General features: G+C 34.5%; 11 protein-coding genes across 17 annotated transcripts; 6 read left to right on the forward strand and 5 right to left on the reverse strand.

Moving 5' to 3' along the window:
* Positions 1-6,658: 6,658 nt before the first annotated feature.
* Positions 6,659-9,348, reverse strand: Myt1 (protein kinase, membrane associated tyrosine/threonine 1). 2 transcript variants are annotated; one of them, XM_073987978.1, is made up of 5 exons: positions 9,244-9,348; positions 8,959-9,133; positions 7,910-8,893; positions 7,455-7,849; positions 6,659-7,387 (listed from the first exon to the last, which is right to left on the reverse strand). In XM_073987978.1, the coding sequence occupies exons 2-5, from the start codon at positions 9,055-9,057 to the stop codon at positions 7,234-7,236; spliced, it is 1,632 nt and encodes a 543-aa protein (XP_073844079.1). In that variant the 5' UTR covers positions 9,058-9,133; positions 9,244-9,348; the 3' UTR covers positions 6,659-7,233. The 2 variants fall into 2 exon arrangements, with proteins under 2 accessions (XP_073844079.1, XP_073844078.1); XM_073987977.1 differs by lacking the exon at positions 9,244-9,348 and having other exon boundaries at positions 8,959-9,215.
* Positions 9,349-29,444: 20,096 nt separating this feature from the next.
* scf (Calumenin B scf) lies at positions 29,445-31,036 on the forward strand. Its single transcript, XM_073982368.1, has one exon. It carries the CDS (start codon positions 29,647-29,649, stop codon positions 30,622-30,624), a length of 978 nt encoding a protein of 325 aa, XP_073838469.1. The 5' UTR covers positions 29,445-29,646; the 3' UTR covers positions 30,625-31,036.
* A 19,911-nt stretch (positions 31,037-50,947) lies between these two features.
* Positions 50,948-57,808, forward strand: Herc4 (HECT and RLD domain containing E3 ubiquitin ligase 4). Of its 2 annotated transcripts, none has more exons than XM_073981053.1 (15): positions 50,948-51,428; positions 51,500-51,665; positions 52,821-53,057; positions 53,115-53,692; positions 53,773-53,933; positions 54,006-54,267; positions 54,337-54,651; positions 54,712-54,885; positions 54,967-55,086; positions 55,936-56,070; positions 56,133-56,593; positions 56,655-56,742; positions 56,801-56,938; positions 57,007-57,120; positions 57,185-57,808. In XM_073981053.1, exons 1-15 carry the CDS (start codon positions 51,360-51,362, stop codon positions 57,335-57,337), a joined length of 3,171 nt encoding a protein of 1,056 aa, XP_073837154.1. In that variant the 5' UTR covers positions 50,948-51,359; the 3' UTR covers positions 57,338-57,808. The 2 variants fall into 2 exon arrangements, with proteins under 2 accessions (XP_073837154.1, XP_073837153.1); XM_073981052.1 differs by having other exon boundaries at positions 50,958-51,428; positions 51,500-51,686.
* On the reverse strand, positions 57,461-69,497 carry LOC141403027 (uncharacterized). Its single transcript, XM_073985160.1, has 2 exons — positions 68,925-69,497; positions 57,461-57,526 (listed from the first exon to the last, which is right to left on the reverse strand). The coding sequence occupies exons 1-2, from the start codon at positions 69,456-69,458 to the stop codon at positions 57,461-57,463; spliced, it is 600 nt and encodes a 199-aa protein (XP_073841261.1). The 5' UTR covers positions 69,459-69,497.
* A 6,326-nt stretch (positions 69,498-75,823) lies between these two features.
* Positions 75,824-78,321, reverse strand: Rac1 (ras-related protein Rac1). Its single transcript, XM_073980161.1, has 2 exons — positions 78,198-78,321; positions 75,824-78,135 (listed from the first exon to the last, which is right to left on the reverse strand). The coding sequence occupies exon 2, from the start codon at positions 78,068-78,070 to the stop codon at positions 77,492-77,494; it is 579 nt and encodes a 192-aa protein (XP_073836262.1). The 5' UTR covers positions 78,071-78,135; positions 78,198-78,321; the 3' UTR covers positions 75,824-77,491.
* A 7,933-nt stretch (positions 78,322-86,254) lies between these two features.
* Positions 86,255-88,201, forward strand: Acat2 (Acetyl-CoA acetyltransferase 2). Its single transcript, XM_073980163.1, has 6 exons — positions 86,255-86,453; positions 86,634-86,755; positions 86,820-86,932; positions 86,992-87,421; positions 87,483-87,668; positions 87,733-88,201. Exons 1-6 carry the CDS (start codon positions 86,408-86,410, stop codon positions 88,012-88,014), a joined length of 1,179 nt encoding a protein of 392 aa, XP_073836264.1. The 5' UTR covers positions 86,255-86,407; the 3' UTR covers positions 88,015-88,201.
* A 1,485-nt stretch (positions 88,202-89,686) lies between these two features.
* On the reverse strand, positions 89,687-93,058 carry Nt5a (5' nucleotidase A). The gene has a single exon (XM_073980162.1). The coding sequence runs from the start codon at positions 92,906-92,908 to the stop codon at positions 91,433-91,435; it is 1,476 nt and encodes a 491-aa protein (XP_073836263.1). The 5' UTR covers positions 92,909-93,058; the 3' UTR covers positions 89,687-91,432.
* A 7,201-nt stretch (positions 93,059-100,259) lies between these two features.
* On the forward strand, positions 100,260-101,657 carry ND-ACP (NADH dehydrogenase (ubiquinone) acyl carrier protein). Of its 2 annotated transcripts, none has more exons than XM_073980165.1 (4): positions 100,260-100,395; positions 100,476-100,623; positions 100,897-101,022; positions 101,326-101,657. In XM_073980165.1, the coding sequence occupies exons 2-4, from the start codon at positions 100,486-100,488 to the stop codon at positions 101,503-101,505; spliced, it is 444 nt and encodes a 147-aa protein (XP_073836266.1). In that variant the 5' UTR covers positions 100,260-100,395; positions 100,476-100,485; the 3' UTR covers positions 101,506-101,657. The 2 variants fall into 2 exon arrangements, with proteins under 2 accessions (XP_073836266.1, XP_073836265.1); XM_073980164.1 differs by lacking the exon at positions 100,897-101,022 and adding an exon at positions 101,079-101,204.
* A 6,688-nt stretch (positions 101,658-108,345) lies between these two features.
* On the forward strand, positions 108,346-109,058 carry msd1 (mitotic spindle density 1). The gene is made up of 2 exons (XM_073982261.1): positions 108,346-108,478; positions 108,542-109,058. Exons 1-2 carry the CDS (start codon positions 108,433-108,435, stop codon positions 108,955-108,957), a joined length of 462 nt encoding a protein of 153 aa, XP_073838362.1. The 5' UTR covers positions 108,346-108,432; the 3' UTR covers positions 108,958-109,058.
* Positions 108,948-109,808, reverse strand: msd5 (mitotic spindle density 5). The gene has a single exon (XM_073982260.1). It carries the CDS (start codon positions 109,755-109,757, stop codon positions 108,990-108,992), a length of 768 nt encoding a protein of 255 aa, XP_073838361.1. The 5' UTR covers positions 109,758-109,808; the 3' UTR covers positions 108,948-108,989.
* A 6,127-nt stretch (positions 109,809-115,935) lies between these two features.
* On the forward strand, positions 115,936-118,323 carry ATPsynbeta (ATP synthase, beta subunit). Of its 4 annotated transcripts, none has more exons than XM_073981054.1 (2): positions 115,936-116,308; positions 116,420-118,323. In XM_073981054.1, the coding sequence occupies exon 2, from the start codon at positions 116,476-116,478 to the stop codon at positions 117,997-117,999; it is 1,524 nt and encodes a 507-aa protein (XP_073837155.1). In that variant the 5' UTR covers positions 115,936-116,308; positions 116,420-116,475; the 3' UTR covers positions 118,000-118,323. The 4 variants fall into 4 exon arrangements, with proteins under 4 accessions (XP_073837155.1, XP_073837158.1, XP_073837156.1 ...); XM_073981057.1 differs by having other exon boundaries at positions 116,177-116,328; XM_073981055.1 differs by having other exon boundaries at positions 116,195-116,335.
* The last annotated feature ends 25,856 nt before the right edge of the window (positions 118,324-144,179 follow it).

Consider the following 144,179-nt stretch of genomic DNA (forward strand, 5'->3'; position numbering starts at 1 on the left):
TAAATTCGGTGAAACCTGGGCATGCGTTGGGTTTGTCAATTCTCATAATATAATGCGTGACATTTATATCAAAGTTCTGTCGAATATGTATCAATCAAAGATGTCTGTGTCAATCATCTGTTGCTCTTCCAGAAGAGTATTCTGTCATTCTCTAGGGCGATCATTTAAAAAAAATCTAAGAAAAAATGTAAACAATCGTCCAATAATCGCCGTTGGGAATCACATAAGATTAATCTGAGCGAACCATTTTCCACAATTTGGAGAAATGTTTGCAGGGACGAAAATCAAAATAGTTTTGATTTCAAAATGAACCCCCATTAGTCTGGGTGAATTGTGTTTATTTTCAAATTGTCAATATACAATTTTCAAAAACAAATAATAATGTTTGTGAAGGAACAAAGAAAAATTTAAAATTAATTCATTTCTGGAGGAAAACTTGAAGATTTCGAGAATTGACTGAAGGCTGTGCCACACACTTGTCATGCACACACGTCCTAATGCCGGGCATACACTATGGGCATGCAGGACAGTAACCGATGAACCCTTGTGTAAGTGTGTGATTGAATAGTGTGTGGCATTCCTTCAATCCATATTGCAAAAATGATGAATTTTCCTCCAGAACTAGATTTTGGGTTGAAGTTTTCCAAATTTTTAATTTCCTCACAAATAATATTTGTTGTTTTCAAAAATTATTTGTTGGTTACTTGGAAAATAAACAAAATTCATCGGATTGAAAGGGGTTCATTTACAATCCTGCCAAAACTACTCCCAAATACATTGACAAAAACTTCAAAATTTACTAATACTATTACAAATGCTGTCCTGCATGCCCATAGTGTATGCCCGGCATAAAAGGGTTCATCGGTTTAGTGATAGGTGAGTGGAGGCCTTTATAAATTTTTTCTTTTCACATTTTCATAAAACAAGAATTGAGTCTCAAGTTTCCTGAAAATATTTTTTTTTAATGAAAAAAACATTTAATAAAAAATATTTTAAAAATACACGAGTGTATGTACTTTGAAATAATTTTTAAAAAAATCTACAAGTCTCCATAGGTTTCCTGAACAAATGTTAAAAAAACCAGTAGTGTTTATATGTTCCCTGAAAGCAAAAAAATATTAAAAAATCCAGTAGTGTTTATATGTTCCCTGAAAGCAAAAAAATATTAAAAACCCACGAGTGTTTGTAGGTTCTCTGAAAATATTCTTAAAATCCACGAGTGCTTGTAGGTTCCATGAACAATATTTTTAAAAATCCAGGTTTCCTGAAAATATTTTTTTAAAATTCAGGAGCGTTTGTAGGTTGCCAGAAAATATTTTTATAATCCTTTATGAAGTTGTTCCAAAAGAAGAAGAAGATTGCCTACAATGTTAAACATATATACATAGGTATCAGCACCGACATAAAGATGCAATAGACCTTAAAGTTTAAATACGTATAAACGTACCAGTAAAGAAAGAATATGTATGTATGTACCAATATGTACATTACATTTGTATGATTGCAACTCCAAACATTAGTACATTAACTAACCACCTAGCAAAGCAACAATTGTTTGTATTTTTTTATTGTTATTGTCGAGTTGAATCACCTTTAAGTGAAAGTGAATTTTGCACAGACATACATACATACTTATGTATGTAACTGTGTGCATTTACCAAAAACGAAACATTACCTTGCTATCTGTTTGGCGAACTGTCTGACGGAATAGTTTTTTTTTGTTTAATCACCAACTCAGTAGAGTCGCGATTTTAGAGCAACATAAAGTTGCGGTGCGGCGATTGCCGTTAAAATAATTTTTTCTTTGTCTTTGTAGCCATTGTCGTTAGTTGTTTTCAAAAACATTTATCTACTATTTTACCTGTAAACATGACGGACCATATTTAGACGTTTATCATTAAGCCTTGGAAAATTAAAAACTAATAAGACCTACAATGGGGAATACGAGTATGCTATCTTATGGATTACTTAATACATTTGGCTTGGTATTGCATGAGTCCTGATGCGATTTTAATGCTTCTTATAATAGAAAATTAACGATATTCAATCATTAATGCATTATAAAATAAATTAAACGGTATATGTATCATTTTAATGGAAATGCATAAATGACGTTTTAGCAGATGGTTTTTCATATAGGACTGCTTACTTACTTTACTTAAGGGGCTAGAACTATTGTAGAATATATTTCAAACATGTGGAGGTACGCATATTTTGGATCTATAATAATAAAAATATTTGTTTTTAGGACCACGCCACGCTCATTCGACTCGGTCTACAGATACAATTTTGTACGAAGAAGTTCAGTATGGATGTAGATCTGTCTGTGGTATTCTATACATCTCCAGTGTGGCATGAAAACGTTAGTGGGAGAATATTTAAAATTGCCAAGCACCGAACAATAGAAGTAAGGATATGTTTAAGAATGCTCAGCCATCTGATAATATACTGACTGATTCACTCGGAGACCTGTGGTTCACTTTGTTCATCCGCGATTAGATTTGAAAATGATGTTGACAATATTTCATGGTTATTGCTTGTTGAATTGAAGACGAAGAAAACGACATTTCTGGGATATTGCTGTGCTGTTGATCGACGGTTTATACTGGAATAGATAGAGAGAAGTTGAGTTGTCATGTGTTTTTGCCAAGCCATAATATGTTTTTGACATGCATATTTAAAAAGAATAATGGGATCTATGTCCAATAAGAAGTTTAGAGTATCTACCTCCTATCTAATAGTGACTGTTTTCTTGTATGAACCCACAAAGTAGATGTTCAATTGTATCTATTTCGCCGCATCTTTACATCAGCAAACGACGCCACTGTCATCCCATATAACCTAACAATGACCCGTAATAAGTCCCACGTTGATTTCCTTCCACTACTTATCGATTTCCTTCCACTACTTCCAAAGGCCATATTGCTGTGGATAGCCTTCATCGAGGTTCATTAGGCCATTTGCGGCTTGCCTTCTCAAAGTAGATCTTACGAATTTTTCGGATGTAGTTGCACATTGGTGACCGAAAAGATTCGTCAATTGGTAGATCGATCAACTAAGATCCTCTCCATATCCATGACCTAAGAGCCGCCTGAATATGAGGAATAAAATTTGTGGTTACGGGCGGGCAGCCGAATTAATGCTGGGTGTCGTGATGACTTTGATGACAAGAGAAGCACCTGCTCAGAGTGCGAAAAATAATGTTTTCTCAGCAGGAGTTAAACCGGGACTTTGCCAGTATAGAACGAGTTTGCTTTGGAAGAAGCCCTTAACTGTCCGAAAACCCTGTTGCATGGTGACTCGACTATCATCTGGACGCATCCCGTAGAAATTCGAAGGGCATTATTTTGCGACATTTGCAAATTTCTTCATTGTATGTCGCATAGGAAGGAAGTATATTCTTGGTAGCTATCACAACGAGCATCCCATAATTTTGTGGACAGACTTCTCCCAACAAGTTACGCCGGGAAAGATTTTCATGACTTTCAAAGAAATTTCGACATATTGGGGGTTATTCTGAACGAAAATTCCCCGTGAGTTTTTTCACTTTCTCCCCTTAACTTGAAGTGATAATAGGTGTGTCTTTTTACGTGATAATTTGTAATAATTATTACGAAATGTTACTAAATGCTGTCTTTTTACACAAAAGTTCAGTAAAAGAGAGCGAAGTGAGAGAACAATTTGGACAGTTGTTTGCTGAGAAATTGCTAAAAGTTGCTGAAAGAATTTTTCCCAGCAACATTTAGCAAGTTCGATCAGCTGATTTTTAATCATCTGCTAATGGTCAGCTGCACAATGTTTATCTTATTTTTGTGGAAAAATACTATAAATATTACGATTCAGCTATATTTATTGATTGTTTTATTAATATATTAATTATTTTTTATTTATTTTGCTTAAAACTGAAGAACTTTTTCATTGCTTTGGAGTTAGCTTTTCTTTCATGCATTTGGGCCAATGTTTTTGTTTTGGTCATCAACTGCTATCTTGCTAAAGTTTACTAAATGCTGTCTTTTTACTTTTTTCTCTATTTTCGTATCAAAGAGTAAAATCTCTCTTACTCTCTGGAAACAAGTTACTGAATAATTATTACTGAAAAAGTAAAAAGACACAACTAATGTTTTGATTGGAGACGATGATAGCTGCAAATTGGCAGATTTTGGTTTGGTTATTGACGTGGACCGTGCAAACAAAAATCAGGCAACGGAAGGTGATTCTCGTTATTTGGCGCCAGAAATAATGCAGGGCAATTTTTCAAAGGCTGTCGATATCTTTAGTTTGGGCATTGCAATGTTGGAGCTGTCATGCTATTTAGAACTACCAGCAAATTGATCCAGATGATTTTTTGCAAAAAATATCAGAAGAATTACAAAATATAATCAAGGATATGATGACACCTGATCCCCATAAAAGACCAACGGTGGATGAACTTTTAAGTAATAAACGTATTGTTGCAATGTAGCAGCGAAGACGTCATTGGGAGCTAGTAAATAATGTTGTAAGTAAAAATGTGAAACAACGATGTTGTTCATTATCAGCCTCATGGTGGATTTTCACTAGTGAAAAATTTCGCAAGTGAAACAATTTCCCCTTTCACCTTTTCGCCTTATCGTGATCCATGGGGGAGATGGAAAAAAGGCGAAAAAGAGATAAACAATAAAGATAAAACCTTAGATAACTTTTAGTGTTGCCATGCTGTAGTTTTCTGTGGGTTGTTTGGGAATGTTCGTGGGACATACACATTTTTTGCTTTCCCATAAAAAAATTAAGCGATAATAAAAGCTGTGTTCCAGAACTAAAAAGTTTTTACAATTTTTACGACTTTTACACATTTTACTCGAAAAAGCGTTCCCGTACACAAAAAAGTTGTAAAATGTTCACTTCTCTTTAAACAAAAATGGCGCTGAGTGACGCTCTCTTTAAAAACTTTTTACACGACAAATTTGGGCGAGTAAAAAAATAGTAACATGGTTGCCGTCGTCTGATTGGCTGATACGCCGACTTTGACATTTGTTCCAGTTTTTCTGACGTATTTTCCATTTTTCCGTTCCCGAACTTTTTGAAAAAACTTTTTTGTGACAACAATTTTTCTCTATTTCTCTCTTTTACGAGTTTTACTATTAAAAAGTACGGGAACGAAGCTTAAGTGTGTGTGCGCGCATTTTTTGTTTACTTTGCATTCGAGCCTATTCATGTGGAAATAAAAATTGAGTTTCATAGAAAAATACCTATTTTATCAATAATTAAATGCATTAAAATTGTAGCATTGTATTTAAGAAGCTTGTTTAAAGTCATTTTTGTTTTAAATATTGCATAATATGATGTTTTTATTAATATTTTTGCCCAATTCCCCATCAATTTATTTGCGAATTTTTTCACAAACATTTTTCGCTCTCCCTTTCGATTGTGATAGCTATTTTTCACACTTGGCGGATTTTTTCCCTTCCGACCATCTCCATGATAAGCTGAAGGGGGAAGGGAAAAAATTCACGGGGAATTGCCGTTCATGATAAGGCTGTATATTAATGAACTTTTGATATCCAGAAACAAGTCCTGCGAAAATCACGTCGACTGGCCTGGTCAAAACTGTGCAATTTAAAAAACACTATCTTCAGAGTATTTACCAGTATACTAACAATTTTAAGAATACAAGAATCTCTAACCGATCAGTCTTCAGATTCTTATAGTGCACCAAATACTGAGAAGAAAAAACCACCCCACTTACGTTCCCATCTGACAACTTCCACACCAACGATGAATTCGTCAAAGGCAAAGGGTCGAATTGATTTTCATTTCGATGAAGATTTAGACTTTGGACAACGGGAAAGATTTTCATAACTTTCAAAGAAATTTCGACATATTGGGGGTTATTCTGAACGAAAATTCCCCGTGAGTTTTTTCACTTTCTCCCCTTAAGTTGAAGTGGCAGGCAGTCAAAACTCACCGGGAATCTTTTGTTCAGAATAACCCCCAATATGACAGGCTTGAATAGCATTCACACTGATGCAGTAACTCAGGCACTACAAATGAAAGCCTGTTGCCGAGGCTAACGTTATACAATGCAGCGTCCTCATTCGTATTTGGCTAGAATTTACACCAATCCAGAAACACCTACCCTGTATTACCACACGATACATTGCATCACTTTAATTGGCCAGGTAAACATACAATTGCCACCGTGGTGCAATAGCACGCACACCCGTCTTGCACATTGAAGGTCGTTGGTTCGATTCCCCGGCAAGGCGACATATCCTGAGTATTTCAGTCATGTAAAACTTCTCTACAAGTGGTGTCGTAGGACACGCCGTTCGGACTCCGCAATAAACAGTAGGTCCAGTATCATTGAGCTAATATTAATCGGGGTGCACTCATTGATATGAGAGAAGTCTCCCTTGTCCCTCATGGGATGTTTGTGGAACAATTATATTATATTATTATAAACATACTCACATATCTATCAATTTTTATGGGCGCAACCGGTACAACTTGCAGAATTTAGATTTTGTCACAGGTATTGAAAAGACCAAATATGACATTTGAAAGCATAATGACGAAAACATGTATGTGCAATTTTCATTAAGACTGTTCTACACTCCGCATACCTCCTTGCCCACATCTATTTACTAATGACAATAACCCTACAAATACGAAACCCACATTTTCAGTTTTATATTTTTATTTTACATCTTCATTTTTAGAAATACACACTCGGTAAAAAATTGTTTATAGAATAAATTTGATTAATCAAATCAATAACATAAGCCTTAACTAATCAACGATGGGGGAGGGGGATGATTTTTATTAATGTTTGGAGGGAAGATATTTAATATAGAATCCCTGCATCTTTTAATACAATTGATCACTTTTAATATTATTTAAAAATATATCTTTTGATGGTAAAGTATCACATATAGCAATATAAACCTATATGTTATATACATTTGTATATATTATAGGTAATATTCAATTGATGTATATAAGTTAAATATATGTATATATATGAAAAGTATACAAAAAATTGCGACAATAAAACAAAATTATTACGATAATCCTTAAATACAAACATATTCTATAAGTATAGGGCAAATATTGGTAATAAGAAGGAGGGAGGGTGATGCGATAAAGAAAACCTAAATACAATTTAACAGTTAATCAAAAAAAAAAAGAAAAAAAAACACAATAATTAAACAAATTTGGAAAAGTGCTAGGAACTACATAGGAATGGTTAACAGTTTAATCAGTATCTTCATCAAATTTACTGAAAAGTTTCTTTCCTCTCACAGAAGACACATCTAACGGCTTACGTATGCTAGGTAGCGAATCCGAATCACAATCATCTAAATAGGAAAACATGGATTTATCTAATGATACTGCTTCAGAATTATCACTATAATAGAAATAAAAAAAAAAAACATTATAAGGAAAATTCAAAGAAATAACAAAGTACAACTTACTTGAAACATGTTTTTGTTAAATCCCTTCGTGAACGGAAGCCACTGTGATTATGTATGACTGGCGTGGAATTGACCATTTTATTGTCCGATGAATGGTTGTTATATGGTGTGGAATGTTGTTGTCCAAAGTCTAAATCTTCATCGAAATGAAAATCAATTCGACCCTTTGCCTTTGACGAATTCATCGTTGGTGTGGAAGTTGTCAGATGGGAGCGTAAGTGCGGTGGTTTTTTCTTCTCAGTATTTGGTGCACTATAAGAATCTGAAGACTGATCGGATAGAGATTCTTGTATTCTTAGAATAGTTAGTATACTGGTAAATATTCTGAAGATAGTGTTTTTTAAATTGCACAGTTTTGACCAGGCCAGTCGACGTGATTTTCGCAGGACTTGTTTCTGGAAATCAAAAATGCATTAATATAATGAACAACATCGTTGTTTCACATTTGTACTTACAACATTATTTACTAGCTCCCAATGACGTCTTCGCTGCAACATTGCAACAAAACGTTTATTACTTAAAAGTTCATCCACCGTTGGTCTTTTATGGGGATCAGGTGTCATCATATCCTTGATTATATTTTGTAATTCTTCTGATATTTTTTGCAAAAAATCATCTGGATATACACCACTTCTGAGTTGTTGCCACAAAGGTCCATTTGCTGGTAGTTCTAAATAGCATGACAGCTCCAACATTGCAATGCCCAAACTAAAGATATCGGCAGCCTTTGAAAAATTGCCCTGCATTATTTCTGGCGCCACATAACGAGAATCACCTTCCGTTGCCTGATTTTTGTTTGCACGGTCCACGTCAATAACCAAACCAAAATCTGCCAATTTGCAGCTATCATCGTCTCCAATCAAAACATTATCAAGCTTTATGTCCAAGTGTAATAAATTGCGATCGTGTAGACTCTTCAAGGCCAACAATAAATCCAACAGTATTGACCATATCTTGTCTTCGGGTATGTTGCGTTTACGCTGCAAATAAGAATCCAAACTCTCCCGGCACAATTCCATTTGCATGAAAAGGCGATCTTCCTGCTCCCAAGCACGATAGAACTTTAGGCAGTTTTTATGTCCCGAAAATTGTTCATATCTTCTCACTTCTTCCAAACGTTCCTGTCTATACAAATCACTGCGAAACAACTGCTTTGACATTTTAACAGCATACAGGAGGCCATCTTCTTTGGAACGTACTTTGAATACTTCACCAAAGGAGCCTTCACCAATTTTCGCCACTCTTGTGAAGCACTGCTCGAAATAGGTCTCATTCAATGAACAATTGTAAGTAGAGCCAAGCAGTGAGGAGTCTGCCACACCTTCTGGATCATCTCCACGAAACGATATAGCATGAGCAGTGTGGTCACGATTAAAATTGGTATCATAACGAGGCTTCAGTTTCGGAGGTTTAAGTCGTATATCTTCTCGTCTATGAGCCTGCACAGAAAAAAGATAATTAAAATGTCCACATCATTAAACACATACACACGCTTGTACACTACCTGTTTGTAGGAATGTTGAAAAGTTTCTTCCCTTATTTCGGGCACCGGTAGGCGCGATAAAATTTCATGCTCCATTAAGTGCATTGCCGAATCTTTCATATTTACTTTGATAATTTAACTTATCATACACGTTGTTCAGTTAATTCTGTGAAACACTTCAGCTCAAGCAAGATAACTTTAAATGAAAACAAAGAGAAATGTCAACAAGGATCCAACAGGAAAAATGATTGATTTTTTTCAAACAGCGTTGTTTGTTGTCCGCAGTGTTGCATTTTTATTTTCTACCTGGGTAGCACGATAGGGCAACACCGCCTAGCGATTGCACACAATGAACTTCATAGGCCGTTTTTACACAGATAATTTAAATGCATGGTTTAATAAGAAAGGTTAGCCAAAGCTTTATGCCAATTTAAATTTTTTTATTCGAGTATGCCTAAAACTTCAAAACAATATAAACAAACTGTGTATGTGTGTGTGGTGTTTGAATAATATGCCAAACAATTTTAAAAAAAATCGAATTCAATGATTTTTAAAATTGGTTTTAGACCATTTGTATGGAAGAAATTGGTGAGATTTGCATTGAAACAATCACTTTATCATATTCACAACTCGATTGTGTGGAGAAAACTTAACTCTTCATTCATTTTCCGCGTTTTTTATAAAATGCTCAAAAAATGCATTGTAAACCAACACACTTGTTGCTTTTATTTTGAAGTTTTAGGAATTCAAGAAAAACAAGGGTTCTATAGATTTTTTTCATTTAAATCTACCTCTTTACTTATACCATGTTTAAATGTATTCATTTATTTAAATTTAAAGACTTATTTTATTAAATGCAACTTAAGTTTAAAGATATATTTAAATTTAAATAAAAACAAGCTAGTCAACATTTCAAAAACGCACAAAATCCGTGCCAAAGCTGCAAAAGAGAGCCATTCTTTTACTAAGAGTTTGCAAATTCTTGCTGGGCAAATTTCTTTCTTGCAATCAATTGCAACTCTTCTTTGTTTAAAGAGAAGTGCAAGTTTTGCTGCTTTTTGGAATACGAGAACTTTTTCTAGTACGAAATTGGAAAAATAGTACTAAATAATTTTGCAGGTTCTGAAACTCAGCTCATAACTAAAAGAGCTATTAAGGCCTAGGTACATAGGCTGCCTCGCCTGCGTGCCTTGCTTTCCTGCTTCATTTGTGACATAATAAAAACAAAAGAATAAAGAAAGCCGAGCAAATTTCAAATTGTGTTGGCCTTTTTTTGAAGCTGAAAACAAATCCAACCTTTGAGTAAAGTTTTGTGTTGGGCGTTGAGAAGAAAACAACAACAGGGCGACGCCGACACCAAAGTCCAGCGTTGATATGTTTTCCGGCATATATTTCAAATGAATTTGAATCGGCATCATGCCGAATAGTGTAAAAACGGCAAAAACGACACAAAACTTTCCCCAAACGTTGGATGTGTTTTCAGCTTTATTCTTTTATCAGAAGCAAGCAAGGCAAGCAGGCGAGGCAGCTTATGTACCTAGGCCTTAATAGCTCTTCACACGATACGTTTTTTTAATATGTATGTATGTGTAAAAAATATACCGTCTAAAGTGACGTTTGAGTAAAGTTTTGTCTCATTTCTGGTAGAATAAATAAAAATTTAAACTTGGCAACTCTTCATCTACTAGAAATGACACAAAACTTTAATCAAACACTGGATGCAAGGAACATTTATATAACTAGGCGTTTACACCAGACAGTCTGTCTTCAAATACAACTCTGATTCACTAACACATACATTCATTTGTCGGTTGTCTTCCAGCTGTCCATCACTTTTTCACAGACAGTCGGCTTAACAAATTTTTGACATTTTTGTGAAAAAGAAGTGAGATGATAATTAAAATGTGCTGAAAACAAAAGAATATGTACAAAAACAAAATGTGTGAACGGAAAACAAAACGGAATCGATGATTTTAATTCATAATTTTACAACTGTTTTTGCAGATGTCTGGAAGCCTACGTCACACAGGCAAGTTTTGGGTTTTTGACAATCAATACATGAACTCAACTGTCCTGTCTTGTGTAATCAGCTGTATTTTTACCAGACAGTTTGTCTTCAAATACAACTCTGACTTACTAACACATGGTCAGTTCCAGTACTGCAAGAATCTACTAACTTTTACTTTTTTTTTTTTTTTTTTTGATAACATGAAGGAAAAAATTTTATCGTAGTAAAAAATAGTAGTTTCTTGCAGGTTCTGGAACAGATCAACACACATACATTTTCGGCCGTCTTCCAGCTGTCCATCATTATTTCAGAATTTTTTGACATTTTTGTGAAAAAGAAGTGAGACGAAAATTCAATTACGTTGAAAACAAAAGAACATGAACAAGTACAAAATATGTGAACAGAAAACACAAAGAAATCGACGATTTTTATTCATATGTTTACAACTGTTTTTGCAGTTGTCTGGATGCCTACGTCACACAGGCCAGTTTTGGGGTTTTGAAAATCAATACATGAACTCAACTGTCCTGTCATGTGTAAACGCAGGGTTAAGGCCATGTTTATAGGTCTGTACGATAACCCAAAAGTTTGTACACATTTGTTAAATCTTTTACAAAATTGGAAAGTTTTGGAGACTTTTGTTACTGAGAACTTACAAGTTTTTGCAAGCAAAATTTTCCTTGTAATGCCAAGTTTACACTTGCGCTCCAAAATCCACTGGATTTCACGAAATCCTGAAATACACCCCGATGTTTACATTTATTTTTTGTTGATTTCAAACATATCACAATGATCAAGGTAGATGCATATGCGCAGCTGATCGCACACGAAATTTCAAAACAAGTTGTTGTAAATTGAATTAATCATCAAAAATATACGACAATATAGATCTTTACAACTTTATTTGGAAACTTATCGTAAAATTATCTATATATCGTATTAATTGTGTATAGTACTAACAAATGAAAAAATAAAAAAATGATTTTATTGTTGAGACATCGTTATAATAAATTTTGATAGGTAAAAGTTGTGCTCAGAACCTGCACAATATTAGTACTTGCAGTAGTTTTCCCGTTTAGTTCTAAAAATGCGTTCCCGTACTCCGATATCTAGCAAGACTTGCACTTATCTTTAAACAAAAGTAGCGCCGAATAACACCCTCTTCTCCTGTTTTCGCCATACAATTTTGGCCTAGTAGAAACTAGCAGCAAGCATGTTCATTGGCATCTAATATGATAGCTGATATGTTGATTTTGACGTTTATGATGGAGTTTTTGCAATTTCCGTCATTTTTTCGTTCCCGTATTTTTTAAGAAATTTGTATTGGGAAGCAATTTTTGACAATTCGCTCTTTTTCTAACATTACCATTAAAAAAGTACGGGAACACAATGAAAAATAGCATTGTAACAAAGTAATTTAATATTTTTTTCACATTGTTTACAAATTTTGACACTAAAATTTTTTCTTGCAGCAATTGACCATCTACCTTGTTTATTGTGATACGTGAAAAGTGTTGCAACTTTTGGTACTTTTTAGGCAAAAGCAGGGTTGTATATCATGTGTACTGTGATTTCGATGTTGATTTCGCTGAAATCACGAAAGGAGATGATTTCATTTTTGTATGCGAAATCATGAAAAATTTTGCTTGATTCCGCGCGAAATCACGAAACGCCTTCGAAATCACGAAACGACGCCAAATGTAAACTAAGCATAAGAATAATTAACTTGACATGTCTAAATTCAAAATTGAAAAATTTTTTGAAAACACAAACATTTTTATAAAAAAGGAAAAAGATGAATGAAAATTAATGAACTAAACATTTTATATAGATGCAGAAGAAAGATGGTTGTGTTTCCTTCTTAATTCCACACACATTTCTTGTCCATTAGTTCAAAATCGCGTAAAAAATCTGAAACAAAAAGGAAACAAATACCTGAAAGTCTGTATACACAAATATTGTTTTTACATGTCTCTCTCTCTCTTTAACTTGAAAATAGAAACATATAAAAATATATTGAAAATACAAAATTATTTAGAATTTATGAAAAAATGAATGAAATGTGTGTAGTTAAATATACAAGATACTAGAGCTGGCAAAAAATCGATGGGACTATCGATAATATCGATTATTATTTAAAAATTCAATATCGATAGATAGTTTTTCCTATCGATATTATCGGAATAAAAACCCCTAGCCTGAAATCCATTGAAAGGTAGATGCCTCAGCCCAGCTGATTGAATCTAAAACGTCAAAAAACTATGAATTCGCCATGAAAAATCAAAACAAAAAACCATATGATTCGGTAAGTAAGAGATAGCATGTCTACACTTTATAGACAAACACAAGCGATAAAAAGAGACAACAACAGACCATTTGGCGAAAATTTTGACAGTTTACATTACAAAAAAAGTTGCTTTGTTGTAGCAATTCGCTGATGCATCTACCTTTCTTATTGTACCATGCTAAAAACTGAATTTACTTTCCCGAGAAATTTGTGTGTCTAAACACGGACTTTGCAATTAATTGGATTTCATGTTTTGTTGGGCTTTTGTTTTTAAAATACAAAACACACACACATACAAACAATAACGTTCTGTCAAAGTTAAACTTTTTCAACTTACAAAAAGTATACGCTCGACGTATTTCGGTAGTTCTCGTAAGAATACATGTGTTCTACTTTTTTCACCACACACGCCCTGGGTATACGTCCGTATATAGGTATGGGCCTTATGTATATTTTATGTGTTTTCGGTTCAAATTTTCGTGAAAACAAGGAGACAAAAATGAAGGAAATTTTGTTTATGTTTCTTTTAATTACGAATGGTGTAGTGGAAACGGGTTAATTCGTGTACGTCGTTCGACTGGCGAACAACGTAATTGAAACAGTCGTGTGAACATGACATTACAGAACTGCAAGAATCTACTTTTAAATGGTCTGTTCCTTTACTTCTGAAAATGGTAAAACCGGCAAAAGTAGTAAAAGTTGAAACCTGCTCCCGTATGAATTGTATTGTATCTGAAGTAAAGGAACGCTTTTCGAGTAAAAAGTTGTAAAACTTGAAGATTCTTGAACGTAAAGGAACACCTGCGTGAAGTTAGCGACGTCGCCAACTTTCGATAACACAGAGTTATCGAAATTCACAGGGTGACACAGAACGTCAAAAATTCACATTTAGTACTATTTTTTCAACCCTGCTGACGAAAAAAGTTAGCGACGAATATTATAATTAATTAATTTTATAAAATTATGAATGAAAAACTCTAAAAACAATCCATCTTATTATAAATAATAAAATATAAGTAATTTTCAAGAGTTAAATGTACGTCAATGTTACCAAACCATATCAAATAACGCATTGTTTTGAACCTAAAATTGACCGGTGGTCAGGACAGAGAATCACCTCTGGTATCTTTCCTATACAAACCTCGTCCAAACTGAATGCATGGAATGAAAGATAGAGTCCCAGAGAACATTTCCTCATACTAGGAATATTCAATTTCAGTTTTTTGTAGAACAAAGTTGTCCATTTTCCGTTTTCCAACTGGTGGTCAGGACATAGAATCGCCTCTGGAATCTTCAATATACAAACCTCGTCCAAACTGAATACATGGAATGAAAGATAGAGTCCCAGAGAACATTTCCTCATACTAGGAATATTCAATTTCAGTTTTTTGTAGAACAAAGTTGTCCATTTTTCGTTTTCCAACTGGTGGTCAGGACATAGAATCGCCTCTGGAATCTCCCCTATACAAACCTCGTCCAAACTGAATGCATGGAATGAAAGAAAGAGTCCCAGAGAACATTTCCTCATACTAGGAATATTCAATTTCAGTTTTTGTTTGTTGTTTATCAATAGTTTGCCTTCTTGTGATTTCTTTTGTTTTAGTATTGTTCGGCTACAGGCTTTTTTAATAAAAAGACTTGATGTTCTATGTTTTCAAGTTTTCTTTATTTCCAATATTTCGATTGGAGTCTCCAATCATCTTCAGGGAACTACAATAATTGCACATTACAAAAGGTTTGCTTAAGAGGAATAAAAATAAAAACTTACTTAAAGGAAGTAATGGATGTTTACTGCCCAAAACACTTTCTTTAACTAAAGTTTTGTGAATCTGTATTTATTTACTAAGTGTCTGTAACTTTGAGCGCAATTGTCAGTGTCTGTTTTATAGTTTAATCGTTTGTTTGTAGGTGTGTTGATTATGTGTAGCATCTCGAGAGTGAAGCGTTTGTGATAGTTTTTCTCTTGAGCTAATATTTTGACGTCATCGAAATCAGGGACGTGTCCTGTGAGGGTGCAGTGCGCCGCTAGCGCAGTTTTTTGCTCCAGGGGTTTGTTCCGGGATTTATGGTCAGATTTATGTGATGATGTTCTGGTCTTTAACTTGGTTTTAGTGGTACCAACATATACCTTTTGGCATATGTTGGTATTGTCGCCCTTGCAATTAATGCGATATACTACATTGGATTTATCCTCGTCATTTATTTTGTTTTTCAATTTGCTGAATAAACTGTTGACTGTGTTATTCGATTTAAATGCTAGTTCGTATTTGGTGTTGTCATATATTTTAGAATGTTTTACTCTTTCAGAGAAACCCCGTACATATGTCATCGGTTTGTATATCTTTTGGTTTATTTCTTGCATTTTAGAGGTGTCAGTTCTTATTGCACGTTTTATAAGATTGTTTATTGTTTCAATAGGAAAACAGTTTTTGGTGAGGATCTCTATGATTCTGTCAATATTTTTGATATGGAACTCTGAGTCACTGATATCTAGCACTCTTTTAATAAAGTTGGAAGCAGTGTTTATTATTGTTCTTCTTGGATGTTTCGATGTGAAGTTAATCAGTCTCCCAGACGCTGTGGGTTTCTGGTACCAGTCCAATTTTAGTTTGCCTTCCTGTTTGATAACTATCGAATCTAAATAGGGTAATCTGTTGTCATTTTCAATTTCCATCGTGAATTTTATTTGTGAATTATATGAATTGAGGATGTCTAGCGTTTCACTGATGTCGTCTTTTTTGATTACTGCAAATATGTCATCAACATATTTGGTAAGAATTTTAGGTTTATTATGCATTTTCTCTATTGTCGAGTATAATAGTTTTTCCATTACTATGTCTGCCAGCACTGGGGATGCCGGCGATCCCATTGGCATTCCTTTGTTTTGCTTATAATATTTATTGTCAAATATGAAATATCTTGTATCCTTTATACAAAGCGTCAATATATCCATGAAAAGGTCCTTAGGTATTGATGTGAAAGATTGTATGACTTCCCAATTGTCTTCAATAGTGTTTAGCGCTAAATTCACTGGAATGCTAGGGAAGAGAGATATCACATCAAATGAGACAAGTATTTCGTCCGATTCAATGTGTATGTTTTTGATCTTTTGTTTAAATTCCTTAGCATCTTTAATGTTATATATCGAGTCCTTGGTCGTTTGTTTTAATATATTGACGATATATTTGCAAAGGCCGATTGCTGGGGAATTAATTGTGGAACAAATTGGTCTGAGAGGATTGCCTTCCTTGTGTATTTTAGGCAACCCATACAGCCTTGGTGGCATAGACGTTTTATTGGTTAGTTTCAGCTTTTCGGTTTCATTTATGATCTTGAGATTGTATAATTTTTCCACTATTGTGTTATTTTTGTTTTGTAAGTTATGTGTTGGATCTCTTTTTAGTCTACTGTAAGTGCACAGGTCTCCTACTATTGCTCCCATTTTTCTTTGGTATTCGTTTTTGTACATTGCCACTGTTTTCCCCCCTTTGTCAGCACTCATTATAAGTATGTCATCATTCTCTTTCAAAAAGGTTTTACTTCGTCCAACTGTGCTTACAATTAATTTGTCTTTCGCATCTAATGTTGTTTTCTTCATTTGTTCATCTATAAGAGAAACAAGGTTGATTCTTGCTATTTCTTGTTTCTCCTTGTCGTTGATGGTTTGTATGCAGTTTTCTCCTTCTGCGATCACATTAAACAACGGGAAATTCTTTGTTGTAGTTGGAGTTGCGTATTTTGGCCCTTGCGAGAGCAACCACTCAATATCTTCTGGGAACTCTTTTGTTGTTGTGTTCACAAACCATCCGTTTTTGTTGTCCATTTTTATGTTAATATTTTGTTGTCGCAATGACTGAAGCTTTTTAATTTGAGTGGACTTGTGTGTGTGTGTGTAATTCTCTTTTAGTATTGACTCACTCTCAAAGAAAAGTTTCAAATCTTCTTCATGTAAGAGATTTGTAATTTGTTGTTGTAACTTGTTCTGTTTTAAACTGCTCTTGTGTCTTAGGTTGTGTTTTTGTTGTATTAAAAGATTGAGCATTTTCATATGGAAATTGTAGACATGTTTGTCTAAAGAAATTTTGATGTTTGGCGGGATGTCATTATTCAATTTAAAAATGTTGTAAACATTCTTTGTGCTGTTGTATATGAAGTTAGGAATGATTCCTTCATGTTTGCATTTAATAAGAAAGGATGTCGATGTTTTCAACCTCGTCATTAATTCGTTACCTTTGGAATATTGCTTGGCAATGTGTTGTGAATGCTTATTGTAGTTTTCTTTGATAGTTTTGTAGATGGTCATCTTTGCGGTGTGCCTTCCGTGTTTGGTGTTTGTTGTTTATCAATAGTTTGCCTTCTTGTGATTTCTTTTGTTTTAGTATTGTTCGGCTACAGGCTTTTTTAATAAAAAGACTTGATGTTCTATGTTTTCAAGTTTTCTTTATTTCCAATATTTCGATTGGAGTCTCCAATCATCTTCAGGGAACTACAATAATTGCACATTACAAAAGGTTTGCTTAAGAGGAATAATAATAAAAACTTACTTAAAGGAAGTAATGGATGTTTACTGCCCAAAACACTTTCTTTAACTAAAGTTTTGTGAATCTGTATTTATTTACTAAGTGTCTGTAACTTTGAGCGCAATTGTCAGTGTCTGTTTTATAGTTTAATCGTTTGTTTGTAGGTGTGTTGATTATGTGTAGCATCTCGAGAGTGAAGCGTTTGTGATAGTTTTTCTCTTGAGCTAATATTTTGACGTCATCGAAATCAGGGACGTGTCCTGTGAGGGTGCAGTGCGCCGCTAGCGCAGTTTTTTGCTCCAGGGGTTTGTTCCGGGATTTATGGTCAGATTTATGTGATGATGTTCTGGTCTTTAACTTGGCAATCCTCTCAGACCAATTTGTTCCACAATTAATTCCCCAGCAATCGGCCTTTGCAAATATATCGTCAATATATTAAAACAAACGACCAAGGACTCGATATATAACATTAAAGATGCTAAGGAATTTAAACAAAAGATCAAAAACATACACATTGAATCGGACGAAATACTTGTCTCATTTGATGTGATATCTCTCTTCCCTAGCATTCCAGTGAATTTAGCGCTAAACACTATTGAAGACAATTGGGAAGTCATACAATCTTTCACATCAATACCTAAGGACCTTTTCATGGATATATTGACGCTTTGTATAAAGGATACAAGATATTTCATATTTGACAATAAATATTATAAGCAAAACAAAGGAATGCCAATGGGATCGCCGGCATCCCCAGTGCTGGCAGACATAGTAATGGAAAAACTATTATACTCGACAATAGAGAAAATGCATAATAAACCTAAAATTCTTACCAAATATGTTGATGACATATTTGCAGTAATCAAAAAAGACGACATCAGTGAAACGCTAGACATCCTCAATTCATATAATTCACAAATAAAATTCACGATGGAAATTGAAAATGACAACAGATTACCCTATTTAGATTCGATAGTTATCAAACAGGAAGGCAAACTAAAATTGGACTGGTACCAGAAACCCACAGCGTCTGGGAGACTGATTAACTTCACATCGAAACATCCAAGAAGAACAATAATAAACACTGCTTCCAACTTTATTAAAAGAGTGCTAGACATCAGTGACTCAGAGTTCCATATCAAAAATATTGACAGAATCATAGAGATCCTCACCAAAAACTGTTTTCCTATTGAAACAATAAACAATCTTATAAAACGTGCAATAAGAACTGACACCTCTAAAATGCAAGAAATAAACCAAAAGATATACAAACCGATGACATATGTACGGGGTTTCTCTGAAAGAGTAAAACATTCTAAAATATATGACAACACCAAATACGAACTAGCATTTAAATCGAATAACACAGTCAACAGTTTATTCAGCAAATTGAAAAACAAAATAAATGACGAGGATAAATCCAATGTAGTATATCGCATTAATTGCAAGGGCGACAATACCAACATATGCCTAAAGGTATATGTTGGTACCACTAAAACCAAGTTAAAGACCAGAACATCATCACATAAATCTGACCATAAATCCCGGAACAAACCCCTGGAGCAAAAAACTGCGCTAGCGGCGCACTGCACCCTCACAGGACACGTCCCTGATTTCGATGACGTCAAAATATTAGCTCAAGAGAAAAACTATCACAAACGCTTCACTCTCGAGATGCTACACATAATCAACACACCTACAAACAAACGATTAAACTATAAAACAGACACTGACAATTGCGCTCAAAGTTACAGACACTTAGTAAATAAATACAGATTCACAAAACTTTAGTTAAAGAAAGTGTTTTGGGCAGTAAACATCCATTACTTCCTTTAAGTAAGTTTTTATTTTTATTCCTCTTAAGCAAACCTTTTGTAATGTGCAATTATTGTAGTTCCCTGAAGATGATTGGAGACTCCAATCGAAATATTGGAAATAAAGAAAACTTGAAAACATAGAACATCAAGTCTTTTTATTAAAAAAGCCTGTAGCCGAACAATACTAAAACAAAAGAAATCACAAGAAGGCAAACTATTGATAAACAACAAACACCAAACACGGAAGGCACACCGCAAAGATGACCATCTACAAAACTATCAAAGAAAACTACAATAAGCATTCACAACACATTGCCAAGCAATATTCCAAAGGTAACGAATTAATGACGAGGTTGAAAACATCGACATCCTTTCTTATTAAATGCAAACATGAAGGAATCATTCCTAACTTCATATACAACAGCACAAAGAATGTTTACAACATTTTTAAATTGAATAATGACATCCCGCCAAACATCAAAATTTCTTTAGACAAACATGTCTACAATTTCCATATGAAAATGCTCAATCTTTTAATACAACAAAAACACAACCTAAGACACAAGAGCAGTTTAAAACAGAACAAGTTACAACAACAAATTACAAATCTCTTACATGAAGAAGATTTGAAACTTTTCTTTGAGAGTGAGTCAATACTAAAAGAGAATTACACACACACACACAAGTCCACTCAAATTAAAAAGCTTCAGTCATTGCGACAACAAAATATTAACATAAAAATGGACAACAAAAACGGATGGTTTGTGAACACAACAACAAAAGAGTTCCCAGAAGATATTGAGTGGTTGCTCTCGCAAGGGCCAAAATACGCAACTCCAACTACAACAAAGAATTTCCCGTTGTTTAATGTGATCGCAGAAGGAGAAAACTGCATACAAACCATCAACGACAAGGAGAAACAAGAAATAGCAAGAATCAACCTTGTTTCTCTTATAGATGAACAAATGAAGAAAACAACATTAGATGCGAAAGACAAATTAATTGTAAGCACAGTTGGACGAAGTAAAACCTTTTTGAAAGAGAATGATGACATACTTATAATGAGTGCTGACAAAGGGGGGAAAACAGTGGCAATGTACAAAAACGAATACCAAAGAAAAATGGGAGCAATAGTAGGAGACCTGTGCACTTACAGTAGACTAAAAAGAGATCCAACACATAACTTACAAAACAAAAATAACACAATAGTGGAAAAATTATACAATCTCAAGATCATAAATGAAACCGAAAAGCTGAAACTAACCAATAAAACGTCTATGCCACCAAGGCTGTATGGGTTGCCTAAAATACACAAGGAAGGCAATCCTCTCAGACCAATTTGTTCCACAATTAATTCCCCAGCAATCGGCCTTTGCAAATATATCGTCAATATATTAAAACAAACGACCAAGGACTCGATATATAACATTAAAGATGCTAAGGAATTTAAACAAAAGATCAAAAACATACACATTGAATCGGACGAAATACTTGTCTCATTTGATGTGATATCTCTCTTCCCTAGCATTCCAGGGAATTTAGCGCTAAACACTATTGAAGACAATTGGGAAGTCATACAATCTTTCACATCAATACCTAAGGACCTTTTCATGGATATATTGACGCTTTGTATAAAGGATACAAGATATTTCATATTTGACAATAAATATTATAAGCAAAACAAAGGAATGCCAATGGGATCGCCGGCATCCCCAGTGCTGGCAGACATAGTAATGGAAAAACTATTATACTCGACAATAGAGAAAATGCATAATAAACCTAAAATTCTTACCAAATATGTTGATGACATATTTGCAGTAATCAAAAAAGACGACATCAGTGAAACGCTAGACATCCTCAATTCATATAATTCACAAATAAAATTCACGATGGAAATTGAAAATGACAACAGATTACCCTATTTAGATTCGATAGTTATCAAACAGGAAGGCAAACTAAAATTGGACTGGTACCAGAAACCCACAGCGTCTGGGAGACTGATTAACTTCACATCGAAACATCCAAGAAGAACAATAATAAACACTGCTTCCAACTTTATTAAAAGAGTGCTAGACATCAGTGACTCAGAGTTCCATATCAAAAATATTGACAGAATCATAGAGATCCTCACCAAAAACTGTTTTCCTATTGAAACAATAAACAATCTTATAAAACGTGCAATAAGAACTGACACCTCTAAAATGCAAGAAATAAACCAAAAGATATACAAACCGATGACATATGTACGGGGTTTCTCTGAAAGAGTAAAACATTCTAAAATATATGACAACACCAAATACGAACTAGCATTTAAATCGAATAACACAGTCAACAGTTTATTCAGCAAATTGAAAAACAAAATAAATGACGAGGATAAATCCAATGTAGTATATCGCATTAATTGCAAGGGCGACAATACCAACATATGCCAAAAGGTATATGTTGGTACCACTAAAACCAAGTTAAAGACCAGAACATCATCACATAAATCTGACCATAAATCCCGGAACAAACCCCTGGAGCAAAAAACTGCGCTAGCGGCGCACTGCACCCTCACAGGACACGTCCCTGATTTCGATGACGTCAAAATATTAGCTCAAGAGAAAAACTATCACAAACGCTTCACTCTCGAGATGCTACACATAATCAACACACCTACAAACAAACGATTAAACTATAAAACAGACACTGACAATTGCGCTCAAAGTTACAGACACTTAGTAAATAAATACAGATTCACAAAACTTTAGTTAAAGAAAGTGTTTTGGGCAGTAAACATCCATTACTTCCTTTAAGTAAGTTTTTATTTTTATTCCTCTTAAGCAAACCTTTTGTAATGTGCAATTATTGTAGTTCCCTGAAGATGATTGGAGACTCCAATCGAAATATTGGAAATAAAGAAAACTTGAAAACATAGAACATCAAGTCTTTTTATTAAAAAAGCCTGTAGCCGAACAATACTAAAACAAAATTTCAGTTTTTTGTAGAACAAAGTTGTCCATTTTCCGTTTTCCAACTGGTGGTCAGGACAGAGAATCGCCTCTGGAATCTTCAATATACAAACCTCGTCCAAACTGAATACATGGAATGAAAGATAGAGTCCCAGAGAACATTTCCTCATACTAGGAATATTCAATTTCAGTTTTTTGTAGAACAAAGTTGTCCATTTTCCGTTTTCCAACTGGTGGTCAGGACATAGAATCGCCTCTGGAATCTCCCCTATACAAACCTCGTCCAAACTGAATGCATGGAATGAAAGAAAGAGTCCCAGAGAACATTTCCTCATACTAGGAATATTCAATTTCAGTTTTTTGTAGAACAAAGTTGTCGATTTTCCGTTTTCCAACTGGTGGTCAGGACAGAGAATCGCCTCTGGAATCTTCAATATACAAACCTCGTCCAAACTGAATGCATGGAATGAAAGATAGAGTCCCAGAGAACATTTCCTCATACTAGGAATATTCAATTTCAGTTTTTTGTAGAACAAAGTTGTCCATTTTCCGTTTTCCAACTGGTGGTCAGGACAGAGAATCGCCTCTGGAATCTTCAATATACAAACCTCGTCCAAACTGAATACATGGAATGAAAGATAGAGTCCCAGAGAACATTTCCTCATATTAGGAATATTCAATTTCAGTTTTTTGTAGAACAAAGTTGTCCATTTTCCGTTTTCCAACTGGTGGTCAGGACATAGAATCGCCTCTGGAATCTCCCCTATACAAACCTCGTCCAAACTGAATGCATGGAATGAAAGAAAGAGTCCCAGAGAACATTTCCTCATACTAGGAATATTCAATTTCAGTTTTTTGTAGAACAAAGTTGTCGATTTTCCGTTTTCCAACTGGTGGTCAGGACAGAGAATCGCCTCTGGAATCTTCAATATACAAACCTCGTCCAAACTGAATGCATGGAATGAAAGATAGAGTCCCAGAGAACATTTCCTCATACTAGGAATATTCAATTTCAGTTTTTTGTAGAACAAAGTTGTCCATTTTCCGTTTTCCAACTGGTGGTCAGGACAGAGAATCGCCTCTGGAATCTTCAATATACAAACCTCGTCCAAACTGAATACATGGAATGAAAGATAGAGTCCCAGAGAACATTTCCTCATATTAGGAATATTCAATTTCAGTTTTTTTGTAGAACAAAGTTGTCCATTTTCCGTTTTCCAACTGGTGGTCAGGACAAAGAATCGCCTCTGGAATCTTCAATATACAAACCTCGTCGAAACTGAATACATGGAATGAAAGATAGAGTCCCAGAGAACATTTCCTCATACTAGGAATATTCAATTTCAGTTTTTTGTAGAACAAAGTTGTCGATTTTCCGTTTTCCAACTGGTGGTCAGGACATAGAATCGCCTCTGGAATCTCCCCTATACAAACCTCGTCCAAACTGAATGCATGGAATGAAAGATAGAGTCCCATAGAACATTTCCTCATACTAGGAATATTCAATTTCAGTTTTTTGTAGAACAAAGTTGTCCATTTTCCGTTTTCCAACTGGTGGTCAGGACATAGAATCGCCTCTGGAATCTCCCCTATACAAACCTCGTCCAAACTGAATGCATGGAATGAAAGAAAGAGTCCCAGAGAACATTTCCTCATACTAGGAATATTCAATTTCAGTTTTTTGTAGAACAAAGTTGTCGATTTTCCGTTTTCCAACTGGTGGTCAGGACAGAGAATCGCCTCTGGAATCTTCAATATACAAACCTCGTCCAAACTGAATGCATGGAATGAAAGATAGAGTCCCAGAGAACATTTCCTCATACTAGGAATATTCAATTTCAGTTTTTTGTAGAACAAAGTTGTCCATTTTCCGTTTTCCAACTGGTGGTCAGGACAGAGAATCGCCTCTGGAATCTTCAATATACAAACCTCGTCCAAACTGAATACATGGAATGAAAGATAGAGTCCCAGAGAACATTTCCTCATACTAGGAATATTCAATTTCAGTTTTTTGTAGAACAATGTTGTCCATTTTCCGTTTTCCAACTGGTGGTCAGGACATAGAATCGCCTCTGGAATCTCCCCTATACAAACCTCGTCCAAACTGAATGCATGGAATGAAAGAAAGAGTCCCAGAGAACATTTCCTCATACTAGGAATATTCAATTTCAGTTTTTTGTAGAACAAAGTTGTCCATTTTCCGTTTTCCAACTGGTGGTCAGGACAGAGAATCGCCTCTGGAATCTTCAATATACAAACCTCGTCCAAACTGAATACATGGAATGAAAGATAGAGTCCCAGAGAACATTTCCTCATACTAGGAATGTTTTATTTCTAGAACAATGTTTCCAATTATCTGGTTTCCAAGTGATGGTCAACATTTGCGCCAAAGTCTTCTTGTTTACCATTTACTGCGCGTTGTTAACATTTTCTTACTTATAATAGGTGTGTTCGTTTACTCAACAATTTGTACCAGTTCAGTAATTTCTTGCAATCTTCTAAGGTCTTTTGCATTGTACTATAGTAAACGAACAACACCCAGTAATAATTTGTACAAATTTTATGTTTACGACAAATTAATGCATATCTTCTATACACAGTTTTATGCTATGTTCACATATACGAAATCCACTCGATTTCAAATGTCATATCCATAGGATAAACGTCAAATGAAATCGAGATGTGATTTACTCAACAATTTGTACAAGTTCAGTAATTTCTTGCAATCTTCAAATGTCTTTTGCATTGTACTATAGTAAACGAACAACACCCAGTAATAATTTGTACAAATTTTATGTTTACGACAAATTAATGCATATCTTCTATACACAGTTTTATGCTATGTTCACATATACGAAATCCACTCGATTTCAAATGTCATATCCATAGGATAAACGTCAAATGAAATCGAGATGTGATTTCATTTGACGTATAATCTATGGATTTGACAGTTGAAATCAAGTGGATTTCGTAAATGACAAGCAACGGACGAACAAGCAACGTAATGAATTCAACCAGAAATCCTCTTATGTATCCAGCACTTTACTTTTAATAGCATACAGTTTGTATGAGCGCGGTTCACAACTTTTACCATTTTTGCCAATATTACCATTTATTAAAAAATAAAGGAACAGATTAAATGACTGTCATCTATATCTGTAACCTGGCGTTTACAAAAGACAGATTTTAGAAGACAATAGGAAAAATACAACTCTTTTTAACCAATACATTTATAAATAAATTTCGGAGTACGAAAACGCATTTTTAGCACTTAATGGGAAAACTACTCCAAGTTGTTATTGAAGTAGTTTTAAACACAACTTTTATCTATCAACATTTATTTTTTGATGTCTCAACAACGAAATTATTTTTTCTTCATTTGTTTGTACTTTACACACTTAAAACGATATATAGATAATTTTAGGGTAATTTTAAAAAATAAGGTTGTAGAGTTCTATATTGTAATATATTTTTGATTATTAATTCAATTGACAACAACCTGTTTTGAACATTCAAGTTCGATCAGCTGCCCATATGAATCTACCTTGATCATTGTTATATAATTGAAATCAACAAAAAAATAAGTGTAAACACCGGGGTGTATTTCCGGATTTCGCGAAAGCCAGTGGATTTTGGAGCGTAAGTGTAAAATTGGCATAAGCAATCGATGTTTTATATAATTGTTAATTATTTTTTAAGATACGGAATTATAACACTAGGGATCTTCAAAGCCGTCTTCTGCGAAGACGTTCGTTTACTATAGTACAATGCAAAAGACCTTAGAAGATTGCAAGAAATTACTGAACTGGTACAAATTGTTGAGTAAACGAACACACCTATTATAAGTAAGAAAATGTTAACAACGCGCAGTAAATGGTAAACAAGAAGACTTTGGCGCAAATGTTGACCATCACTTGGAAACCAGATAATTGGAAACATTGTTCTAGAAATAAAACATTCCTAGTATGAGGAAATGTTCTCTGGGACTCTATCTTTCATTCCATGCATTCAGTTTGGACGAGGTTTGTATAGGGGAGATTCCAGAGGCGATTCTATGTCCTGACCACCAGTTGGAAAACGGAAAATGGACAACTTTGTTCTACAAAAAACTGAAATTGAATATTCCTAGTATGAGGAAATGTTCTCTGGGACTCTATCTTTCATTCCATGCATTCAGTTTGGACGAGGTTTGTATATTGAAGATTCCAGAGGCGATTCTCTGTCCTGACCACCAGTTGGAAAACGGAAAATCGACAACTTTGTTCTACAAAAAACTGAAATTGAATATTCCTAGTATGAGGAAATGTTCTCTGGGACTCTTTCTTTCATTCCATGCATTCAGTTTGGACGAGGTTTGTATAGGGGAGATTCCAGAGGCGATTCTATGTCCTGACCACCAGTTGGAAAACGGAAAATGGACAACTTTGTTCTACAAAAAACTGAAATTGAATATTCCTAGTATGAGGAAATGTTCTCTGGGACTCTATCTTTCATTCCATGTATTCAGTTTGGACGAGGTTTGTATATTGAAGATTCCAGAGGCGATTCTCTGTCCTGACCACCAGTTGGAAAACGGAAAATCGACAACTTTGTTCTACAAAAAACTGAAATTGAATATTCCTAGTATGAGGAAATGTTCTCTGGGACTCTTTCTTTCATTCCATGCATTCAGTTTGGACGAGGTTTGTATAGGGGAGATTCCAGAGGCGATTCTATGTCCTGACCACCAGTTGGAAAACGGAAAATGGACAACTTTGTTCTACAAAAAACTGAAATTGAATATTCCTAGTATGAGGAAATGTTCTCTGGGACTCTATCTTTCATTCCATGTATTCAGTTTGGACGAGGTTTGTATATTGAAGATTCCAGAGGCGATTCTCTGTCCTGACCACCAGTTGGAAAACGGAAAATGGACAACTTTGTTCTACAAAAAACTGAAATTGAATATTCCTAGTATGAGGAAATGTTCTCTGGGACTCTATCTTTCATTCCATGCATTCAGTTTGGACGAGGTTTGTATATTGAAGATTCCAGAGGCGATTCTCTGTCCTGACCACCAGTTGGAAAACGGAAAATCGACAACTTTGTTCTACAAAAAACTGAAATTGAATATTCCTAGTATGAGGAAATGTTCTCTGGGACTCTTTCTTTCATTCCATGCATTCAGTTTGGACGAGGTTTGTATAGGGGAGATTCCAGAGGCGATTCTATGTCCTGACCACCAGTTGGAAAACGGAAAATGGACAACTTTGTTCTACAAAAAACTGAAATTGAATATTCCTAGTATGAGGAAATGTTCTCTGGGACTCTATCTTTCATTCCATGCATTCAGTTTGGACGAGGTTTGTATAGGGGAGATTCCAGAGGCGATTCTATGTCCTGACCACCAGTTGGAAAACGGAAAATGGACAACTTTGTTCTACAAAAAACTGAAATTGAATATTCCTAGTATGAGGAAATGTTCTCTGGGACTCTATCTTTCATTCCATGTATTCAGTTTGGACGAGGTTTGTATATTGAAGATTCCAGAGGCGATTCTCTGTCCTGACCACCAGTTGGAAAACGGAAAATGGACAACTTTGTTCTACAAAAAACTGAAATTGAATATTCCTAGTATGAGGAAATGTTCTCTGGGACTCTATCTTTCATTCCATGCATTCAGTTTGGACGAGGTTTGTATATTGAAGATTCCAGAGGCGATTCTCTGTCCTGACCACCAGTTGGAAAACGGAAAATCGACAACTTTGTTCTACAAAAAACTGAAATTGAATATTCCTAGTATGAGGAAATGTTCTCTGGGACTCTTTCTTTCATTCCATGCATTCAGTTTGGACGAGGTTTGTATAGGGGAGATTCCAGAGGCGATTCTATGTCCTGACCACCAGTTGGAAAACGGAAAATGGACAACTTTGTTCTACAAAAAACTGAAATTGAATATTCCTAGTATGAGGAAATGTTCTCTGGGACTCTATCTTTCATTCCATGTATTCAGTTTGGACGAGGTTTGTATATTGAAGATTTCAGAGGCGATTCTCTGTCCTGACCACCAGTTGGAAAACGGAAAATGGACAACTTTGTTCTACAAAAAACTGAAATTGAATATTCCTAGTATGAGGAAGTGTTCTCTGGGACTCTATCTTTCATTCCATGCATTCAGTTTGGACGAGGTTTGTATATTGAAGATTCCAGAGGCGATTCTCTGTCCTGACCACCAGTTGGAAAACGGAAAATCGACAACTTTGTTCTACAAAAAACTGAAATTGAATATTCCTAGTATGAGGAAATGTTCTCTGGGACTCTTTCTTTCATTCCATGCATTCAGTTTGGACGAGGTTTGTATAGGGGAGATTCCAGAGGCGATTCTATGTCCTGACCACCAGTTGGAAAACGGAAAATGGACAACTTTGTTCTACAAAAAACTGAAATTGAATATTCCTAGTATGAGGAAATGTTCTCTGGGACTCTATCTTTCATTCCATGCATTCAGTTTGGACGAGGTTTGTATAGGAAAGATACCAGAGGTGATTCTCTGTCCTGACCACCGGTCAATTTTAGGTTCAAAACAATGCGTTATTTGATATGGTTTGGTAACATTGACGTACATTTAACTCTTGAAAATTACTTATATTTTATTATTTATAATAAGATGGATTGTTTTTAGAGTTTTTCATTCATAATTTTATAAAATTAATTAATTATAATATTCGTCGCTAACTTTTTTCGTCAGCAGGGTTGCAAAAATAGTACTAAATGTGAATTTTTGACGTTCTGTGTCACCCTGTGAATTTCGATAACTCTGTGTTATCGAAAGTTGGCGACGTCGCTAACTTCACGCAGGTTAAAGGAACAGGGCTAAAAATTTACAAAAAATCGATAAAACTTTTCGATTAATACTTTCAAGTCGATTATTGATTATTTCATACTCATCGATTTATAGATACCTACAAAGAACAAAACAAATAAATCTCTGTGAACCAGCATCAAATTCTCAATTAAGTGAGAGCACTCGCGCAAAGTACACGTATTCGTCAAGTTAATCGAGTATTCCGTTTCCTTTAACAACGAAAACACAGGAAGGAAGTACAAATCATATTTCAATAAGAATCGAAAAACAATAGAAAGTAAAATGTTGAAACTAGCAACAGTTTTGCTACTATTCACAACACTTGTTCTTGTTTGTGCTGTTCCAAAACCGGATGAAGTGCCAAAACATAATCCTCTTGAACATGACTCCAAACATGTTGACCATTTCGCCAATGGACATCACAATGCACAATATGATCATGAACAATTTTTGGGTGAAGATGAAGCGAAAACTTTCGACCAATTGCCTCCTGAAGAGAGTAAAAGACGTTTGGGGCTCATTGTTGATAGAATAGACGAGGATAAAGATGGTTTCGTTACTCCTTCTGAATTGAAAAGATGGATTGAATATACTCAGAGACGATATATCGATGAAGATGTAGACCGTCAATGGCGTCAACATAATCCCGATGGCAATGACACCATTACATGGGAATCTTACCGCAAGGATGTATACGGCTTTATGGATAGTCTGACAAAAGAAGAACAAGAACACGAAGAAAACGGAATATCATATAAGAGTATGTTGACTCGTGACCGTCGTCGTTGGGGAGTAGCTGATCAAAATCTCGACGACGCTCTTACCAAGGAAGAATTCACCAACTTCTTGCATCCTGTTGACAGTCCCGTTATGGCCGATGTTGTCTTAACCGAAACCATCGAGGACATAGATAAAAATAAGGACGGTAAGATTTCCGTTGATGAATACATTGGCGACATGTACACCCCCGCAGAAGAGGGCGAAGAAGAACCTGAATGGATCATAAGCGAAAGAGAAACCTTTGCCAAATTCCGTGACACCGATGGCGATGGTTTCCTAGACCGTGAAGAGGTCAGAGCTTGGATTGTTCCCAAGGACTTTGATCACGCCGAAACCGAAGCTAAACATTTAATCTATGAAGCCGACAACGATAATGATGAAAAACTGACTAAGGCTGAAATTCTTGACAAGTACGATGTATTCATTGGATCAAAAGCCACAGACTTTGGGGAGGCCTTAGGACGTCATGACGAATTTTAAACTGCACTTGTGTAAATAATATCTCTAATTTTCGAATACTCTGCTTTAAATGTATGTGCTTTACTTAATTTAGTTATTCTCGAATTCCATTATTATCATTGTATGAACGAATTGAAACACATTTTCTTCCACATTATAACATGTATCATGTATTTCAGTGCGAATATTATTAACTAGCAGTACGTCATTTTAAAGATGACACGTATGTGTATACATCTCTCGTAGTTCGCAGTTCGAATCTCTTAGTAAAATATAAAATACCAAATCTCCATTGAAATCTGTTAAACTAACGGACAATTTTTCTATTAAGTAAAACTAGTGTAGTCATGTTTTTGTAATGTTTAATGTATGTGAATCTTTTTTGGATGCATTTATTACTGAAATATATTCTATTTTTAGAATTTAAAACATATTTACTTTGCATTTTCATTTCTTTTGTGTATTTGATTTGGTGTGTGTTACTGGACCAAACAACATCCATATGCCCAAAGGCTAGAGTTATTGATATGTATGTATACATACCCATTCATAACATATACAAATTATGGTAAAAAACATGTGTGCATTTGAACACCACATCATCTTTTCTGATTTTTTTCTTATTCTGGACTATTCTGATAAGCCATGGAACTTATGTATAATAATAGTTCCAGCAATAAGAAGGGTAAAGAGAGGTCGTGTTTATTATTAATCTTTTGCTGAGATAAGCTTATTTTTTGGAACATCAACAAATGCGACCGTGATTTACTCACTGGTTTATATGTAGATGCAACTTTATACTCTTGTTGGTCTGTATTTGTTTTATGCAGTATGCAATTCAAGTCCAATGAATATTTTTTAATGAATTTCAATTGTATATACATATGTATATGGGTCATTTAAGATTGTATACAAAACGATCATTCATTGTGAATGTGTGGTGAAATGTTTTTAACTGAATCGTTGGCCAGAGCGTCATCGGGCGCAGCAATGTCGATGGTGTGTGGAACATTTGTTTAAAGGTATAACGGTGAAAACTAAACACCATTTAAAACTTGCAAGTATGAAGAAGATTGGTTTAAAGAACGTACACAAAAAGAGTTTTGAATATTTTATAGGTACATATGTAATTTCTAATTTGATCAGTAGACTGCGGAATCCTATGCAAATGCATATATGGTTAGGATGGTCGTAGAGAAAATCTGATTAGACAGAAACTCGTTTTATTACAAAATAAAACGAATTAGGCCCAGAAATTTTTGCATATTTTGCATATTCTGCATATCGTGCATATTTTGACATATTTGTACATATCTGCATAAAAAGAGCATATGCAAAACCATATGCAAAAATATATTCAAGGATTTGTGGTCTAAATATCCTACCAAAATGGCTGAAATTTGGTATTAAGTCTTCGTTAGGGGTATGCAACTTTACAACTGAAATCTGTCCGCATAGGTCCACGTCTTCATATAGGCCCCATAGAACGGCACCTACCGATATTCGGTATTTTGAAAGTTGTAGCTTTAATATCCCACCGAAATGACTGAAAATTGGTATTTAGTCTTCGTTGGGGGTATAAAACACTCCACCTGAAATTTGTCGGCATAGGTCCACGTCTTCATATAGCCCCCATAGAATGGGACCTCCCGATTTTCGGTATTTTGAAGGTTGTGGCCTCAATATCCCACCGAAATGACTAAAATTTGGTATTTGGGTTTCGTTGGGGGTGGGAAGTTTTCCACCAGAAATTTCTCGGTATAGGTCCACGTCTTCATATAGCCCCCATAGAACGGTACCTACCGATATTCGGTATTTTGAAAATTTTAGCCTTAATATCCCACCGAAATGACTGAAAATTGGTATTTAGTCCTCGTTGTGGGTATAAAACTTTCCACCTGAAATTTGTTGGTATAAGTCCACGTCTTCATATAGCCCCCATAGAACGGTACCTCCCGATTTTCGGAATTTTGAAGGTTGTGGCCTTAATATTGCACCGAAATGGCTGAAATTTAGTACTTAGTCTTCATTTGCAGTATTAAACTTTCTCCCAGAATTTTTTCGGTATAGGTCCACGTCTTCATATAGCCCCCATAGAACGGTACCTCAGGATTTCTGGTATTTTGAAGGATGTGCCCTCAATATCCACCCGAAATGGCTCAAATTCGGTATTAAGTCTTCGTTGGGGGTATAAAACTTTCCAACTGATATTTATCGGTATTGGTCCACGTCTTCATATAGCCCCCATAGAACGGTACCTCCCGATTTCTGGTATTTTGAAGGATGTGCCCTCAATATGCCTCCAAAAAGGCTGAAATTCGGTATTAAGTCTTCGTTGGGGGTATAAAACTTTCCACCTAAAATTTGTCGGCTTACGTTCAGGCCTTCATATAGCCCCCATAGAACGATACCTCCCGATTTTCGGTATCTTGAAGGTTGTGGCTGTGGTTATACATTTCTCTATTTTATTGACTTGTCTGAAGAGAATTTTAAACAGAAAAATTGTACACATAGACATTTTTGTACCCATTATTGAAATATTTGTTGCATAAGAAAATATGTAAAATGCATAAATTTTGCATATGCAAAAATTTATGCATTTTGCATAATTTTGCATATGTCATATGTTTCGATTGCAATGTAATCAGAAGCCAAAAATATGCCCAGTCCCAAAATTTGACATGAATCGGACCAAAAATAGGGGTTGCATAAAATTCCGCTGTCTATTGATCAGTAAGGGCAATCATGAATATTTCCTTCGGAGTTTTACGAGTGGAAACTAATTTTTATGAGTTACATAGGTTTTTTTTTTCAAAACAAAAAAAAATGTTCTTACACGAATTGTCAAATGCGTCTACGAAAAATTAGGTATGTATGTCATCTGCAGATAGAGCTATGGATGCATAAATTATAACAAATATAGACAAACGAACAAAAATTAGTTAAAAAACATGTGGTTAAATTATTTTAAAATCAAATATAACCAAATGGTGAAAACTACTAAAATCACTTAATCATGGAACATCCTCGCCCAATAGACAAACTATTCCCTTTTTTAGACATAAATCAGGGCAATCATGAATAAAAATCCAGTGCGGAATTTGTTCCCTTACTAAAATTTTGTATTTCCATATTTATGTACAAAAGGGAATACTTTTGTCGATTGGGCTAAAATATTGCATAACTAAGTGATTCTAGTAGTTTTCAACGTTTCAAAAAATTGTTTTTAAAAGAATTTAACTTTTTAATATTATTGATGATTAACCTGAATATGGAAATAAAAATTTGCGAAATTGGGAAAGGGAACAAATTCCGCACGGAAGTTTTTTCATAATTGCCATGAATACGTTACGAACGTTACGTTACGAACATACATACATATGTATATGTTTGTATAGATCAATGACCTGACTAACATGGGAGTAGCCGGTTGCATGTACACTTGATCCTAGTTTTCAATCAGCAGTGGGATTCCCTAACTCATTTTTTGAGTTACCGACAAATGTCGGTAAAATTAAAATGCTTATAACTTCGGTAATTAACGATGTTTGTCGGTAAGTTAGCGACGAATAAATAGTAGTCGCAAAGTTCTACCGATAGCAAGAACGTTGTCAACTTTAATTTGAATTTTTCATTCATAATTTTGCGTTTTAATTTTTTCGATTTTTGTCGTTAACTCAAAAAATGAGTTAGAGAATCCCACTACAGATTTCAATTGTGATTGTGCACACAATTCAAAAGTCAGTAACATATTATATATGCTACAATCAATGTTTATCTGGTTTTGTGTGTCCGTCCGTATGTCCATCTAAACGTAACAATCGCACTACAGGTCACAATTTTAATCGAATCGTCACACGATGGGGGTCCAAGAGAAGGAGAAACCTATTCATTCTACTCATGGTCAGATAATGCTCAGAGGTCGGAAGGGGTAAAAAACACTGTAAGGAAATATCCAAAGTTTTATTCTTATCCTACTATCTCCGTTTTTTTAGGGCGTACGCCAAAAGAAAAGTCTAAAAATTAAAGTAGAACATCTCATCTTTACAATGGTCAATGACGGGATATCTAAGCTTCTTTTGAACGTATTTCAAGGGAGAGCTGATATACCTACCGTATGAGGTTTAAATCAATTCCAAATGTTTGGTGTTGATGATCAAATATCATGGTCATTGCAAAAGGCGCTAAGCTATAACAATTTTAATATTTTAAAAATAATATTTCAATAACTCCAAAAGAAAAGCCTGATAAAAGGAGAAAATCTTAACAATAATGCTGCTGCTGGACATGTTCCAAGGTAAAAGCCTTACAATGAAAGTAGATCGTCTGAACTTTAAATCAATAATAGATGTGTTGTTGTTGTTCGTCAAATACGCGAGTTATTGCCAAAAGGCATTTTTAAAAATTTTTTATTTATTTTTTTTTAATGACAAATATATGTACATATCTGCTATTTGGTATAATAAAAACATGCAGCCTGTTAATAAAGAAGACCAGTAGAGCTTCAGGTCAGTACCAAGCAAATTGTCGAATGTGGTGATATATAAAACAAATAGCAAAAGGCTATCCCAATATTATATTTTTGAACTTTCATTCTAATCGCATTTTTATTGAAAGTTTAGAAGATTAGTCGTTGTTCTCTTCTTGGTCGATAAAACAATTGCATTTCATTTTATGAATACGAAGGAAAACGTAAAATATCCAAGAAGTAGAATTTAATTTCATAAAACTTTACACAAAATTATTGGTCTATCACAAAACTGCAAGAATCTACTAAGGTCCCATTATGACTAAATTTTAAGAGGACTATCATGTTTAAATTCGTACAGTTTGTGTCCATATTGTTTGCCCAAAAGAAAGTGAATTGACTCAGGTCGACAATAAATAACAACAACAGGCATAATGAGTTTATTTATAATGAGGTCCATTATTAAAAACTCTATATGACAAAAATACACAGGAAAAAAAAATAAATGTACATATACATATAAATATTCCAAATTCAAATTTGAAAATGGATCTCTTTTTAGAAAGTGTAGATAAAGTGTGTATATACTTTCTATTTCAATCTAGGTATGACATCAATTTTTATTTAACATCAATAAACTATTTTTGATGTTTCTTTAAAAAAGAATTTTACAAAGTACGTGGTTTAAAACAAATGCCACGCATCACCCAACTATGCTGATAACACAGTTCTTTTAAAAGTATTTCGTACAACTCCCATATCTCATATAATCGAAAGGGAATTTTCTAGAGAATGCTAAACATATTTCTTTATATTGATACAGAAATTCAATACATATGTATGTTTGTAATGTATGATCCCATTTCCCAAGTGGCGACAACTCATAAAATTTTAAGATGATAAGAAAATCAATTGTTTTCCAAAAAATTCTAGATTTACACTAAAATTAAATGGTTGTGCTATTAATGTATGAAGATGTACAATATGAATATTTGAAACTCATAAAGATTAAAAATGCACCATGCATTAATGATCTATAACACTATTTATAGATTATTGCTTATCAAACTAACTCTTTTCGTGTCTTATTCAAATATGTATGTATGTATGTATATTCGGTGTCCACAAAGTATTTTTATTGCAGAAATAAATGAAACCCATAGTAAAAAGGAACAATGTCTTTTAGGCCATGTTTATATTATAGGCTTTTGCAGGGTTAACCTTCTTAATGAGGATTTATTTGACGTGTACGCAAAGGAATTGACATTTGAAACCCAGTGGGTTTGTTAAATCCGCTTATATATAAACGAAATATAATAATAATTAACAACAGCCATATAAAAAATGCTGTGTTTTGGTGTAATAGAACGTAAAATGTGTAAAAGTGGTAAACTTGAAAAAAAAAACTTTTTAGTTCAGGGTCTCAATTCTGTTTCTATGAAAATGTGAAATGAAAACTTTTATAAAGGAGAAAACTGTCAAATGAAAAAAAAATATATAAAGAAAATATTTTTCATTTCTAATTTTCATAGAACAAGAAACCAGGCCCTGGAACACAATTGTACATATGTAAGTGTGTTATTCTAGGCAGAATATGCAAAAAACGCAAGTTTCTTAATTGTTTTAACATTTTCTGGAATTTCTATTTGGGAATTGTTTAACAGAACATTGGTGGCGTTTATTTAATTGGGATAGCTGTTACAATTTTGATTTTTCAAAATAGTCTGGCTTAATCCCTTTTGTTGTTTTAATATTTAAAACAACAAGTTTATTAGTGGAGAAGGTTTGGCATTGTTCGCCAAGGGGTAAGGCAAGGAAGACTAGTTTCGATCCACGCCACTGGATCTCATCAGTTCCCTTTGTTTCTTGTTTGTGGATATTCTCCACCGAAGTTATTTTTCAATAACTTCTTCAACAAGGAACTTTTTATACCCAAACATCAATCGTCAGCTCGAAGTATAAACGTAAACAAAGAAAACCCTTCAATGAGAAGTTTTTCTTTGGGTACCTAACACAACTCCGACGAAAGTGTTTACGAAACAAAGCAAACCTTCTTCCACTCGTATGTGTCGTTGATTTTTCAACAAATGCACATACCCAAATGCTGTTTGGTAGCTTATATACCAACAACACACAAAAACCGTGCCAGTGTTTCTCAAATAGAACATTGGTGGCGTTTATTTAATTGGGATAGCTGTTACAATTTTGATTTTTCAAAATAGTCTGGCTTAATCCCTTTTGTTGTTTTAATATTTAAAACAACAAGTTTATTAGTGGAGAAGGTTTGGCATTGTTCGCCAAGGGGTAAGGCAAGGAAGACTAGTTTCGATCCACGCCACTGGATCTCATCAGTTCCCTTTGTTTCTTGTTTGTGGATATTCTCCACCGAAGTTATTTTTCAATAACTTCTTCAACAAGGAACTTTTTATACCCAAACATCAATCGTCAGCTCGAAGTATAAACGTAAACAAAGAAAACCCTTCAATGAGAAGTTTTTCTTTGGGTACCTAACACAACTCCGACGAAAGTGTTTACGAAACAAAGCAAACCTTCTTCCACTCGTATGTGTCGTTGATTTTTCAACAAATGCACATACCCAAATGCTGTTTGGTAGCTTATATACCAACAACACACAAAAACCGTGCCAGTGTTTCTCAAATAGAACATTGGTGGCGTTTATTTAATTGGGATAGCTGTTACAATTTTGATTTTTCAAAATAGTCTGGCTTAATCCCTTTTGTTGTTTTAATATTTAAAACAACAAGTTTATTAGTGGAGAAGGTTTGGCATTGTTCGCCAAGGGGTAAGGCAAGGAAGACTAGTTTCGATCCACGCCACTGGATCTCATCAGTTCCCTTTGTTTCTTGTTTGTGGATATTCTCCACCGAAGTTATTTTTCAATAACTTCTTCAACAAGGAACTTTTTATACCCAAACATCAATCGTCAGCTCGAAGTATAAACGTAAACAAAGAAAACCCTTCAATGAGAAGTTTTTCTTTGGGTACCTAACACAACTCCGACGAAAGTGTTTACGAAACAAAGCAAACCTTCTTCCACTCGTATGTGTCGTTGATTTTTCAACAAATGCACATACCCAAATGCTGTTTGGTAGCTTATATACTTGAGAAACACTGGCACGGTTTTTGTGTGTTGTTGGTATATAAGCTACCAAACAGCATTTGGGTATGTGCATTTGTTGAAAAATCAACGACACATACGAGTGGAAGAAGGTTTGCTTTGTTTCGTAAACACTTTCGTCGGAGTTGTGTTAGGTACCCAAAGAAAAACTTCTCATTGAAGGGTTTTCTTTGTTTACGTTTATACTTCGAGCTGACGATTGATGTTTGGGTATAAAAAGTTCCTTGTTGAAGAAGTTATTGAAAAATAACTTCGGTGGAGAATATCCACAAACAAGAAACAAAGGGAACTGATGAGATCCAGTGGCGTGGATCGAAACTAGTCTTCCTTGCCTTACCCCTTGGCGAACAATGCCAAACCTTCTCCACTAATAAACTTGTTGTTTTAAATATTAAAACAACAAAAGGGATTAAGCCAGACTATTTTGAAAAATCGGAATTGTTTAACTTTTTTTAATTTAATTCAATGTCTGTTACAGAACTGTAAGAATCTATTAATATTTATTATTATTTATTAAAGAAAATTTGTTATCGTAGTAAAAATTTGTAGATTATTGCAGGGGCTGAGGCTGGATTTGAAATGAAAAATATTTCCTTTATATTTTTTTCATTTGACAGTTTTTTCTTTATAAATGTTTTCATTTCACATTTAATAGAAACGGAATTGAGCCCCAGGTTCCGAAAAAGACATATAATTTATTTATTACCATAAATAAGAACCTAGCCCATATGGCTATTTTTTTATTTATCTAATTCCCTAAGGTTCAATTTTTTTCAAATCATCTTTTGTAATCACGAACTTAAGCAAAATAAGGGGATAAAGTTTGTTACTTATTTTCCAATGATATGTCAAATATTATCTTTTAAACATATGGAAACACCAAGAAGTAAAAAAACAATTTAAAATGTTTACTAAAATTTGATTAATTTCAAAAATGTTCAATAAACATTTACTGTAGCATAACTTCAGGCGAACTAAAAAATGTAAAAGATGTAAAAAGAAATATGTCAATTCCTCAGCAAAATTAATGCGGAAGATCCGATTCGATTTGCATGAATTCAAGTAAAATCGTGAACGGTCGAAATTTTTATCATACTAGCAGACCCCGGTCCGCGTTGCTGGCCCGTCGTAATGAGTTTTAATAACAACTTTTTATCGACTTTATGCTTGAAAATTCAAAAATAGATATTTTCTACCTCACTTCTTCGGTCTATTGTCAAACCGAGAACGATTTTTTGTCTGTAACCTGTCTTTTCTCTTACGGACTTTGTCGGATTTTTTCGCCAATTTATGCTTTTTAGGATTTATTATCGTCCCTGTCCCTGTCTTTATCCTAAAGCGATCTAATTTTAAATGTTAAATCGAATTCTCCCGCTTATTGAGACTTTTCATGGCTGATGGACCGTTGAACCTCACCATTCAAGTAAATTTGTATATATATAGTTTTTCTTGATTGGGGGCGCAACCACCATCGTCTCGAAAACTAATTTGCAACCCGATGCACTCATAAGTTTAGCAAATATAGCGATTATAAAATAATATGCCCCGAAATTCGTCTACAAATATATAGCATTTTGGACCACGGGACATTCCTGAACATTTTCTGAATATTAGGTTCAGTAGTTTTGGAAAAATAATGTTTTGAAAAGAGTGGGCGTGGTCATCAGTTTTCAAGATATAACATATTAAAAAAAGTAGGCCTGGTCCGGTATTTTGGCTCCAAATATGTACTTAGGGTGCACACAACTTCATTGCCTACCAAAATGTATGCTGAAACCGATATAATCATACATTTGGCTTATATATAGCGTTTACCAGAAAGGCATGGGGAAGGTACCCCACCTCTTCCGAAATTCATAATATATACATAACAACGGCAAACATTGAGCTTTTGTGGCAAATTTTATGGAAATCCCTTCAGTAGTATTGGAGTTATGACATATTAAAAAAACAGGCGTGGTTGGGCCTATAGGCCCTAAAGAAGTACCTAGATTAATCCGTAAATTTTTAATCCGATACATGGATAACTTTAGCAAATATAACGTTTTTTAAAGATATCGCATAGGGGAGGTACCCCGCTCCCTCTGGCATTCAATAAAATATGTAACCTGTTTTCGGGGGGCGTGGTAAACTTTTCTTTCCAAAAAACCTAAGTTGGGTTATGAAAGCATTTGATTTTTATTCATAAAGGAAAAGGCGTTTTTTTCAAATACGCCCCCTTCAAAATTCGAGAAAATATGCCCGTACATTCCCTGACATTTTCAGGAAAATCGGTTCAGTAGCAGAGATCATCAATGAGTTACTTGCCCCCGTAAGCCAATTGAGCACGCACAAGTTTTTTGGGCCTTTTGCTTTTTTAACGCATGTGTTTTTTCGCACTCGGCTTTTTTTCCACCACCACAAAAAATACTTGCGACGCATCAAGACCGTTGCTTGTGCGTAATAAGTAAAACAAGTGTCCATTAGAGTTGGGCAATATAGTTCCTGGAGCGGATCGATCTTTCTAGTTCCTTTTGCCAAAAGGAACTAGTTCCTTAATATAGTTCCATAGTTCCAAATAGTTCCGAGAGCGATATAGTTCAATGCATCTTTCTCGTTCCATGTTCTTTTTATTTCCTTCATTCCAAATAGTTCCGGGACCCGTTATAGTTCAATGCATCTTTCTCGTTCCTCGTTCTTTTTATTTCCTTAATTCCAAATAGTTCCGAGAATGAAGTAGTTTAACGCATCTTTCTCTTTCTTTTTGTTTTCATTTTTTGGTGGATGAATTGACACAAAAATAAATAAATTGCAGCAATGTAACAAGGATGTAATTTACATTTATTTAACAATGTGGCCGCATCTGAATGATGAAGGAACCAAACGTGAAAGATCGAAGAAAGAAAATGAATTATATAAATGAAAGGAATTATGTGCACGGCTGGAACTATATGAACTAAAGGAACTATATAAATGAAAGAGCCGGATATAGTTCCAATAGTTCCTTGTCCGGAATAGTTCCTTGGAACTAGTTCGTTCCGGAACTACACAACTCTAGTGTCCATCGTATTTTGCACTGTATACAAAACTCGCAATCGTAGATAGCAAGGTAAATTTATAGAAGGTATGTGCATGAATTACAACAACTAACAAATTTACAAAAACAACATTGTTGGTATTGAAAATTAATTGTCAAAGAAAATATTGAATAATAGGGTCGTTCCAAAAATTTCCTCAGGAAAAACATAAATACATTTTAAAAATCCTCCAAAATAGAACAAATTTAAATGACACTGTAAATATAAAGCATTCAGAACTGTGGTAGGTCATTTTTACTACAAGTTTAGGAAGAAAAACAGTATTTTATGAAGGCAAATTTTGAAGTTTCAAATTTCATGAGTAGACCCTATTACATTTTGAAAACTAAATTTACAAAAAAAGTAAGAATACAGCTGATTGTCACTTCTACCTTCTATAAATGTACCTTGGTAGATAGTTTGACAATTGGCTTATCAAGTAGAAGCACACACGCAACACTACAAAAAATAAACAATTGTAATTTTATTTGTTGTTGTTTCGTTTGTGTATGCTTTTCTTTATTTGCTTGGAATGTTGTATGCTTTTCATGTTCTTTTAACGTTTGAAAATCAGTGTTAGAAAATGATCTTAGCTCTCATTCACAAGGGTTGAAAACAATACTTGATGTGCAACATGGCACAATCATACAGGTACCCGCATCAGCCCAGCTGATGTACTGTGAGCTGTCAAAAAAGTTGTTGTAATTGAAAACACAAAATTAAAAAACAAAATTTTAAAAGAAAAACTGTGAATTTTTGACTGATTTTTGTTATAATGTGTTTATTAATAACTGCCTAACAAAATTTTGTTGAAAAAAATGTGTGAATCGCTTTATTTTTGGAAAACATTTTTGACATTTCACAGTACTGAACTCGTTTTTGTTGTAGTTGTTTGCTGATGCATCTACCTGCTAATTGTGCCATGATGTGCAATGAGCAAAAAAGTAAGACAGAAATTGTTATTGCGTATTTAAAACTACTCGGCAAAGCATACGCAAGTGTCAAAAAATATCCATTTTTAAATAACTTATTTTTTGAGTGGCTAGCCACACTCGTACATATTTTGAGAATGGCAAGCAACACTTGCATTTATTTTTTAGAGTAGTAAGCCGCACATACGCTTGTTTTTTTGCATGTGGCTTATGAGTGTCAAAATCAGCTACTTGCGCACTTCTCTGACTTTTACCTTTTGTATATTTTTGTTTTTAAATACCCGAATGCGTGTCCCAATTAAATCAAAAATACAAAAAACATCTAAAATCCAACTTCAAAATGTCATCATCAATAATAGGTGGATGCAGGCGAAATTTTGAAAAGTGATACATTAGAAGTGTAATTCACATTTTGTATTCTTCTACTTTAAATTCGGACAGATGCCCGTCATTTGCATGGTTTAACCAGCAATCGAATAGCAATGCATTTCACTCATACACTCGACGTCAGAAGAATATAATACTATGTTTACATTTACGAAATCCACTCGATTTCAACTGTCAATTCCATTGCTCAAACGTCAAATGAAATCCAATCGATTTCAGATGAGTTTTCATTTGACGTATACACAAAGGATTTGACAGATGAAATCGAGTGGATTTTGTAAATGTAAACATAGTATAACACCTAAATGTTTGTTAATGTTATGTTTGGTTTACATTCGGCGTCGTTTCGTGATTTCGAAGACGTTTCGTGATTTCGCGCGAAATCAAGCAAAATTTATCATGATTTCGCATACAAAAATGAAATCATCTCATTTCGTGATTTCAGCGAAATCAACATCGAAATCACAGTACACATGATATACAACCTTGCTTTTGCCTAAAAAAGTACCAAAAGTTGCAACACTTTTCACGTATCACAATAAACAAGGTAGATGTGCGAATTGCTGGAACAAAAAATGTTAATATCAAAATTTGTAAACAATGTGAAAAAATATTAAATTACATTGTTACAATGCTATTTTTCATTGTGTTCCCGTACTTTTTTAATGGTAATGTTAGAAAATAGACCGAATTGTCAAAAATTGCTTATTTATCCTAATGCCAAGTTTACACTTGCGCTCCAAAATCCACTGGATTTCACGAAATCCTGAAATACACCCCGGTGTTTACACTTATTTTTTGTTGATTTCAAACATATCACAATGATCAAGGTAGATGCATATTCGCAGCTGATCGAACATGAATTTTCCAAACAAGTTGTTGTAAATTGAACTAATCATCAAAATTATTCGACAATATAGAACTTTACAACTTTATTTGGAAAATTATCGAAAAATTATCTATATATTGTATTAATTGTGTATAGTGCTAACAAATGAAAATTAAAAAATGATTTTATCGTTGAGACATCATAATAATAAATTTTGATAGAAAAAGTTGTACTCAGAACCTGCAAAATATTAGTACTTGCAGTAGTTTTCCCGTTTAGTGCTAAAAATGCGTTCCCGTACTCCGAAATATAGCAAGACTTACACTTCTCTTTAAACAAAAATAGCGCCGAATAACACCCTCTTCTCCTGTTTTCTGCCATACAATTTTGACCTAGTAGAAACTACCAGCAAGCATGTTCATGTTGTAGCTGATACGTTGATTTTGACATTTCTGATGGAGTTTTTGCAATTTCCGTCATTTTTCCGTTCCCGTATTTTTTAAGAAATTTGTATGGGGAAGCAATTTTTGAAAATTCGTTCTATTTTCTAACATTACCATTAAAAAAGTATGGGAACACAATGAAAAATAGCAGTGTAACAACGTAATTTAATATTTTTTTACATTGTTTACAAATTTTGATACTAACATTTTTTGTTGCAGCAATTCGCACATCTACCTTGTTTGTTGTGATACGTGAAAAGTGTTGCAACTTTTGGTACTTTTTTAGGGAAAAGCATGGTTGTATATCTTGTGTACTGTGATTTCGATGTTGATTTCGCTAAAATCACGAAATGAGATGATTTCATTTTTGTATGCGAAATCATGATAAATTTTGCTTGATTCCGCGCGAAATCACGAAACGACGCCGAATGTAAACCAAGCATTAGGCCATGTTTTTATTATAGCCTTTTGCAGGGTTAACCTTCTTTATAACGATTTATTTGAAATATAAGCAATGGCATTGACATTTGAAACCCAGTGGGTTTTCTAAATCCGGTTATATATAAACGTACTATTAAATGAATGAATCGACGTTTTCAATGTTGTGCGGATTTGAAGTCTATGATGTTCCGTATCAAACACAGAAAAAACTTTTTTCTGTCTTTTCGCGAAATGATTTTCTGATCATTTTTTCAATTTTACTATAAAAATAGGTATTTATTTTTGCTCATCAGGATAGAACAGTCATGTTATTTTCGCGAATTGTTGAGATACTGCCGCCGAATTTTCTTTCAGTCGATCAGGCAACGTTTTTAATCATTTTTCACCAAAAAAAAACCTCTAAACAATTACCCAAACAAAACAAAAAAAAAAAAAAAACAAAAAAAAAATACAACGGAAAAAGGCTTAAATTGACAGATAATTGATAGATCTCGGAATATCAGAAGGAGACCTGCGGTTATGTCATATTTCTTCACAATAAAATATAATATGACACAAGCAACCTGATAAGATGGAACATTTTCAAAAAATTTTGAAAAACGTCAAAATTTCTTGTAATGACATTTCCGCGAACAAATCTGCCGTTTTAAGGTTTGGTATGCTCCACATTCATAAGAAAATATCCTGATATGAAAACATTCGCCATTTAATGCACTGAGGGAAATCATAACACATTTTTCAAATTGAACACAACCTTTGGACATTGCATTTATATGTGTTCTTATTTCGATGTCCGCGACTGTTCTTAACTATGTAATTTTCTAATAAAAATGGACAGCTCAAGCTCTTCACCGGACTTTAGGAATATAATAGTTTTTATATTTTTTTTTTTAACTGAACTCACATATGTTATAGGCCACTTCGATATGACATTATTAGCCGGATTTAGCGCATTATCAGGTTTTATTTGCTAAATCCGTCCAAAATCTACCAGATTTCCCATGCAAAAATAAATCCTCGTATTGAGTGGATTTGTTTTAAATCCGGCATAAATCCTCGTATACAACTCTGTTTTTTTGCAACATGTTGCTAGAAAATACAAAAAGTTGCAAACTGTTACAAGAAACAAGGTAGATGCATCGGTGAATTGCTACAACAAATATAATTTAAAATGTAAAATTTTGTAAAAAATTAAATTTGTTTTCATATACAAAGTTGATTTAAATCAAACAAGACTAAAATTTACGATGTCTAAACGATAAAATAATTCTTTTTTGCTCATTAGTTAGCATTAGTAGCATAATTTGCTAACATTTTCAATATTAGACAATAAGTTTGTAATTCGCCGTATGTTTTTTGAGACGAATTTAATTTACAACAATTTCTTTTGACGTTTCAAATTAGATCAGATCGGGTGATGCATCTACCTTGGTAATTGTGATACGAACAAAAATCAGCTGACTGTCATTTAAATCCTCCAAAGGTGTATCTAAATGCAACGAGATTTGTACTGGATTTACTAAATCCAATTGAAGATTTATGGCTAGTCTAAATGAACTATAAGTTAGGGTTGTGACCATGGTATAAGTAAAGAGGTAGATTTAAATGAAAAAAAAATCTATAGAACCCTTGTTTTTCTTGAATTCCTCTGAGCGTCCGTATTACCCAAATACGTTGAGTCCCAAATCACATTTAAAACACAAAATCCGCGACTGAAACTGACATAAATGTTTTCATTCGTAAAACAAATAATTTTCCTTTGCAATGAATTGTATTTCATGTTTTGTTGGGCTTTTGTTTTTAAAATACAAAACACACACACATACAAACAATAACGTTCTGTCAATTTTAAACTTTTTCAACTTACGAAAAATATACGCTCGACGTATTTCGGTAGTTCTCATAAGAATACATGTGTTCTACTTTTTTCACCACACACGCCCTGGGTATACGTCCGTATATACAGTGGCTCCAAGCGAAAGTCGTACACCTGATGAAATTTTTTTAATTAACTTATATCTCCGATACAAAAAGGGATATGAAGAAAGTATTTACGCAGCTTTATAGTGTATTTAGTCGACAATTTAGAAACACGATATAATAAAATAATCAACCCGTTTACATTGTTATAAAATAAAAATATCTGAAATACTAAGAATTTTAGCACCAAGCGAAAGTCGTACAGCAATTATAAAGACAAAATATTTATTAATACAAATCGTCCTTCGGCATATTTCTGGTTTCAGTTGAATTCTGCAATCGATTTAGAATATTTTTGACCAGTTTTGAACAGCTGAAGTTTAAAATATGTCGCTGTTTGTTTAGAAAATCTCTCCTATAAAGATGTCTGGAAGTATAAGTCGTCTGGAGACATTTTCCATTTATAGAACCACTTTAGACGATTTATTGTTCAAGCTTGGACTACAGTCCAGCCAACCCATGTTATTGAAACAATTATTTAATACCAGTGGTCGCAATTAATAAGCTTTTATGCTTGAAGTCAGAGTTTTGGCAGAAATAACAACGCTTACCTTGACCAATACATTATTCGACAGGTAGTGAGAACTCATTTTAATTATAAAATCTCACAGTTTGATTCCCAATGACTTCAGAAAAATTATAAAACAAAGATTCAAATCTGAAAGATAAGCCCCACACACCCACAAATACACTGATGCGTTATGTTCTATTATTCGTGTATTAGACATGAAGCAATTTGTGGGATTTTTCACAATGTAATGTCAGGTTTCGGACAGAACTTGTTGGATCTCTGAAAATTACACTCTTTTAAGAAAATTGGTGCATTCATCGCTATTGTTTTGATATTCTTAACATCGCTCTTGGATAAATTTATGTATAGCATTTTTACGATTTTTTTTATCACCAATTGACAAGGTATTTATGTTGTAAAAATTTGAGTGCACATTGGAAAAATAAGCTTCCAAATATTTTTTTCAATCGATTAGAGTGTCTGGACACTAAAAATCAACTCATTTTGCACTTCGTGTATTAAACTATCAAAAAGAAAATATTGTTTTTTTAATGTTTTAGTTATTTTAAATATTTCGTATGGGTTTTTTCTTATTAGTAGACATCAAGGTGTTGAATAGCTTTGCAGTTTTAATTTTCGATATCTGCTGAATCTAAAAAAATTGTTTTTGTAATGTTAAATAAATGATTTTCTCATGTTGTTTTATAAAAATAATTTTTATTTCACTTTTACGCTTCTTTCCCATTTAACCTGATACAAGTTTCCAGAATGGACCTTGTCAATTGTAAAGAAGCGGAGATGTTACGCTAAATCGATCGTAGGATTTAACAAAAAACAGGAACATGTACTAGAATTAATTATTTTAACAAATACTTTGTCTTTATAATTGCTGTACGACTTTCGCTTGGTGCTAAAATTCTTAGTATTTTAGCTAATTTAATTTTTCAACAATGTGAACGGGTTGATTATTTTATTATATCATGTTTCTAAATTGTCGACTAAATGCACTAAAAGGCTGCGTAAATACTTTCTTCATATCCCATTTTGTGCCGGAGATATAAGTCAATTAAAAAAATTTTATTAGGTGTACGACTTTCGCTTGGAGCCACTGTAGGTATGGGCCTAAAACTTCAAAATAAAAGCAACAAGTGGGTTTGTTTACAATGCATTTTTTGAGCATTTTATAAAAAACGCGAAAAATGAATGAAGAGTTAAGTTTTCTCCACATAATCGAGTTGTGAATATGATAAACTGATGCAAATCTCACCAATGCAAATCTCACCAATTTCTTCCATACAAATGGTCTAAAAACAATTTTAAAAATCATTGAATTCGATTGTTTTTAAAATTGTTTGGCATATTATTCAAACACCACACATACATACACAGTTTGTTTATATTGTTTTGAAGTTTTAGGCATACTCGAATGAAAAAATTTAAATTGCCATAAAGCTTTGGCTAACCTTTGTTATTAAACCATGGTTGAAACGTTAAAATTGAAAATCTAACTTTTTTCAACTCTTTTTAATTAAAACCCCTTGACATTTTTCGAAACAATATTTATGAACCTTAAAATTTGTTTATATTTTTTTATATTTGTTTAAATTTTTGCCAATATGGCTATGACACTAGTATTACGTACAAAAACAAATTTCTATGTGGTTGTTGTATAGTTTGTTGTACAACAACACTTGCTTTTACCTGTAATAATTGTACCATGACCTATGGTCTGTTCCAGTACTGCAAGAATCTACTAATTTTTACTATTTTTTTTCGATAACATAAAGGAAAAAATGTTATCGTAGTAAAAAATAGTAGCTTCTTGCAGGTTCTGGAACAGAGCTCTATTTCCTTCATTTTTTGGTAAAATTGTTTTCTTCTAACAATTAATTGGTCTGTTCCAGTACTGCAAGAATCTACTAATTTTTACTATTTTTCCCGATAACATAAAGGAAAAAATGTTATCGTAGTAAAAAATAGTAGCTTCTGGCAGGTTCTGGAACAGAGCAAATTTCTCAACTGCATACGAAAATACATTGCCGAATAGAGCGCTCCCTAATGTCATGTTCACACGAGCGTTTCAATTACGTTGTTCGCCTGTCGAACGACGTACACGAATTAACCCGTTTCCACGACACCATTCGTAATTAACAGAAACATAAACAAAATTTCCTTCATTTTTGTTTCCATGTTTTCACGAAAATTTGAACCGAAAACACATAAAATATGCATTAAATGAATAGGAAAAGCAATAGACTTTCCTTCAAATGTATCTTCTATATTTAACTACACACATTTCATTCATTTTTTCCATAAATTCTGAATAATTTTGTATTTTCAACATATTTTTATATAAAGAGAGAGAGGCACGTCAAAACAGTGTTTGTGTATACAGACTTTCAGTTATTTGTTTCCTTTTTGTTTCTGATTTTTACGCGATTTTCAACAAATGGTCAAGAAATGTGTGTGGAATTAAGAAGGAAAGACAACCATCTTCCTTCTGCATCTATATAAAATGTTTAGTTCATTAATTTCCATTCATCTTTTTCCTTTTTTCTAAAAATTTTTGTGTTTTCAACAATTTTTTCAATTTTGAATTTAGACATGTCATAATTAATTTTTTCGATAAATTCTCTCATTTGTTAGAGATGGGACATATTTTATCGTTGTTCGGAGAGTATTTCTAATCGAACAACGTAGAAAAATCGTCGTTCGTTCATAGAATTTTGTGTGGGGAAATAAGTAATTTATTCGTAGTTATGGGTCGAACAACGAATAGAGAACGAACGACGTACCGTGGAAACGGGCTATAAATGAAAAATGGACATATGAGTTGCCACGTCATTTTGATAGATGAAAATTTTCATAGGTATTTAGTCTTCGTTGGGGATATAAAACTTCCCTCCCAGAAATTTGTAGGTATAGGTCCGCGCCATCATATAGCCCCCATAGAACGGTAACATCCGATTTTCGGTATTTTGAAGGTTGTGGCCACATTAATCCACCGAAATGGCTGAAATTTGTGGTGGAGGGTATATAAAGTTCGGACCGACCGAACTTAACGCTTTTCCCACTTGTTTTCATTTGACAGCTTTCTCGTTTATAAGGCCCATACCTATATACGTCCGTATACCCAGGGCGTGTGTGGTGAAAAAAGTAGAACACATGTATTCTTATGAGAACTACCGAAATACGTCTAGCGTATACATTTTTATAAGTTGAAAAAAGTTAACTTTTACAGAACGTTTTTGTTTGTATGTGTGTGTTTTGTATTTTAAAAACAAAAGCCCAACAAAACATGAAATACAATTCATTGCAAAGGAAAATTATTTGTTTTACGAATGAAAACATTTAAGTAATAGTACGGTAACACTAGAGTTTTTTCCGGGTTAACCCACTTCGAGAAAATTTAGTTGACTTCAGCGCTATGGAATTGACATTTGAAATCCAAACCCACTGGCTTAATCCGGTTATGTGTAACCGGGGTATAAGTATCGGTCGCGGATTTTGTGATTTAAATGTGATTTTGGATTCAACGTATTTGCGTAATACGGATGCTCAGAGAGCGTTGTTGTGGTAGAAAGGTGAAATATTTGTGTACGTCCCGTCGTTATTTAGGTACACCAGTAAAAATTTTCATTTTACATTTTCATAGAAACAGAATTGAGCCCCTGGTAGATGAATAAAGGACAAACTGCTGCCAAATTTAAATTTTTCTTTATTCTTCTACCAGAAATGACACAAATGTTTAGGGCTTAAGAATACATACATGTGTTCTACTTTTTTCACCACGAACACTTTTTGTATACGGACGTATTTAGGCATCCGTCTAACCCCCCGTTTACACATGCAAGTGACAGTTCGAAAAACACCAATACACTCACACATATTCACTGCCACACCAACTAACAACCTCACTGCCGACAAAATTTCATTGTCAGTAATCAAAGTAAGTGCTTTGAAAGTAACTTCAAATTGTTTCCGAACGTTTACACATGCAAGTGTCAGTTCGAAAAAATTGAAGTTTCGACTTTAATATGTATACACAACTGTCTGCAAGTTACTTGCATGTGTAATCTCTGGGTAAATGTACATTTTGGTCGATTTATCCCTTTTTCCCAGACAACATATTTTTTCCCAATTTCAAGAAAATTCCCAGGTTGAGAATAATCTTCAATAGTGGCAAGGCTGCAATAAACGTCAAAATTAATTAGTTTAGCAAGAATAATTCGCAAAACTTAAATTATTTTGTTTTATTATTAAAAATAATTAAATTTGTGTTCATCCGTGATTCGGATTCCATTGTTTAATAAAAATATAATGTGAACTAGCATATTATACGAACAATAGCCCCAATAAAGCTAGAAAATACAAAGAATATTTTTTCTCAAAACAACGAAAGACTTCATCAACCATATTTAAGATATTTAAGTCGAAGGCAGTTCTAGAAACGTACATACGAAATAATAAAAAAGCGAATGCTTCGTGGTTCAAGAATACAGGAATATTTTTGTAAAACCGCATTTTATCAAAAAGGGAACATAGCAAACATTGTTTGCGATAACGTGAAATGGCCATTTATTGCTGGGGCAACACTGCGCACGGGGAGTTGGGTCTGGGAGGCATTGAAGATGAACAGGTGAGGGTGGAAACGTAAAATAATATTAAAATGAACCATTCGAATAAAAGAAACCATTTCTACTTAAATAGATTTTAACACCACGTAAAATGGCATGGAGCCCACCAAACTCCTGTGTTGTACAAGTAAGCTGCGGTCGTTGGCATACTTTATTCCTGACCTCCAGTGGAAAAGTGTATTCCTGTGGAAGTAACGATAACGGCCAGTTGGGACATGAACTGCCAACGAAAAGGCCACGTATGTCGCTATCTCTATTTAGTATGTACTTAAACTCATCTGCAATGTGCTTCATTTCATTAACGTATATTTTTGATATTTTGCATGCATTTTCCTGGGAACACACTTCAAATGCACTAGCAATGAGTGTATGAGTTTAGGGAATTGCCCTGTAACAAATGACAGTTTTCATTATATATGTACATATCTAAAAAAAATAAGTAAAAATCGTGTATGAGGAACATAATTTCTATTAGCTGAATACCAAGAAAGTTACTACGATAAAGTTTTAATTTCTGCTATATCTCTTAAGAAGTAGAGTAAACAAAAGATTTTGTGACTAATAAGTGAAATGCAGCAGTAGTATAATACACAGACTATAACTGCATAATGTAGATGAAGAAAAATAAAGTTTAATTTTTCTTTTTGCAGCTCATGCTAAATTTAAGTTAACCATTTAATAAATAGTTAACAGAAAGTCTCCATTGAGTAGCAAATGAGAGACCTTCAGATGTACAAGGTAACCTTGAAGGTTGTTATTATTCTCGGAGACTTTAGTAAAAACAATTGGTCAACGTAATTTCTTGAATGACCAGATTAGATATGGAAGCCTAGATGGATTTGCTAGTTACATCGCTACCAAAATTATTAGTCAAACTACTATCTCTCGGCGAACGCTATGTGCCAAATTTAATACACGAAAAAACATAACAAGGTATTGACTATTGGGTTTAGGGAAAGGATTTACAGCTCATTAACTCAAATCAACAAAGAATAGTTTTCTTTATTTACACACCTGCAAGAAACTTAAAACTATGATTTTCCTTGCCTAGAAATTTATCACTTTTATTCGGTTAGCTCTCTGTAAAAGATCGAATATGCATTTTTAATTTTTTGGGTAATCTTTTAAACGCGCTTTCTTCTCTGCAAATTTGATTTTTCAGTTTTAACACATTTTGAGTATATGAGAGATATGTGTAAAATTTTGGAATGTGTGTTCCCATACTTTATTTTTATTTTTTTCACTAATGCTTAGTATTAATATCCTAAATTATTATTATTTATCATTGGAATTATTAATGAAGCAACACCCATGGTGGATATGTCCTGTGTTTGAAAAAATTGCTTCAGTCTAATTGATATGTTTACTAATCATTTTCGTCTCCTTATGAACAGAATTAATTGAAGAATTGGAGAACTATGTTATAACGCGTTTAAGCTGTGGAGCTCGCCACTCATTAGCTTTAAGTGAATGGGGTCAGCTTTTCAGTTGGGGTCATAATGACTATGGTCAACTTGGTTTGGCGAATGGACAAGATGTTGTTACAAATCCCAAAATTATACGAAATCTTGTTTCAAAAACTGTTATACAAATAGCATGTGGAAACAATCACAGTTTGGCCTTGACCAGTTGTAAGTATTATTCAAAAAAAGAAGCCCGGCACAAATACAATGGAATTTATCTTTCAGGTGGGGAATTATATTCTTGGGGTTCGAACATCTATGGTCAGTTGGGACTTGGGTCCCCCAGTGATGTTGTACATTCAAATACACCACGCCTGGTGAGCGCTCTTAATGGTATACCTATAGCATTTATTGCCTGTGGTGGTAATCATGCATTTGTCATATCAAAATCTGGTGCTGTGTTCGGTTGGGGTAGAAATGATTGTGGACAACTAGGACTTAATGATTATGTCAACAGGTGTTATCCCACCCAGCTAAAGACATTACGTAGTTTGGGCGTACGTTATATAACATGTGGTGATGAGTTCTCGGTATTTCTAACCAATGATGGAGGCGTTTTTACATGTGGTTCTGGCAGATATGGTCAATTAGGACATGGTGGTAATTCTAATGAAGTATTGCCTCGTATGGTTGTGGAACTTATGGGTAGTACAGTAACACAAATAGCTTGTGGTACTAGGCACACTTTGGCATTGGTACCATCTCGTGGACGTGTATATGGGTTTGGTTTGGGTTGTGCTGGCCAATTAGGCATAAGGGTAAATAATAGTTCCCCTGTGCCGCAAGTGGTTCTAGGACCTTGGGTAATTATCTTTTTTATAAAATGCTAGTTGCAGAGATATTAAAACATCATACTTTTCTTAAAAAAAAATCTTTTTCTTAGGTTTCACCCAGTGGTCAATCTTTAATCCAAAATCATATAGAAGACAATAATGACAATAATTGTTACATAATAAAACAAATATTTTCTGGGGGTGATCATTCTCTAGTCACATGTACATCTTATGAAGATAAAATTCCAGCCGTAGATTGCCGATTATACGAGTAAGTAATTATTGTTCTCAATTAAGCTAATACCAATCTTTGAAAATATAACAACTTGAATTATTGAAAAAGCGAAAAAACTCAAGTCCTTACATTAACGGAAGAAACTGCTAAAAAATGTGCAGATATCGAACGTGATAGTATCATGGACATGGATCTACTGACTTTCGTTGAATTGATATTCAAGAGTCAAGCCTGTTTGAATGGTTCCTTTTTATTGGAGGATGATCAACATTTTTGTTGCACCTCAAAACATCATGGTGTTAATTTGAAAACAGCAGTCAATGCATTTAACTATTTAAGAAAGGTTGAACATGAAACACTCAAGACATTGGTAATAATGGATATTGCCACATACATATATGGTACATCAGTTATATGTGTTTTTGTATCTACATTACAGATTTGGGAAAAGATAACTAATGATTTGTTGAGTTCCCTGGTGTCATCACCGGCCGATGTTGAAACACTGCGTATATTCTTAATTCTACCGCTCTACCATGAGTTTGTAAATGCCAAAAACTATGACAAATTACATGCACCATTTAGTAATGCTGTGATTAAACTGAATGAAATTCCACGCAAAATTGTGGCAAAATGGTGGTCACAAACACCTATAGATTGGTTTGAACATTTGGTTTCTAGCTATAAAGATGTTATAGCCTATATTATCAGTTTTAAAATACCTCAAAATATGGGCAGTGAAAGTGGGAAAAGGGTAATATGTTATTTGAAATACAAATTTTCCGTGTTAATAATTTCAGTTCTCTCCCGATAGCTTGTTACATACAATAGTAATTTAATAGCTGCCTTAAATATGATTGTGTTTCTTCATTGTATAAATAACAAGGAGCGTAAAGAAAAACTAAGTTATGAAACCTTCCATTGGCCAGAATTATCAGAATATGTTGATGTCCAGCAGAACTATATTCATTGGTTATTCGATAAAACGGTAAGCAATATGATTAGCCAAATATTTCGAATTTTCACTGGAATTAATATGAGTTTTTTCTTCATACATTTATTTATATAGCCTGATGCATTTAACATTTGTAATTATCCAATGATCTTCAATGCAGCTGCAAAGACAACTTTACTACAAACTGATCAGGCCATACAAATGCATCATGCCATGAACACGGCAACATCGAATGTAAGTTTAGGAATGTTGTTTTTATAGTTCACATACAGGGTGTCGCAAATGCAGCATTAGCATTTTTTTTTTAAACAATGGAAGGAGATTTTTTAAATGGACAATTTTCCAAACTCATCTAAAATAAAGCATGCAAATTCTGCTAGAGAATCTACTGCAGTGGTGGCTTATACACTTAAAAATTAAACACATCCAAGTAATGGTTTAAAGGGATAACTCTACTTATCCCTTTCAAAAAAAAAAAAAAAAAAAAAAAAAAATCGAAAAAAAATATTGCCTAAGATATGGCAGTTAAAAGCAATGAACCCCTTGTGTTTTTCTCGAAATTTTATTTTTGAAGTTGGTGTCAAAAATTCGAAAACTAATGGACCGATCTTCATATATTTTGATGAGCTTATTAAATACATAAAAAGAGACAATTTTTAATTTTTTGTCCGATTTTTGGGCAAAAAGCGGTCAAAATTATGAAAGAAAGAACTACTTAAACATATTTGTAGTTTATTTGAAAAAAAAATCATGAAAATGAGTTTTTTGGTCTGCACAACTAGGGGTAACCCCTTAAACCAACATATCATTGAAGGAAATCCGTTTCAGACAATTTGAAGTCGATTCAGGGCTGAATGGAGAACACAATGGCTCTAGAACGGATCAGCCGTTTTGAAGATAATATTGCTTCCAAAAATAGATTAGGTTCCATCGGGTTCGTGGAAAAAATAGGCCCACTGTTTATTATACATACCCACAAGAAGAATTTACGCTGAAAACTCTTTCGCCACGCACGAAAATGTGATAAATTGTTTCACACTGTATATGTACGTGTAATGTATTTAATTATCTTTTTCTATGCAGAGCATATTGAGTTTATTAACTGGTCAGCCCATACAACAATTCATCGTTTTAAATGTGTCAAGAGAAAATCTAGTTCAAGATACACTACGTGAAATTATGCAGTACAACCAGAGTGATCTAAAAAAGCCGCTGAAGGTGCGTTCATAATTCACAAATCCTCTGCCAATACCGACATGCACTAAAAAATATTTTTATAGGTTAAATTTTGTGGTGAAGAAGCCGAAGATGCTGGTGGAGTGAGAAAAGAATTCTTCATGTTACTCCTAAAAGATCTCATTGATCCCAAATATGGAATGTTCAAAGAATACGAAGATTCGAGGGCAGTCTGGTTTGCAGATGTGACATTCGAAACGGATGATATGTACTTCTTGATTGGCATAATTTGTGGTTTGGCTATTTACAATTTCACAATTATAAATTTACCCTTTCCTTTGGCCTTGTACAAAAAGCTGTTGGATGAAAATGTCGATCTAAGTGATTTGCGTGAATTGTCGCCAACATTGGCTAATTCTATGCAACAAATACTTGACTATGATGGTGATGATTTTGAGGAAACATTCGACTTGCATTTTGAAATATCAAGAGATATTTTTGGTGAAAGTACTAGTGAACCACTTAAACCAAATGGCGCCGAAATAAGTGTTACTAAGGAAAACAGGTTTATTTTGTTTAGAATTCACATTAAAATATTTCGCTTAACTCATATTATAATTTTACAGGCAAGAATTTGTTGACCTATATGTGGATTTCATATTTAATAAGGCTGTGTGTGACAAATTTAAGGCATTTCAAAAAGGTTTTATGAAGGTAAATATAATTTAATATACCATTTTTAAACAATAAATTAATTAATTTTTCCCTAAAGGTATGTTGGGGTCGGGTCTTAAAAATTTTCCGACCAGAAGAGCTAATGGCCATGGTAGTGGGGAATGAAGAATACGACTGGAAAGCTTTAGAATTGAATTGTGAATATAAAAATGGTTACTCAGTTAGTGATGATACGGTAATTATTATGCTTATACAGCGGTATGAATATCGATACAAATATCAACTTTTCCAATGACTTTACAGATTAAATGGTTTTGGGAAATATTCCACGACATGTCCCTTGCCGATAAAAAGAAATTTTTGCTGTATCTAACAGGCAGCGACCGCATACCCATACAAGGAATGAAAGCAATTAAGGTGAACTATATAATGATATTTGCATTATTTTCTCTCAATACTATTATTATGTTTCGTTTATTAGATCATTATACAGCCAACCAATGATGACAAATTCTTACCGGTAGCCCACACCTGTTTCAATCTCCTCGACCTGCCTCGATATAAAACAAAAGAACGATTAAAATACAAGCTAATGCAGGCTATACAACAAACTCAGGGTTTCAGTCTTGTATAATGATCTGCTTAGTACACCCTAATGTAAGAAATTTGTTGCGGTAATAGATTATGTTAATTTTATAAGTTTTTTTCACTCTACACTGATTTTATTTTATTTATGCATAACATTTACCATGTTAAATCATTCATTAGTTAATTCTTGCAATTGTTTTTGTTTACTTGTCAACTCCGTTTTGCTGTGATTATGCTGAAATGAGTCAAAAATTGAACTTTTTCATGAACAGTTGTCGTTGATTGTTTGCATTGCAATAATGCGGATTAGACTTATTGTTAACGGATATAGGTTAAACTGCATATTTGCAAAAAAATCTCTATATTAATAGAAAGATAGCCACCTGACTTTGAAATGCCTTGGAACAAAAGTAAGAGTTATTCATAGAAACATGCCATGACTGATAAGGAACATTAAAATGGAAATAAATTTATTTGGATAAGAATAATTCGGGTTTTAATGACGAAAATGACAAAATGTCTTGTTTTATATTGAGTTAGTTGGAAAATATTGTGGTAAGTATAAGTGATAGCTAAAAAATATAAAAGCAGCAAAATCCTATACGATTTTCAAATTTTTTGTAGAAATCATTTTTTAGCCACAATAATGAACTGGTAAAGTTTTTTTCATCAATCGCACCATAACTGTGGCATTTAGAGAATTTTGGTGGAAATGTGCCTTTTGCCCCATACAAATTACTGTGGAAACAAAGATCGCTAGGTTAGCAAGGATTAACCTTAACCGATCGCCATAAATTTTAATATATTAATGTGTTTGGATCAAATGGAAAATATTTGGGTAGGAAATCCATAAAAAATATATTTTGTTTTTTTGGATCAAAACCAAGTGGAGTTCTTACAAAAGAATTATGTTTTTGGTGCAGATTAGTGGAATAATTAAGCCCACTATAACCGCCAAAAAATGTAGATTGGAAGCTTCCAAATCTTCTTTTGTCACCTACTAACATAAAAAGATCCTCGGAATCTCAATCTACAAAATCCTTTTCGAAGGTTAAGGCAGCGAAACGTCTGGTGTACAAAAAAATAATAGACTAATATACTGCATCTATAAGATTGCAAAGTCTTTGTACTCCAATTCGAATTTAATTTAATACATAATTTCATGAACTATGTACACTACGTCATCCTTATAAAACTTCATTACCTCCATCCATGAAGCGCATGCGCTTTTCCATTAATTGTTTGAAATTTACTTTGATATCCTTCAAAGAAACACGTGTTTTCATGCATAATAAGAACTCTTTGCAGCATCCCATCATGGAACCGGCGGCGACCCGACCGGTATGATACAAGTGTGTTTCTAGTAAAGGGTTGTTTGAGTGCCCTTAGCATGTCTTACAAAGTCAATATGGTATCTGATTTGTTTGTAATGTCAACACATGTATGTTAAGGGCTGTTATCTTCAGTTGAGATGTTTTCCATAAAACGGGCAAATAATAATGCTGCAGGATTCAAAGTCAAACGACTTGATTTAATTTAGTTCCTCTTTGTATTGAAACTATTGAAACTAGTAGGTTTTTTTGATATTTCTCAAACTAAATTAAGTTATTCCCAATTTTTCATTGCTTTCCATTTATCAGGAAGTCTCTACAAAGTTCAAATATTTGGCAGTCCATAATATTGGATACTTGTTTTGTTGCCATTACCCAATGATTACACATGCAAGTAACTTACAGACAGTTGTGTATACATATTATAGTCGAAACTTCAATTTTTTCGAACTGAGACTTGCATGTGTAAACGTTCGGAAAAAAATTTGATGTTACTTTCAAAGCACTTACATTGATTACTGACAAGGAAATTTTGTCGGCAGTGAGGTTGTTAGTTGGTGTGGCAGTGAATATGTGTGAGTGTATTGGTGTTTTTCGAACTGTCACTTGCATGTGTAAACGGGGGGTTAGAGATACATATCAATAATGTCGGAAAGTTTTAACATAAATAAAATATGTTTGTAGCAGTTAACAATGCAGATATTGTAGAAATGTGGATTACTGGTATTTTCTTTTTTTGGTTTTTGTGTGTCCGATGACTTTCGATTTGGTCCAAACTATGGATCACCTAACATTTTGTCCAAACTTACAAACACTACTTCTGTTGTCTCCCCCACAAATGTTCAACTGTTTTCGCTAAAATGATGGGAACGATAACTCTCGAAGGAAGTGACCGATTTAATAGGAACTTTGCACATCGCAAAGGGGATTATTCTGAACGTAATTTCCCAGCGGGTTTTCTCACTCTCTCCTTTAAGTTGAAACGGCAGAGAGACAAAACTCACGAGGAATTTACGTTCAGAATAAGGTTGAATATTTCTTCCAGACATACATTGATCAGGATCGAATATGAACTATGTCGGTCAAGTACCTTCAACATAAAATTTTAAAATTGTTCGCTCACGTGTAGTTTATGGACATGTCTGAGATATTCAGACCGATTATGAATATCAGCTCCCCGTTGTGGCTCTCTGCCGTTGCAGTGTAAAGGAAAGAGTGAGAAAACTCACGTGGAATTGATATTCATGATCGGGCTGATTTTTGAGAATGTTCGTAGAATGTGGTCCTCGCGTTCTCTATACCGACAGTACATTTTTCTTGACGGCAAGTTCATGGGTATATGGACTAAAAGAGTAAAAAAACCTGATCTGAAATTTGGTCGAATATTTTTACATCGTAAAGTTACTTCGAAACGTATATCAACTTTGAATAAAACCTATATCAGACAAAATCGCATATTTGTGGACTTTAACACTGCCTTCCTGAGTGCATTCAATGACATATTTCAGATTAAAATTACTGAAATATCGATGTGACCATAAAGGGTAACATTAGCCCTCACAGTCCATTTGTCGAATATATTTGAAATTTAGCAATGTTTTTACATATGCAGAAATTATTTTTGACACTGAAATGATTAAGAATGCAAGACCAGCAGAAAATTTAGAAAATAACCTTTCGAGATGTTCAAATCCGAGCAAGGTTTCAGACAAAGTGGCAGTCTGCTGTTAGACCCTACAGTATCGGCAAAAATTTACGCACCCTCGCAGTACATTTTTAAAACGATAATTAAAAAAAAAAAACAATGTTATAAATTTATTTATTATTTATTTATATCCTTATCATTATTATTGAAAAAATACAAACGTATTAAAAAACGTAAAATTAAAAAAAGAAAACAATTTAAGGAACAAAAAAACTAGGTAAATCAATATTTCATTGCGTATCCTTGAATTGTTTTGGAATCCCTCCATAACCACTTTCGACACATGTTTTGGCTCGTTATCTCCTGGAATGTCCATTTAAGTGGCATTTCTTCTTCAGCATAATACAACATCACACCTTTTACAGCCTGTTTCTGAATGTCGAAACGAAAATGTGTGCGAATGAAACACACCCAAACTTTGGTTGTCGAAATATTATTACATTTGCTTTGCTTCAAAACAAAAAGAAATTTGAAAACACACTTGAGCTTGGTAGTATTTCGTACATATTTATTTTCTTATAGACATACAGAAACAGGCTGTTAATTTGATGAATTCCTTGCCTTTGCAGTATTTAGGATTTAACCGTTTCCCATTTTGTCCATCTAAATCCTCTAAATTAAAGTTATATTCATTCAATTTTGGATACTCTAATAGTTAACTCATTTTTTGAGTAACCGCATAGACTAATGATTTTATAGACGACGGAATGCTCTCATCGAGTATGTTCGAATTGAGTGTGGTAACTAAGAAACTCAATATAAAATGCCAAAAAAAAAAATACTTCGCAAATATTTTGTTCTGACAAAAGTCTACATAGGGTTAGTTTATGATGGGAACTATATCCTCAGAAAAAAATATCCGAGAAGATATTGTCATTCTTTTTCCCAAAAATCGTCTTCGAACTTTTTTGAGTTTTCGGGTTTGAGTAGGTGAATTTAAGACGCAAATTTATGAATGAAAAGTTCAAACAAAAGTTTACATCACTCTTTCTATGGGTGGAATATTACAACGTTTTATTGGTTGCTAACTTACCGAAAAATTTCGTTAATAACCGAAATAATAAGCATTTTAATTTTACCGATTTTTGTCGGTAACTCAAACAAGTGAAAAAGTATCAGTCGGCTTTGCCGACAGAGATATACCCTCAGCCTGTGTATATTGATTAGGATTAAAGATCAAAAGTTTTGCGGAGGAGATACTAAGAGGAATGGATCGACATTGACCGTTATAGAAGTGGATCTCCAGCCACAACATATGGTGCCATAGGGGGTTTTTACACTCTTCCGGCTATTTGCTCAAGAAGTATGGACTTGCCCATAAAAAAACTTTTACCATCGTAATTGAGACAGCGAATGCAAGTTGCTTCAACAAAAATCAAAGTGATTCGATATCAGGCCTTAAAGTGAACTTATCCGAAATTTTGTGTGGGAGTTACCGGATGGAGTGGACAAATATAGTCCATATTTGAACCTGATCTTTATCTGGTATATATATTAGGATGTGTAAAGTTTAGACCAATTCGGCCACTCCCTTCAAGAGTTACCGTACGAAAATTTTTTCCGAACATTTTTGAACTTTTGTGGGGGAGGTACCTCAAGGAGTGGACCGATATGGCTTATCTTCGAACTTAAACTATGTTTGGACAAAATATTACTAAGGCCAAACTTTGGACCGAATCGGCAGACCTGTTCGAGAGTTATTTTGCCCTCCAACCTCCTCACACGGTGTCATAGGGGTTTTTTGCAACTTTCAGGCTATTTTCTCAGGAAGTATGGACTTGCCCCTGATGAAATTTATACCGTCGTATGGAGGGCAGTGAATACAAGTTGCTAAAGCAAAAATCAAAGCGATTCGAGAGATGTTCCTAAACTGAACTTTTCCAAAATTTTGTGTGGGAGGTACCCGACGGAGTGGACCGATTGAGTCCATATTAAAACCTGATCTAAGGCTGGTATACGCTCCACGATGGGCAAAGTATGGACCAAATCGGTTACACCCTTCAAGAGTTATCGTGCGTACAAATTTTCCGAACATTTCCGAACTTTTGTGGGGGAGGTACCGGAAGGAGTGGACCGATATAGCTCATCTTTGAACTTGAACTAAGTTTGGACAAAATATTACGAAAGCCAAAATTTGAACCGAATCGGTTCATCCCTTCGAGAGTTATCGTGCGCTCCAGCCAGCCAGACAGACAGACGGACGGACATTGCTCAATCGACTCCAAATTGTCTGAAACACATTTCGTCCAAACATACTTGGGGTCTAAAACCATTATTTCGATGAGGCACATTTTGCCCGTATGAAAGTGTATATACCCTTCATAGCCTAAAGGCTGAGGGTATAAAAATTAGGGAATCGCACTACAGTTCAGCAGTGCGATTCTCTAACTAGTTTTTTTAGATACCGACAATTGTCGGTAATATTAAAACTATGAAAATTTGGAGTTGATTATGTATCATTTTCTTAATGAAAACTGGAAATTTCGAAATTTTGAGTTACGACCCTTTGGTTACACAGGTGCGATATCTAAATACATATGTAAAAATTATAAAAATATATTGACCCATTCAAACCTTACAAGCAACAGGCCAGTAAACACGATTCTGGACAACTTTGCGTCATACGAATCACGAGCTGTACAAGTTGCACCTTAACATGACCATAACCAATTCAAGGAAGGTATGGGTACCAGACTACCTACTATCCATCCAATTACTTGCACAGAAAGGCAGATATGTCCACAAAGATGTTTATATATGCTTTATCGATTATGAAAAGACATTTGACATACCGTCCAACACGACAAATTGATTAATATACTGAGGAAAATAGGAACAGAAGAAAGCGAAATTAGGTGCACACAGAATCTATATTGGAACCAAACTACAAGAATCGAAATAAATGGTGACCTGACTGACGACATTCCCATATCAAAAGGAGTCCGGCAAGGATGCATACTATCACCACTCCTCTTTAATATATATTCCCAAAAAATATTTCATGAATCAATCGAAGGAGAACGAATTGGAATAAGAGTTCAGGGTAAAATTATAAATAACATACGGTACGCTGATGATACCACAATTATTGCCGGCAGTATATCTGGGCTACAACAACTTGTAGACCAGCTCACGTACGTAAGTAATACATATGGCCTCAAAATAAATATAAAAAAGACAAAATACATGATTGTTAGTCGGAAGGATGCAAGTTATGAAACGCCACTAAGTATTAAAGATGAACTTGTCGAACGTTTAAAAACTTTTAAATACCTTGGCGTTTCAATAAACTACCAATGGAATATTTCAAACGAAATAAAGCGCCGAGTGATGAAGATGTCCATGTATTTTCGTTCGCAACGTACAGGTCGCATTTTTTGTCCGATTCAGCAGAAAATTGGGGACTACAATTTTTTTAGCCCTTCCTATGATGAAAATCGGTTCAGATTTGGATGTAGCTCCCATATATATTTTCGGCCGATTTGAAGTATTTGCTGAACCAAACACGCTGTATACGTCCGATTTTGATGAAATTTTGAATGTGTGACTGAATTCGGTCAAGAAATAAGTATGCCAAATTGTACCGAAATCGGTTCAGATTTGGATATAGCTCCCATATACAGCTGTGTTCAAAATAATAGGAGTGCTCATTCACACCAAGGGAATGGTCGAATAAACATGGTTAAACTTACCAATTTTGGTTTATTTTGTATTTATTTAACATTGTTGACATCCCAACAGTTTATTCATCAGCAGGAATGTGGTAATCTGTTTTAAATTATTTACTGTTTACACCAACATTATAAATCGCCTTCAAATTTGTTGTTCAAAAAATAGGAGTGCGGAAGAAAAATGACAATAAAAATATTTTTAGTTGAGTTTAAGAACAAAATTGTCTATATTTTAGTTGACAATAGTGAATCCAATAGATTTTGTGAGATTTGATGGCTGTTTGAAAACAAAAGTTCTTTTGGAGGTAGCCTAAAAACAGGTGATTGTCCTTGCAGCGATTTTTTCCATAAATTGAGCACTTATTGGGTAACTCAATCAATTTTGTAGACAGAACTTTGGTGATTAAGAGTTTTTTGATGCTCTGGCTGTTATCCGAACAATATATAATGATCGGTATTCCGGAAATTCGTGTATTTTGATCCTTGAGCCAAGTTAAAGCCGGTTTCCATTAACTCTTTACGTAAGGATCGGTTAAAAAAGAGTATCTATAAGTCATTAATTTCTCGACCAAGTGATGTTTTGAGGTCCTTAGCATCTTAACTGCACGCAGAATTGATTATATGGTTCATTTTTGAATAATTGGATGATTGGCACATATGAGACATTTTTCAAAACGCTTTGTTGAGAAGGAAACTTTAAAGACAAACTTTTGAAGCTGGCCTAAGATTATTTTTATTAGGGTTTACATCGTATAATAAACAGTTTTCTAATGAAACTAACCTAAATGAAGTATTTTTGAGTGAAAAACGTAAGTTTATATTGAAAAATATATTACGGCGTATACCAACCATAGTGCAATCCCAGCCTGCCTATCACTAAATGGTTCAAAGTACATTTCAACCGTTCACGTTTTAAACATTTTTTGAATAGAAGCGAAATTGATTGCATACACAAGGTTAGCACCCTAAGGTCTTCCAAATATTACTTGGTTGGGGAATAAATTCCTTATAAATACGCTTTTTTTGGCCGATCCTTACCTTAAGGGCTAATGTAAACTGTCTTAAACTTGGATGAAGGATCAAAATACACAAATTTATGGGATACCAATCATTATATATTGTTAGAGATAACATCCATAGCATTAAACAAATCTAATCGTTAAAGCTTTTGTCTACAAAATCCATTGAGTTGCTCAAAATATGGAAAAAAATTCTGCAAGGACAATCGCCTGTTTTTGGCTACCTCCAAAGGACTTTTGTTTTCAAACAACAATCAAATCTCATAAAATCTATTGGATTTACTACTGTTAACTAAAATATTGACAACTTTGATCCTAAACTCAACTAAAACTATTTTTATCGTCCTTTTTCTTCCACACTCCTATTTTTTTGAACAAAAACTTTAAACACGATTTATAATGTTGGTGTAAACAGTAAATAATTTAAAGCAGATTGTCACATTTCTGCTGATGAATTAACTGTTGGGATGTCAACAATGTTAAACAAATTTAAAATAAACCAAAATGGGTAAGTTTAACCATGTTTTTTTTACATATTTCTTTTTTTGTATGGGCGCTCCTATTATTTTGAACGCAACTGTATATTTTCGGCCGATTTGACGTATTTGCTGTATCAAACACGCTATATACATCCGATTTTTATGAAATTTGGAATGTTTGACTTAATTCGGTCTAGAAATAAGTGTTTCAAATTATATCGAAATCGGTTCATATTCATATTTCCTATATATATTTTGGGCCGATTTCACGTATTTTCTGTACCAAACACGCTATATATGTCCGATTTCGATGAAATTTGGAGTGTGTGTAATGCTACCTGTATTATTGTACCATGCATATAACATACACTCTTAAATGTGAAGATCCATATTTATAATAAATATTATTAAGACTAGCTCTAAACTTTGCAACTAAAAATCCAGTGTTGAACTATTTTTCTCACATTATAACCTAATACAACAACAAACCAAACATCGATTTTGATACACTATTTTCCACATGCCGTAAAATAAATTTAAATGTCTACATGTTTTATGTTTGATTGTACATGAACAATGTTTTTCTTTTTTAATTTTTATGATTTTAAACTATGTTAATTTTTTTATATACATATTTTGCTTGCAAAGCATTAAACGCTACCTCATATTCAATTATAATTATAGATTATTCTGAATTATATATAACAGAGTAGTTATTTACTTGCCAAACATTCAATGTACGTCATATTCAAAGATTAAATCATAATTATAACTTATTTTTATGATATTAATATTTTTATAATTATCATCATGGAGTAGTTCAATCTGCTATTTAATTGTAATCGGCCATTGGGCTTAAAATTGCATTATATGAAATAAATAAATAAATATTCACAGTGGTGTAGGGTATCATATAGTCGGCCCCGCCCGACTTTGATCGTTTCCTTACTGGTTTAAATACAAAAATCACTTACAAATCACGAATTAAGTCTCTCAACCATGATAAGAATCGTCAAATGTTATATCTGGTCTATACTATTATATGCCGTAGAAAATTGGACAATAAAAAGTGCAGATCAAAAAAGAATTGAAGCATCGCACATTTCAAACCAAGAAGTTCTCAGACGAATGCATGTCGACAGACAACTCTTACCCACGGTTAAATCGAGAAAAATCGCATACCTTGGACACCTGATGAGAAATGACAAATACAGATTTATACAATGCATTATTAAATGCAACATAGAAGGACAACGACCAAGAAGCAGAAGAGAGATATACTGGCTAAGTAACATCCAAGAGTGGACAGGATACAGAGATGAAACAAATCTGCTACATGCTGCTAAAAATCGAGAGCTGTCAATAATTTCATAAAATAAAATAACAGAACATGTACAGTTGATATATATAAATGTAATGTATACTATAGTATGATCGCTTTATATCCGAATAACGGATCCGCAAATAAAGAAGAAGAAGATATACTCCACAAAATAGGGTAAGTGCTCCTAAGTCCGACATGTAGGGTAAGTGCTCCTAACTCCGGCATGTACCAGTAGTCGACATCTTTTGTATTAAAACACAAATAAATAAAAATTACTACAACAAAATATGAAAATGATTTTAAAAATGTTTCAATAAGGCCATGTTTATATTGTTACGGAATTAGGTTTAACTAATCTCCGTGTAGACGTTGTTTTATTTCCCGATACGATTTGCACCAAATAAAACAGGGTTCGTTTCAGATTACGTTTCTACAATGCTTTATTTAATTTATCACACTTATTCGGAGCTGACTGTTATAGCTAAGTACACAGCTTTACTTTACTTCTTTACTAGTCGATGTTTACACTTCGGTATAAAGTTCACAACTACTCCGTCATTGCCATTTCCCCGGTATTTATAGTCCAAAGTCTCCCTGTTCTAGAGTCCTCCAGAACACATATGGCAACATCTCGAATCTGTGCAGCGAACACACAGACGCACATTCGCACTAAGCGAACAACCATACTCACATACATGGGGAAATACAATTGGACGACAAGCACAGTAATGACGTAACAACAACAAACAAGTGCAAAGAAGTAACAAACTAAACAATAATTACATGATTATGGCAAAACAAAATAAAAGCACATTAATGAAAGGTAAAGTAACATCCAGAATAATGAAGAGAGTTCTACATGGTAGTTGTTGTTGCTTAAACTGCGTAATAAAAACTTTACGTTACAATTCAAGTTTTTAAATTAACGGAAATTAAACTAAACTAACTTAAACCTATCAGTTACATTCGTAACATTGCCTCCCGCTTAAGCCTGTTCGTCCCGAATAGGCACAGTTCCCTCTCTGTGGTATGGGCATTGGTAACACTGCCTCCCGCTTAAGCCTGTTCCTCTTGACTAGACGCAGTTCTCGTTCCGTAGTGGTGGCAACCGATTTAGATGTACCCTCTACTGCGTCAGCTTTGGACTTCTGCTCTTCTGGACGTTGCTTTCTCTCCAGGAATCTTGACGTTATACCTTCTTTCTTTGTGGTCACCTTCCTAAGTGCCACCTGGTCTTCATCGGACTTGTCCTTCCTTGTTGTACGGCCGCTTTTCGATGGACGTTTTCCTCCTCGTTGCGAGATTTTTCCGCTTTCGTACTGGCCATTTTTCGGCGGCTTCCACCTTCAGCGTACGGACATCTACAGCGATTTCGTCAGATTCTGCGCTAGGGCGACACATGCTTTTCTTCTCTTTGTAGCCTACATTAATCGGTATTTCCACATTGGACCAAGTCATCACACGGTGCTTTATGTCCAGGTTTATATCGAAGGCAATCATGAAGTCTACACCAAGTATAACTTCGTCCACAATATCGGCCACTATAAAATCGAAATTTACAGATTTTCTACCCATGCTCAGCCTTTCCATGAACCGTTGTAGTCTCGCCTGTGGCCGTCCTCAATTTGACTCCATTTAACGGCAATACCTTCCCTTTTACCAAATCCGGTCTAATAATAGACTTTGTTGCACCGGTGTCCAATGTCAAGGTACGCAGTACACCATTGATGAAGCCTTTAGCCGTTAGGTTTTGATTCTCCTGCTGGACTATGGCTATAGAGATTGTGGGGCCATCGTTTTCGTCCTCTGCCAGCGGCGCCTCGTGATTGACGGAATTCACTTTATTTGATTCACCTAATGTCTCTCTTTCCAGATTCTTGGCCACCGGTTGGTCTTCGATTTTCAAAGGCGGTGAGGCGGATCTGGTCCTTGGTCGTTGCAATCTGCATTCTCGTGCAATGTGTCCAGCTTTCCGACAGTTGTAGCAAGTCCTTCTCGTTTTGCCAGCCCTTCGTTTCACTTTATCTATTACCTGCATTAGTGCATCTTTCATTAGTTCGACAACGGTCTGAGGATGGTTGTCCTCAACTTCCAGCTTCCGCACATTGCAAGCCTGAGGTTTCACCATTGTCTCTTGCTTATGTCCGCCACTGTACTTTAGTTCGAGAGCTGCAATTATGTCTCCATAGTTGTTTCTAGAAGCGGCGGGAATATTCTGTAATACGTCAGCAGCACCGCCCTTCAATGCCATAAGTAGTCGTACCGCCTTGTCGTTGTCGTTCCACGAATTTCTCGAAGACACCGCCTCGAATTGTAATTTGAAGACATCAAACGATGTAGATCCGTCGAATTCAGGAGGCTTGATTTTCAGAGTGTTATCAATAACTCGCACTGGTCCTCCTTTGATTTCCAGTTCAGACATTTTCTTTTCCAGATTCACAATCTTCTCGTCGTGGGCCAGAAATTGCCTATCCAATTTCTTTAAATGGTTTTCCATAACCTCGAATCGCTTTCCAATAACTTGCGTAATATTATCGAGTCTTTCGCTGATTTTTGCCTCTAATTCTTCCAATTTTTCGTCGAATTCCTCCGTCAGACATTTGAAGCTTTCATTTATTGCAATAGATTCCTCTTCCATTCTCTTACTAAATTCCTTCGCCAACGTTACTGCAATAACTTTTGCAACCTCCGTATAACTCGGAACCGCGCCTGAAGTTTCATCTCTAATATCAAACTCATATTCGTCGATGTTCATTCCACGGCGCTCGAACTCTTCCAACAAGCGTTTTTGTAGTTCGGCCTTGTTGCCAGTAGAACACAACTCCAACTTACTTAGCTCCTTCTTCAAATCTTCCTTTCGTAGATCCTTGAACTTCATTGTAGGATGATCGTAATCTCACTGCTGACACCAATTGTTACGGAATTAGGTTTAACTAATCTCCGTGTAGACGTTGTTTTATTTCCCGATACGATTTGCACCAAATAAAACAGGGTTCGTTTCAGATTACGTTTCTACAATGCTTTATTTAATTTATCACACTTATTCGGAGCTGACTGTTATAGCTAAGTACACAGCTTTACTTTACTTCTTTACTAGTCGATGTTTACACTTCGGTATAAAGTTCACAACTACTCCATCATTGCCATTTCCCCGGTATTTATAGTCCAAAGTCTCCCTGTTCTAGAGTCCTCCAGAACACATATGGCAACATCTCGAATCTGTGCAGCGAACACACAGACGCACATTCGCACTAAGCGAACAACCATACTCACATATTGGACGACAAGCACAGTAATGACGTAACAACAACAAACAAGTGCAAAGAAGTAACAAACTAAACAATAATTACATGATTATGGCAAAACAAAATAAAAGCACATTAATGAAAGGTAAAGTAACATCCAGAATAATGAAGAGAGTTCTACATGGTAGTTGTTGTTGCTTAAACTGCGTAATAAAAACTTTACGTTACAATTCAAGTTTTTAAATTAACGGAAATTAAACTAAACTAACTTAAACCTATCAGTTACATTCGTAACAATATTATAGCCTTTTGCAGGGTTAACCTTCTTTATGAGGATTTGTTTGACGTATATGTAATGGAATTGACATTTAAAACCCAGTGGGTTTGTTAAATCCTGTTATATATATTTGCCCATGAGTGTTAGATATCGTCTGGCTCATAGTCTAGTTCTGCCTACTGTTTTGTACTGCTTGGAGGTTTACACTGGTGCAGGTCAGGGAATTATTGACTTGATTACGCTCGCAATTAATAGAGTAGTACGCTATGTTTACGGCGTTAATAGGCGTGATCACATTACGCCATATACCATTAAATTTCTAGGGACCTCTTTTCCAAATTTTATAAAACTTCGATTACTGGTGTTTTTCTATAAGTTGGTTCGTAACCAATGTACTACTTTTTTATTGTCTTTGTTCAACTTCTCCACTTTTACAAGAAGGAGCCAATTGAATATTTCTAGTGCTATTTTTTTAATGGATAAATCATTCCAAGTAAGAGTAGCGCGGCTATATAATATTTTGCCCAACAATTTAAAAGTATTTAATATATCACCAGCTTCTTTCTCAAGACATCTTCTGCAACACCTACTCTGACGCTCAGATACTTTCTCTTTCCATCGTTTGATGAACGCCAAATTGTTTTGTTTTTTTTATTATTTTAGTGATCTCACTGTTTTTAACTGTCAGTTCAAATATGAAGGGTTATAACCTTATTATTATCTATAGTTTATTTTTTTACATTTTTTTTTAATCTTTTCTTACATTTGAGTAGTGGGAATATAAATATTTGTTTTTGTTTTAGCCTTATGGCTTGGAGTATTTGTAATTATAGGATTATATCATATACCTAGTTTTATATATACTCTGAGTAGTGATAACATACACATATGTAATATAATGTAATTCATTTAAATTGGCCCGATGGCTTAGAATTATTGTAAAGTTGATAAATAAATAAAATAAATAAATAAATATAAACGTACTATAATATTGTCAATTAAATTTGTGTAAAATTTCATTGAACTTAGAGCATTTAATAAGTGTGTCTGCGTACTCGATAATTTGTAATAATTATTACAAATTATTACTGAATGTTGTTTTTTTACACAAATGTTCAGTAAAAGAGAACGAATTGAGAGACTTATTCTGAAATTTTTATTACTGAGAACTTAGAATTTTTACTGAAGGAATTTTGTTCAGTAACATTTTGTAGCTTTAGCAGTTGTCAAAAGTTTAAAATGTTCAGATATCATAATCGTCAATATTAATAAAATTGAAAATTTGTACTGAATGTCAGTGTTTGAATTTGCTACCAGCACAGCACTGAAATCACTAAAAATATGCTATTGCTATGCTGTTTTCTAAAACAAAATCGAAAACTGTTGCTGTGCTATGCTGCGAACATAAAAGTAGCACAGCACATGGCTTATGCTGTGCTTCTGAAATCTTCACAGCACATAGCATAGCATAGTCATCAAAAACGAATGCTATTGCTATGCTGTGCTGCAGACATTTTAACAGCATAGTAAACAGCCGCAGTCAAGAAAACAAAAACGAAAACTATTGCTGTACTGTGCTATGAACAAAATCAACAGCATAGCATCAAACATAACCCAGAAAAATGTTTGATGGCAAAGAAGTATGTATTTGAAAAATAACAGAATTTGCTATTGAGCTGTGAAACCATGACAAATTGCACATTTCGATATTTTTAACACACTACTAATATTTTGACCGCAACTATTGCTCTGTTCCAGAACCTGCAACAGTCTACTATTTTTGAAATGTTGACACTTTTCCTTTATAAAGCGAATTTCGAGTTTCTAAATGCATGTTATTGCCACTTGTAACTTCACACTTATTGCCACTTGTAAGGGGTATTATGTCTTTGTGCATTAGTTTGTAACATGCAAAAGGAAACGAGATAGACCCATAGTTCCTTTTAGGGATATACATAGAATCACTTTCTGAGTCGATTTACGCATGTTCGTCTGTCTGTCCATGTATTTTTGTAAACAAAGTACAGGTCGCAATATTGTCCGATTCGCATGAAAATTGGGGAAGATAGTTTTTTTTTTGGCCAAAGGACGAACGCTATTTATTTTGGTAAAAATCGGTTCAGATTTGGATATAGCCCCGTATATATTTTTGCCCGATTTAAGGAATTTGGTGCACGAAACACGCTATATAGGTCCGATTTCAATTAAATCGGACATATATAGACAGTATTTAGTCTAGAAATAACTGTGGCAGATCATATCGAAATCGGTTCAGATTTGGATATAGCTCCCATATATATCTTCGACCGATATAGGTATTTGATGCACGAAACACGCTATAAGCGACATTTTTTCGATTTTCTTTTTTTTTTACGGAAATCGGTAAAGAATATTCCAATACGCCATCTCCCAAATTTTTATAACTCTGCCATGTACCGTTACGAAATTAGAGCAAAAACTATTTTGATGTAAGCGCCCTTTTTGTTTTGTTTACATTTTTAGGTGACAGCGAATTGTCGCTTACATCAAAATTCCACATTAACATACAATGTAGTTATTCGACTATATTACAAGAAATACGCTTTAATCCTATAATTGTTCGAATAAATACTTGCTATAAACGTAAGTTGCTTTATTTTTAAATTGTAGATGTGAATTATACTATAAATGATTTTTTTCAAATAAAACAGCGAAAAGGATGTAAGCGACACAAATTACCGTTATATTGACGATATCCACAAATGATTTATTTTTTTAGTAAATTGAATTTAGTAACGGAACTATACCAAAATTTAATAAAAAAATTTGGGTAGATCAAAAGTTATTCAATAAAAACCGTCTCCTGTAAAATTTGTTTTTTGTCGCTTACACCTTATTCGCGGGAAGGGCTCGATATGTCCAATTTTGATGAAATTTATTTATTTAATTCATTTTGTAATACAAGCCATCAAGGCCAAAAACATTACAAAGTATAATTCAACTGAGTAAGATAATAAAATAAAAGATTAAGATAATAATATTAAATATCAAAGAATATAAGTAAATATGAGTAAATATGGTTCCCCAACCATAAAATTTGAGAAAGAATTTATTAATCAAATAATAAGTCCTAGTCAGCAGTAGTCATAAAAATCAAGTTTGGACTATGTGACGGAATTTGGTCTACAAATAAATGTGAAAAATTATATCAAAATCTGTTCTGATTTGGATTTAGCTCCCATATATATTTTACATATTCAAAGTGGTGTAGGGTATTATATAGTCGGCCCCGCCCGACTTTGATCCTTTCCTTACTGGTTTAATATATGTACCAGAGTGGTTTTAAAAATCGATGTCGGATTTTTATGCGGCAACCTCCTAAAACTTTTAGTTTTGTTAAAAATAAAGATTGTCAGAGTTTGAGCATAATCGGAGTATGCTAACACGTGCCACTGGGGCCTCAAAGTTTCCATGGGCCCTTTATATAGCCAAAATTAAAATCTGACCCGATTTTCAAAAATGTTTGTGGGATTACTTGTTTAGCAACTTGTAAACTGTTTTCATCGATTGGACAATAAATGTGATCTGTAAAGTGATTTTGTGAAAATTAACCAATACAAATTAAAATTAGTCCCCATTTTATAGGGCCAAAGGCGAATTTTCTCAAAATCACTCTATAGACCACATTTATTATCCAATCGATGAAAAAAGTACCATGTATGTACCTTGTAAGCAATAAACAACATTGAACAACTCAAAGGGCCATTATTATAAGTTCTTTTACTATTGGATGTATTTGAAAACGCAAAATAAATGAATTTGAATGAATGAAAAATCCAAACTATAACCAAAGAAGGCTTTATAATAATGGGGGTTAGTGAGTTTGCTGGGATAACATTAATTATGCTATGCTATGTAGAAATGTTTACAGCATAGCAGAGCACAGCAATCGTTTTTCGATTTCACGACTATGCTATGTGCTATGCTACTTTTATGTTCGTAGCATAGCACAGCAAAAGTTTTCGTTTTTGTTTTTGAGAACAGCATAGCAATAGCATTCGTTTTTGATTTTGATGACTATGCTATGCTATGTGCTGTGAAGATTTAAGAAGCACAGCATAGACCTTGTGCTATGCTACGTTTATGTTCGCAGCATAGCACAGCAACAGTTTTCGATTTTGTTTTTGAAAACAGCACAGCATAGCAATAGCACTCGTTTTTATTTTTGATGCTGTGGCTATGTGCTACGCTGCGTCACTTTCACAGCACCAGCATAGACCTTGTGCTGTGCTGTGAAAAACTAGTAGCAAATTCAAACACTGCTGAATGTTGTCTTTTTACTTTTTTAATTTTTTCCTTTGAAAGAGTATAAAATGCTTTACTCTCTAAAAAGAAGTTACTGAGTTATATGTATTTACTGAGAAAGTACAAGGATAAACCTATTATATCGTAATTTAAATTTTTGTTAGTGAGTGTTATTCACCACAACAGAAAATGTATGTCTCTTAAGAACAAATTAGTGGATACGTCAACATAATAATGTCTGTAATTATGTTAAATGAGCACATTTTTAATAAAAATGTTTGGTGTGATGGTAGATAATATTCAAAAGAAGACATTAGAAAAAGAAATTATTAAAAAAATATTGTAATTCTGCCATTTTAGCTCATGCCGACTTTAGGGACAACAAAATGTTAAATTTGCCATAAGTCGATATGGGGTGAAAAAATTGCGCTTTGTCAATTATTTTTAGATCGAAATAGTAAAAATTATAAAAAAAATACTTCAAAGTCTAATAATAAAAAAATCTTTAATAAAAAATGAGTTTTTATGCGATTTCAGGCTCTATTTGGCCTATTTTGAAGTGAGTGCGTTTGTATCATGCCGACAATTATGTCATAGTTACCGACTATTGACAATTACTAATTTATTTAAACGGCATACATATTTAAATTTTCTTACTTTTTGATGCAAAAATAATTGTAATGTGAATAAAAAATTAAAAAAACTATTGACCTTTCAAATAATTAAGTTGGTGTTATAAACACCTATAAAAACAGAAATTTTAACTGAACTCCAAATGTTAACAAAATCTTGTATAAAAGTGCGTTTTTTGTTGTTTAAAATAACAGAAACTATTAACTTATAACATTTCCTTACTAAAATACTGTATGCCCATTACTGGAACATGTCATGTCATGCCGACAATTGGGAACTGGTGCCCACTACTAGCAAAAAAGCACTATTCACAAAATGTGCATTTTTCTCAACTTTTAAAAGAAATAATTCAACATTTTTTATTTCATCGAAAAGTAAACAAAATTTCGAAGCAAATAAGCTATAGTTTATAGGAATTGGAAAAATTTACTCGGAATGGTGAATGATTGAAATTAGACAAATCCTTAAAGTGCCGACTATTGAGGCACTTACCCCACATTTAAACACTAGATTCATTTACATTTTTTCACCAACGATTATAGCCTATATAGAAGAAAATAAAACCTATTCGATTTTGACATTAAGTGCCACACAAAAATTTATTTACTTTTTTCTTTTGTATGTATTACAATATTAGTTTTCTTATTATGGTTTTTTTAATACATATATATAATTATTAAATAGTAGTAGTAAGTTTTTCATTTTCCAAAAAATTGATTAGCACAAATATACTAAATTTTACAGGCTCATCACTTAAATGCCTTGTTTTTCGTATTGTAATTGATTTAAATGGTAAGTTTATGTGTCAATTTCATGGTATGACGATCTGACTCATTTGTGTTGTTTTTGTAATGACATGGAAAGTAGTGATGGTACGAGAAAGATGTTTATATTGATATTTCATTTAATGTGTATGTGTTTGTCTGTGTTTTATGTTTAGCAAGGAGGATGCAAATATTGTACTATTGTACGAGTAACAGCAAAACTACATAAAATTTTTAACGTATTTCCGTATTTATTTTATTCTTGTTTAGTTTCTATGTATATCTATGTATATATCTCGGTTTATTTGCAAGGACATCTACCTGTTCCGACTATACATTTTTAGTACGCTTTCTTTTCGTTAATTTTATTTGGTACAAAAGCAAATTATATTAAAATAAAAACAACACACAGAAAAAGGAAGGAATATTTTCATTTAAATTTTTTTACCCAGAATTGAAAAATTGCAATATGTATTCATATTGCAAAAATGTTAACATTTTAAATGTTTTTTTTTTCTTTTCTTTTGGGACTGTAAAACCATTACTAATAAATCAAGAAACTTGGCATTAGAATATAAAGAGAGGAATGTGCCCTGAATACGTGTTGAAATTGCAAAGACATTTTGAAAGCTTTTGTTATTATTATAAAAAATCAGAAATATTGATGCTAGATCATTAATATTAATAAAATATAATTTTTTTTATATTTCCAAATAATTTGAATCAAATTTTGTAGGTAAAATCCTAGCGTATCTAACGCCTAATTGAGTATTTTTCAATGAACTTTTTTGGATTAGTTTCCTTTATATTTCTCAATATTATTGAATTCTTAGTACCAATTCCAATTTTGTGTGCTACTTTAGTAAATCCAGAAGAAAATTAAAATAAAATGTTTTGTTAAACAATACACGCTTTGTTATAAAATAAAAACAACTTTTAGTTTAAATTAATGCACATACAGACAATTCGATAAATAAAGAAAATAAAGATTCTCGAAAAATCTAATATAAAAGCTTCTTGCAAATAAAATAGTAGCCAAGCAATAAATTCTGTTAAGTGGCAACATTAAAAACCAAAATGAATTAACCGGTACAAAGAAAAATCATATAGACATTGAATACTGTGTGATTCAAGGGGAAATGTTATATTGCAAATCTTATTGTCTATTGACTAGTTCTGCAACATGATATCTTGTTGGTGGTGTTTTGAAAGATGTCGTTTGTGATGGAATTGAACGTTAAAACACGTTGACCTGGTGACAATAACACATTATTAATCTCAAGGTCTGGAAGACCATTCCGTATCATTTTACATGTGTGTATATTTTTTACTATTGCTACAGTATACAAAAAAATTATAGAATTGGCTGGTTTTTGTGTGTGTTTATGAACGTTTCAATTTGGTATTCTGCTGGTTTCTTCTCTCCATGTGCTTAAGATTTTCCAGACTTTCCCGGTTTATGATGGAATTATAGCAACGTACATTTACGTTTAGACTTGGGCTGCAAGACGGGGCACAATACTGAACGTATGGCTTCATCAAATACTGTCTTCAATCCTTTCTGTGTTAAAGCTGAACACTCCAAATACTTGACTGCTCCAATTTCCTTAGCCATTGCAAGACCTTGCGGATAGGTGATGGGTGTTAGCTTTTTGTCCCGTAGCTTCTCAATGGTGATTTTATCATCTCGCAAATCCAGTTTGGTGCCAACCAATATTATTGGAGTGTTTGGACAGTGATGGCGTACCTCTGGATACCACTTAGCTCGTACATTCTCAAATGAAGCTGGATTTACAAGAGAGAAACAAATCAAAAATACATCTGTTTGTGGATACGACAATGGACGTAGACGATCATAATCTTCTTGACCGGCTGTATCCCATAATCCTAAATTAATGGGCTTGGCATCGACCATAACATTAGCCGAATAATTGTCGAATACGGTAGGTATGTATTCTCCTGGAAATGCATTCGTTGTGTAGCTGATGAGTAGACATGTCTTACCAACCGCACCGTCCCCCACGACAACGCACTTGATTGCTTGCATTTTTCTTCTATTTTCGCTTTTTGTCTTCTGCTGGGCTCGCTGTTTTTGTAAAAGATGTGCGTCCCCTAAATATTTTATTATAATCTATGAATATTATTTGTAAAAACAATATAAAATTTATATATACTTAGTAGAAAATTTTATTTCTTTTTTGCACAATAGAAATTTTTCACTTTGCTCTTTCAGTTATAGGGATACTTAGGTTGTTTTTCGATTATTCGACTATTTGTAGTAAAACGAATAGATGTCGCAATCGTCTATTGGCTCGTCGATTTTTCTAATCGACTTTCGATTATTTAGATGTCCCGGGCCATACTAGAAAAAATTTCAGTGAAATTTTGACATGAAACTTTGCATTTTTTGGGAAAAACACATAAGCTCTGTTCCAGAACTAAAAAGTTTTTACACTTTTTACCACTTTTACACATTTTGCGTTCCCGTACACAAAATTTATATGAAAATCGATTACGACTTTTACAACTTTTACAACATTTTACACCCTATTCCTGGGTTTAGGTTGTAAATTCGTTTCAAATGGATAGTTTTTCAATACTTTAGACTAGTGGGTAAATACTTGGGTAAATACCCGAGTATTTACCCAAGTGTTGGGTAAAAACTCATTAACTGCCGAACCACTTGACGTAGGCTGACAAAATTTGGCTTACGTCAACAGAACTTCTGGTACTGAACATGGGGTCTCTGGGTCCATGTTTTAATATAGCCCCCATATAGCCGTACCTCCCGATTTAAGGTATTTTTCATCTATTAGCCACATTTTACAACCAAATTGGCTGTAATTTGGCACAGTGAGTCCTCAAAGAGTATAATATATCCTTGCACATATTTGTCAACGTAGGTCCACGTTTTCCTGTAGCCCCCATATAAGGGTACCCCGATTTCGAGTATTTACCCAAAATTGGGTAAAAACTCATTATCTGCCGAACCATTGGCGTAGGCTCATAAAATTTGGCTAGAAACTTTCTTATATCAATAGTATTAAAAGTAAATGATAATGATATAGCAGTACCTCCCGATTTCAGAAACCCATATTGGGGCCACAAGAAAACGTGGACCTACGTCGACAATTTTTTGCAAGGATATTTTATACATATTGGGAACCCACTGTACCAAATTACAGTCAGTATGATTGTAAAATGTGGCTAATAGTTAAAAATACCTTAAATCGGGAGGTACGGCTATATGGGGGCTATATTAAAACGTGGACCTAGAGAACCCATTTTCAATACTAAATATTCTCTTGATATAAGTAAGATCTGAGCCAAATTTCGTCAGCGTACGCCAAGTGGTTCGACAGTTAACGAGTTTTTACCCAATTTTGGGTAAATACTCGAAATCGGGGTACCCTTATATGGGGGCTATTAGAAAACGTGGACCTATATTGACAAATTTTTGCAAGGATATTTTCTACTCCTTGAGGACTCACTGTGCTAATTTACAGCCAATTTGGTTGTAAAATGTGGCTAATAGATGAAAAATACCTTAAATCGGGAGGTACGGCTATATGGGGGCTATATTAAAACATGGACCTAGAGACCCCATGTTCAGTACCAGAAGTTCTTTTGATATAAGAAAGATTTATGCCAAGTTTTGTCAGCCTACGTCAAGTGCTTCGCCAGTTAAAGAGTTTTTACCCAAAATTTGGGTAAATACTCGAAATCGGGGTACACTTATATGGGGGCTATTAGAAAACGTGGACCTATGTTGACAAGTTTTTGCAAGGGTATTTGCTACATATTGAGAACTCACTATGCCAAATTTCAGTCACTATGATTGTACAATGAGGCAAATAGACAATAAATACCTTAAATCGGGAGGTACGGTTATATGGGGGCTATATCAAAACATGGATCCAGAGACCCCATTTTCAATGCTAGATATTCTCTTGGCATAAGTAAGATTTGAGCCAAATTTTGTCAGCCTACGTCAAGTGGTTCGGCAGTTAATGAGTTTTTACCCAACACTTGGGTAAATACTCGGGTAATTACCCAAGTATTTACCCACTTGTTTAAAGTATTGTAAAACTATCCATTTTGAATCGATTTCATAGCCTAAACCCAGAAATAGGGTCTAAGATGTTGTATTAGCGATTCAATATAGTAAATACCCAAATAAATACCCACAAATGGGTATTTACCCGGTATTTACCCAATTTACCCAATTTACCGGGTATTTACCCATTGGGTATTTACCCACTGTCCATCTCTACTAGTGTACACGGTTTCATGTGTTCTGCAATTTTGCTTTGTTCCAATATTGCTATGAAACAAACAGACCGTTTTACTTTGTCCCGGTCCACACTAGAGTGATTTTATTGAAAAAATTGCATGAAATTATGCGTCTCTAGATCGACCTCCATAGTAGCTTAAAATCATAAAATTGCTGTAGTGGGGAATTCGATTTAAGAACACCTAATTTCATGAAATTATTTAATGAAATTCACGCTAGTGTGGACCGGGACTTTACATTTTCTTATCCTTTCATGTCAAAATTTCAGTGAAGTTACTCTTAGGCCAGGACGATGTATTTATTAATGTCATGTTCATACCAGCAATTGAATCACGTTGTTCGCTCTCATAATTACGTACACGAATTAACGCGTTCATACGACATGGTACACAATTCATAGCAACATGATTCATATTTTCCTACTTTTAATTTACTGATTTTAAAGAAAGTTGCAGCCAAAAGACAAGTAAAATTAATTGATATGGTCCTGACCGGTTTTAACATGGCAAAGCCCAGGATTTATCTTGGTCCCTCTTTCATCCCAAGTGGACACTGACCTACCCGTGGTGTCACCTGGGGAACTGCCTTTAACACCCGTTAAAGGTAGTGAGCTAACATGTGCCGCGCGTTCACCCATAACAACGTTAAAAACTTGGGTTTGGGCGTCGGGTTAGTAACCCTCCCCTAGAAAAAACAGCCTACTATGAAAAAACGAAAGAAAAGAAAAACAAACCCCTCTAAAGTTGACGAACCCCGCGAACGTTTTAAGGACTATGATCTGCGAATCTGCACCTGGAATGTTCGCACTCTTTATAGAGAAGGCGCAGTCTTCGCATTGGCAGATGTACTTGAAAAGTACAAGGCCGATATTACTGCCATACAGGAAATACGATGGATTGGGAAAGGCGTCACAACAACACCTAAAGGTGACGCACTGTATTATAGCTGCCATGACGTAAAGCATGAGTTTGGTTGCGGATTCGTAGTTAGTCGGAGACTAAAACATCTTATATCCAGCTTCACCCCAGTGAATGAAAGACGTGCTTCAATTCGAATAAAAGCAAAATTCTTCAACATTAGCTTTATTTGCGCTCATGCTCCCACTGAAGAAAAGGACGAACAGACCAAAGATATATTTTACGAGCGCTTAGAAGAAACATATGACCGTTGCCCTGCCCATGACATTAAAATTATTCTAGGCGATTTTAATGCCAAAATTGGAAAGGAGAATATCCTTGGCCCAACAGTCGGGAATTTCAGTCTCCACAGTGAAACATCTGACAATGGTAGTTAGCAGTACCAGATTTAATCATCTCGATATTCATAAGGGAACCTGGCTGTCTCCAGATCAGATAACGAGAAATCAAATTGATCATGTTGTGATAGATGGAAGACACTCATCGAGCGTGTTGGATGTACGATCGTTCCGAGGCGCAAACATTGATTCGGACCACTACCTTGTTGCAGCAAAGGTACGCACCCGCTTAAACGTAGCAAACAAAGTACGAACAGACACAACACGAAAGTTAGACATCGGTAAGCTGCAATCACAACAGATAGCCACAACATATTCCACACAACTAGCCCAATTGCTTAATCAAAGCACTCCTCATCCCGATAACATATCAGCGCAATGGCAAAACATTGCCCACTCCATGCAAACAGCCGCAAAATCCACACTTGGATACCAGAGACCTCACCAAGGAATCCATGGTATGATCAGGAGTGCCGTGCTGCCACCGAAGAGAAAAATGCGGCATATACATAGGGCTACTTTACAATCCTTAGCAACGCGTAGCGCACGAGAGAGATACAGGGAGAAAAGGAGAGAGGAGAAACGTCTTTTCCGCAGGAAAAAGAGAGAGATGGAAAAGCGGGAGTGTGAAAAAATCGAGATGTACAGGAGCCAGAATGAAGTCCGAAAATTCTATCAAAGAGTCAAGCATCAAACTGATGGCTTTGGTACATGCACATCCTCCTGTAGAGACCAGAAAGGTAATTTGGTAACTGATACAGATAGTGTACTCAGGATATGGAAAGAACATTTTTCAAATCTGTTGGTATCCAATGGCAGCGAAGACGACGAAGATACCACAGTCCCAATCCCAGAAGATGGTATTGAATGTATACCGCCCAGACAAGATGAGGTAAGGACAGCAATAAATCGGCTGAAGAATAATAAGGCAGCAGGGGCTGATGGCTTACCAGCCGAGCTGTTCAAAACCGGAGGCGACACGCTGATAAGGTGTATTCATCAGCTAGTTAGCACCATCTGGCAGGAAGAACGAGTTCCCAACGATTGGAACCTGAGTATCCTGTGCCCCTGAACAGATCGGTTAAAGAAGAACTGCGTGCTAACTATAGACAAGCTGCGTGCTTAGTAATTAAAGTCGGTTCCGAATAAGTGTAATAAAGTAAATAAAGCATTGTAGAAACGTAATCTGAAACGAACCCAGTTTTATTTGGTACAGTTTTATTTGGGGAATAAAACAACGTCTACACGGAGATTAGTTAATCCTAATTCCGTAACAATATATCTATTTAATATTAAATTATATTATTTTCATTCATGTCTTCTATTTTTTCTCACAATTATGGTGTTTTCAGAAATTTTTTTAATTTTTCTATTTTGAAAATTAAAGAGAGAGAGTGAGACCTGCCAAAATAAATTTTTGTTATACAGGCTTTCTGCCAGGCATTTGATTTTTATACCCTCCACCATAGGATGGGGGGTATATTAAGTTTGTCACTACGTTTGTAACTACTCGAAATAATCATTGTAGACCCCACAAACTATATATATTCTTGATCAGCGTGCAATTCTACATCGATATAGCCCTGTCCGTCCGTCTGTCCGTCTGTGGAAATCACTCTAGCGTCCGAACGGATTGACGTAGGTGGATGAAATTTCGGGAAAATCTATTATATGTACGTAGGACTTTTGGTATTGAAAGCGGGCTATGTAGGTCCACGCTTTCGTATAGCCCCCATACAAAATGACGCGTGACGCGTCGTCGTTTTAAGGAATTTTTAAGACATTTGTCCCATTTTACCACCGAATTGGTTTTAATTTGGTATTTTGTGTCTCCAGAGGCCAAAAAACATTCCTACCAAAGTTGGTTTATATAGGTCCACGTTTTGGTATTACCCCCATATAAAGTACGCGTCATTTTAATATATTTTGAATGTATTAGTCCCATTTGGCAACAGAATCGGTTGCATTTCCAGAGGCTAAGAAACATTTCTACCATAAAATCCACGTCCACGTTTTTAAATAGCCCCCATAGGACGATATCTCCCGATTTTCCGTATTTTGAAGGTTTTGGCCTCATTATCACACCGAGATGGCTGAAATTTGGTATTTAGTCTTTGTTTGGGGTCATGGTAGAACAAATACAAGGTAAAGTTAATACTACAACAAATACAACTCGAACAACAACCACAAAGGAATTTATTTTTGTTTGTAACGTTAGTCCATATTTACATTAGGCAATTTTCCTTGCGGCAATTGTCAGTTTGTCGGTGAGAGAGGGTATTGAGGGGCAAAGGGTTACCATATGCCTCACCTCTCTCTCCAACAGACTGACAATTGCCGCAAGGAAAATTGCCTAATGTAAATATGGACTTACTGCCAGTTGTATTTGTAAACAAAACAAGGAAATGTCTATAAATTATTGGAATTTAAAAAACTAATAATTTTTCACATTTGGTTCAATATTTTGGAAAACATGAATGAAAATTCGTTACATTTTCAATTTTTATGTTTCCACATCATTCCACTAAATGCATAAATTCTCTCAGAAAGTAGAATTCTTGCAGAAAAGTTTGGGGTCGCTTGAAATTCATAGAACAAGGAGAAGCTGTTTCAATGTTTTGTTTTAGAAATCAAAGAAGCACATGTTTATTAGGGCTTTATTTTTTTTTAAATTTTAACAAAATACCTCACATATTAACAGACGTTGTATCGCCTCTACAAGCGGGGATTTACTGCGCGGCTTATCGTTCGAACTTGGAGGAGGTTACATATCATTGATATGAAGAAGTCTTTCTGGGAATTTTTTTTTCCGAATGATATATTTTTTCTCATAAAATGTATGTCCCTAATGTACATCGAAATAGTAATAAATGTATAAAATGTCATATGAAATTTGACACTAACGTTACAACCCAGTTCAGTCAGCTGTGTATTGCTGCTACCTTTTCTTATTCTACCATGGTTTGGGGTATAAAACTTTCCCCAGAAATTCGTAGATATAGGTCCACGCCATCATACAGCCCCCATAAAACAGTACCTTCCGATTTTAGGTATTTTGAAGGTTGTGGCCACATTAATCCACCGAAATGGCTGAAATTTGTGGTGGAGGGTATAAAAAGTTCGGCCCGACCGAACTTAACGCTTTTCCTACTTGTTGTTTCTAGATTTGTTCGCGAATTTGAAACAATGGACAAGAAATGCTACTGCGAAAGAGACCGAATTAGCTTTAGTATGAACAAGGCATAAGGACTTGTTTCCAGCATGGTACAATAATACAGGTAGCATTATCAAGCCAGCTGATGGTAACAATTGGTCTGTTCCTTTACTTTTAAAAATGGTAACAGTGGCAGAAAATGGTAAAAGTGGTAAACTGCTATCATATAAATTGTATGCTATTAAAAGTAAGGGAACACTTTACAGGTTAAAAATGGTAAGAAATGGTAACCTCAGGCACGTAAAGGAACAGAGCAAATGTGTCAATTGCATTGAATTGATGTCAAATTTTGACATCTTATGTTACCAACAATTGCCGATGCGGCTACCTGTATATTTGTACCATGGTTTCCAGTTAAATGAAAACGCATTATATGTCCGCATTTACATTAAACAATTTTCCTTGCGGCAACTGTCAATCCAAAAACACATCCAAAGTTTGAGTAAAGTTTTGCGTCATTTCTGGTAGAAGAATAAAATACGCGACCCTGAACGGATTGTATGTGCAGAGCAGTAAACGTTGTTAGCAGAACTGTTGCTATACGTAATTGCTATAGATAACTTACCGAATATATTCGGAAATAAAAGTTACGGATGTTTAAAAAATTTCACTTACAGAATGGCACTGCTGGTGTTTTAGTTTTTAACATATTTTAGCGTTTTAACATATTTTTGTTGGTAACGAATGGCAAATCTAATAAAAGAGCAAACTGTCAAAAATTTCATTCCAATACAAATTTGTTAAAAATGTACGAGAACGGAAAAATGGAAAAAATTGCAAATAATCTGACCGAAATATGTATCAAAATTAACGTATCAGCCAAGCAGATGAAAACAAACAAGCTGCTAGTTCTTTCTCAAATTTGTGCGGTAGAAAGTAGCAGAAGAGAGCGTCATTCAGCGCTAAAGAGAAGTGAAAGTTTTGCTACCTTTTTGCAGTACGGGGACTGTAAATGCGTAATTGGAAAAATAGTACTAAAGAGTATTATTTTGCTGGTCCTGAGGTTCTGGTACACAACTACAGAATTCCACTACAGGTTCCTACATTTGGTGCTATTAAAATAAAGGGCCAAATACATACGGTCCGTTGTGTGACGCGTTGCGCGTTGGAAACAACAACCACCTGAAAAATGTGTAAGTGAAGCCAACTTTGTTCTTGAAGTTTTCATGTGGTTATTGTAACGCGACACTCAACGAACCGTATGTGCCGCGGCCTTAAGAACTCTGTTCCGTTATGTGCAAGAATCTTCAAGTTGTACTACTTTTTACTCGCGCAAAGTTTACGGTAAAGAAAATTGAGTTTTTGGGTGAGAGCGGGGACAAAAAAGTATAGAAGGGTCTTTCCTCGCCGCTCACTCCCAAAAACTGAATTTTCTTTACCGCAAACTTTGCGCGTGTGACTACCGAATAAGGAACAAAGCTAATGAAAACGTAGTTTGATCATGATTATTTGGCAACACTGTTATTTTACAAACACATTGACAACCCGTCAAGATGGTAAATAAAAGTGTTTGTTTATATCGGTATCGGCGTATTCATTTAGAGTTCGATCGTCATTAACGACGTACCGGAAACACGGATTACGCGTTTATTTATAAATAGTTTAAATTATAATTTCTATCATGAGTGATAATGTGTACATAGTGGCTGGAGCCAGAACTCCCATTGGTATGTAAACAGAAAAACGTATATCGTACCTGAGTACGATGTTTTTAAGATAACTTGTATTAAATAGATATCTTACGTGTCCACCCTCAGTTGGTCAAAGTCTTTTAGTTAGATAACTTTCTCTTTCCACATGAATTTTATATACACTTTCATGCGTATGTTTACTTTTTCATAATACAGGAAATTTCAATGGCACGTTGTCGAAATTGAAGGCATCTGATTTAGGTGGAATTGTTATAAAAGATCTACTTAAGAGAGCTAATGTAGCTGCTAATGAAGTAAATGAAGTTATCATGGGCCAAGTAAGTATATATTTTACAAATATTTAAAAAAATATATAGTGTGCTAATAAGAGTATGTTGAAAGGCCTTGACAGCTGGACAAGGACAAAATCCCGCAAGACAAGCAGCCTTGAATGCTGGTCTGCCTATAGAAGTGCCCGCCTATAACATCAATATGTTATGCGGCTCAGGTTTAAAGTATGTCTACAAAATACTTTTTCTTAGACATATGTAATTTATTTTTTTTCCTTTCAAAGAACTGTTGCATTAGGTTATCAATCGATACGTTGTGGTGATTCATCGATTGCCATTTGTGGTGGTCAGGAAAATATGAGTTTAGCGCCACATGTAATGCATTTACGTCAGGGTGTAAAAATGGGTCCTGCAACAATGTTGGATACTATGATACATGATGGCCTTACAGATGCCATGGAAAATATACATATGGGCATTACCGCTGAAAATTTGGCCAAAGAATACAATATCAGTCGGGAGGAACAAGATAAATATGCCGTTCGTTCTCAAAATTTAGCTGAAAATGCACAGAAGAGTGGTTTCTTTGATAAAGAAATAACACCGGTGGAGATTGTGGATCGCAAAGGCACTATCACATTTGATAAAGACGAATATATTAAATGTGGTTCAAGCATAGAAGGTTTGCAAAAGCTAAAACCTTGTTTTATAAAGGTAATTGGTTCAATTATAAAAAAAATCAATTTATTATAAAATAACTATTTTAATGGTGTAGGATGGAACAGTGACGCCCGGTAATGCCTCAGGTATTAATGATTCAGCGGCTGCTGTATTACTGATGTCTGAGCAAGAAGTAAAAAAACGTAATGCAGTTCCTCTGGCCAAAATCGTGGCATGGGCCCAGACTGGTATCGAACCAAACGTTATGGGTATTGGACCTGTTTCAGCAGTTAACGCTGTGGTATGGTTATATGTAGTATTGCAATTCGTGTACAATCCTTATTTTAACTATGTTATTTTTTCAGCTTGCCAAAGCCAATTGGTCGAAGGATGAGGTTGATCTATATGAACTCAATGAAGCTTTTGCAGCCCAATCACTGGCCGTTCTAAAAGGCTTAGGCTTAAATGAGGATAAAGTAAATATCAATGGCGGAGCAATTGCTTTGGGCCATCCCATTGGCGCATCGGGTGCTCGTGTCTTGGTAACACTTTTATATGCATTAGAACGCACTGGCGGCCGTAAAGGTGTGGCAAGTCTATGTATTGGAGGTGGTATGGGTATTGCTATGGCTGTAGAAAGGCTTTGAAGGTCAACTATTATTGCAAGTTATCTAATGTCGCAGTAAATTGTTATAGATAAATTATTTAACAACTTATATAAATAAATAATAGATTTTTTTTGTACATTTTTCCAACATATGCCAATTGATCAAAAGATCTTATTGATAATAGAGATTAATAAAAGCAAAATGTGTCATAAAATATTAATAGAGATTGAAGGAGTATTATTTGTAGTGCGAAGGATATTTGATTCAAATTCCAAAGTGTAAAGCCCCAAGCCTTTTTACTACTGCCGTAAATGATATTTTTAATACATGGTTGTTTGCATCGATGGTCTGTTGTCCTATTTCTGGATATTTTTATAGACAGGTTAAATACTTTCTTAAGCTAATACGCTTCCGACTCATGCATTATTTGGGTAACATTTGCATCATCATCCCATCATTTCCCATCTCGACTTCCAGAAATCATATGACACGCTCTATTCACTAGCTGTTTCCACTAAAGCCGAAGCCTGTTTATCGATGACACCAGTCGCTGGAACGACTGTAGTATCGAATTCATCAGATGACTCATGAGTAAATTGCATATTTAGGGATTGACACAGCAACATTGGGTATAATAGGCTGCGATTGTGGTTCCCAGTAAAATTTATTTGAAGTTGTTCTATGTGAATTAGTGATTGCATAGATTTTTGGAGTATTCCATGCGGAGTCGTAGAAGGAATTGCGTAGAAGAGGAATCCCTACAAGAAAGCCAGTTTTTCGATTCCCGCAAACAATGACTTTATTTATATTTCTTTCAAAGATAAAAAGGGTGTCTAGATTTCTAACATATTGTTATAAATTTAAAAATACAAACAGTTAAGCTAATTAAAAGTTGCGAACCTTTTTGCATTAATCCATGAGAGTGGAATGAATGAAGTGGATTTGGAGTCCTCTCCGAAAGCTGAACTGGTGATAAGAAGACAATATAAAAACATTTTGCATGAGCGGAACATGATGACGGAGAGCTTTTTATAATTTGTGTTAATATAATAAAGTTCTTAATAATTTTTTGCACAAATAATAAATGCACTTTATTTATTCTGGGATATTATTAATGGCTTGCATATTTAAATCGATGAAAAACACATTCCTAAGAACATATCGAAATTCAATCCAAAGCACTCAATTAAAAGATGTGCCGTGGATCGAAAAAAGTGTGCATAGGTACTAGACGTTTGCGATGGAAGCAAAATTGACTGCATCCCCGCTGCACCATACCTGTGTAAAAAGCATGACTTCTTTCACATACAAATATGTAGTCCGAAATCACATGCACTCATGATTCATCTACTTCTTTGGCTACAAAAATTTTGCTGGGTTCATAACTGGGGAGTACTCTCAGATACTAGGGACTACTTTTGACAATCTACCCTTGATCTTACGAATAGTAACACTTTCGTTAAATCATTTAATATTAAGTGCCAATTTCAGGCATGGCCCCTAACACTGAGATTTAATTTATTTCACACTTGGTAACCAAGCCTTAAAGGCCACCTATGTTACAGAAAAAAGCTTAACCTTTTTTTAGCTTCAACGTTTTTAAATTGTTTCTGTGTGGATACTATTCACTATTCACACGGGCATATGCGTACCTCATTTACATACTTTTAGAAACTGGAAACTGACTCTGAAGGAAGAAAACAGTAAACCATTTGCATCATAAAAACAGTTTTATTGTTGTCATTCAATCTATTGGAACACATGCATTTATTTAAAAAACAATCTATTGCTTAATAATATTTATCGGTTTCATCAGTAAACAAATCTTACATTTCACAAGTATATATGTAGGTACACCTGTAAGTATATTGAATAGTTTTTTAAATAATCATATTCATTGAGATTTTCATTGGGGCGTGATTGAAAATGTACTTAAATGGATTGTTATAAAATAAACTTTAAACTGTAAAGAGGTATATTTTTTATTAATATGTAATTAAAATGCTTCGTAATAAAAGTTTTGTAATTGACACCCATAAATAATGATAAATGTGATGTTGTGTTGTTATTTTTACAAATACATATGTATGTACATATGTGTCGGAACATTCTCATTCATATCGACAATTCGATATGAAAAACTTTTTAAATTAAAAGTGGAAAAGCTGAATCCTTACTCAAACAAAATTTAAAATGCATACTTATGAACGTGCCACCGTGGTGCAATAGTAGGCACACCCGCATTGCACGCTAAAGGTCGTGGGTTCGATTCCAGGCCAGGCAACATAAAATTTTCAACGGTGGAAAAATACCCCTCAGTGATGTTGGCGACACGCCGTTCGGACTCGGTTATAAACAGTAGGTCCCATATCATTGAGATAATATGAATCGGACTGCACTCATTGATATAAGAGAAGTCTCCCTTGTCCCATCTGGGATGTTTGTGGAACAATTATTATTATATTATATATATTATATCTACTTATGAACGTCTAAATTTGTGTTTCAATAATATCAATATTTTTCAATAAATATGTATATTTATAATAAAAATATTCTGACTTAAATTCTAATTTATGGCAAAAAGTTTTCTAATAAACAACACCAATAATTGTAGAAGATATTGAAAGCACGACAATGTATACGTCTGGGTATATTTATTTAGCCTCTTTTTTGAAACGGTATTTGTGTAAAAATACTTAAGTTTTCGATAGTTGGATGTTTCTCCACTTGAATACACATTCCTTATGTGAAAATATCATTTGGGAACGACGAAATTGCCGAAGTTGCAAGATAAGGTAACTAAATACAACAGTCGAAATATGATGCTGGGTTGGCAGGCACTGGCCTAAACACTTTTGGTTCGGGACAATCTACCTTGTTTCTGTTAAACACAAAAACAGATTAAAACAATGTGATGTTGTGTTGTTAATAAAAAAATTGTACAAACTTTTACAAAATGAAAAAGAGAATTGAGAAATAATTGCAGACCTAATTTTTGATGAATCTTTCTTAAAAGTTTATCGAAAGTTTTCCTTATTTTTTGGTCGACGGGCAGAAACAGTTCATAACGTTCATAATATTTAATGAGTACCATTTGTATGACTTAATTAAAGGAACTAGCGAATAGTTGTTAATTACTTTCAAATATAATTTAAATCTAAAGCAATGTGTCAAAATACATTATTTTTTACGGATTATGATTCAATGCAAATATATATTTACATTTTTCTAATTTTAATAAAACCTGCAAAAGTTGTAAAAGTAAGCTACTTGTTAGTATTCAAGGAAATACATATGCAGTAATCAATATTTATGATAAAAGAACATATAGTTTAACATTATTATAATTGTTAAAAATAAGCTATTTTTGTACGATAAACACAGTCGAATCAATTTAAAACATAACCACTATTATTATCAACTAAAAATAATGCCATCAATTTTATCGTATTAGCTAATCATTATTTGGAGATGTTGGATAGAATCCTTGCGTATTATCGGAATAAATATTTTCTGTGACAGGTGCTGCAGCTATCACATCCATAGTGGCAACACATAATCGTGAGTATTTCTCTATATTTTTCGACCATAATGTCGGAATACCATTTACACTAAAATATGAATCCCATACCGTAGATTGTACAATATTTTTATATTCATATTTATTATCGTTTTCCAGCATTTCTTCACTCAGTGCTATCGAGTCCATAGATGCTTGTGTAAATGGTGCATATACATCTTGTATTAAATTATCACCCACATAGAGGCAGCGTGCTCGATCATCGTCTTTTCCCAGTACATGCTTACATAGACTAGATTTTAATTGTCGCCAATTTCCCTGGCTATAACAAGATCCATTTGTTGTAAGTTCATCATCTAGTGACAATTCACTGCCATCCACCTCCATTAAATCCTTAACTTGTAAGAATTGCCGCTGCATAAAAAAGAATCCAGGCTTTTTGCCAAATGAAACTATAACATTAAACCGGTCTCTCCAGTTGGCTCCCAGGGCGTAGGAGGCTGTTAAATTGGCAAAGTCTATGTTGGAACCAGTTAATAAATACAAAGCTTTACCAGAATCTTTTAGTTGGCGTAACAAATTTATAACATTGTTGCTTGTTTTCATGATATACTTTTGTGGTTGATTTTTCAAAGCCTCAAAGTAGGGACTTTTTCCATTGGCAAAATTTTCCCGTGTATAGATGTTTATTAAACCAGATAACAAATCTGGCCATATTTTATAGTTATTCTTCCCAAGAACACTAGCATTCGCATGTGACTCTTGATCGATAGCATCAACGGCGTGGGCAAACACTAAAGACGATGCAATATCAAAATAATCCAATAGACTTCTTAGTTTCTCCGATACGGGACCATTCCATGCTGACAATGGATCATCAATGTACTCTTTGGCTATGCTCCATGTTCTTGACTTTCCGTAGATTAATTCAATTTCCGAATCTTGTAGAAAACGGGTACCGTGTGTAGCTTTTAAAATAACACCCTCGGCACTTAACTTCAATATATTACCACGTTCAGCATCCACTATTAAACCTTTTTGAATGAAATCACTGTTAAATGGTTTGTCAAGCATGACACGTGGGAATCCTCTTTCTTCCACCAAATATTTAACCAATAACTCGTAAACCAAGGGCACCATCGTATTGAGATTATACCTGAGCAAGGTACCATCCAAATCAAAGCCTATGATATCATAGTCGGCTAAACGGAATTCTCGCATGATGGATGATTTATTGAAACGACGAAATGCTAAACGTTGATCAGGAGATCGTTGGAGGTCAATGTTATTTACTGTACTACTTAAACTACCAGCTGTTGTCGTCAAACTAAAATTACGTAACTTCACGAACGTAAACAATAAATAATCTACTTTTCCACTATACACACAACGCAGACTTGAACTAAACATATTTTTATAATATGAACAAATTTGACTATTATACTAAGCTATGGATAATCTAATAATCTAATTCCAATTTTGTTAACACTATTTCTTTCATTTATCAAAAAATGAAAATGTAAACAAATCTGTGACGTCATATTAGAATTATCAAATTGCAAAACCAATCAAATTGGCAACATTCTAATTAGACAGCCTCAGATAGTGGCAACTCAATTTAAATATCCATACCATCATGGCCCAATTAAGCCCTAAACACATCCAACGTTTTGGGTCGGTTCGTTGTGTGACGCGTTGCGCGTTGAAAACAACAACCACATGAAAAGTGTTTAAGTGATGCCAAGTTTGTTCTTGAAGTTTTCATGTGGTTGTTGTAAGTCCCGGTCCACACTAGCTTGAATTTCATTGACAAGTTTCATGAAATTAGGCGTTCTTAAATCGAATTCCCTACTACGGCAATTTTATGATTTTACTCAACTATGGAAGTCGATCTAGAGACGCATTATTTCATGCAATTTTTTCAATGAAATCACTCTAGTGTGGACCGGGACTAACGCAACGCTCAAACGCGCCGTATGTGCAGCGGCCTTTTCAGTAATATTTTATGTCATTTCTCGTAGAAGAATAGAGAAAAATTGAAACTTGGCAGCACTTTGCCTTTTATTCATATACCAGAAATGACAAAACTTTACTCAAACTTTGGATGTGTTTTCAGCTTTAAGGCCCCGGCACCTACGGTACGTTTAGCGTCGCGTTACAACAACCACATGAAAACTTCAAGAACAAACTTGGCATTACTTAAACTTTTTTCATGTGGTTGTTTTTAACGCGTGACGCGACGCACAACGGACCGTATGTGCCGGGGCCATTACAGGTCCCCCATCAAAATCAGGATTTCGATTTGAGCTGTCAAAATTCATATTTGTCATTTGAATTCGCTGTGATGTATAGAAATGTCAAACAATGTCAGATACAGGTAGATGTATCTCGAAATAAGAAAAAATAAACTTAATGTTGTACGCGTAAAATATCAACATTTGTTGTGTTTTGTATGTGAATTTAATTTACAATAACTTAAGGTAGAGTTACATTAGGCAAATATTTGCTCCAGCGACCGGCAGTGTGCGCTTGCTGAGAGAAAGTGAGCATAAATTCAATGTATTATTAACACTCACTTGATCTCAGTAAGCGCACAATGCCGGTCGCTGGAGCAAATATTTGCCTAATGTGACCTTACCTTTACTCTAGCAGTTCAATTCGTCAAACAAAAATAACTACGGTAACAACTTTTTCTCAGAAAATGTTTTGTATGTATCTACCTGAATTGACAGAAAATAAATTCGCCTCGAAACAATTTTTTCGCCTCTGTTTATGGATATTGACGTTTAAAATCTTTGTTTTTCTTTGAATTCGCATGCTGGAGGACCTGTATTTGGGCCATGATTGTTGTTATTGAAAATTTAATGCCAAAGAATATTGAATAATGGGGTCGTTCTAAAAACTTTCTCAGAAAAAAACATAAATACATTTTGAAAATCCTCTAAAATAGGACAAATTTGATTCAAAATGTAAATACAAAGCATACAGAATTATCGTTGGTCCTTTTTATTACACGTTTATTACACGTCCCGGACCACACTAGCTTGAATTTCATTAAAAAATTTCATGAAATTAAGTGTTCTTAGGTGATTTTACTCTACTATGCAGGTCGATCTAGAGACGCATAATTTCATGCCATTTTTTCAATGAAATCACTCTAGTGTGGACAGGGACTTTACGATGAAAAGAAGTAATTTATGGTAGCAAATTCCGAAGTTTCAAATTCATGAGTAGACCCATGGTAGAATAAAGTAAAGGTAGGCCACAGCTAACAGCTGATTACAATTTTTTTCTTTTTATGGCCTAATCTGTCAAACGCAGGTTTGACATTTTGTACTGTTTTTGACATTATGCAATCATAAAGGTAGATGTATCGCTGAATTGTTCCAATAAAAAAATTCTGCTGTAACACTATCTTAAAATTGACAACAAGGACAAATAATGTGTATTCGCGTGGCAAAATAAAATTGTTGATTTTTTAGCAAAACTTAGGAATGAACAATTTATCAAATATTGATATTAATTTAAATTTGTTCCAAAAGTACGGGAATGTAAAATTTAAAATTTTTGTAAAAATGCTGCTGACATTTATCAGCAAATCGGATGCCAGCAATCACGATGTCAGATTAGCCAAACTTGTCAAGTAAAAAATAAGTGAATGAAATTTTTTCATTGTCATAAGTTTGGGAAGAACTTTTGCTATTTTTGGAACACTTTTCCAAAAGCTCTAATGGCCCCGGCACATACGGTACGTTGTGCGTTGCGTCACGCGTTAAAAACAACAACCACATGAAAAAAATGTAAGTGATGCCAAGTTTGTTCTTGAAGTTTTCATGTGGTTGTTGTAACGCGACGCTCAACGGGCCGTATGTGCCGGGGCCTTAAGTTCCATATGTTTTTGTAATACGGGATAGCTATGCAGGTACATCTACCATTATTATTTTACCATGCCATTTGACGTTTTAAGCCAAGGCTGCAGGGGTGGCATTTCTCAGTGATTTTCATACCTGGCCTACCTCTACTTCATTGTACCATGAGTAGACCCATAAATACAAGTGGACAAGCACAATACAAACACAAAGAAAGTACAAAAAATGGAAACAAATGCAAAAGATAGCAAACTAAGCGATAATTGCATGATTATGACAAAACTAATAAAAACAAAAGCACATCAATAACATGTAAAGTAAGAACTGAAATGTTTCAGAAAATTAACAGAAATTCAACTAAATTGACTTATACCCCGGTTACACTATTGAAGGTTAACCCACTGGGTTTAATAGATCCAGTGGGTTAATCTTTGCTGGTTACACTTAGCTTTTCGAGGATATAAACTGTCAGCTGATGTTTGTTTACGTATACCTACAAAATAACTAATAAAGTCGTGTGTTACACTTTTACAATTTCTCGTATGAGATATCGTCCCCTCTTTGCTCATATTGGTATATTTTACCCACAGGGATGCATTTTTGTATCATGGTATCAATCGTACTTTTTGTTAAAAAAGTGTCAAATGGAAAAAAATAAATAATTTTATGATTTTCAAATAACTTTAGATTTATTAACTCCATAAAATCTCATGCGAGCAATCGTAAACGTGTAAAACACGACAAACTCTGTTGCAAAAACAGTTGCAACTTTTGGTACTTTTTGAGTAGAGTTGGATTTTTTTGCACAAATTCCGAATACAACACTGTATTTTTGGTGGATTTGTGCCGGATTTAAAATAAACCCAGCCATGAGAGGATTTAATTTTTGTATGGCAAATCTGGTCAGATTTGAGCAGATTAAGCAAATAAATCCTCATGAAGTGGGTTAACCCAGCAAAAAGCTGTAATGTAACCGTGCTATTATGCCATGTTCATACCAGCACTTTAATTATGTTGTTTGCCCTCACAATTACGTATACGACTCAACCCGTTCATACAACATGGTACATACTTCATACCAACATAGTTCATATTTTCATACATTTTGTTTGCTGATTTTAAAGGAAGTTTCAACCAAAAGACATGCAAAATTAGTTGATATGAACTGGAAAAATACTTTTCTTTTCTTCAAACATCTATTTTATTTTAAATTCTATTCTTTTCATTCATGTTTTCTATTTTTTCTTAAAATTGTGGTGTTTTCAACACATTTTTAAAATTTTCTTTTTTCAAAATTAACGAGAGAGAGACCTGCCATATAACTTTTTGGTATACAGACTTTCAGGAAAGCATTTGATTTTTGTTTCTAGATTTGTACATGAATTTGAAACAATGGACAAAAAATGCAACTGTAATGGAAGAGAAGACAAAATTTACTATGATTTGAATGCATACTAATCGTTCCACCGTTTACTTTTCATTCATGTTGTGCAGTTTTTCTACAAATGCTGGTGTTTTTCATAATGCCTTGTTCAGACTGACGGTGTTTCGCTCTCTATTCGTTGTTCGACCCCAAATTACGATGTAACTACTTCATTTCCCACACAAAATATTGAGAACGAACAACGATTTGTGTACATTGTTCAATTTAAATTACTCTCAGAACGACGATAAAATATGTCCCATCTCTAACAAATGAGAGAATTTATCGAAATAAATTAATTATGACAGGAAAAATACAAAATTTAAAAATTTATTAAAAACCCAAATATTTTTAGAAAAACTGCAAAATATGAATGAAAAGTAAACGGTTTAACGACTAGTATATATTCAAATCATAGCAAGTTGTGTCTTCTCTTTCATTGCACTTGCATTTCTTATCCATCATTTATCATTTTCGCGTACAAATTTAGAAACAAAAATCATATGCCTACCGGAATGTCTGTATACCAAAAAGTGATTTTGGCAAGTCTCTCTCTCGTTAATTTTTAAAATAGACAAATTTGAAAATTTCTCTGAAAACACCGAAATTGTGAGAAAAAATAGCAAACATGAATGACAATAATATAATTTAATACTAAATAGATATCTGAAAGAACAAATATTTTTCAGTTCATATCAATTAATTTTATTCGTCTTTTGGCTGAAACTTTCTTTAAAATCAGTAATTAAAAACTATGAAAATATGGATCATGTTGCTATGAATTGTGTACCATGTCGTATAAACGGGTTAATTCGTGTACGTAATTATGAGAACGAACGACGTTATTCAAATGCTGGTATGAACATGGCATAAATCTTTAAATTTTTAATTTTGTCTGTTAAATTAATTTATTTCGATAAATACTCTCATTTGTTAGAGATGGGACATATTTTATCGTTGTTCGGAGAGTAATTTAAATTGAACAACGTACAAAAATCGTTCTTCGCTCTCAGAATTTTGTATGGAAATGAAGTAATTAATACATAATTTGGGCTCGAACAACGAATAGAGAGCGAATTACCGTCAGTATGAACAAGGCATTAAACCTATCAGTTACATTCGTAATAATATTAGCTCTGTTCCTTTACGTGCAAGAATCTTCAAGTTTTACAACTTTTTACTCGAAAAGCTTTCAAGACACCATACAATTCATATGGGAGCAGTTTACAACGTTTACTACTTTTGCCGGTTTTACCATTTTCAAAAGAAAAGGAACATACCAATTATAGGTTTTTGCAGGGTTAACCTTCCTTATGAAGATTTGTTTGACGTATATGCAATGGAATTGACATTCAAAGCCCAGTGGGTTTGTTAAATCCTGTTATATATAAACGTACTATAAGCACTCAGTCACAAAACTCTACAAAATTCTCTCACAATTCTTTCCAGATTCGCAGTTAATTAGGTAAAGCCTTAAATTCCATCCCTTTTTGTAAAACAGACTAACTATGCAGACACATCTACCTTTATTATTGCCTCATGCCATTTGACGTTTTAATGGGCCAAATACATACGGTCCTTTGTGCGACGCGTTGCGCGTTGAGAACAACAACCACATGAAAAATGTGTAAGTGATGCCAAGTTTGTTTTTGCAGTTTTCATGTGGTTGTTGTAACGCAACGATCAACGCGCCGTATGTGCCGCGGCCTTAAGAAATGGCTACGAGTTGTACTTTTCAGCGATTTTCATACCTTGGGCTCAATTCTGTTTCTATGAAAATGTGAAATGAAAAAAATGATAAAGGAAATATTTTTCATTTTCATAGAACAAAAAACCAGGGGCTGGATTCTTGTTCTATGAAAATTCAAAATGAAAAATATTTTCTTTATAATTTTATTCATTTGAGATTTTTTCCTTTATAAAAGTTTTCATTTCAAATTTTCATAGAAACAGAATTAAGCCCCTGGGGCTAGATTCTTCTTCTATGAAAATTTGAAATGAAAAATATTTGCCTTATACAATTTTTCATTTGACATTTATTTCCTTTACAAAACTTTTCATTTCAAATTTTCATAGAACAAGAATTGAGCCCCTGGTTTCATGGTAGAACAAGAAAAGGTAGCAGCAATACCCAGCTGACTGAACTGGGTTGTAGTGTTAGTGTCAAATTCCATTCGACATTTTATGTATTTATTTCTATGTTCCATGTATATTAGGGATATATATTTTTGAAGAACAAATTTATTCATCAGAAAAAAAAACTATTTCCCATAAAGACGGCTTCATATCATTGACATGTAACCTCCTCCAGGTCCGAACGACATACCGCACACAAAAACACCGCTTATAGAGGCGGTACAATATTTGTTAATATGTGTGGTATTTTGTTAAACTTGAAAAGAATAATGCCCTAATAAACATGTGATTTTTTGTTTTCAAAAGCAAATGATTGAAACATCTTCTCTTTTTTCAATGAATTACCAGCGACCCGAAACATTTTTGCAAGTATTCTACTTTCTGCGAGAAATTATGCATTTAGTGGAATGATATGGAAACATTCAAATTGAAAATCTAACGAGTTTTCATTCATGTTTTCCAAAATATTCAATCAAATGTGAAAAATTATTAGTTTTTTAAATTCCAATAATTTATAGACATTTCCTTGTTTTGTTTACATTTACGTTGACACTAAGGTTTACAAACAAAAACAAATTCCTTTGTGGTTGTTGTTCGAGTTGTATTTGTTGTAGTATTAACTTTACCTTGTATTTGTTCTACCATGCCCTGGTTTCTTGTTCTATGAAAATTTGAAATGAAAAATATTTTCGAAATTACACTTAAAACGGGTGTTTTGGGAGATTACGTCATTTATTTGACAGATATTGTATGGAATTGACAACTTAAATGATGCATGTTTTAGAAAACATGTTAAGTGTAAAATGGGCTTAACTCTAGTTTAGTAAAAACTCTCCGATTTTTCTGAAATTTTTTCCAGAGGTAGATATTGTTGCGCTGATCATGGAAATGTATAATTTTCTTGGGGAAGGACCCGCTTATTGGACCCGAAAGACCGGGTACGAAACCCGGGTTAGAGCCATATCTCTGGATCCAGAGAAGGTATTACAACTTATAGCACCATTTCAGAAAGATTAAAGAGCGAGCTATAATCGGCTTACATTAAATAGGACCCCATAATGGGTCCATTTTCGACTTTTTGAGGGTTTTATGGAAAAATCTGCGTCCAAAAATCAGTTTTTGGGTTACATCACCTGACCACCTGAAACTAAAAAAAAATCCAAAAAAATCGGGGAGTTTTTACTAAACTAGAGTTGTTCCGTAAAATGCGTTATACTATCCAAAAAAAAAAAAAAAAAGCAGGCAAAACTAATGTAAACATGACTTCTCTTTATTACAAATATGGCAACAAGAATGGAAATGTTAAACAGTCTGGTAGCATTTTTGACATTTCAAATTAGGGATATACAGCTGATATCAAAAATCAGTCGATAATCGATTAGTACTCGACGTACGTATCCCTTTTTTTAGTTGCGGAGGCACAAGTTTTTGCAGAAGTTTTTACATAATATTCTTCTAATAAATTTCGGGTAAAATTCTCGTTGTTCTACAAAGCTGTGTGTCGAAATTCGTTAAAAACTAATTAATAATTGCCGGTTCTGTATTATAGGTCTACAAAAATGTCGTTGACTCAAATCGCCCGTAATTGTGCCCGTATGGCTGTCCGAGCCAATGGAATCCGTGCTATCACTGCCCAACCACAGATGCGTTTATTGCACAGATTGGTCGTTCCAGCCATGTGCAATGGTGTGACACAAGTAAGTGTTAAATGAGTGGGGCCATTTCCACAAACCTTGCTCCAAGAATATTCTATAGACAATTTCCTAACCTCACTTTCGGTCAAAAAATACAGTATAAACCCTTGTTTATTGGATGAATTAGTGTTATCAATTAAAGTTAAAGGTTCAATAACAAATACATCTGTCAATTCCAATACATTTAATCCAAATTATGCTGATAGACATTCACATTGCTTAAACGGTAGTGTATATTATAAACTGTATTAATATGTAATCACTTCTTCTGTTTAGAGCATTTTGAAGCCTAAAACAGCAACAACACAGGTGCGTTGTTATTCCTCCAAATTGACAATGGAGGATATTAAAGACCGGGTTTTGAAAGTTGTCGCCTCTTATGATAAAGTTACTAAAGATCAGGTAATTAATTACGCCGAATTTTACTAATATTTTCTTTTCTTCTTTTTTGTTATTAGGATAGCAAAAGCTGGCAATGGCAAATGGTACGCAATTACTCTGCAAAACCACCACTATCCCTGCAATTGATTAATGAACGAGTTTTGCTCGTATTAAAACTGTACGACAAAATTGATCCTAGCAAGGTAAATGTCATTTCGATGCCTTTGCCAGGCCAACTCTTTGCTTCCTTCTTTTCAAATTTTTATGATATTTTGTTATTAATATTTTTGTGGATAATATTTTTTTATCTTCTTTCCTCTACAGCTTCGTGTTGAGTCTCATTTCATCAACGACTTGGGTTTAGACTCCTTAGATCATGTGGAAGTTATCATGGCCATGGAAGATGAATTCGGCTTTGAAATTCCCGACTCTGATGCTGAGAAACTTTTGAGGCCTGCCGATATTATTAAATACGTCGCCGATAAGGAAGATGTATATGAATAAATGTGTTTGTTTGTTAAACATAATTTCTAACATCTATAAGAATATAAATAATTTAAACTAGAAGGCAAATGTAATTTGAACTTTTCTGGTAAAAGAAAGCTTATTCAAAAAATACAACATGTAAAAATTACTTCTAAATGTTAAACCATAAATATAACCAAATAGTTTTAATTTAATACAAAAAGAAAAATTCTTTGTGGGATGTGCTTATTAATTAAGAGATAATTTTGTCAAATGTTGTCGGAAGTCCTTTAAGCCCTCAATTAGGAAAATTGGCTTAAGTTGAGTTTACGCACTAAGCGCGGATTGAGACGGTTTTTTCCACAGGTAGTTCACCCTGATCATAAATATATAATATGTAGACAACAAAAAAAGGGGGGGGGGGGTGTCCATACGTACAGTGACACAGAAAAGTATACATACACCCTACAAAAATGCAGTTTTGGCTAAATCGTTGGGTTTTTTACAGCAACAACTGCACTGTGTGGCTCCTTGGTGACAAAATAACCATAATTATACAAATTTATTTTAATCTAATACGTATATTAATTACAATTAAAGAAATTCAATTTTCACAACACAGAAAAGTATACATACACCCCAAGGAAATACGAATATTATCGTAAAATTTATGGAATTAGTAGCAAAATTTATACATTTTTTAGTTTTGGCGAATGTCTCTGGGTATCTGAGATATATTTTAGAGAAAAGAAAATAATGTTTCGGGGTCAAATGCCGTTATTTAGGGTCAAATTTCTTATATACCACGTTAAAGCTGATCCTTGCTTAATTTTTTGCGTTTTTAGGTATTGTACTTTATAAAAAACACGAAATTAGTTTCAGATTGCAAATCTTGAGACCCAAGAAAGCTTTGGAGTTGTTATTGAGCAAAATATTTCTTCCTGGACGTCGATTAATGCACGTTTTTCCTCAATACAATACTTTTCTGTGTTGTGAAAATTGAATTTCTTTAGTTGTATTAAATATACGTATTAGATTAAAATAAATTTGTGTAATTATGGCTATTTTGTCACCAAGGAGCCACACAGTGCAGTTGTTGCTGTAAAAAACCCAACGATTTAGCCAAAACTGCATTCTTATAGGGTGTATGCATACTTTTCTGTGTCACTGTATATATGGTCGATTATGATAGTAACTGTAGTTGCGTTGCCAGAAAAAAAATCATACAATTAAAATAAGCGAAACAACACAATTTTTGTCGAATTCATCTAACATCAGTCTTTTGAATCTTTAACTATAAATTTAATTGCAAAATGTATGAATTTCAATGCGGAAATTGAAATTTCTATTATTAAATTTGCAGTTGGCAACGCAACTGGAGTTGGGTTTCTATCCATAATCGACCCCTTAGTTGGCCCTCTACAGAACATTTGTCCTATAAGCCGAACTAAGAAATGATTGTCATTGTTTTATTTCTCCAATTTGGAATACATCGTTTTTCGATCCCGTCTCCCACTTTTTTCACAATAGAAGCCTTGGCGTGCGACCTGGGGGGTTACTCTGTATTGCGATGCGTTTGGAATTTTTTAGCGCAAGATATTTGCGTTAACGCACGATTTTGACATACCCTTTTGCATTACAGATTGCGGCGGTGCCAGAAAAGAAAAAGGAACAAAAATACTTGCAAAAAAAAGGAGATACGAAAATGCATCGGAGACGTATTTAATTTCCTTACGCATCGCAATAGAGAGTGATCCCCCTGTTTTTATGTGCCTTTTTAGCTAATTTTTATACTGGATACTTGCTCCATAGCAGAAATTTTAAAATAGCCGGCATTCGGCCGGTTAGGAAGATTTGTATGTATATTCGTTGCCTCTCCCATTCATTTTGAGTCAAAATTAATATTTTGGGTGTATACCACAGTCTAGTGTAGAGAATTGTTCGTTATAGGTACATACAGTGTCGGCCAAAACTAAAGAACCCCCTCAGTACATTTTTTTAAAGGCAACCGCAAAATATTTTGTGGTTGCTGGACAGTTTGACATTTATCGATATTCCCGAAAAATCGACAGTCAAAACTGATCGCAAATATAAACGGACAAAACTAAAGAACCGCCAACCAATTTGAGGTACAACAAAAACTATTGAAATCAATATTTCGTTGCGTGTCCTCAATTCTGGATGATACAAGCACATCTTTTAGGCATAGAGGATAATAAATTATTAGTTATTGCAGGAGAAATAATTGATTTTCGGAAAATTTAGCTTAAATACTAGAAATGTTTGTGACCACTAGGAACCCTAAGTACCAAATAACATCTAATTTAGTAAGAAAATGTGGCTTAAATACTCAAAATACCAAAGATCGGAAGGTACTGCTATAAGGGGGCTATACCAAAACATTAGCCGATATTGTTCATATTCGCTTAGATTAAAAATTAGCAAAAGGACGATTAAAAGAAGAAGGGTAGAAGACGGCTTATTCAGTCGACGACCAGCAAAACTCCCTTTCATATCGGGAAAAAATGAAGGAGCCAGACTGGAATTCTCCAAGACCCATCTGAACTGGGGTATTAAAAACTGGAGGTCTGTGCTGTTTTCTGATGAATCTAAGTTGATTTTAAAGGATTCGGATGGCATAAGGCCTAGATCTAATGGGCAAAGGTTAAATCCTAAATATTGTAGGGGCACTGTATAACATGGAGGCGGAACACAATGGTCTCGGATTTTTTTTTTTTTTTTTTTTTTTTGTTTCAAGGGATTGGTTGATTCAAGTATCGTAACGTGTTAAAAGGCGTGCCTTATGCTGAAGAAGAGATTCCACTTAGATGGATATTCCAGATATTGGCCCAAAGAAAATTTATTTGAAACCGCAAAAAAGCCTAGGATGCAATATAGCTTACAATAATTATTTTATATCCCCTATGCCTAAACGTTGTGATTGCGTCACTCAGAATAAAGGAACGCAACGAAATATTGATTTCAATAACTTTTATTGTACCTCGAATTGGGTGTGCTTTAGTTTTTTCCGCTTATATATTCTACCTAAACAGGGCAATCATGAATATTTCCCTCGGAATTTCCCGCACTTTTTAAATTCTTTTAAAATCAATGTTTGTAAAACGTTGAAAACTACTAGATACACTTATGGCGTATTCTAGTCGAATCGACAAAAATATTCCCTTTTTGAGCATAAATGGGGAAATAAAAAATTGTGAAATTGGGGAAAGTGAACAAATTCCGCACGGAATTTTTATTCGTGATAGCACTGAAAATGTTTTTTTTTTTTTAATTTTAACTTTTGTTTATTAAATTCTGAATTTCCAAATAAATAAAAAGAGAACTAACTACAAAAATATTTTACAACTTTGTTCTATTAAAAATTACCATTTTAAAAAAGTGTACTGAGAGGGTGCTTTAGTTTTGGCCGACACTGTATAATAGGTCCCCAGCAAAATAAATTGGAAGTAGTGCAATGTAGACTAGTTCTTTCACGGCATGTTTTTATGCAGTTGAAACGGAGTCGTGAAAAAGGCACTCCATTCCTCACATTTTAACCGCATTTGGATGCAATCCAAAGAATCACATCCATTTGTCACATTTTAACAACATCCGGAGGCAGTTCAACGGAGTCGTGAAAAAGGCACTCCGTTCACTACATTTTATTAGCAGTTGTTAGAGATCCCTACATGTACATAAATCAGTTTGTACATCCCTACAGGCAGCGGAATACATTTCCAAAAAGAGATAATCGTGTTAACATTTCCAAACATTTGTTAATACTAACTAAATAATATTTAATTTGTGAACATTTTTCCGGTAACTCACGAGAAGAAAATTTCCGAATGGAGTGCTGTTGGAGTACATGTCGAAATCTTTACTGGTGATGGGAAGACAATATCAAACCCATTTAGCAGATGAAGCAAAAGCACTTAAGCTTGGATTAAATGAAGAGCGGAGGAAACACACATGTTTGCGATTGAATTCAATAGAGAATTTTCATAATTTGTGTTAATTTAATAAAGTTATTAATATTTTTGTTTTACACAAATAATAAATGCATTTTATTTTGTTATTCAAAACACGTGCTCTGGACTGCCTCCTATTCTACTCCAAAGGGTCAGTTAAAATGCAATGCCAAAGGGTCAGTTAAATGCAGTGCCAAAGGTTCAGTTAAAATGCAATGCCAAAGGGTCAGTTAAAATGCGGCTCTTTCCGGGGTCACTCCCTTGTAAAAATCATGAGTGAAAATGCATAATTTGATGCACTTCCAAATCACTTGTACATATCATTTACATATCTGCCTCTTTGGAGGCAAACTTTTCGCTGGGTCTGTTCGTTTACTCAATAATTTGTACAAATTTGTAAAAGGCCAGTAACTTCTTGGGTCTGTTCCAGTACTGCAAGGATCTACTAATTTTTACTATTTTCTTCGATAAAATAAAGGAAAAAAATGTTATCGTAGTAAAAAGTCGTATCTTCTTGTAGGTTCTGGAACAGAGCACTTGTAAACAACTAAGGTTTTTTGCATTGTACTGTAGAGCAAACGAACAACATCCAGTAACAATTCGTACAAATTTTGAGTAAACGAACACACATAATAATAAAAATGTTCCACTGGCCGAGCCAATTTCGATCTCGGTTGCCATTTTTATGTATTCTTTTACTAGATCTTTATTGCTCTGTTCCAGAACCTGCAAGAAGCTACTATTTTTACAACGATAACATTTTTTCCTTTATGTTAGTAGATTCTTGCAGTACTGGAACACACCATTTGTTATCAAAAAAAGTAAAAGTTGTGGATTCTTGGAGATCTGAAACAGACCAATAATAAAACTAAAAGAATAAAGGAGGCCGAGCAAATTTCGAACTGTGTTGCCCTTTTCTTTTTATTCTTTTATCAGAAGTATGCAAGGCAAGCAGGCGAGGCATACATATACATAAGTACTTATTTAATTTTTAATGAACTTTAATATATAGTCTGTTCCAGAACTGCAAGAATCTACTAATTTTTACAATTTTTTCGATAACAAAGGAAACAAGTAGGAAATGCGTTAAGTTCGGTCGGGCCGAACTTTTTATACTTTTTATACCCTCCACCACAAATTTCAGTTATTTCGGTGGATTAATGTGGCCACAAACTTCAAAATACCGAAAATCGGAAGGTGCCGTTCTATGGGGGCTATATGATGGTGTGGACCTATAACTCATTCCACACTTAACATGTTTTATAAAACATGCATCATTTAAGTTGTCAATTCCATACAATATCTGTCAAATAAATGACGTAAACTTCCAAAACACCTGTTTTAAGGGCAAGTGTAAAATGCGTTTATACCTACAAATTTCTGGGGGAAAGTTTTATACCCCCAACGAAAACTTAATACAAAATTTCAGCCTTTTCAGTGTGATAATGAAGCTAAAACCTTCAAAATACCGAAAATTGGGAGATATCGTCCTATAGGGGCTATATCAAAACGTGGACCTATATAAACATTTTATAGTAGAAATGTTTCTTAACCTCTGGAAACGCAAAATACAAAGTCACAACCGATTCTGTTGTCAAATGGGACTAATACATTCAAAATATATTAAAATTACGCGTACTTTATATGGGGCGTTAAATGGGGTCTATACCAAAACGTGGACCTATATAAACCAACTTTGGTAGGAATGTTTTTTGGCCTCTGGAGCCACAAAATACCAAATTACAACCAATTTGGTGGAAATCCTTAAAACCTCGACACGTCACGCATCATTTTGTATGGGGGCTATACGAAAGCTGGGACCTACATAATCCGCTTTCAATACCAAAAGTCCTACGTACATATAATAGATTTTCCCAAAATTTCCACCTACGTCAATCCGTTCGGACGCTAGAGTGATTTCCACAGACGGACGGACATGGCTATATCGATGTAGAATTGCACGCTGATCAAGAATATATATAGTTTGTGGGGTCTACAATGATTATTTCGAGTAGTTACAAACGTAGTGACAAACTTAATATACCCCCATCCCATGGTGGAGGGTATAAAAATCAAATGCCTGCCGGAAAGTCTGTATACCAACGTTGTTTTGGCAGGATTTTCTCTCGCTAATTTTGAAAATAGAAAAATTAAAAAATGTATTGAATACACCAAAATTGTGAGAGAAATATAAAACATGAATGAAAATAAGTCCCAATTTACATTGGGCGAGTTTACTTGCGGCAATTTTCATTTTGTAGGAGAGAGAGGTGAGGCATATGGTAACCCTTTGCCTCTCAGCACCCTCTCTCACCTACAAACTGACAATGGCCGCAAGTAATGTAAATTGGGACTAATAAAATTTAATATTTGGTCTGTTCCTTTACTTTTGAAAATGGTAAAACCGGCAAAAGTAGCAAAAGTTGTGAACTGCTCTCATACGAATTGTGTGGTGTCAGAAGTAAAGGAACGCTTTTCGAGTAAAAAGTGGTAAAACTTGAAGATTCTTGCACGTAAAGGAACAGAGCTATTATATTAATAATTTAATATTAAATAGATATCTGAATGAAGGACAAATATTTTTTCTGTTGTAATCGGCCCTAGGGCTTAAAATTGCATTATATGAAATAAATAAATAAATATCAATTAATTTTACTCGATTTTTGGCTGAAACTTTCTTTAAAATCAGTAAATAAAAAGTATGAAAATATGAATCATGTTGCTATGGTGAACGGGTTAATTCGTGTACGTAATCATGAGAGCGAACAACGTGATTCAAATGCTGGTATGAACATGGCATTAGGCTCGAAAATCGATTATGAAAAGTCGGCTTTTGGATTTTTTCCATAACCAAAAGTCGAATTCGATTTTTCTATAACCAAAAGTTGAATTTTTACCATAAGTCGATTAATCGATATCAATTTAACCATCCCCAAATTGATGCCGCTAATATTTAGAATATTTCCAGCACTTTTCAGAAATTAAATATTGCACGAAGATGTCTAATCAGAAGTCCTTACTTGATAAAGTTTTGCAAGAATTAAGTAGGTATAAAATTGTTTTAAATATGACTACATGCTGTGTAAACATGAATTTGTTGCTTACAGAAACAAGTCGTACCTCCATGGAATTGCAGTCTCATCATTTAGCAGACGTCCTAGAAAAATCCAACAATCTGTTGCTGCAAATCGAAGCTTCACGCACAATTAAACCAATACAAAGTTATGAAAAAACAGAGCCATACAATTACAACAAGGACACGATAAATGATTTAACAAAAATAGTTGATAAATTCATACATTTGATGAGCATGTCTGATGCTGGGCGTCCCACAGAAACCCCAGAAATGACAGCTACACACTTTGAAGATTATTTGGAAACGACCAGTCAGCGAGCTGAATATTTGGGCAGCAATGTACGGAAGTTGTTAGCTATTTGGGATACTGTACAACAAATGAGAACAATGTTATCACATCAGGATATGGAAATGGATAACGATGATAAAGAAAACAATTTTACATAAAAATGTCGGCTACACCCATATATTTTTAAAAATTACGTATTTATTTTAAATGAATTTACAGCATTCAAACAATTAGATAATAAATCAACAACATTCTCCAATCGTTGTGTATTGTTAAATATTGGATTATTTTGTTGACCAAATATACCATGGTTTGATAGTATAATATTTAGATCATCTATTTTATCAACAAGTTCCCTTAAAGTTGCCTCCTCTTGGGATGTTAATGCCGGTTGGCCCACTTTATCCGAAGGCAGAAGTTTTTCTAGTTGTTGAGAAAAGTGGGCCATCTGTCTCAGTTTTGCCTCGTAGCCTTTTTCTAGTGTTTGTTGGTCCAATTCCTGTTGGATGTGCTTCAATTGTTTTTGGAATGCAACAAAGTTTTTGTATGTGTCCGATGCCTTTATGGTTGGTTCTTCAAATTTTGTTGCCAAATTTAGTGAACTGGTTGACGAATCCTTTTGATACGAACTCACAGATAAATCATTGAGAGATGATGTCGAAGAACGGGATATTGTAGAATTAGCCCTTTCGCGCACCGGAGGTGGTTTAGGCTTGGTTTTTTGTAAGTTTGGCGGGTGTACGTCCAAGAGTTTAAAGACTTCTGAAAAACTTTCCAGTTTGGGTGTCTTCTTTGTGGGCGTAACACATTGCTCATCGATTGCTTTCTTCTCGTCGTTATAAACCTTACAGAAATCTTTGAGATCAGTAATTGTTGATTGCTCTAGAGCAGTTTTAACTACAGTCTCATATTTTTCCGACAAAACTGATTCAATTTTATCAAAATCAATTGATGACATTTTACCCGCTAATTCAAAAACAATATAAAAATTTCAAGAGAACAGAGTTAAACAATATAGGGATTCGCAAGTAGAGGTAATCGATCGATTAGTTGACTTTTCTAAAAATCGTAATAGACTTTGGGTTATGAAAAAATCGAAAACTCGACTTAAGATTTTCGCATGTCAGTATTTACTCGTGAACATTTTTTGAGAAAATAAACTGAGTTTTTGTGAAATATGGGGTTGGTAGGAGTATAGACGAGATTTTACCTTTCCGCTATCTCCACTTTAGTAGTTACTTGCCATGGTATAATCACTGTAGTTCCGTTTCTTTACGTGCAAGAATCTTCAAGTTTTGCCACTTTTTACTGGAAAATTGTTCCTTTAGTTGATGTAAGCATACAATCGATACGAGGAGCAATTCACAACTTTTACTACTTTTGACACTTTTACCATATTATGTTGGTAGGTAGATGATATTTTCTATTTTTGTCTCCTTACTCTTTCAAAATAATGTCTGTTCCAGAATCTGCAAGAGTATAGAAATTTTTACTACAAAAATGTTTCCTTTATAATATCGAAAAAATAGTAAAATTAGTATATTCTTGTAGTTCTTGAACAGACCAATGTACTACATAGCCGACCAAGAAGAGCGAGCGCTTAAATTGTTTATGTGTGGGTAAAATTACACTGACAGAACAGGGTGATGATTTTCATATTGAGTGTGAAATGAAAAATATATTGTTGGCGCGTTCGCTTTGTATGACTTAAATTAAAAATAATATAAATAACTTCATAATTTGAAAAGTATTTTTCTTCATATGTTAATTTTTTTGAGAGAAAAAAAAAAACAAATTGTATATAAAAATGATTTTTTAAGACTTTCTAAGCATACATACATTTTTTATTGTTGCATTGCAGACGAGGCATTCTGCGTCATTAAAAATATTAATACAAAACAAAAATCGTTTTCAAATTCTTCCCTCCACATATTTGCTGTACAACTGCAAAATCTTTTCTGTGTACCCAAAAATAAACAAATAAAGCGGCATCAACCTGCTTGCATGAAATTCAGTACAAGACTGAAGTAAAAAAATCAAAACATTTGCTCTATTACTTTGCGTTCGGGTCGCGTGTGTGTGATTTGCCGAAAAACTTCGTAACCAAATCAATACCCACGAACGGGTTTGATGTACTATAGGTAATTTGTCCTGTTTTTGAGGCAAAAAAGTCGATTTTGCAACTTTTAATAATAATAATTTTTTTAGTTGGCATTGAAAAAAGAACATGACAAAATTTATTGATATGAATGATTTTTGTCAAAATAGAGTCATTATCGCGGTTTAAATTGCAGTCAAAGTGAGAATTTCGAAGAAGAACTAAAAAAGTATATATTGTAAGGCATATTTCAATGTATTTAAAAACGCGGAAAAATAAACCAAATATAAGCTCTGTTCCAGAACTAAAAAGTTTTTACAATTTTTACCACTTTTACACATTTTGCGTTCCCGTACACAAAATTGATATGAAAATCGTTTACGACTTTTACAACTTTTACGACTTTTACCACTTTATAAAGTACGGGAACAGGCCAATAAATATATGTAAAATAGAATAGATTGGCAATTGCGAGAGGAATTTATTTAATATATAATATAGCTTACCATAACAAAGGAAAAAAAAAATTATCGTAGGAAATAGTAGTAGCTTTTTATGTTATCGAAAAAAAGTAAAAATTAGTAAATTCCTGTAGTTCTAGAAAAGAACAAAGGCAAAAAGTTTTTTCAACGAAATCACGCTACTGTGGACCAGGAATTTGTTTTCATGAAACAAATCTCATGAAATTAGACGTTCTTAGATCGTGTTCCATAGTCCTGGTCCACACTAGAGCGATTTTATTAAAAAAATGAAATTAGGCATACTTAGATCGAGTTCCCCACTACATAAATTTCATGATTTTACTCTACTATGGACCATGACCTAGAGACTCATAATTCCATGTAATTTTTCAATGAAATTACTCCACTGTGGACCGGGACATACTAGAGTAATTTTATGAAATTTCAGTAGTGGGCTTGTGGTGTTTTTGGTCTGTTCCAGCACTGCAATTTAAAGATTCTTGCAGGTTCTGGAACAGTAATTGTGTGTAATTTAAAAATATTGGTCTGTTCCAGAACTGCAAGAATCTACTATTTTTTATTATTTTTTCCGATAACATAAAGGAAAAAATGTTATCGTAGTAAAAAATAGTAGCTTCTTGCAGGTTCTGGAACAGAGCATATGAAAAAATGTTTTAAACTATGCTTTGTTCCAGAACTTTTTAATAGTAAAGTTACCAAAAGAGCAAGCTGTCAACATTATGCCTGTTCCAGATCTGCAAGAATCTACACATTGGTCGACTTCCGTATTGTCAGTTGCTTTGTATTCGTGCATGAAACTAGAGGTTCTGAAATCGATTTCCCCACTACTGCAATTTCATAAAATTACTCTAGTATGGAACTCGATTTAAGAACACCTAGTTTCATGCACGAATACAAAGAAAGTGACAATACGGAAGTCGGCCATTTTTACTACCATAACAAAGGAAAAAGATGAAAGGAAACCCAATTTCTTTACCATAGAAATTTATTCAAAATATACGTTTCTTTGCACACGTATCTATTTGAGCGAGCAATTGACATTTGGGTATAAAAAGTTTCTTGTTGAAAAACAAGAAACAAGGGAACTGATGAAGATCTGTTGCGAGATCTGAAACTATAGTCTTCCCTGCCTTACCCCTTGGTAAACATCGCCAATTTTTTCCACTAATAAATTAAAGATGTTTTAATAAAATATTGAAACAACGACTATGGGATTAAGCCTGACTATTTTAAAAAACAAAATAGAAGTAGTATAAATAAAAAACGCCAATCTAAAAGCTTGCAATGTTGTCAGCCAGCGGCTTAATTGTCGTTTATGGGCACATAGCCCTTGGTACCCTTAATACAACGATATATGTATAGCATTCCAGGGGGAGTCCATACTTCCCTAGATATGGGTGTTGACATTTTACAATTTTAACGTGGGCAATATGGGTATCGTTTTAAAGTTTATTGGAGAATGTATTAAATCTCTGGTCAAAGCCGACTACTTAGGAAACTTTCAATTTAAAAGAATGTTTTGATTGCGTAGCCCACTTTTGCACAGGAGGAAGTGTTATATATCCGGCCGAAATAATGGTGATAAAAGTTAAAAAGTCAAGACCCATGCCTCGGGAAGTATGGACTTCCTCGGGAAAGCTTTGTATCGTTGTGTTCAGGGTAGCTAAGACTACTTATGGTAAAAATTTCAGCCCGATCCGAGAGTTGCCCGCAAACAACTTAAAGGCCTGGGTACATAAGCTGCCTCGACTGGTTGCCTTGCTTTCATAAAATAAAAGAATAAAGAAGGCCGAGCAAATTTCGAACTGGGTTGCCCTTTTCTTTTTTATTCTTTTATCAGAAGCAAGCAAGGCAACCAGGCGAGGCAACTTGTACGTAGGCCTTTATGGTGTTAAAGTACGAAATTTCCGAAATTCCAAGACCCATATCTCGGGAAATATGGACTTTCCCCGGTAAAATTAATTATATATCGTTCTGTTCCGGGTACCAAAGGCTACCTAGCAACATTTTTGTAGAAGTAGTTTTGCTACGTTTTGTGATAAGAGAACGGGTTGGTTTCTAGCACAAAAAATTCTGTAACACAATTATTATTTTGGGGGTTTAGGAACACTACAAGCTACATGGAATAATATAATTTACAGGTTGCTTTAACATACCTTTTGTTTTGTCATTCGACATACCTTTATAAAAACGCAAAATCAACATTTTCCAATCAAAAAGTCAAAATCAAACCGCCAGACTGACAAATCGAACTCACAAATTTCAAAGATGTATATGAAGAGAACAGAGCTAGTCTATATATGAAATGACGGCGTTCAATTATTGAATATCATCTCTGTGTACAGGGTTGTATATCTTAGGCGTATCCGAACCAAACTTATTTTCGAACATATTATTGTGATTGAGGATTGTGTTTTTGGTGTTACCACTTTTTGATAACTTTTGCGGGTAATTAAGGGTTTCTTCAGGTTTGACGCAATAAACTAGTTATAAAAAGTAACAGAACGTTTATATGTCTGTGTTTAGACACACAAATTTCTCGGGAAAGTTAATTGAGTTTTTTGGGAGAGAGCATAGAGGAAAGAGCTCCTCAAAACACTTTCCTACCCCCTATTGCCTAAAAACTGAATTTACTTTCCCGAGAAATTTGTGTGTCTAAACAAGGACTATTAATGTTATTTATTTCTATACTAATACTATGTTTACATTTACGAAATCCACTCGATTTCAACTGTCAATTCCATTGCTCAAACGTCAAATGAAATCCAATCGATTTCAGATGAGTTTTCATTTGACGTATACGCAAAGGAATTGACAGTTGAAATAGAGTGGATTTCGTAAATGTAAACATAGTATAACATTATCCTCCTAATAAACTCAGTGGATTTAATTTAACGTATGAGCTATTAAATTTCCATTTCAAATGCAGTGAATTTCGTAAATCTAAATCTATAAGCGTACATATTTACACACTATTTCACTGACATTTTTACATTAAATTTTGTGTTTTTGAGAAAAACACATAATTTAATGAGACTAGTGTATACGGTTTCATGTGTTCGTCATTTTTGCTTTGTTGCAATATTCGTCTGTTTTATTTTACATGCGGAATAAGGTGTTACATCGATAACAATAATCGAGCCATTTACCACACCCATGGCACGATAATACAGGTACAGCGGCAAAAACAGCTGGTTTTCACGCTAGTTGTCAAATTTCATTATTGTGAATAAAAACGCATAGAAAATGTAAACAAGCAAAAATATATTATTGTGACTAAAGCTCTGTTCCAGAACTAAAAAGTTTTTAAAATTTTTACCACTTTTACACATTTTGCGTTCCCGTACACAAAATTTATAGCTGTGTTCCTTTACTTACAATTTTTACCATTTGTTACCATTTTTAACCTGCAAAGCGTTCCTTAACCCCGAAAAGTGCCAAAACTGGAAGCAATTATACACATTTAACATATTTTTACCCGAAATGCGTTCCCGTATACCAAAAAAGTTCCACAATGTTCACCTTTCTTTGAACAAAAATGCCGCTGAATAGGTTTCTCTCATGGTAGAATAAGAAAAGATAGCAGCAATACACAGCTGACTGAGCGGCTTATGTATGCCTTAAAATAAGTTCAACACACAAAATGGAAAAAAACATCAACAAATTTGAAAGGAATGCCAAACATCAAATATCAACCTATCAGAAGCCAGCAAAAATTTAGCTACTTTTTACTTGTCTGAATTTGTCGTGTAAAAAGTTGCTAAAGAGAATGCTATTCAGCATCATTTTGTTTACCAAGGTCCCGGTCCACACTAGAGTGATTCGATTTAAGAACACCTAATTTCATGAAATTTTTTAATGAAATTTACGCTAGTGTGGACCGGGACTATGGTTGTTGTACACTCAACAGACCGTATGTATTTGGCCCCTAAGTCCAGGTCCACACTAGTATGAATTTAATTAAAAATTTTATGAAGTTAGGAGTTCTTAGCTCGAATTTTCCACTACAGCATTTTTATGATTTTATTCTACTATGGAACTCGATCTAGAGGCGCAAAATTTCGTTTCAAAATTTCAGTGAAATTACTGTAGTGTGGCCCGGGACTAAGAACGCATAATTTCATGAAATTTTTTAAGTCGATGTTTAGACGTTCAAAGTTAATGGGGAAGAAAATTGAGTTTATGGGAGAGGATTTTTGTTCTATGAAAATTTGAAATAAAAAATATATATTTGTTTATATTTTTTTCATTTCAAATTTTTATAGAAATGGAGTTGAGCCCCAGGTCACGTAAGTAGCACAATAACAACTCAATTTAGGCCGAAAATTCTTCAAGATGCCAAATGATTGTTTACGTTTTCATACAATTTTGTTCATAATAACAAAGAATTTGACAGAATAAAACACGACGCTCGCCTTTTACGCCACTTTATAATTTCATCATGGTTTAAACCAAAAGTCGCTTTATAACCAAAACAACCAAAAAGACTTTTTGGATTAATCAATGAGCATTTGGATTTGTAGTTTTCGTAAAATATTTTAAACGGCGTTTGCACTAGAGCTTTCGTCGGGTTAACATTCTTTGTGAGGATTTATTTGACGTTTGCGCTACGGAATTGACATTTAAAACTCAAACCCACTGGGTTAATCCCGTTAAGTACTTTTGTCATAACATTATGCGTTCTCATTTATTAGTCCATTAAAAAACTCCCTTTGGTTATCAAAAATCCCACAAATTGGTGGTTATCTAACATTCCCTGTGTATCGATCTGGTTAAATTGGCAAACGTCACGCCATTGTGAATTGGCAGCCATTTTTCGAACAAGAAAACGGTACCCCAACGAAGTGTTCCTACATTCGGCAACACTGCCCTGTAAGTTGAAAACGAAGACGGCCACATTGCCTGCAAAAATTTGCTGTTTCGTAATCGGTGAGTGCATAAGTTGAGAGGTAGTTGGTGTGTGAAAAAGTTCTTTAAATATTTCTGAAGTAATTATTGCAAAAAATATTAATATTTTTTTATTAAAATTTTCTGTTTTAGGAGCGCGTTCACCTCATTTACTTTCTTTTACGGGCAAATTATAAAAAATCGAGAAAATGTTCTCTGCCGCACGTACGGCCTTAAGCAGGTCAGATAAGAAAGTTATATCACTACTTGCCCAAAGCCAACGCGAATACGCTAAGGCTGCCGCTAAGGCTGCTGCTGTTGGTAATGGCAAAATTGTGGCTGTTATTGGTGCCGTCGTCGATGTCCAATTCGAGGATCAATTGCCCCCAATTTTGAATGCCTTGGAAGTTGATAACCGCTCTCCCCGTTTGGTGTTGGAAGTAGCCCAGCACTTGGGTGAGAACGTTGTCCGTACTATTGCTATGGACGGTACTGAAGGTTTGGTTCGTGGACAAAAGGTCAACGATACTGGCTACCCAATCCGTATTCCTGTCGGTGCTGAAACTTTGGGCCGTATCATCAACGTCATCGGTGAACCCATCGATGAACGTGGTCCCATCCCTACCGACAAGACCGCCGCCATCCACGCTGAAGCCCCCGAATTCGTGGACATGAGCGTCGAACAAGAAATCTTGGTTACCGGTATCAAGGTCGTCGATTTGCTTGCTCCCTACGCCAAGGGTGGTAAGATTGGTTTGTTCGGTGGTGCTGGTGTCGGCAAGACTGTATTGATTATGGAACTTATCAACAATGTCGCCAAGGCCCATGGTGGTTACTCTGTATTCGCTGGTGTCGGTGAACGTACCCGTGAAGGTAACGATTTGTACAATGAAATGATTGAATCTGGTGTCATTTCCCTTAAGGACAAGACCTCCAAGGTAGCTCTTGTCTACGGTCAAATGAACGAACCCCCAGGCGCCCGTGCTCGTGTCGCTTTGACTGGTTTGACTGTTGCCGAATACTTCCGTGATCAAGAAGGCCAAGATGTATTGCTTTTCATTGACAACATTTTCCGTTTCACCCAGGCTGGTTCTGAGGTATCTGCCTTGTTGGGTCGTATTCCATCTGCTGTCGGTTACCAACCAACCTTGGCCACTGATATGGGTTCTATGCAGGAACGTATTACCACCACCAAGAAGGGTTCCATCACTTCTGTCCAGGCCATTTATGTACCTGCTGACGATTTGACTGATCCTGCTCCAGCCACAACATTCGCTCACTTGGACGCCACCACTGTATTGTCCCGTGCTATTGCCGAATTGGGTATCTACCCAGCTGTGGATCCTCTCGATTCCACCTCTCGTATTATGGATCCCAACATCATTGGCCACACTCACTACAACGTTGCTCGTGGTGTCCAAAAGATCTTGCAAGATTACAAGTCACTTCAAGATATCATTGCTATCTTGGGTATGGATGAATTGTCTGAAGAAGATAAATTGACTGTAGCCCGTGCCCGTAAGATCCAACGTTTCTTGTCTCAACCTTTCCAAGTCGCTGAAGTTTTCACCGGTCATGCCGGTAAATTGGTTCCCCTCGAAGAAACCATCAAGGGCTTCAGCCAAATCTTGGCTGGTGAATACGATCACCTTCCCGAAGTTGCTTTCTACATGGTTGGTCCCATTGAAGAAGTCGTCGAAAAGGCCGAGCGTCTCGCCAAGGAAGCCGCTTAAGCGTCATCACCATTTTCAACTTCAACATAACCTATAAAACCAACATTAGTTCTAGAACAAAACAACCAACAACAGTAATAAAAACCACTAAAGGAATTCAATAATTGAATTACTCTATATAAAACCCCGAAGGATTGCTGCCATCAAAAAACGGAGAACCTTCCCCAATCTGTAATTGTTCGTTTTAAACGATTTCGTAAGAGAAAAAATGAAATGTTATTTAACTTAAAGTGATGATTAAACATGATTAATATCTTCGGAAAAAGAAAAATGTACGCTAAAACAAAACGAAAATCATAATAAAAATTTAAAAAAACAAAAAAATCCTGCTGGACTTTTCATTTTTCCAAAATTTTCATAGTGGATTACATATTCGATGTGGTGTTGCATAACCAACCAGCTACTTGAACTTTTTTCTGTCGGCATTTGTGTGTATAAAAGGCAGATGTTAATGTGTATGCGTTGTGTGCGAGGGGGAATATGAGTGTGTGTGTGTGGAATTAGAAAAAACTGGGACTTTGCAAATTCAATAATCATATGATTTTTCTTGTTGAAATAAGCGAAATATGCATTAAAAAATATTTAATTAAATATTACATTTGATTTTTTGAAGCATTTAAGATTGGTGGGAAAAACTTGTTGGAAAAATGTAAAGGTGGTTGACACTTTTTAACGCAGTGCGTGCTAATACAACTCCAATGAGTTGTGTTGTCAATAAATAGATAGTTAACATCTAGTGTCAGCATCTCCAGATCAGAGCTAGGAACATTTTTGACCCAATGTTGGTGCTATGGAGTGAAATTGTTTTATCTTCAGTTATGATTATCACAGAAGTCAAATGCCTCGGCCTATTACGTGATTAGTAGAAGTTACTAGTACCTGTTATGCAAAAGATTCTGAGTATGTAAGATGGTTAATTATGGATAGGTATAGGGTTTTATTTCATGTGAATGGATAAAAGAAAAATAATTTGTATGTCCGAGACGACATATCCATACTTGTATGATTACTGCCGGTTAGAATGGGTAAAGTAGGTGGTTTTTTGTAACCGTTAAGCTGGAATCGTGAATCCAAGTAAGACCAATTGGGTATGTTCTGAGATACACTTCACCTCTCGTGTAAAGTGGGAGTGAATTTTTTGACAGCCTTTACGCTTATTTTTCGAGTATTTTATGGACGGACTAGAGTGTACTCTTCTTTTTAAATAACCGAATGAATCTTTGCCCCAAGGAATTCGCAAAAATAGGAGTAAAGGGGGTGAAAAAAATGCACAAAATGCTTGAGGCGTCAAGTGAGAGGTGAAGTGAGTCTCAGAACATACCGAATATCTCTTCCAGAAATGGCTTAGGAGTAGATAATTTACTGTTTTAAGTCTAAGACTATAGACAAAAGGTGTTTCATATTTGTATGTATGCAGACAATAACAAGACTTATTCTTGGAAAATTGTTTACTATTGATACAAATGAGACTCAGTACCGTGAGCTGTGTATGTTTACTAGATATGAAGGTGATTTTTGGTAATAATTTTAACCAAATTTGCTACAACATTTCATAGTTTTTCCCCGAGAACTTGTTTATTTTTGCTGGACAAATATATTCCAGCTAAAATTAACAAATAAACAGATCCAGTCAATTAATACATGTAATATGGCCAAATGGGCGGGGTATTACACAAAGTGCAAGTGCTGTCTTTCTCTTCAGATGAATGCAGTAGTCTCATTTAGGTTTTATCTTAAACATCAACAAATGCTAAAAAAGTAAATATCCATATAGTGCATCCATACATACATATTTCTAAAATTGATTACAAAATTTGCTGCAGATGTTAAAACATTGTTTTTCTTTTGTATCTTCTTTTGCGGTATATTCCATTCTTCAACCTAACCTACAAAATGTTACGTCAAAAGACATGAATAAAACAAAGATGAACAATGACAGTTGGTTAATTAGTTTTTTTAGTGTTTTTTTTATTTTTTGTTTATTGATGAAATAATGAAAATAATAAACTTGCAAACTTATTTTCCTATAGAAGCGTGAAAGAGTATTTAATTCATTGGTTTTATTTCCAAAATTTCTAACAAAGTAATCTTTATGTTGTCTTTTTAGCTTGGTATCCAGATGTTTTTAATACGTCAAGTGTTACGTGAAATGCGAAAATGAATAACTTCGCAAATTGGTGAAAAATAAGATATATTATGTACATTAGGTCACATACATAAATTCGTCTACAACTATTACTATGTAAGGTATCAAAGGGATCTGCATAGCTCCATAAAACTTTTGCTTTGAAAATATTTAAGTGAACAGTATGCGCAGGGAATTCCATTGGAAATTTACTAAATGGTTAAATAGAAGGTTGCGAAGCTGCTTCCTGTTATCTGTATCAGAGACGTGGAAAAGTGTCGAAATTTAAATTAGAGGAATGGTAAATAAAAGTCGCTGATAAAATGAATTCGTCCAAACATTTTGACCAATTCAAGTTCAAATAAATATGAAAAAAGACATAAAAGACTTTAACCCCCATTATTATAAGTCTTCTTTTGTAATAGTTGGGATTTACCGAACAGATTTATAGCGTTCCGGTTAATTTAAAGTTAAAAGTGATGGAACAAGTACTATGCTCAAAAATGTTTTTTTTTTTTTAATTGTATTTTTTAAGTAGCCGTCCTTCGGCCGGGGATTTTAGACTTTCTCCTATGGACAGGTGCAAATCTAGGGCACGGGAACAACTTTTTTTTAAATTTAAAATTTTTCTCTTATCTGCTGGCCTTTAACAAAGGAATTTTTGGAACTTCAAAGGCCCATATCTCGGGAAGTATGGACTTCCGCAAATAATTATGTTATATACATTTGTGAACAGGGTGACGAGATCTACCTGTGATAAAAATTTCATTTCGATCCGAGCATAGTTGGCCAGCTCATTTTATGCCAAATGGCCCTAATTTTATTTTTTTATAATGGCCCTAAAAATACCTATTGCCGGTAAATGCCCTAGGACGATTTCCAATGTTTCGAATTTGGCTCGGACGTTCTTTATTCCTTGACCGAGGACTTAACGGAACCAAAGCAATCACTATTGAAGTTAAGGTATTTTCATCAGTTTGTTTTCGGACGGCTCACAGTACAGACAAACATTTCTATTGAATTTCACGCCTACGAGCTATAAAATTTTTTAAGTGTTCGTTGGCATCCCACGTGTTTTAATTATTCAGGATTTATTCCTAAATGTAGTATTTCTTCGCAGAAGAAGACTTCGTAGCTCCCATGTGATCTAAATCCGACCATTAATTATTAATTTACTAAACGCAAATAATCGCGAAACAGTTGAAATTTCGTTTTTTGTCTACAAGGCAATTTCCAATTTAATTACCTTGAAATAGTGCTTTACGAGATTCCGGACGGAAATACATGGGCCATTAACTTTTAAATTGGAAAAAAGGTATAAAATAATAGCAAATCTATGTACTATAGAAAATTAAAATAAATTATTCAACAGTATCGCACAATCCGTTTTATATTAAAGGCGAAAAGGCTCTGAAAACTATGAAAATAATGTAAAGTTTTGAGAAATTTAAAGCAGCGTCAGGCACCATACTTTTCTATTGCATACTTTACGGGCGTCATTGTGTGAGTGCATGCTTTTTCAATGGGTTGAATTGTGTGTGTGGAGAGAGCAACGTTAAATGAGCGCACACGGGCGCCTAATTGCCTGACCTGGATTTAAAGTCGCTCGCTTTTCTTGGAGTGCAATTAAACCTAAAACCATGATACTTGGCCAACAAAGCCAGCATACACATTTGATATTGATTTAAAAATCATAGGCACTACGTTCAATACAAGCAAAGACTGAAAATTGGGGTACTATTTTTCTATATTTCTTGTATTTGACCACGTTTGGCAACAAAATTCGTAGCAATTTAAAGCTCAGAAGATCTACTTTAATGTTGGACACTTATTGAAATTCTATAAAAAAAGCTGCGATATTCGTATTATGCTTGGTTTACATTTACGAAATCCACTCGATTTCAACCAGTGTTCGAAAAGAAACAGTACACTAAAATAACGTACCGAACCAGGTACGGTATCACTAAAAAATATTTTAGTGTACCGTACCGGTACGCAACCACTAAAAAATATTTTAGCGTACCGTACCGGAGCACAACGAAAATCGTAGTGAACCGCAGTCGGTACACTAAAAAATCGTAGCGTACCGCAGTCGGTACACTAAAATATCGTAGTGTACCACCGGTCGGTTCACTAAAAAAATAACGTACCGGTAATGTACCACACATGTGTTTTTTTTAATTATGAGGACATATGAATTGTTATATGCTTTCTTGGGAAAGAAGGCAAGTATAATAAATAAAATTCAATATTGTATAAATTAATTACATTTTAATCGTTTATAAATATTGAGAAAATTACTAGAAAATATAATGTTGTTTAAAATAATCGTGAATTATAAAATCATTTACATGAATGAGTAAAGAATAATTTTACTATTTTGATGTCATTAGCATTTTTTGGAAAAAGATTATTCAGAAAAATTTAATATTTGCTATACAATCCACATTAATATTACCAGTACCAACAAAAAATACCCATCTATTTTGTTTGTAGCGAACAATACTGTTCATCACTAAGGTTTTTTTTTCGAGCTATGTTTATTTACACATTTAAAAGTATTTGTAGCCAAATTACAAATTTTAATATGATTTTTTCAATATGGAATGTATTTATCATACCACCAGTATGAGGTTACTAATTGACGTCATAAGGATGTTTAAAAATTCCCTCGTGCAAAATCATTATTATTGGCGGCACCAATAACAGAAAATCTATTCATAGCAAGGTAATGTGGACGATCAACGAGAATTTTGCCTGTTACTTTGTGGTACTACTGAAAAGGACGAAGCAGTAAAAATTCGTAGTTCGTATTGTTGGAACAATGAAAATAATATACATATCTGTAATGTACCAAACATGCGTTTTTATGAATTATGAGAAAATGTAAAATGTTTAATGGTTTTTTGTTTTATTATGCAAGACTATATAAATTGACCCCATAATTGTGTTATATACATATGTATATCCAAAATATTTGTATAAAGTAATAAGGCACGTATTGGTGTCACATTGATGATTTTTGGGCCAAACAGTGGAAAAAATACAGATATAGCGCGCCAAAACTGAAAAAAATCACATACGCCTATGTAAAAATTATTGGCGCAGTATTGATCTAAGGTGTCCACGACAGTTAAAATAATTTGTTTTACATCAGCCAAAGCGGAATAACGTTTAATTTTTTGTTCACAATTTATGGACTGGTTTTTATACCCTCAGCCTTTAGGCTAAAGAGGGTATTTACACTTTGATACGGCCAAAAATGTGCCTCATCGAAATAATGGTTTTAGACCCCAAGTATGTTTGTACGATATCCGTTTCAGACAATTTTGAGTCGATCTAGCAATGTCCGTCCGTCTGTCTGTCTGTCTGTCCGTCTGTCTGTCTGGCTGGCTGGTGCGCACGATAACTCTCGAACGGATCAATCGATTCGGTTCAAATTTTGGGTATAGAAATATTTTGTCCAGATTTGATTTAAGTTCGAAGATGGGCCATATCTGTCCACTCCTTCAGGTACCTCCCCCACAAAAGTTCAAAAATGTTCGGAAAAATTGTCCGCACGATAACTGTTGAAGGGAGTATCCGAATTAGTCCATACTTTGCACATCGTGACATTTCTACCAGACATAGATGAGGTTCCAATATGGACCCTATTGGTTCACTCTTTCGGGTACCTCCCACACAAAATTTTGCTTAAGTGCAGTTTAAGGCCTGCTCTCGAATCGCTTTGATTTTTGTTGCAGCCACTTTTATTCACTACCCCCATTACGAAGATATAATTTTTTTCAGGAGCAAGTCCATATATCCTCAGAAATCAGCACGAAAACTGCAAACAACCCATATAAGACCATGTGTCGTAGTTGGAGTGCACGATAACTCTTGAACGGATCAACATATTTGGTTAAAATTTTGGGTCTTTCAATATTTTGTCCAAACTTAGTTAAAATTCGAATATAGACCATATCGGTCCACTCCTTCCGGTACCTCCCCCACTAAGGTTCAAAATTTTTCTCCAAGATTGTGGGCATGATAACTCTAGGAGGGAATAACCGAAACTTTGCTATTGATAATATTACATTCAGGCATAGATCGAGTTCTAATATGGACTATATCGGTCCACTCATTTGAGTACCTCCCACACAAAATTTGGAAAAAGTATAGTTTAACAACTCCTCTCTGATCTTATTAATATGTGACGCAGCAGGTTGCACTTGCGGCCCCTGTTACGACGTTGTAATTTTTATTCGTGGGAAAGTCCATACTTCCTGAGATAATGACCCAAAAAAGTCCAGAAAATCCTACCGGCACCACCTAAACTGGGTAATGTGTAATAACTCTTTAAGAGAGAAATCGATTTAGCTCAAACTTTGTAAATTGAAAAGTAAAATTGTAACATATTTAAACTCAGAAAATTAAGTACAACATATTTAATTATATAGTCTGTAAGGAAAATATCCGTAGACTAATAAAGAAAAGAAAAATATTTCCTAGAGATTTGTATTAGGTCCGAATATGTACTACATCGGATCACTCCTATGGGTACACCCTACCCAAAGTTTGGAAAAAATGCACTCATCTTGGATCATTCTGAATTTTGTTGCAACATGTAGTTTTTTGCGGCCCTTTCCATCCTGGAAAATTTTCCCAACAGCTAAAAAACCTACAGAAGTATTGTGTTAACTTTTTTTCTTCGTGTACGTGGTTGAGGGTATATCTCTGTCGGCTCAGCTGACTGATACTTTCTTACTTGTTATAATATATTTTAGTAGTAAATTTGCGATCGTCGTATGCAGTCTTCCTACAAAGTAATTTTAAAGCTTTTCGTGAAGACAGGTGAGTAAAAAATATTTTATATAATATGTTATTTATTGTAACTCGGATTTTACACATATGTAAATCACGTGACATCCGCTTTTCTTTCAAATTCTGTGCTTTGTTAAAGCTATTTAGTAGGGAGTGTCGCGGGATGGCGCGTAGATTTTTTATTTTATTTTTAGTATATATAGTTCTTACCAAATTTGTAAAGTTTTAGCTGCAACAAAGTGCAACAAAATATTTTATAATTGTTTTTATTATTATTTTCTATCTAAAATTAGCAAAATTCGGGCGGTACATTTCTATGGGGGTCATATCAAAACATGAACCTGTGCAGACAATTCTCCGTCGGAATATTTAATACTCCCAACGTAGACTAATTGCCAAGTTTCAACTAATTCGGTTGGATAACGTGGCTACAACCTTCAAAATAATCAATATCGGCGGAACCGTTCTATGGGGGCTATATAAAAACGTGGACCTGTACCGAAAATTCTTATAGGAATGCATGTATAACCCCAACGGACACTAGATACCAAATCTAAGCCATTTCGGTGGGATAATGTGGTAGAAATCTTTAAAATACCGAAAATCGGCAGGTACCGTTATATGGGTAAAAGTAGAAATTTACTAAATATATTAATAAATGAAGTACACTTGTCAATCTATAGCTGTTCTTATCTAAATAATGGACAAACGTAAACGTATTCTACCAGCAGAAAGTTTGAGTTTTTGAGGCATTATTCTCATATTCTTACCATGGCAGAACTACCAGGTAGTGGTATCACACCAGCTGATCGAATATGAAAAGTAAAATCACTTTATAAAAAAATTATTTTTGTTGTAATTTCCCCAACAACATAAAGAAAGTTTTGACATAACATATTCAAATTTTTACGATGCCACTACCTGTGTAATTGTGCCATGATTCTTACCATTTTTTTGTTACCTATTACAAACGGATTTTATGTTTTATGCAATTTTATTTTAATTAATTCAAACATATCAACATTAAAACTTCAACAGAATAAACATATTAAAATTTTAAAATATATTAGCTGGAGACTCAATCTTTAGTGATCCGACTGTGGCTGTTTTGTTTGTTCATGTGGATTGGACAACAAACATAACCTTTCTATGAATTGACTTTTGCCGCAAATAAACATCCTTATGACACCAACATATTAACGTTATTCTTTTCCATTTATAGAAATGGTTTTATGATACATGCATTATCACCCCTTTTTGCTCGTAAAAACTGTCTAATTATTTAACTAGGGAACAAATAATATTTAAAAAGCAGTGTTTTAATATGTACATTGACTACAAGGATCCTAATGAGCCCATAATAAAATTTTCTCAAAGCGAGTAAATAGGAATACATACATTAATAATAAGGGTTTTAAACCTAATACTACAATAGAGGGTGGTTCACTAAAACTTCTTATAGAATTTATTAAAATATGTATTGGTTGGAAATTTTAGCTAATTTCATATTTTACACTCATTTTCTCAAAATTCGTGTACCGACCGAATTTACCACATTCGTGCATTTAATTTATATAATCTTGAATTTTAGTTACTATTCTTGCCCTTATTCTCAAAAACATCAAACATATATTTTTTCATCACAATTTACAAAAAACACACGTGCGGTACATTACCGGTACGTTATGTTTTAGTGAACCGACCAGTGGTACACTACGATAATCGTACTGTACCGCAGTCGGTTCACTAAAAAATCGTAGCGTACCGCAGTCGGTACACTAAAAATCGTTGTGTACCGCAGTCGGTACAGTAAGATTTTCGTTGTGCTCCGGTACAGTATCACTAAAATATTTTTTAGTGTTTGTGTACCGGTACGGTACATTACCGTAGCGTACCTATCCACCTTGGTACGGTACAGAACGGTACGGTACGTTTCCATAGTGTTTATTTTCGAACACTGATTTCAACTGTCAAATCCATAGGCTAAACGTCAAATGAAATCCAGATGAGATTTCATTTGACGTTTGAGCGTTTAACCTTCTTTGCGAGGATTTATTTGACGTATAGGCAGTGGAATTGACATTATTAACCCAAGATGTTTATTAAATCCAATTATATGTAAATGTTCCAATAGGACTTGCCATAAATTACAGAGGTTCGGGAGTAATATTCGCATTTAACCAAAAATAGAATATGGTAACACATTCGTGGTTCTTGACGAATCTGTTTAAAATTTGTTATATTGACGTACTTTTAATAGGCGGTCACTGAAATCGGATGCGCCCTACAATCATATCATCAATCATACAATCAAGCGCATTCACCTTAACTGATTTTAAAGGATTCGCGAATTACACGCTTTTTAACTTTTGTGTTTTTTCTTTGGTTGTAACATCAATATTACTCTCTACTTTTTAAATCTATTGCTTGTCATGGAAAGCAAATATACTTTCACGATGATAAACTATTAAACTATTTTCCCTGTAGAAGTTTTATCAAAATACAGTAGAATAACTTCAAAAAAATGTATCCCATTTTTCGTATTAAACCAATGGTAGGCAACATATTTTTCTATTGCATACTTTAGGGGGTTCGTCGTGTGAGTGCTATAGCAAAACATAAGAAAAACCAAAAAATATATTTTTGAAATAATATTCCAAAATACGTCTTGTCTTTTATTGTTGCTGTAGTGTGCAAGTTATAAACTGAATCTTTATAATTTTGGTCTCACATTTATCACGCGTTGTCTAGATTCTGCACGTATTTTTAATTTATCTTTTAGTGATTTTTATGGACTCTGAGTTAGAATAAATAAAATTTACTCCAAGATTTCTTCATTTGTTTATTTTCCGCGAAAATAAAAATAAATTTAGTAACTATTGAAGCATCTACGGATAGATATGAAATGCTATTGACGATTTATATATACATTTTGTTATTACAACACAAAGGACATTTTTTATATTTTTTCTTTATAAGGTAATATGGGGGGTTTATAACTTTTGAGCGCAGCATCCAATTTTGTGAACGCGAACTGATTTCAAACCAAATAGCGGATGTGCTCGCAAAAAAAATTTTTATTTTTTTTTCAATGGAATTGTAAAGGAAATTTTAAATTTACCATATACACTTTCATACGGGCAAAATGTGGAGTTGATTTAGCCATGTCCGTCCGTCTGCCTAGCTGGCTGGAGCGCACGATAACTCTCGAACGGATCCACCGATTCGGTCCAAAATTTGGCTTTCGTAATATTTTGCCTAAACTTTGTTTAAGTTTGAAGATGGGTTATATCGGGCAACTCCTTCCGGTACTTCCCCCACAAAATTTCGAAAATGTTCGGAAAATTTGTGAGCACGATAACTCTTGAAGGGAGTGACCGATTTGTTCCATACTTTGGACATCGTATAGTTTCATAGATAAGGTTCCAATATGAAATCAATAGGTCCAATCCTTTGGGTATCTTTCAAACAAAATTTCGGATATGTTCAGTTTAGGACCAGCTCTTGAATCGCGTTGATTTTTGCTGTTCCAACTTGTAATCACTGCCCCCATACGACGGTAAAAGTTTCATCAAGCGCAAGTCCATTCTTTCTCAGAAAATAGCCAGAAAGCTTCAAAAACTCCTATGACACCGTGTATAGTTGTTGGAGCGCCAGTTAACTCTCCAACAAATCTGCCGATTCGGTCTAAAATTTGGCCTTCGTAATATTTTGTCCAAACTTACTTTAAGTTCGAAAATGAGCCATATCGGTACACTCCTTCAGATACCTCCCCACAAAAGTTCAAAAATGTTCGGAAAAATTGTGGGCACGATAACTCTTGATGGAGTGACCGATTTGGTCCATACTTTACACATCCACTCCTTTGGGTACGTCCCACCCAAAATTTTGGATAAATTCACTTAAGGACCTGCTCACGAATCACTTTGATTTTTGTTGAAGCAACTTGCATTTGCTGCCTCCATTATAACGGGAAAAGTTTTTTAGGGGCACGTCCATAATTTTTGAGAAAACAGCCTGAAAGATGCAAAGAAACTCATATGACACACCACCTATGTAGTGGTTGGAGAGCACGATAACTCTCGAACTGATCAACCAATTTGGTCCAAAAATTGGCCTTCGTCATATTTGGCCCAAACTTAGTATCAGTTGGAAGATGAGCAATACCGATCCACAACTTAAAGTACTTCCCCCCAATATTTATTAAAATTTCACAAAAAGGGCAACCAATTTGGTCCAAACGTGGGATCTCCGAATTTAGTTTAACTTATAAAAGCTGTGTTCCTTTCCTTACCTGAGGTCACCATTTTAACCATTTGTTACCATTTTTAACCTGCAAAGCGTTCCTTAACCCCGAAAAGTGGCAAAACTGGAAGCAGTTTTTAAGAGGGTGAGAGGGGGGAGAGAGCGAAAATGGCTTTCTCTTCTACCACAGGCTACCAGCAAAATTTCTGCTGGTAGAAAATGGCAGAACTGATTTTTCGACTTTTGTTTGACGATTATTTCACAAAATGGACGAAAAACCGAAGAAAAAGTCGAACAGTCGAAACAAAAGACGAAAATTGATGTTTTTATGTTTTTTTCTGACATTGCTGCCGGATCTACCATTTTTCCGTTCGTTTACTTTTCTGGTAAAAATGTTCATGAGAGAGCAATTTTGACACTTTTCTCTTTTACCACTCTTACCATTAAAAAAGTAAAGGAACAAAGCTAAAATGGTCCATATCGGTCCACTCCTTCAGATACCTCCCCCACAAAAATTCTCTGTCGACAAAGCCGACTGATACTTTCTTGTTCTACTTAATTAAAAAAAGACGCGAAGATGTAAAGCCGATAAAACTGATCGAATAATAGTTTTGTGAAACGCAAAATCGCTAGGTTGAACTTTTTACGGAAGCTCCCTAAAGTATGCTGCTAATTTATGTGGACGATTAATAAACTCCTCGGTCCATCTAATGGCACAATAATCAGGGTAGTTACAATAAAAATATAAGGTACAAAATAGCTTTGGTATTTTATGATCATTTTGGTCATTAATTAATCAAATTATTAATTATAATGTATAAACATTAATATATGGTTGCGACAATTTTCAACACTTAAGTTCAAATTTGAAATAAGTTTTTTCTTACGTCGAATTTTGATTCATATATGGATGTAAATGTGTTTTGGAACTCCTACCCCCCAATTTTTTTCATTCGATCCGAAAATTTTAAAGCGATCGGTTAAGGTTATCCTTGCCAACCTAGCGATCTTTTTTTCAATAGGAATTTGCATGGGCCACAATTATGGTCCGATCGATGTAAAGCTTTTTCATGTAGTGTAGTGTAATGCTAATTTTACATATACGAAATCCACTCGATTTCAACTGTCAATTCCATAGCTCAAACGTCAAATGAAATCTCATCTGAAATCCATTGGATTTCACTTGACGTTTAACCTATGGATTTGACAGTTGAAATCGAGTGGATTTCGTAAATGTAAACCAAGCATAATACGAATATCGCAGCTTTTTTTATAGAATTTCAATAAGTGTCCAACATTAAAGTAGATCTTCTGAGCTTTAAATTGCTACGAATTTTGTTGCCAAACGTGGTCAAATACAAGAAATATAGAAAAATAGTACCCCAATTTTCAGTCTTTGCTTGTATTGAACGTAGTGCCTATGATTTTTAAATCAATATCAAATGTGTATGCTGGCTTTGTTGGCCAAGTATCATGGTTTTAGGTTTAATTGCACTCCAAGAAAAGCGAGCGACTTTAAATCCAGGTCAGGCAATTAGGCGCCCGTGTGCGCTCATTTAACGTTGCTCTCTCCACACACACAATTCAACCCATTGAAAAAGCATGCACTCACACAATGACGCCCGTAAAGTATGCAATAGAAAAGTATGGTGCCTGACGCTGCTTTAAATTTCTCAAAACTTTACATTATTTTCATAGTTTTCAGAGCCTTTTCGCCTTTAATATAAAACGGATTGTGCGATACTGTTGAATAATTTATTTTAATTTTCTATAGTACATAGATTTGCTATTATTTTATACCTTTTTTCCAATTTAAAAGTTAATGGCCCATGTATTTCCGTCCGGAATCTCGTAAAGCACTATTTCAAGGTAATTAAATTGGAAATTGCCTTGTAGACAAAAAACGAAATTTCAACTGTTTCGCGATTATTTGCGTTTAGTAAATTAATAATTAATGGTCGGATTTAGATCACATGGGAGCTACGAAGTCTTCTTCTGCGAAGAAATACTACATTTAGGAATAAATCCTGAATAATTAAAACACGTGGGATGCCAACGAACACTTAAAAAATTTTATAGCTCGTAGGCGTGAAATTCAATAGAAATGTTTGTCTGTACTGTGAGCCGTCCGAAAACAAACTGATGAAAATACCTTAACTTCAATAGTGATTGCTTTGGTTCCGTTAAGTCCTCGGTCAAGGAATAAAGAACGTCCGAGCCAAATTCGAAACATTGGAAATCGTCCTAGGGCATTTACCGGCAATAGGTATTTTTAGGGCCATTATAAAAAAATAAAATTAGGGCCATTTGGCATAAAATGAGCTGGCCAACTATGCTCGGATCGAAATGAAATTTTTATCACAGGTAGATCTCGTCACCCTGTTCACAAATGTATATAACATAATTATTTGCGGAAGTCCATACTTCCCGAGATATGGGCCTTTGAAGTTCCAAAAATTCCTTTGTTAAAGGCCAGCAGATAAGAGAAAAATTTTAAATTTAAAAAAAAGTTGTTCCCGTGCCCTAGATTTGCACCTGTCCATAGGAGAAAGTCTAAAATCCCCGGCCGAAGGACGGCTACTTAAAAAATACAATTAAAAAAAAAAAACATTTTTGAGCATAGTACTTGTTCCATCACTTTTAACTTTAAATTAACCGGAACGCTATAAATCTGTTCGGTAAATCCCAACTATTACAAAAGAAGACTTATAATAATGGGGGTTAAAGTCTTTTATGTCTTTTTTCATATTTATTTGAACTTGAATTGGTCAAAATGTTTGGACGAATTCATTTTATCAGCGACTTTTATTTACCATTCCTCTAATTTAAATTTCGACACTTTTCCACGTCTCTGATACAGATAACAGGAAGCAGCTTCGCAACCTTCTATTTAACCATTTAGTAAATTTCCAATGGAATTCCCTGCGCATACTGTTCACTTAAATATTTTCAAAGCAAAAGTTTTATGGAGCTATGCAGATCCCTTTGATACCTTACATAGTAATAGTTGTAGACGGATTTATGTATGTGACCTAATGTACATAATATATCTTATTTTTCACCAATTTGCGAAGTTATTCATTTTCGCATTTCACGTAACACTTGACGTATTAAAAACATCTGGATACCAAGCTAAAAAGACAACATAAAGATTACTTTGTTAGAAATTTTGGAAATAAAACCAATGAATTAAATACTCTTTCACGCTTCTATAGGAAAATAAGTTTGCAAGTTTATTATTTTCATTATTTCATCAATAAACAAAAAATAAAAAAAAACACTAAAAAAACTAATTAACCAACTGTCATTGTTCATCTTTGTTTTATTCATGTCTTTTGACGTAACATTTTGTAGGTTAGGTTGAAGAATGGAATATACCGCAAAAGAAGATACAAAAGAAAAACAATGTTTTAACATCTGCAGCAAATTTTGTAATCAATTTTAGAAATATGTATGTATGGATGCACTATATGGATATTTACTTTTTTAGCATTTGTTGATGTTTAAGATAAAACCTAAATGAGACTACTGCATTCATCTGAAGAGAAAGACAGCACTTGCACTTTGTGTAATACCCCGCCCATTTGGCCATATTACATGTATTAATTGACTGGATCTGTTTATTTGTTAATTTTAGCTGGAATATATTTGTCCAGCAAAAATAAACAAGTTCTCGGGGAAAAACTATGAAATGTTGTAGCAAATTTGGTTAAAATTATTACCAAAAATCACCTTCATATCTAGTAAACATACACAGCTCACGGTACTGAGTCTCATTTGTATCAATAGTAAACAATTTTCCAAGAATAAGTCTTGTTATTGTCTGCATACATACAAATATGAAACACCTTTTGTCTATAGTCTTAGACTTAAAACAGTAAATTATCTACTCCTAAGCCATTTCTGGAAGAGATATTCGGTATGTTCTGAGACTCACTTCACCTCTCACTTGACGCCTCAAGCATTTTGTGCATTTTTTTCACCCCCTTTACTCCTATTTTTGCGAATTCCTTGGGGCAAAGATTCATTCGGTTATTTAAAAAGAAGAGTACACTCTAGTCCGTCCATAAAATACTCGAAAAATAAGCGTAAAGGCTGTCAAAAAATTCACTCCCACTTTACACGAGAGGTGAAGTGTATCTCAGAACATACCCAATTGGTCTTACTTGGATTCACGATTCCAGCTTAACGGTTACAAAAAACCACCTACTTTACCCATTCTAACCGGCAGTAATCATACAAGTATGGATATGTCGTCTCGGACATACAAATTATTTTTCTTTTATCCATTCCCCTAAACTGATTAAGAATTCCTTATTACATTTGAACAACTGCACATGAAATAAAACCCTATATCCATAATTTACCATATTACATACTCAGAATCTTTTGCATAACAGGTACTAGTAACTTCTACTAATCACGTAATAGGCCGAGGCATTTGACTTCTGTGATAAACATCATAACTGAAGATAAAACAATTTCACTCCATAGCACCAACATTGGGTCAAAAATGTTCCTAGCTCTGATCTGGAGATGCTGACACTAGATGTTAACTATTTATTGACAACACAATTCATTGGAGTTGTATTAGCACGCACTGCGTTAAAAAGTGTCAAACACCTTTAAATTGTTTCCAATAAGTTTTTCCCACCAATCTTAAATGCTTCAAAAAATCAAATGTAATATTTAATTAAATATTTTTAATGCATATTTCAACAAGAAAAATTATATGATTATTGAATTTGCAAAGTCCCAGTTTTTTTCTAATTCCACACACACACTCATATTCCCCCTCGCACACACACTAACATCTGCCTCTTATACACACAAATGCCGACAGAAAAAAGTTCAAGTAGCTGGTTGGTTATGCAACACCACATCGAATATGTAATCCACTATGAAAATTTTGGAAAAATGAAAAGTCCAGCAGGATTTTTTTGTTTTCCATGCACCGTTGTAGTCTCGCCTGTGGCCCTCCGCAATTTGACTCCATTTAACGGCAATACCTTCCCTTTTACCAAATCCGGTCTAATAATGGACTTTGCTGCACCGGTGTCCAATGTCAAGTTACGCAAAACACCATTGATGAAGCCTTTTACCGTTAGGTTGTGATTCTCCTGCTGGACTATGGCTATAGAGATTGTGGGACCATCGTTTTCATCCTCTGCCAGTGGCGCCTCGTGATTGACGAAATTCACTTTATTTGATTCACCTAATGTCTCTCTTTCCAGATTCTTGACCACCGGTTGTTCGTCGCTTTTTGAAGGCGGTGAGGGGGATCTGGGTCTTGCTTGCCGCAATCTGCATTCTCGGGCCATGTGTCCAGTTTTCCGACAGTTATAACAAGTCTTTTTCGTTCTAGCAGCCCCTCGTTTCGCACGCATTAGTGCATCTTTCAGCAGGTCGACAACGGTCTGGGAATTGTTGTCCTCAACTTCCAGCCTCCGCACGTTGTAAGCTTTAGGTCTCACCAGCATCTTCGCGGTTTCTTGGGCCAGGGCAAATGACACGGTTTCTGCAAATGTTCCCATCGGTGCCGCATACGTCGCAAATTTTATCTCTGGATCACGAATACCACTAGCAAATGTCACGATCTTTATGCGGTCCACCAATGGATGTGTCTCTCCTGGATATGCCAGCTGCGCTAATCGCTCTATATCAGCCGCAAAGTCTTGTAAGGTCTCATTTGGCTTCTGGACTCTTCCCCTCAGTTCCATTCGGTAGATCTCTTGCTTGTGTTCACTACCGTACTCACGTTCAAGAGCAGCCATTATATCTCCATAGTTGTTCCTAGAAGCGGCGGGAATACTCTGTAATACGTCAGCAGCATCACCCTTCAATGCCATAAGGAGTGATACCGCCTTGTCGTTGTCGTTCCAAGAATCTCTAGCAGCCAATGTCTCGAACTGTAATTTGAACACATTTAAAGAGGTAGAGCCGTCGAACACTGGAGGCTTGATTTTGAACGTGTTATGAATAGCTCTCACTGGACCGCCTTTAATTTCCAGTTCCGACATTTTCTTTTCTATGCCCAGAATCTTCTCATCTTGAGCCAGAAATTTCTCGTCAACAGACAAAATCTTTTTATCCAACTCTTTAATTTGTACCTCCACGTTTTCTACTCTCTTTTCAATCACCATCGTGATGTTCTCGAGTTTCTCGTTAATTGTTCTAGAATTTACCTCTAATTTCTCTTCCATGCCCTTAGCGATTTTTCTAGAGTTCTCTTCTAACTTTTCCTCTAATTTTCTGGAATATTCTTCACTCTTTCTGGAATTTTCTTCCATTTTAGCATCTAATTTCTCCATAATTTTACTGGAATTTTCTTCAACCATTCTGCAATTTTCCGCTTTCATTTCCATCACAAGTCTGGAAGTTTCTTCCTTCTTTCTAGACATCTCTTCTAACATCTTACAGTTGTCAGATTTCATTTCCGCCCTAAATCTGGAAGTTTCTTCATTTTTCTTGTTCATTTCCAGCATCATCATAGCCAGCATTGATTTCAAATCGTCACCCCTGGCAGCTACCGACGAAACTTCCTCAACGCTGGATTTGCACTTTGCCGATAACTCGACTTCCTCCTTACCGTCGAACTCATATTCATCGATGTTCATTCCACGGCGCTCGAACTCTTCCAACAAGCGTTTTTGTAGTTCGGCCTTGTTGCCAGTAGAACACAACTCCAACTTACTTAGCTCCTTCTTCAAGTCTTCCACTCGTAGATCCTTAAACTTCATTGTAGGATGATCGTAATCTCACTGCTGACACCAATTGTTACGGAATTAGATTTAACTAATCTCCGTGTAGACGTTGTTTTATTCCCCGATACGATTTGTACCAAATAAAACAGGGTTCGTTTTAGATTACGTTTCTACAATGCTTTATTTACTTTATTACACTTATTCGGAACCGACTTTAATTACTAAGCACACAGCAAGTCTCTAGTTAGCACGCAGCTATTCTTTAACCGATCTGTTCAGTTCAACGCTTAAAACACAACTCACTCGTCATTGCCAGTTCCCCTGTATTTATATCCCAAAGTCTCCCTGTTCGAGAGTCCTCTAGAAAATGTCTGGCAACTCCTCGAATATGTACAACGAACACACAGACGCACATTCGCACTAAGCGAACAACCAGACTCACATACATGGGGGATGATCAATGACGTAATTACAACAACAAATAAATGCAAGAAAAGAAGTAACAAACTAAACGATAATTACATGATTTTGGCAAAACAAACAAAAGAACATTAACAAAAGGTAATGTAACGACTAGAATGATGAAGAGAGTTCTACATGGTAGTTGTTGTTGCTTAAATAAAATAACTGCGTAATAAAACGTTACGTTACAATTCAAATTTTTAAATTAACGGAAATTAAACTAAATTAACTTAAACCTATCAGTTACATTCGTAACAATATTGATTTTAAAAGAATTTCACTTTTAAAAATTATTTTCCGTGTGGAAAATTCCGAGGGAAATATTCATGATTGCCCTGAATATTTTACTACCACAATTATATTTTTTGAATTGTCGACTCCACTGGCACTAGATATTTCATGCAAGTAAAATTTTGAACTGGCTGCCAGTAATATGTCGAAAATGAAAATAGAGTTGCCGAGACTATATTTTAATCCATATACATATTTGTTTCTTTTAAGAATGCAAAGGGTTAATGCATACCTATTTTCATAAATGTCATGAAATACAAATAATACATCTCGGTAGCTGCAATCTATTAGTTGTCAATCTATATATATAAACTAGCAAAATGCCCGCTACTTCGTATGCGGAAAGGATATAAAAAAACAAATAAACAATATATAATATGGAAATGACAAATACTGAAAATTTGGTCGCACTAATACCAATTTTAATCAATATTTATTTTTATCTTAGTACTGTACGTACCCCTTAAGTTCGTTTTTAAAAAAGATCAGCCGTATCTCACCCTTACACATTAACAGCGAGATCAACGTTGCACACCAATACACACCCTAACTCCAAAAAATAAAAATTCCAGCACTGTCCCTACACCCAAAAACAAATTGAGTACCATTAAGTAATTTTCGTATACTTATGGTACGTATTTCGACGACATATCTCAGACATACACGGACATTAATACAAAATAATTACAGTAAATTCCATAATAATTACAGTAATTCCAAATCTCAAGATTCCAGCTGTATCCGTTCGTCCAATTCCAAATTGTACCAAACTTAGTATCAAGTCGAACTCTTCGTACCCATAAGAAAGATTTTCGAAAACTACCTCAATCCTTCACTTTAGTAGTAATCTTACTTCCAAATTTCAGGATTCAAACTCTATCCGTTAAACCAAATTAAAATTGTACTAAATTTAGAACAATTTAGAATTTTCGTACCAATTTTCCTCAACGCAACAGGGCTACAATAATCATACTTTCAAATTGCAGGATTCCACCGCTATCCGTTCACCTACATACAAATTGTACTAAATTTAGTACCATTTAGTGCTTTTCGTAACCATAAGTTTGCTTTTTCAAAACAACCTGAATCCTACTCTTCGACTGTAATCGTAATTCCAAATTTCAGGATTTCAGCTCTATTAATTCACCCGAATCCAAATTGTATCAAATTTAGTACCATTTCTTTCCCAAACAAAAATTTCAGGATTCCAGCTCTACCCGTTCACCCAAATCCACATTGTACCATATTTAGTACCATTTAGTACTTCTCGTACGCACACGTACGACTTTTCAAAATTTCCTCAATACTACACTCCTACAGTAATCTTAATTCCTAATTCCAACACTATCCGTTTACTAAAATTCAAATTGTACCGAATTTAGTGCTTTCTGTACCCATAAGTACGAATTTCCAAAACTACCTCAATTCTACTGTCCGACAGTAATCTTAGTTCCAAATTTCAGAATTCCAGCTTTATCCGTTCATCCAAATCCAAATTGTACCAAATTTAGTACCATTTAGTACTTTTCGTACCCAAAGGTACGAATTTCTAAAACTATCTCAATCCTACACCCCTACAGTAATCTTAATTCAAAACTTTAGGATTTCAGCTCTATCCGTTCACCCAAATCCAAATTTAGTACTGCTCGTAATCATAAATACGAACTTCCAAAACCATTTCCTTATTTCAACGCCATTTCCCAACCTTGATACTTAAAATTCAGGATTCCAGTTCTATCCGTTCACCCAAATCCAAATTGTAATAAATTTAGTACCATTTAGTACTTTTCGTACACATAAATACGAATTTCCAAAATTTCCCCAATCCTATGATCCAACAGTAATCTCAATTTCAAATTTCAGGATTCCAGCTCTGTCCGTTCACTCGAATCCCTATTGTACCAAATTTAGTACTTTTCGAACACATAAGTACGAATTTCCAAAACCACCATCATATCTCAGTCCTACACTTCACAGTAATCTTAATTCCAAATTTCAGGTTTCCAGCTACATACATACGTTCACCCAAATCCAAATTGTACTAAATTTAGTACCATTTAGTACTTTTCGTACCCATAAGTACGAATTTTCAAAACTACCTCAATTCTACACCCCACCAGTAATCTCAATTCCAAATTTCGAGATTCCAACTATATCCGTTCACCCAAATCCCCATTGTCCCAAATTTAGTACCATTTAGTACTTTTCATTCACATAAGTAAGAATTTCCAAAACTTCCCCAGTCCTACACTCCAACAGTAATATCAATTCCAAATTTCAGGAATCCAGCTCTATCCGTTCACTCAAATCCAAATTGTACTAAATTTAACCAATTATTACTTTTCGTACACTCAAGTTTCCAAAAACCCTTTGGTGCATCTTTCTTACTCTTCATCAGTGATCCTCAGTCCAAATTTGAGGAATCAAGCCCTATCCGTTCACCCAAATCGAAACTGTACCAAATTTAGTGCTATTTAGTATTTTTCGTACCCTATGTACGAATTTCCAAAACTTCCTCAATATTAAACTCCACCAGTAATCTCAGTTCCAAATTTAGAGATTCCAGCGCTATCCGTTCACCCAAATCCCCATTATACAAAATTTAGTTCCATTTAGTACTTTCCGTACACATAAGTACTAATTTCCAAAACTACCCTCATATCTCAATCCTACACTACAACAGTAACCTTAATTCCAAATTTCAGGTTTCCAGCTCTATCCGTTCATTCAAATCCAAATTGTACTAAATTTAGCACCATTTAGTACTTTTCGTACCCATAAGTACGAATTTTCAAAACTACCTCAATCCTACACCCCACCAGTAATCTCAATTCCAAATTTCGAGATTCCAGCTATTATCCGTTCACCCAAATCCCCATTGTATCAAATTTAGTACCATTTAGTACTTTTCATACACATAAGTACGAATTTCCAAAAGTTCTTCAATCCTACACTCCAACAGTAATCTCAATTCCAAATATCAGAATTCCAGCTCTATCCGTTCACCCAAATCCCTATTGTACCAAATGTAGTACTATTTAGTACTTTTCGTACACATAAGCACGAATTTCCAAAACTACCCTCATATCTCAATCCTACACTACAACAGTAACCTTAATTCCAAATTTCAGGTTTCCAGCTCTTTACGTTCACCCAAATCTAAATTGTACTAAATTTAGTACTTTTCGTACACATGATTGGTAATTTTCCAAACCATTTCCTTTTAGAAGCACCACTTCCCAACCTTGATTTCCATACCAAATTCCTATATTCCTATATTCCTGGGGCCTATTATTGATTTCATTAATTATTTAGCGATTTCATCAAATTACAGATTTTGAAATTGAAAATTGAATAGTTATGACTGTACATCTCCATATACGATAAAATTCTTAATTGCAAATAAATCGTGGTAATATGCACAATTCTATTGCACTTTCATTGATTTGCAAACATTTAGTTATTACCAAAAAGTCAGGTCCATACAGTTTTTAGTTGTTGTTATTTCTGGCCGATTTCTGAATTTATTCCCCTAATGTTGTCTTCAACAGCAACTCATTTGTTCATTTGCGTAATTGATGTTTATACACCATTATCACCAACTGCGACATCTGTTGCAATGGAAGATAACAAATGTCTTGTCTTGCTATTATTTAGTGGTTTACGATAAAATAAGTGCGCCTAGAAGTAAACTACAAAATTTGAAATTATGCGTGATCTCTTACGATATCAAGAAGTTATGGCATTGTTAATTTTACACATGTCTTGCAGAGGGCCAACTAAGTGAATAAGTACGTAATAGTAATGAAAAATAAGGATTTTTGTTGTTGTTATTTTTTGTGGTTCCAGGACGAATTTTCTAAAACCCGGCCTTATCTCGCACATTTGCATCGACAGTGACCCACTGGTAAAATTTCAATCTCCTAGCTTTAGCCGTTTTGGCTGGGCGTTGATGATGAGTCAGTCAGTCAGTCAATCACTTATCACCAAGCTCATCTTCTATATATATAAATGAGCTTGGTGATAAGTGATTGACTGACTGACTGACTCATCATCAACGCCCAGCCAAAACGGCTAAAGCTAGGAGATTGAAATTTTACCAGTGGGTCACTGTCGATGCAAATGTGCGAGATAAGGCCGGGTTTTAGAAAATTCGTCCTGGAACCACAAAAAATAACAACAACAAAAATCCTTATTTTTCATTACTATTACGTACTTATTCACTTAGTTGGCCCTCTGCAAGACATGTGTAAAATTAACAATGCCATAACTTCTTGATATCGTAAGAGATCACGCATAATTTCAAATTTTGTAGTTTACTTCTAGGCGCACTTATTTTATCGTAAACCACTAAATAATAGCAAGACAAGACATTTGTTATCTTCCATTGCAACAGATGTCGCAGTTGGTGATAATGGTGTATAAACATCAATTACGCAAATGAACAAATGAGTTGCTGTTGAAGACAACATTAGGGGAATAAATTCAGAAATCGGCCAGAAATAACAACAACTAAAAACTGTATGGACCTGACTTTTTGGTAATAACTAAATGTTTGCAAATCAATGAAAGTGCAATAGAATTGTGCATATTACCACGATTTATTTGCAATTAAGAATTTTATCGTATATGGAGATGTACAGTCATAACTATTCAATTTTCAATTTCAAAATCTGTAATTTGATGAAATCGCTAAATAATTAATGAAATCAATAATAGGCCCCAGGAATATAGGAATATAGGAATTTGGTATGGAAATCAAGGTTGGGAAGTGGTGCTTCTAAAAGGAAATGGTTTGGAAAATTACCAATCATGTGTACGAAAAGTACTAAATTTAGTACAATTTAGATTTGGGTGAACGTAAAGAGCTGGAAACCTGAAATTTGGAATTAAGGTTACTGTTGTAGTGTAGGATTGAGATATGAGGGTAGTTTTGGAAATTCGTGCTTATGTGTACGAAAAGTACTAAATAGTACTACATTTGGTACAATAGGGATTTGGGTGAACGGATAGAGCTGGAATTCTGATATTTGGAATTGAGATTACTGTTGGAGTGTAGGATTGAAGAACTTTTGGAAATTCGTACTTATGTGTATGAAAAGTACTAAATGGTACTAAATTTGATACAATGGGGATTTGGGTGAACGGATAATAGCTGGAATCTCGAAATTTGGAATTGAGATTACTGGTGGGGTGTAGGATTGAGGTAGTTTTGAAAATTCGTACTTATGGGTACGAAAAGTACTAAATGGTGCTAAATTTAGTACAATTTGGATTTGAATGAACGGATAGAGCTGGAAACCTGAAATTTGGAATTAAGGTTACTGTTGTAGTGTAGGATTGAGATATGAGGGTAGTTTTGGAAATTAGTACTTATGTGTACGGAAAGTACTAAATGGAACTAAATTTTGTATAATGGGGATTTGGGTGAACGGATAGCGCTGGAATCTCTAAATTTGGAACTGAGATTACTGGTGGAGTTTAATATTGAGGAAGTTTTGGAAATTCGTACATAGGGTACGAAAAATACTAAATAGCACTAAATTTGGTACAGTTTCGATTTGGGTGAACGGATAGGGCTTGATTCCTCAAATTTGGACTGAGGATCACTGATGAAGAGTAAGAAAGATGCACCAAAGGGTTTTTGGAAACTTGAGTGTACGAAAAGTAATAATTGGTTAAATTTAGTACAATTTGGATTTGAGTGAACGGATAGAGCTGGATTCCTGAAATTTGGAATTGATATTACTGTTGGAGTGTAGGACTGGGGAAGTTTTGGAAATTCTTACTTATGTGAATGAAAAGTACTAAATGGTACTAAATTTGGGACAATGGGGATTTGGGTGAACGGATATAGTTGGAATCTCGAAATTTGGAATTGAGATTACTGGTGGGGTGTAGAATTGAGGTAGTTTTGAAAATTCGTACTTATGGGTACGAAAAGTACTAAATGGTACTAAATTTAGTACAATTTGGATTTGGGTGAACGTATGTATGTAGCTGGAAACCTGAAATTTGGAATTAAGATTACTGTGAAGTGTAGGACTGAGATATGATGGTGGTTTTGGAAATTCGTACTTATGTGTTCGAAAAGTACTAAATTTGGTACAATAGGGATTCGAGTGAACGGACAGAGCTGGAATCCTGAAATTTGAAATTGAGATTACTGTTGGATCATAGGATTGGGGAAATTTTGGAAATTCGTATTTATGTGTACGAAAAGTACTAAATGGTACTAAATTTATTACAATTTGGATTTGGGTGAACGGATAGAACTGGAATCCTGAATTTTAAGTATCAAGGTTGGGAAATGGCGTTGAAATAAGGAAATGGTTTTGGAAGTTCGTATTTATGATTACGAGCAGTACTAAATTTGGATTTGGGTGAACGGATAGAGCTGAAATCCTAAAGTTTTGAATTAAGATTACTGTAGGGGTGTAGGATTGAGATAGTTTTAGAAATTCGTACCTTTGGGTACGAAAAGTACTAAATGGTACTAAATTTGGTACAATTTGGATTTGGATGAACGGATAAAGCTGGAATTCTGAAATTTGGAACTAAGATTACTGTCGGACAGTAGAATTGAGGTAGTTTTGGAAATTCGTACTTATGGGTACAGAAAGCACTAAATTCGGTACAATTTGAATTTTAGTAAACGGATAGTGTTGGAATTAGGAATTAAGATTACTGTAGGAGTGTAGTATTGAGGAAATTTTGAAAAGTCGTACGTGTGCGTACGAGAAGTACTAAATGGTACTAAATATGGTACAATGTGGATTTGGGTGAACGGGTAGAGCTGGAATCCTGAAATTTTTGTTTGGGAAAGAAATGGTACTAAATTTGATACAATTTGGATTCGGGTGAATTAATAGAGCTGAAATCCTGAAATTTGGAATTACGATTACAGTCGAAGAGTAGGATTCAGGTTGTTTTGAAAAAGCAAACTTATGGTTACGAAAAGCACTAAATGGTACTAAATTTAGTACAATTTGTATGTAGGTGAACGGATAGCGGTGGAATCCTGCAATTTGAAAGTATGATTATTGTAGCCCTGTTGCGTTGAGGAAAATTGGTACGAAAATTCTAAATTGTTCTAAATTTAGTACAATTTTAATTTGGTTTAACGGATAGAGTTTGAATCCTGAAATTTGGAAGTAAGATTACTACTAAAGTGAAGGATTGAGGTAGTTTTCGAAAATCTTTCTTATGGGTACGAAGAGTTCGACTTGATACTAAGTTTGGTACAATTTGGAATTGGACGAACGGATACAGCTGGAATCTTGAGATTTGGAATTACTGTAATTATTATGGAATTTACTGTAATTATTTTGTATTAATGTCCGTGTATGTCTGAGATATGTCGTCGAAATACGTACCATAAGTATACGAAAATTACTTAATGGTACTCAATTTGTTTTTGGGTGTAGGGACAGTGCTGGAATTTTTATTTTTTGGAGTTAGGGTGTGTATTGGTGTGCAACGTTGATCTCGCTGTTAATGTGTAAGGGTGAGATACGGCTGATCTTTTTTAAAAACGAACTTAAGGGGTA

The sequence above is a fragment of the Musca autumnalis genome, unplaced genomic scaffold (genome assembly GCF_047663935.1).
Source record: "Musca autumnalis isolate F117 unplaced genomic scaffold, ASM4766393v1 scaffold_4, whole genome shotgun sequence".
Classification (NCBI taxonomy): Eukaryota; Metazoa; Arthropoda; class Insecta; order Diptera; family Muscidae; genus Musca; species Musca autumnalis.

Excerpts from the sequence above, each read along its gene's own strand:
- Myt1 (XM_073987978.1), bottom strand. The coding sequence starts at position 9,057 with ATGAAAGATTCGGCAATGCACTTAATGGAGCATGAAATTTTATCGCGC. Across the intron at positions 7,850-7,909 it reads GGGAGCTAGTAAATAATGTT|AAACAAGTCCTGCGAAAATC; the intron begins GTAAGTACAAAT and ends TTTGATTTCCAG. Across the intron at positions 7,388-7,454 it reads TTAACAAAAACATGTTTCAA|TGATAATTCTGAAGCAGTAT; the intron begins GTAAGTTGTACT and ends TTTCTATTATAG.
- scf (XM_073982368.1), top strand. The coding sequence starts at position 29,647 with ATGTTGAAACTAGCAACAGTTTTGCTACTATTCACAACACTTGTTCTT.
- Herc4 (XM_073981052.1), top strand. The coding sequence starts at position 51,360 with ATGGCCATTTATTGCTGGGGCAACACTGCGCACGGGGAGTTGGGTCTG. Across the intron at positions 53,934-54,005 it reads GTAGATTGCCGATTATACGA|CGAAAAAACTCAAGTCCTTA; the intron begins GTAAGTAATTAT and ends TTATTGAAAAAG. Across the intron at positions 54,268-54,336 it reads ATGAAACACTCAAGACATTG|ATTTGGGAAAAGATAACTAA; the intron begins GTAATAATGGAT and ends TCTACATTACAG.
- LOC141403027 (XM_073985160.1), bottom strand. The coding sequence starts at position 69,458 with ATGGAAGAGGAATCTATTGCAATAAATGAAAGCTTCAAATGTCTGACG. Across the intron at positions 57,527-68,924 it reads TGAAACCTCAGGCTTGCAAT|CATAATCACAGCAAAACGGA; the intron begins GTGCGGAAGCTG and ends GACTCATTTCAG.
- Rac1 (XM_073980161.1), bottom strand. The coding sequence starts at position 78,070 with ATGCAAGCAATCAAGTGCGTTGTCGTGGGGGACGGTGCGGTTGGTAAG.
- Acat2 (XM_073980163.1), top strand. The coding sequence starts at position 86,408 with ATGAGTGATAATGTGTACATAGTGGCTGGAGCCAGAACTCCCATTG. Across the intron at positions 86,756-86,819 it reads ATGAAGTTATCATGGGCCAA|GCCTTGACAGCTGGACAAGG; the intron begins GTAAGTATATAT and ends GTATGTTGAAAG. Across the intron at positions 87,669-87,732 it reads TTTCAGCAGTTAACGCTGTG|CTTGCCAAAGCCAATTGGTC; the intron begins GTATGGTTATAT and ends TTATTTTTTCAG.
- Nt5a (XM_073980162.1), bottom strand. The coding sequence starts at position 92,908 with ATGTTTAGTTCAAGTCTGCGTTGTGTGTATAGTGGAAAAGTAGATTAT.
- ND-ACP (XM_073980165.1), top strand. The coding sequence starts at position 100,486 with ATGTCGTTGACTCAAATCGCCCGTAATTGTGCCCGTATGGCTGTCCGA. Across the intron at positions 100,624-100,896 it reads TGTGCAATGGTGTGACACAA|AGCATTTTGAAGCCTAAAAC; the intron begins GTAAGTGTTAAA and ends TCTTCTGTTTAG. Across the intron at positions 101,023-101,325 it reads ATAAAGTTACTAAAGATCAG|CTTCGTGTTGAGTCTCATTT; the intron begins GTAATTAATTAC and ends TTTCCTCTACAG.
- msd1 (XM_073982261.1), top strand. The coding sequence starts at position 108,433 with ATGTCTAATCAGAAGTCCTTACTTGATAAAGTTTTGCAAGAATTAA. Across the intron at positions 108,479-108,541 it reads TAAAGTTTTGCAAGAATTAA|AAACAAGTCGTACCTCCATG; the intron begins GTAGGTATAAAA and ends TGTTGCTTACAG.
- msd5 (XM_073982260.1), bottom strand. The coding sequence starts at position 109,757 with ATGTCATCAATTGATTTTGATAAAATTGAATCAGTTTTGTCGGAAAAA.
- ATPsynbeta (XM_073981054.1), top strand. The coding sequence starts at position 116,476 with ATGTTCTCTGCCGCACGTACGGCCTTAAGCAGGTCAGATAAGAAAGTT.